General features: G+C 41.8%; 4 protein-coding genes across 5 annotated transcripts; 1 reads left to right on the plus strand and 3 right to left on the minus strand.

Annotated features, from left to right (window-relative positions):
- Nucleotides 1–1545: 1545 nt before the first annotated feature.
- On the plus strand, nt 1546–28887 carry LOC308657085 (T-lymphocyte surface antigen Ly-9-like). Its single transcript, XM_081308541.1, has 10 exons — nt 1546–1671; nt 3704–4030; nt 15657–15923; nt 16418–16753; nt 18340–18609; nt 20055–20156; nt 21110–21163; nt 24173–24357; nt 25362–25433; nt 28585–28887. Exons 1-10 carry the CDS (start codon nt 1551–1553, stop codon nt 28651–28653), a joined length of 1803 nt encoding a protein of 600 aa, XP_081164667.1. The 5' UTR covers nt 1546–1550; the 3' UTR covers nt 28654–28887.
- A 3729-nt stretch (nt 28888–32616) lies between these two features.
- On the minus strand, nt 32617–62305 carry CD244 (CD244 molecule). Of its 2 annotated transcripts, XM_081305491.1 has the most exons (9): nt 61985–62305; nt 48053–48388; nt 47688–47963; nt 46179–46283; nt 45655–45722; nt 42860–42913; nt 36744–36809; nt 35388–35444; nt 32617–34241 (listed from the first exon to the last, which is right to left on the minus strand). In XM_081305491.1, the coding sequence occupies exons 1-9, from the start codon at nt 62043–62045 to the stop codon at nt 34161–34163; spliced, it is 1104 nt and encodes a 367-aa protein (XP_081161617.1). In that variant the 5' UTR covers nt 62046–62305; the 3' UTR covers nt 32617–34160. The 2 variants fall into 2 exon arrangements, with proteins under 2 accessions (XP_081161617.1, XP_081161618.1); XM_081305492.1 differs by lacking the exons at nt 32617–34241; nt 35388–35444; nt 36744–36809 and adding an exon at nt 40651–42071.
- A 25556-nt stretch (nt 62306–87861) lies between these two features.
- LOC308656872 (intelectin-1-like) lies at nt 87862–95375 on the minus strand (the record flags this gene model as incomplete). The annotated part of the gene is made up of 6 exons (XM_081308219.1): nt 87862–88014; nt 90255–90358; nt 91407–91527; nt 91911–92069; nt 92385–92632; nt 95318–95375. 6 exons carry the CDS (start codon nt 95373–95375, stop codon nt 87862–87864), a joined length of 843 nt encoding a protein of 280 aa, XP_081164345.1.
- Nucleotides 95376–112920: 17545 nt separating this feature from the next.
- LOC308656590 (intelectin-2-like) lies at nt 112921–133121 on the minus strand (the record flags this gene model as incomplete). The annotated part of the gene is made up of 7 exons (XM_081307834.1): nt 112921–113073; nt 125516–125619; nt 128338–128458; nt 128847–129005; nt 129744–129991; nt 131629–131739; nt 133064–133121. 7 exons carry the CDS (start codon nt 133119–133121, stop codon nt 112921–112923), a joined length of 954 nt encoding a protein of 317 aa, XP_081163960.1.
- Nucleotides 133122–144179: the final 11058 nt, after the last annotated feature.

Raw genomic sequence — 144179 nt, forward strand, 5'->3', positions numbered from 1 at the left:
CTTAGAGTTTTTTCATTTATACTGCAGAAACACAAGGACAATGTGTATGAATGGATACCCAGACTATGGTAATGGTATAAGGTACATAAAATCAGGCCAAATTTCTTGATTAGGCTCACTATGATGATACTACACTTAATATTGCAACCCAGGGATTTAAAAGGTCTCTATTGGTTGGTTGGTCAGATGAAATATGGACCAAAAGATCAACCACCACAAGCAAATTGGAAAAGCCTAACCTCCTTTAGCTTAATGTAGATAAGAATGTCTCAGACTTGGGATTATTGGATTGTTAGAGTGGATTTGTGATTTAAGACCTACTTGCTCACACTGGGAGAATCCAAAAGACATAACCTCACAGCTTCTCAATGGGTTCCCAGACTTGAGCCAGTTTGTAGACTCAGAATCTTTGAACAAGGACAGGCTGAATCCCCTGCAGGAAAGACCCCAAAACCTTAATGAAAATTTATGCTGTTAATTTTTCTCCCAATCTTCCCCCAAGGGACTTCCAGCCTTTGATAAGGTCAACTACGGATGCGGTGGGGAGGGGGAGATAACCAGATCTTTCAGAGTGGCTTTCAGAGATGCAAAGTCACAATGGCCCTTTAGTAGAAGGGGATTATGGAAGTCAGATTGTCACAAGAAAACAGGGAATTGAAACACCAAACCTCGGATCTTGCTTTCTGACGACAGAAAATTTAAAGTCAGACACCAAAAGTCATGCAAGAGGACTCTATTATAGGTGAAAGTAAAGTAAAAGCAAAGTGAGGCTCAAGCAGAGAGCACTCTCAAGAGAGAGGGCCATCTCTAAGCAGAGAAGGACAAAGGACACACGCCGTCTCCATATTTATTACTTTTGATGTTTACCAGGAGAACTGGGGACCACATTCTGTACTCTTTGCCAATCAGGTGTTTAACTCCTCCTTTTCTAGCAGGCAGTGGAGTTTTTGTCTACAGGGAAGAAAGAAGGTGGGGGATCCATGAAAAATCAAGACACCTCCACTCCCACAGGCACCAGCTCTGGATCCCAGCTCCTCTCCAGAGGAGTCTGCTATCTCCATTCTGTTACTTAAATAGAACTTGTTTTTTATGCTTGCCTCAGCATTTCTCAGGTGTTTAATCTTCAACACCAGGGGAACAAGGACCCAATCCTGTTTTCCAAGATTAGGATCAGTGACATTCCATGTCACTCTTGCCAGAAGCGACATCCATATTCTGTTCACTATAAGCACGTCACTGGATCCACCCCTCACTGTAGAAAAGGTGATTACCCAAGGGCATGAACGCCGGGAGGGGCAGATCGTTAGCAGTCATCTTCAGGGGTCAGGGTTAGAACCCCAGTGCCTTGATGCTACAGCAAGTAATGCTGGGAATAGATCTGAATCTTTACCCCAGCCTGAGGAGTTGAGGAGATCTGTGGTGCTAACACAGACAAGGGTCCGTGGAACACACGCATCCACGCATGCACAAACGTGCACACAGACTCACATACTTCCGGAAGCTGAGGTAAGTGCTTCCTCCTTCAGCCTCAGATCTGAAAACAGACGGTCATGGAGGGCCCAGAGAATCATGCGGACAACTGGGCTGTAGGAGTGTTCTTCGATAAACCACAAGAGAGTCAGCCACAAATATGTTCTGTGCTATGGACCTCTCTCCTCTTCCTGTTTGTGGGTAAGTCCACATTACGGCAACCATCACCTGTTGGTGGAATTCCTTGGAGGCTTGTAACATTTCCTGCCTGAAAGATTCTCATTTGATAAAAATCAAGAAACTCACCTCCTTGTGGTGATTACTCTGCGGATTCCACTTTATTTTGAGTTCTGTGTGTGTGTGTGTGTGTGTGCGCGCGCGCGTGCGTGTGCATTCACACACCATAAAGAGGCGATTTTCCTAGCCCCAGTCTCAAACAACTCTGGGCTCAAACTAGTTCTTCTCACCCTCACATTTCCTGCCAAGAAATGCTAAGTTATGAGAAATGCTAAGTTATGAGTTATGATTTTGTTTCTGGTACAGTGTGGATACATCCACCAAAAGATGCAGGGAAGTTCTGCTGATGAAAAACCACCTGGCAATTCCCTAAAGAGGGGTCACCACTGATAGACCTTCTTTCCACTTCCTGTCTTGTTTCCCACATATCCTGTACTACTAAGACTTCACTGAGAATCTGGAGGTGGTCAGGGACCCTGAGCAAGGTAGCCTCTGTCTGGATAACCTTTTTTCCCCCACATTCTTCCTCTCCATCAAGTCCCAACTTTTGGGCTGGGCATGGTGGTAATGCCTGTAATCCCAGCAACCCAGGAGGATTTATGATGATATATATAAAGTGCTTGGTGGAAGCTATGATTGTTGTTGTGATAATTACTGTTTTGTACATTCTTTGAAAGCAATTAAGGGATGGGTAAGTCATATATAGTTATTACAATCTTTGAACCCTCCTTTTGTATTGGTCAAATGGTACTGTTCAAAAAAAGTGATGTTGTCACTATGCTAGGAGCTACATGGCACTGTTCTGTGAAACCCACATCCTGCTCCCTCTTCTGACAGCCTATGAGGCTTTAATGTGAGAAGATATGAATTTAAAGTGGGTTATATGCACCCAGCCAAGACCCAGCATCTTCTGGGCTTCCAAGATAGAAATGATTAATTTCTTTAAATTTTAGCTCCTTGTCTGTCAATAAAGATATATTCTGAAGCCGCTGGGTTTTCAGAGTTCGTCTCATCCTCCTTCCTCCCCTCCACAATATATTTGTGCCTCCCCTCTTTCTCTGTCTTCTATGTATTTTTCTACCTAGAATTCCTGGAATAGCCTGGGTCTTGAACCTACCTGATTTTGTCTACAATTTCCAGAGTTCTGGCGGAGCCTGAGAAACCCAGAGCTCTGGGAACCCAGGGTAGGCCATACAGCAGATGTCTATAAGGTATCTAGGAGAAAATGAGCTGCACTAGCCAAATGCCAGGCTCTGGTCAGCCTTGGAAACCAGGTTTTATCAGAAATATGCTTCTTCCCTAAAATGATAAAATCAGGAGCCTGCATCAATGATATTAATTATTCCTAACACCCAGACTTAGACAAAGTCCGTCTGAGATCCCCCGGACGATGAGAGGAAAGGTAGGCTGAGACAGAGGTGAGGAAACTCATTTTATTCCCAACACTCGGTTATGAAAATTTTCAAACACTCAGATAAATTGAAAAGATTTTGCAATGAGCACTCACAGGCCTCCCACCTAGATTCTACCCTTATACCACTCGCCTATCCTTCTCACCATCCCACTAGGCATCCATCTACTCAGATTGTTTTTAAAAGAACTTTACCCATTCTTTCCAATTCACAGCAACTGCTTTCATTTAATTTTTACCATATTCCTTGAGGAAGGTGATGCAGACTGGAGCCCTTCAATCCTGTAGATAAATAAACTTGATTCTCAGAAAAATTCTGAAATGCACCCAAAGTCACAAGGCTGATTCCCCTGTTGGGACAGAAACATAAAAGTTCTGTTTTTTCTGGTTGCTGTAGCTACTTTCATGGGGGAAAGTGTTCGGGGAATGAATGAATGACTTTGTTAGGCACTGGACCTAAAAAAGGAATCTCGTTTCATTTTCTCACATCTAGCATTTTTGCCTGAAGCATGTTTGTTGATGAGTGAATGAAGGCTGGCTTGGGGAGTCCAGCTGCTCCTCTAAGACCTTCTTCTGTCTCTGCAGGACTAGGAGCCTCTGAAAAAGACTCAACCTCAATGGTGGTGTCAGGGATCCTCGGGGGGTCCGTGATCTTCCCCCTAAACATCTCAGTAGACACGGAGATTGAAAACATTGTCTGGACTGGTCCTGGTGAAGCTCTTGTCTTAGCACATCCTGGAACACATCCGATCTTTTTGGTCAAAAGCTATGAGAGCCGAATAAACATCAGTGGAAGCTACTCCTTGTACATGAGACACCTAACCCAGAACGATGAAGGATCCTACAAAGCTCAAATAAACCGAAAGAATTCTAGAGTCACCTCTAAGAAGGAATTCATCCTGCACGTCTATGGTGAGTTCTAGAGAGCTTGTGTGGATTTTGACCTTTTGTTTTTAAAAACAGATTTATTTGTCTCTCTAGGATAAATATGACCACTATATTGATCATTTTAACCCAATTCCATAGACAATGATATCAAGAGTGGAAAACATAACCATAAAATCCTTACGTGTTTTAAAATTGCCATAATTTATGTAACCGATCTCTTACTTGTAAACATTTAGATCATTTCCAAATCGTTTCCTCTGATAAACACTACTTTAATGAATATTCCTGTGGACCTATCTTTCTTTTCATGTGTATGTGAGTGGGTTATATTCTGAAAGAAAATCTATAGGATTGCTACAGTTTGGACATGAGGTATCCCCCAAATGCCTCTGTTAATGCAGAAGTATTCAGAGGTGAAATTATTAAATTATGAGAGCTGTATCTAATCAGTCCACTCTAGTTTGAACAGACTGACTAGTTGTTAACTGTAGGCAGGTGACATGTGGCTAAAGGAAGTGGGTCACTGGGGTCTGCCGTGTGAGGATGCATCCCCTGCTTCACCTCCTACTCCTTCTGCTTGCTGACTCCACTGGCCTTTCCCCCATGATGTATTGCCTCCCCTCAGGCCCAGAGCAAGGGAGACTGCCATCTATGGACTGTGATCTCTGAAACCCAAATAAAACTGGTCATCCAACAAAAACAAAAAAATTACTGAAAACAGGGATATATTCGTGGAGGCAAGTTGCTGACTTAAAAAGTGTATGCATTTTTTTTTTATGTTGCTAGATATTTCCTGAGGCCTCCTTGGCTCTTAGATGGCTGCCCTTTCACTTTGTCCTCATATAGGAGTTCTTCTTTGTTGTCCGTTTCCTAATCTCCTCTTCACATAAGGACACTAGTCATTTTGTATTAAGGCTCACCCCAACAACCCCATTTTAACATAACTGCCTTTTTAAAAGCCCCATGTCCAAATGCAGTCACATTCTGAGATACTGGTATGAGAACTTTAACATGAAGTTGGGGAGGACAGATTCAGTCCTAACAACTCTGGCCTCTGGTCCCCCAAAATTCATGTCCTTCTCATATGCAAAATACACGCACCCTGTCTGAACAGCCCCTTAAGTCTTAACCCATTCCAGCATCAACTCTAAATCCAAAATCTCATCTGAATATCATTGAAATGGGGTATGAATGAGACTTGAGGTACTATTCATCCTGAGGCAAAATTCCTCTGTGGTTGTGAACCTGTGAAACAAGTTAACTACTTCCAAAAAAAAAACATGTTGGGATATCATAGGACTGACTACCGTTTGAAAGAGAAAAAATGGAAAGTAGAAAGGGGTTACTGGTCCCAAGCAAGTCTGAAATCCAGCAGGGCAATTTCCATTAAATTTTAAGGCTAAAGAACAATCCTCCTTGGCTTCATGCTCTAGGCCCACGGGGGTGACCGCCCCATCCCCGTGGCCCTGGGCATCAAGAAGAAAACTGCCCAACCCTATCCCAGGCCTGTGTCCTCTAGGCCTCTGGTGACAGTGGCAGCTCTGACAACCTCTGAACTTTGGTGTTATTCTTTTCCTTACTACAGTCGAGTTCTATTGACTTCGTTCAGAAGTCTGACAGCCTTCCTTTGTTTGTCCTGTAACTGTCCCCTCAGTCCAAGCTTGTGGCACGTGCCAAAACACCCAAGAAAAACAACTTAAAGGAGGAAAGGGGGTTTTTTTTGGGGGGGTGGTTTTTTTGTGTTTTGTTTTTGGCTCATGGTTTCAGAGATATCAGTCACTTGGCCCCCGCTGCTGTGAGCTTGTGGTGAGGCAAGGAAGCTGTGGCGGTGCTCTCCTCCTGCTGACCAGGAAGCAGAGAGGGGCTGGGATGAAGAATGCAGGAACAAAATAAACTCTTCAGAGACACACCCCCAGTGGCCCACCTCTTCCAGTCAAGCTTCCACCCTTCCCAACAGCTCAATCAGATCAGGGACAAGCCTTCAGCACGTGAGCTTTTGGGGACATTCCAGATCCAGAATATAACACAACATTTCTATGTAGTTGATTGGATCCATAAGTCACTCTCATAACCTATTAAGCAAGCATTGTCCAGCCACATGCTGTGTTTCCTCCAAACACACTTTCTTAATTTTTGCAATATGAATAGCTGAAAATTTCCCAAATCTTCAAGTATCTGGTTTCATCTTGTGTAATAATTCCTTCTTCAAGGTATCTCTTTCCTCTGACATTTTGTGTAAACAGCAGGTACTGATACATGAAGTACCTTCAATATTTTACTTAGATAAGTAAATATATTATTTCTAAAATAATATTTGTTTTATCCTCAGCTAAATACCCATGTTAGTCATTAAAACTTTCTGTTTTCCACAAAAGACTCAAACACAATTCAGCCAAGTGGCACAGGCCACTTTATGTCCCCTAGTTTCCACAAACATATTCCTCATTTCTGTCTGAGACCTCACCAGAAGCACCTTAAGTATTTATATTTCCACCAAAATTCCATTCAGGATGACTCATAAGTAGCTCTAGGATAATAGAAGATTTTCCTACAGCTCTCTTGTTTTCTTTCCAAGCCCTCGGCAGAATCCCTTAAACATCTATATTTCTACCAAAAGCCTCTTTAATACAATCCGGGCTTTTCCTAACATGATCCTCAAAATTCTTCGAGTCTTTACCATTAATCAGATCCCAAGTCACTTTCTATATTTCTATATTTTTTGGTATTTGTTACACCAGCACCCTCCTTCTTCCGGTATCCAAATCTGTATTTGTTTTGTTTCCAAAACAACCTACTACAAACGGAGTAGTTAACAGAAATGTAGCTGGACACAGGGGCGCATGCCTATAATCCCAGCAGCTCAGGAGGCTGAGGCAGGAGGATGGAGAGTTCAAGGCCAGCCTCAGCAATTTACGCAACTCAGTGAGACCCTATCTCTAAATACAAAATAGAGTTGGGGATGTGGCTCAGGGGTTGAGTGCCCCTAAGTTCAATCCCCAGTACTGCCCCCCCCAAAAAAAATAGAAATGCATTTTCTTACAATTCTGGAGGCCAGTCAAAATGTCAGCAGGCTTGATTTCTTCTGAGGTCTCTCCTTAGCTTGAAGATGGCCATCTTTGCTCTATGTCCCCAAATGACTGTCGTCTGTCCTCTTGTCCTAATTTCTCCTTCTTGTAAGTATACAGTCATTCAATTATGGCCCACCCTAATGGCCCCTTTTAATTCAATCATCGCACTGTCTAAGTACAGACATAGCTCCAAATACAGTAACATTCTGAGGTACTGAAGTTTAGGACTTCAACATATGGACTTTGAAGGTTTATGATTCACGTCATAACACTTTCCATCAGGTAGTTGACCATTTTATTGATTTGTGAGATACTCTTCATATATTCAGGAAATAGAATTCTATATAGTTAACAGAACTAGAATGAACCAATTCATTATGTGCTGACATACAATTTCCAAGAGGTATTATTTTTTTCAGATTGAATCCAGGGCCTCAAGCATGCTAGGCAAGCTCTCTACTACCTAGCTACACCCCTCACCACCAGCCCTTTTATATTTTGTATTCAGTTATTTTTAGACATGATCTTGCAACTTAGTTACCCAGTCTGGCTTCCAATTTGCAATCCTCCTGCCTCAGCCTAGGTAGCTGGGATTACAAGAAAGTACCACTGCATCCAGCTTATTATTAATTTTTTAAAAGGTTTCAGAGAGTGTTATATTACACTATTTTACACTATTATATATAGGTATGTATAATATAAATATATATATATATATATTATAGATATAAATATATATTTATATACATTATATATAAATATATATTATACAAGACTACTATATATATTTATGTGTATATATTATACAATATGCATTATATAGTATATATTTATAATGTAAAATTATACAATATATTACATTTTATATATTGTGTGTATATTTGGAATTTTTTAAATTTTTATCATTGGTTGTTCAAAACATTACAAAGCTCTTGACATATCATATTTCATACATTTGATTCAAGTGGGTTATGAACTCCCATTTTTATCCCAAATACAGATTGCAGAATAACATTGGTTACACATCCACGTTTTTACATACTGCAATACTAGTGACTGTTGTATTATGTTGCCTTTCCTATCCTCTACTATCACCCCTCCCCTCCCCTCCCCTCCCATCTTCTCTCTCTACCCCATCTACTGTAATTCATTTCTCTCCCTTGTTTTTTTCCCTTTCCCCTCACTTCCTCTTATATGTAATTTTGTATAACAATGAGGATCTCCTACCATTTCCATGCAATTTCCTTTCTCTCTCCCTTTCCCTCCCACCTCTCGTCCCTGTTTAATGTTAATCTTCTTCTCATGCTCTTCCTCCCTGCTCTGTTCTTAGTTGCTCTCCTTATATCAAAGAAGACATTTGGCATTTGTTTTTTAGGGATTGGCTAGCTTCACTTAGCATAATCTGCTCTAATGCCATCAATTTCCCTGCAAATTCCACTATTTTGTCATTTTTTAGTGCAGAGTAATACTTCATTGTGTATAAATGCCACATTTTTTATCCATTCATCTATTAAAGGGCATCTAGGTTGGTTTCACAGTATAGTTATTGTGAATTGTGCTGCTATGAACATCAATGTAGCAGTATCCCTATAGTAAGCTCTTTTAAGGTCTTTAGGGAATAGTCCGAGAAGGGGAATAGCTGGGTCAAATGGTGGTTCCATTCCCAGCTTTCCAAGGAATCTCCATACTGCTTTCCAAATTGGCCTCACCAATTTGCATTCCCACCAGCAATGTGCAAGTGTACCCTTTACCCCACATCCTCGCCAGCACTTGTTATTGTTTGACTTTATAATGGCTGCCAATCTTACTGGAGTGAGATGGTATCTTAGGGTGGTTTTGATTTGCATTTCTCTGATTGCTAGAGATGGTGAGCATTTTTTCATGTACTTATTGATTGATTTTATGTCCTCCTCTGAGAAGTGTCTGTTCAGGTCCTTGGCCTATTTGTTGATTGGGTTATTTGTTTTCTTATTGTTTAATTTTTTTAGTTCTTTGTATATTCTGGATATTAGGGCTCTATCTGAAGTGTGAGGGGTAAAAATTTGTTCCCAGGATGTAGGCTCAGTATTTACCTCTCTTATTGTTTCTCTTGCTGAGAAAAAAAAATTTTTAGTTTGAGTAAGTCCCATTTGTTGATTCTTGTTATTAACTCTTGTGCTATGGGTGTCCTATTAAGGAATTTGGAGCCCGACCCCACAATATGTAGATTGGAGCCAACTTTTTCTTCTATCAGACGCAGAGTCTCTGATTTGATATCAAGCTCTTTGATCCATTTTGAGTTAACCTTTGTGCATGGCGAGAGAAAGGGATTCAGTTTCATTTTGTTGCACATGGATTTCCAGTTTTCCCAGCACCATTTGTTGAAGATGCTATCCTTCCTCCATTGCATGCTTTTAGCCCCTTTATCAAATATAAGATAGTTGTTGTAATTTTGTGGATTGGTCTCTGTGTCCTCTATTCTGTACCATTAGCCCACCCACCTGTTTTGGTACCAGTACCATGCTGTTTTTGTTACAATTGCTCTGTAGTATAGTTTGAAATCTGGTATCGCTATACCGCCTGATTCACACTTCCTGCTTAGAGTTGTTTTTGCTATTCTGGGTCTTTTATTTTCCCATATGAATTTCATGATTGCTTTATCTATTTCTACAAGAAATGCTGTTGGGATTTTGATTGGCATTGCATTAAACCTATAGAGAACTTTTGGTAATATTGCCATTTTGATGATGTTAGTTCTGCCTATCCATGAACAGGGTATATTTTTCCATCTTCTAAGGTCTTCTTCTATTAGGGTTCTATAGTTTTCATTGTATAAGTCTTTCACCTCTTTTGTTAGGTTGATTCCCAAGTATTTTTTTTTTTGAGGATATTGTGAATGGGGTGGTTGTCCTCATTTCCATTTCAGAAGTTTTGTCGCTGATATACAGGAATGCCTTTGATTTATGCGTGTTGATTTTATATCCTGCCACTTTGCTGAATTCATTTATTAGCTCTAGTAGTTTCTTTGTAGACCCTTTTGGGTCTGCTAGGTATAGAATCATGTCATTTGCAAATAGTGATAATTTAAGTTCTTCTTTTCCTATTTTTATGCCTTTAGTTTCTTTCGTCTGTCTAATTGCTCTGGACAGTGTTTCAAGAACTATGTTGAACAGAAGTGGTGAGAGAGGGCATTCCTGTATTGTTCCAGATTTTAGAGGGAATGCCTTCAATTTTTCTCCGTTCAGAATGATGCTAGCCTGAGGCTTAGCATAGATAGCTTTTACAATATTGAGGTATGTTCCTGTTATCCCTAGTTTTTCTAGAGTTTTGAACATAAAGGGATGCTGTACTTTGTTGAATGCTTTTTCTGCATCTATCGAGATGATCATATGGTTCTTATCTTTAAGTCTATTGATGTGATGAATAACATTTATTGATTTCCGTATATTGAACCAGCCTTGCATCCCAGGGATGAATCCTACTTGATCATGATGCACGATCTTTTTGATATGTTTCTGTATCCGATTTGCGAGAATTTTATTGAGGATTTTTGCATCTATGTTCATTAGAGATATTGGTCTGAAGTTTTCTTTCTTTGAAGTGTCTTTGTCTGGTTTAGGAATCAGGGTGATGTTGGCCTCGTAGAATGAATTTGGAAGTTCTCCCTCTTTTTCTATTTCCTGAAATAGCTTTAAAAGTATTGGTATTAGTTCTTCTTTAAAGGTTTTGTAAAACTCTGCTGTATACCCATCCAGGTCTGGGCTTTTCTTATTTGGTAGTCTTTTGATGGCTTCTTCTATTTCCTCACTTGATATTGGTCTGTTTAGGTTTTATATATCCTCCTGACTCAATCTGGGCAGATCATAAGACTTAAGAAATTTATCTTTGCCTTCACTATCTTCTATTTTATTGGAGTATAAGGATTCAAAATAATTTCTAATTATCTTCTGTATTTCTGAAGTGTCTGTTGTGATATTGCCTTTTTCATCCCGTATGCTAGTAATATGAGTTCTCTCTCTTCTTCTCTTCATTAGTATGGCTAAGGATCTGTCGATCTTATTTATTTTTTCAAAGAACCAACTTTTAGTTTTGTCAATTTTTTCAATTGTTTCTTTTGTTTCAATTTCATTGATTTCAGCTCTCATTTTAATTATTTCTTGTCTTCTACTACTTTTGCTGTTGTTTTGCTCTTCTTTTTCTAGGGTTTTGAGATGAAGTGTGAGATCATTTATTTGTTGTTGTTTTTTTCTTTTTGTATTTTTTTTATTGATTGTTCAAAACATTACAGAGCTCATGATATATCATCTTTCATACATTAGACTCAATTGGGTTTTGGACTCCAATTTTTACCCCAAATACAGATTGCAGAATCACAACTGTTACATACTCACATTATTACATAATGGCATATTAGTGACTGTTGTATTCTGCTACCTTTCCTATCCCCTACTATCCCCCCTCCCCTCCTCTCCCCTCCCATCTTCCCTCTCTACCTCCTCTGCTGTTGTTCAATTCTCTCCCCTTTTTCCCCCCTCCCCCTTGCCCCTCATAACCTCTTATAATTTTGTGTATCATTGAAGGTCTCCTACCATTTCCATATGCTTTCCCTTCTCTCTCCCTTTCTCTCCCCCATTCGTCTTTGTTTACTGTTAGTCTTTTCCTCATGCTCTTCCTTCCTGATCTGTTCTTAGTTGCTCTCTTTATATCAAAGAAGACATTTGGCATTTGTTTTTTAGGGCTTGGCTAGCTTCACTTAGCATAATCTGCTCTAATGCCATCCATTTCCCTGCAAATTCTATGATTTTGTCATTTCTTAGTGCTGCATAATACTCCATTGTGTATAGATGCCACATTTTTTTATCCATTCATCTATTTAAGGGCATCTAGGTTGGTTCCACAATCTAGCTATTGTGAATTGTGTCGCTATAATCATTGATGTGGCCGTATCCCTATAGTGCGCTCTTTTAAGGTCCTCAGGGAATAGTCCGAGAAGGGCGATAGCTGGGTCAAATGGTGGTTCCATTCCCAGCTTTCCCAGGAATCTCCATACTGCTTTCCAAATTGGCCTCACCATTTTGCAGTCCCACCAGCAGTGTACAAGTGTACCCTTTTCCCCACATCCTCACCAGCACTTGTTGTTTGACTTCATAATGGCTGCCAATCTTACTGGAGTGAGATGGTATCTTAGGGTGGTTTTGATTTGCATTTCTCTGATTGCTAGAGATGGTGAGCATTTTTTCATGTACTTGTTGATTGATTGTATGTCCTCCTCTGAGAAGTGTCTGTTCAGGTCCTTGGCCCATTTGTTGATTGGGTTATTTGCTATCTTATTGTTTAATTTTTTTAGTTCTTTGTACATTCTGGATATTAGGGCTCTATCTGAGGTGTGAGGGGTAAAAATTTGTTCCCAGGATGTAGGCTCTCTATTTACCTCTTTTATTGTTTCCCTTGCTGAGAAAAAACTTTTTAGTTTAAGTAAGTCCCATTTGTTTATTCTTGTTATTAACTCTTGGGCTATGGGCGTCCTATTAAGGAATTTGGAGCCCGACCCCACTATATGTAGATCGGAGCCAACTTTTTCTTCTATCAGACGCAGCATCTCTGATTTGATATCTAGCTCCTTGATCCATTTTGAGTTAACTTTTGTGGATGGCAAGAGAAAGGGATTCAATTTCATTTTGTTGCATATGGATTTCCAATTTTCCCAGCACCATTTGTTGAAGATGCTATCCTTCCTCCATTGCATGTTTCCAAGCAATGAATTTTCCTCTTAGAACTGCTTTCAGTGTACCCCATAGATTCCGATATGTTTTGTCTGTGTTTTCATTTATCTCTAAGAATTTTTTAATTTCCTCCTTGATGTCTTCTGTAACCCATTGATCATTCAGTAACCTATTGTTCATTCTCCAAGTGATGCATGATTTTTCCTTCCTTCTTTTATCGTTGATTTCCAATTTCATTCCATTATGATCAGATAGGATGCATGGTATTATCTCTACTCCTTTATAATTTCTAATAATTGCCCTGTGACATAGTATATGATCTATTTTGAGAAGGATCCATGTGCTGCTGAGAAAAAAGTGTAACTGCTTAATGTTGGGCGGTATATTCTATATATGTCAATTAAGTCTAGGTTATTAATTGTATTATTGAGTTCTATAGTTTCTTTATTCAACTTTTGTTTGGAAGATCTGTCCAATGGTGAGAGAGGTGTGTTGAAGTCTCCCCTAATTATTGTATAGTGGTCTATTTAACTCTTGAACTTGAGAAGAGTTTGTTTGATGAACGTAGCTGCACCATTGTTTGGGGCATATATATTTATGACTGTTATGTTTTGTTGGTGTATGGTTCCCTTGAGCAGTATGTAGTGTCCTTCTTTATCCCTTTTGATTAACTTTGGCTTGAAGTCTATTTTATTTGATATGAGTATGGACACTCCTGCTTTTTTCTGAGGTCCATATGAGTGATATGATTTTTCCCAACCTTTCACCTTCAGTCTATGTATGTCTTTTCTTATCAAATGTGTCTCCTGTAGGCAGCATATTGTTGGATCTTTTTTTTTTTTTTGATCCATTCTACTAGCCTGTGTCTCTTGATTGGTGAGTTTAAGCCATTAACATTTAGGGTTATTATTGATATGGTTTGTATTTCCAGCCATATTTGTTTATTTATGTTACTTAACATGATTTGTTTTTTCTCTTTGATTATTTTCCCCCCTTTACTGTCCTACCTCCCGCTGTTGGTTTTCATTGTTATTTTCCATTTCCTCTTCCTGTAATGTTTTGCCGAGGATGTTTTGAAGAGCTGGTTTTCTAGCTGCAAATTCTTTTAATTTTGTTTATCATGGAAAGTTTTAATTTCATCTTCCATCCTGAAGCTTAATTTCGCTGGACACACAATTCTTGGTTGGAACCCATTTTCTTTCAGTGTTTGAAATATGTTGTTCCAGGATCTTCTAGCTTTCAGAGTCTGTGTTGAAAGATCAGCTGTTATCCTGATTGGTTTACCCCTAAATGTAATCTGCTTCCTTTCTCTTGTTGCTTTTAAAATTCTCTCCTTATTCTGTATGTTGGACATCTTCATTATAATGTGTCTAGGTGTGGATCTCTTATGATTATGCACATTCAGTGTCCTGTAGGCTTCTAGGATTTGGAATTCTGTTTCATTCTTCAAGTCTGGGAAGTTTTCTCATATTATTTCGTTGAACAGATTGCTCATTCCTTTGGTTTGGACCTCTATACCTTCCTGTATCCCAATGACTCTTAAGGTTGGTCTCTTTATGTTATCCCATATTTCTTGGATGTTCTGCTCATGGTTTCTTAATAGTCTCGCTGAGCTATCTATATTCTTTTCAAGTTGAAATACTTTGTCTTCATTGTCTGATGTTCTATGTTCTAAGTTTTCTACTCTGCTGGTAGTACTCTCATTTGAGTTTTTAATTTGGTTTATTGCTTCCTGCATTTCTAGGATTTCTGTTTGTTTGTTTTTTATAACCTCTATCTCCCTGTATAGTTGATCTTTTGCTTCTTGGATTTGTTTATGTAATTCATTTTCAAAGTCATCTTTCATTGTCTGATTCTGCTGTCTAATGTCTTCCTTGAGACTCCAGATCATCTGAAGCATGTATATCCTGAATACTTTATCTGACATTCCATCTGCTGCAGATATTACCTCTTCTAAAGTTGAGTTGACCTGCATTGCTTGTGGTCCTTTCTTTCCTTGTCTTTTCATACTGCTCACATTTCTTTCTGCTTTGTGAAAGTGTTGTGTTATTGCTTTTCCCCCTATATATTTATATTGCTCTTGTATAGTTGCAAAGTCTCCCTTTTGTGGAGAAAGACAATGTTGTGTGTATATTTATATTCTCTGTAGAGATCAACAAGAAACTAACAGTAACTGCTTCCAGGGACAAAAATTCTTGAGAAGAAATAGGTGAATGAAGGCAAAAAAGAACTTACTTTTCTTTCATTATTTACCATTTTATATCTTTTCAATTTTATGCATGTATTACCTGTTCAAAGAAAAAGAAATAGAATATACACACATGCATATGTATGCACACACACATATACACATATATATACACATGGGTTGAACAGAGGAGAAGGAATAAATGGGAAGGAGATGATCAGAAAGAAGGTCTGGAAACACAGCAGGTCCTAAATTAAGACCAAAAGGCATGGACAACTCAGATTCTAGAGATTAAGCTCCCCTTTCCCTAAGGATTGGGGCTGGGTCATTCATCCATTTATTCAACAAACATTCATGAGCATTTTCCAAGGACCATGCTGGGTGTTGGATGTTCAGATGCAAGCATGGTCCCTGTCCTAAAGGAGCCTGCATACGGTTAGGGGAGAGAGAAAAAATAATCTATATAAATAGGCTACAATTCATGAATAGGCTACTATTCATCTTGAGCCGTGATGATAACACCTGTAGAGGATATTATGGAGGCACAGAAGAGAAACACCCAACCTAAGCTGCAGAAAACACTTCCCTGGAACAAGTAACGTCAGCCTCCCTGCTGCCCCCAGCTTCTTCTGTCAGTCCTTTCCTGCTGAGGAAGGGATCCGAGTGTCCTCTCAATGTGATTGTCCTTGCAGAGCATGTGCAGGAGCCTCAAGTCGCCCTGAAGTCCATAACTGTGTCTGAGAATGCTTCCTGTAACATCACCCTGATGTGCTTTGTGAATGGTACAGAAAATGGTGTCCAATTCAGCTGGACCTCAAGTACTTCTGAATCCTATAGCAGCTCTATCCTCACTGTCTCTCCAAAGCCCTGTGATCCAGGCCTGTCATACACCTGCACAGCCCGGAATCCAGTCAGCCAGAGCAGCTCCCGCCCTCTGCATGCCTTGCAGTTCTGTGCAGGTAACAGCTCCACTTAAGCCTTTCAGGGAGTGCCAGAAACAGTCTAGCCACTGTGGGATCTAAACCTCGGGGTTCCTGGAGAACTCAGATGGGACGGAGAAGGAAGAAGACAGGCCCCCAAACTCTGTTTCCACTCTCAAGAGCCTCAAATAGGCTACCAGGACTTGGGAACACTCAGGACACTGTGAAACTCTTAAGAGTAGAGCAAGGGAGAAGACAGTGTACACGGAGGGGTCCAGATGGGTCTTGGCTTGAGTGGAGGTGTCCCCTGTGGTCTCCTCAGAAGGGCCAAGAGGACTAGACAAGTATGCAATGGGAAGAGCCAGGCCAGACACGTGGTTATGGGGAAGCAGCCGGGATGCCACATCACAGGAGGAGCTGGGGGAGAGAGGTAGAGGAGGAGGACTCCCAGGCCCCTTCAGGATGGCTGGGGGTCAAGGATGGTGGGGAAAGTAGCTAAAGCTGCAATATCTCTTCTCTGACTGCAATTCTAGGAACCTCCAAAGGAAACACAATGGGGGAGACGGTGGTAGGGACGCTGGGAGAGCCAGTCACCCTGCCCCTGGCCCTCCCAGCCAGTCAAGACACAGAGAACATTGTCTGGATGTTTAACACATCTCGTATCAGCAAAGAGTGGAAAGGATCAGCAATGGCAGAGCCACTCGTTACACCCAAGGGTTCTGATGAGAGCAGGGTGTGGGTCTCCAGCCAAGACTACTCCCTGAAGATCGGCCAGCTCATGATGGAGGATGCTGGCCCCTACCATGCCTATGTGTGCTCAAAGGCCTCCAGAGTCACCAGCATGAAACACGTCATCCTGCTCGTCTACCGTGAGTCTCTGGGTAGAGCGCCCATCACGTGAAACTTCTCTCCCTGAGAAGTTTCTCCTCTGATGCCCCCCCCACCCCTTCTCTTAGGCCTCTCTTTGTACCAAAATGCCTCCAACTAGTAGGACAGCTATTCAGTTCACACCAGTGAATTCACAAAAGGAGAAATTACAACCAGCAGCAGAACAAAACCTACCTATCAAGGTGCCCCTTGCTCTTCACATTAGCCCTCAACCACCCAGCTTTCATTAACGGCCTTGTCCTCTTGCGTTGGTTCTCAGATGGCACCAGGAACCTGCACTTTTGTGAACCATTATCATTTTGAATAATGGTAGAACTGACTGGGACAGAATTAGAGGAGTCTGTGGAGAAACCCTTGATGTCCAAGACACTATGTGCTCCAGAAGATGGGCCACCAGCCCTGCTGAGTGGGAAAGACAGATGCACATTCTTCCCCCTTGGCCCTGGACCTCATACGAGCTCAGTGTGACATTTTGCATGGGTTAACTCTTCTGTACCATTCAGATATGGTTGACATAGCCCCCCACTGAGTTTACTGGTGTCTAGGTACCCATGAAAATAATCATCATCTATCCATTGTCCTGTTAAAATATGCAACAAGTTGGTCAAGTCCATGTTCATTGCATATACTCGAATGATAAAAGAACCAGCAAGATTAAATAACAGACTAAGAACTGCGTCAACCTATTTCTTTTAAAAATAACTTTATTTTAAAATATATTTAATTTAATATTTAGTTAATAAAATTTCTTTTTAAAATAACATTTTCACTTTTTTTAAAGAAAGAGAGAGAGAGAATATTTTAATATTTATTTTTTAGTTTTTTTCAGCGGACACAACATCTTTGTTTTGTATGTGGTGCTGAGGATCGAACCCGGGTTGCACGCATGTCAGGCGAGCGGGCTACCACTTGAGCCACATCCCCAGCCCCTTCATTTTTTTCTTTTGGGCATGTTTTACCACAGGGCTACATCCCCAGTCTGACAGGGTCTCCCTAAGTTGTTGAGGGTCTTACTAAATTGCTGAGGCTGGTCTCAAACTTGTGATCCTCCTGCCTCAGCCTCCCAAGTCACTGAGATTACAGGCATATGTCACCACACCCAGCTTTAAATAACATTTAAAAGAAACATTTTAAATGTGCTAATGTTTATTGAGCACTTGTTCTGAATTAGGTGCTGTGCTCACCTCTCTATATCCCTTCTCTCATGTAAGCAGACAAATTACATGATAGAACCTCAAATGAACCTTTAATGGGCCTTCAAAGTGAGTGGAAGCATTGATTTATTTGTGTTGATTGGTTTGCTCACTTTCCACAGGTATAGTGTATGGAATAAGATGGTTTCTTTCTTTTTCCCCCTTTTATTAATTGCCTTATTTTACACCTGACCATCAAGGGCCACAGAAGGGAAATGATGTGCTTATGATTGGGTGATTAGGAATGATCCTAAATACTTGTGACTTCTGGGGGCACTGTCTCCACAGGGTCAACACACAACTTCATGAATAGGTTTTGAATGAACGAAGCTGTAGACCTCCCTCCTCATGGCTCTGCCTTTCTCCCCCCACAGGGAGGCTGAAGAAGCCTAACATCACCTGGAGCCTCATGCACACTGAAGATGACATCTGCAGGCTCAGCCTGACCTGCTCAGTGGAGGATGGTGGTAACAATGTGACTTACACATGGAGCCCCATGCAGAAGGGAGCTATTCTATCCCAAGGGAGCTCGCACCTCAATGTCTCCTGGAGAAATGGTGAAAAATACCCCAACCTCACATGCACCGCCAGAAACCCCGTCAGCAACAGCTCCTGCCAGTTTCTGTCTGGGAACATCTGTTCAGGTTGCTCTTCCTGTTTACTCAGGTCACAGGGCCTGGGGCCTCAGTTCCAAGAGAGTTTATGTTCCAAGTAGTTCTTTATGAAAATCAGTGAGGGAATGAGGGTGAGAGTCCTCGAGAGCAGCACATTTTGATAGAAATGTGTGTAATTTTTAATATTCTAATAACCACATTAGAAGAAGTAAAAAATTTTAATAATGTTTTTTACTTAACCCCAAACCCAAATATCAAATATAATCATTTCATGTTTATTCAAGACAGGAATTATTTACAAGACAGTTTACTGTATTTTTACTTTGTCTTATTTTTTTAAGCCAGTATGCATATATATACTGGTGCTAAGTTTTCAGCAGAAGTATTTGATCTGTTTTCAGATTTCAAAAGATTTACAGTTGAAGAAATAACCTTTCATATGCCAATTTTCCCAAATATACTGATCGGTTTTTCAAGAAGGAATTGAGGGCTGGGATTGTAGCTCAGTGGAAGAACACTTGCCTCACATGTGTGAGGCACTGGGTTCGATCCTCAGCACCACATTAAAAAAAAATAAGTAAAGATATTGGGTCCATCTACAACTAAAAAAAAATTTAAAAAAGAAGGAATTGAGTATCCATTTTAATATTTAAATTTAAATTAATTAACATTAAATAAGCAAAAGTTTCTCAGTCACACTAGCCACATTTCAAAGGCTTATATTTGGCTTATGTCTACCCTATTGGACAGCAAAAAGTTCAAGATTGATGGGAAACTGACTGGTGTAGGAAGAATAAAGGAACACAGGCTGTGTGAGTGGAACTAGAAAGGAAACCCTGGTAAGTCTTATCAAATACCAGGCACTATCCTAGATCTCTGAGATTTTGCAAAATCTTTTCAAGAATCAAAGAAAACAGGTATTCTTATTATTCCCCAGTATATAGACAAAGAAACTGAGACTCAGAAAGGATAAGGTACTTGAGCAAGGTCACACAGTAAAGGCAGGTTGGAACTCTGAGCTCTCTATCCTCTCCTGTTTCCTAAAGGAAAGCAGAAAAAAGGTAAGATCTACACAGGATCCCACGAGACTGGGTCAGGCTATATCTGGCAGACAAACCTAGAGTTCCGCTCTGTAGGAACCTGGACTCTTTCGGCCTTGAACTTGGAGGAAGCTCTTAGACAGACAGCCTGCCTTCAAATCCCAGGCCAGATACTTCAAACTGTGACACTGGGCAAGCCATAAATCTTTCTACAAAGGTAGCATATCTGCCTTATGTACTGCTGTCATCTCTGACCTAGAACAATGCTTACTTTTAAAAAATGGTTATAGAACAAGTGAATGAAAAGAATCATTTTAGGCAATGTCATGGGAGTTAAAGAGTTAGGTAAGATGGCCACTGACCTGTTCTGTCTCTGTTTTGCTCTGATCTCTTTTGTAATTATGTTTACTAATATCACTCATTTCCTCTTCAAAGGGTCTAAGAGAAAAAGACATTTTTGGATTTGGCTCTCCCCAGTTATCATCCTTCTGATCTTGGGCATCTCCAGCTGGTACATTTGGAAGAAAAAAGGATCGTGTAGGTTTCTGAGATTAATGGCATCCACCAACATGAGTCCATTTCCCTAGGACCCTTGGAGGTCCCTCTGTCCTCATATAATCCTTTCTCATCCCTTCCATCCCAAGACCTCGCTTCTCCAAGTGATATGGGGATGAGTTTTAGTAGAGACGCTCAGTTAAGGATAATCGAAACCCAACTAACGTTGCTTAGACTTTAAAAGGGATGTGGGGAGGGGCAGGGAACATGATTTATTGTTCCAGGGCTCACATAATCAATCTGTGGAGAAGAGGAGGATGGAGTTGGCCTTAATGTACAAATATTACCAGAGGCTCAAAAATCACCTGAGCTCTCCATTTCTCATCCCTGTTTTTCTTTTTGATCTCCTACTACAGACAGCTGAAGAGCAAAGGTGGAGGTGAGGGGCAGAGATTTACCACACACAACAACTGGTGTTTCCAGCCTCGCACATACTAACAACGGACACCACAGAAAAGTTCCAATTTGAAAAATGTCAGAAATATTTCTGATTGGCCAGGCTAAGGTCATGTGATTGCTCCGTGGGCCAATCACCATAGTCGAGGGGATGTACTATTAGAGTTGCCAGTTCCCTCTAGAATCTTAGTATTAAAGTAGAAATGAAGGAGTTTCCAGAAAAGAACAGGGAGGCCTCTGAAAGAATTACTTTGAGCAGGCAAACTACTATTAGTGGCTACGACAGAGGAGTTAGATCTCTCCTTTTTCAGAAGGAGGGCAGGAAACTCCATAGCTTTCCTCTCAGCTGAAGATGAGCCTAAACTCTGGTCAACTCTTGCCATGGTTTTGTGCTCATGTCAGGGTTCACCCTCTTCCTTAAAGTTTCTTCCATGTCTGTGTCCCCAGAAGTCTCTCCCCTCTCCATTGACTCTCACAGAATCAAAGATATCTCTCTCCACACAGCCATCTTGATAACCTTCTTTAACTTGGTTTCCCAGATTCCGTGCCAGCCTCCAGTTCCAGCCAAGCTGAGGCCCCATCTGACCCACCAGGTAATATCAATGACATAGGCTATGGGGCCCCGGATTGAGATAGAAGCTCCAAAGCCTGGCTGCTGAGAGTGTGGCCTACCAACTGGCAACGTGAGCATCACCCAGGAGTTTGTTAGCTTGTCCAAGTCTTGGGCACTACCCCAGAATACAGAAAACAAGTCTGCATCTTAGCAGGATCCACAGGTGATTCATATGCCCACTGAAGTTTAAGAAGGGACAAACTAAAGGTGGGTGGTTTGGAATCAAAAACCTCAACCAAGATGGACCCCTTTGAAATGGTCACTGTAGCTAGGAGGATTACTCTGGGATCTCTCGGGTTCTTTGAGCATTGACTGGCATCACTTGAATGTGGGCTACCTGGAGGATGGAGTTATTTTCTCCACTCTTGGGGTAGAGAAACAAAGGACAGATGGAATAACAATGTCCTAAATTTCCACTTTGAACTCCAGAGCTCTAGAGTACTAAGGAACCCCCCAAATCTGCCCACTCGATCACCCCCTGCTTTTGTCTTCATGGTGGGTATCCCCAAGGAGATGCAATCGGAAGAGGGACAGGAGGCTGGGGGCTCAAGTCATCAGACAATGGCAGACTTTCCTGATAGGAAAGTGTAACCAACTCAATGGGGTCAAGAAATGCCAATGAGGTTAGACCATAGATCTTCCCACTGGCTCCCTCCTCACATCTGGCAGGACAGAACCCTCATCCCTCCACCCAGAGTGGGCCCCCCTCCTTGAATTCTGCAACAAGAGTAGAAGTAAAGATGGATTGAGAATAGCACCATCATTCCTGACCTCCCCCGTCCCCCAGCACCTCTCTTCAACCCCCAAGAACCCTTGCTTCTCCAATCTCTCCCCTCTCTCCAAGGTCTAATTCTGTACAGTTACTGCCACTGCCTTAGTTTACACTGTCCCCAATTTTTTATTTGGTTGAAAAGAGGGTTTTTTTTAATTTAAAAGTCATGTATTCACATGGTATACTGGTAAAAGTAAATACCTTTCCAAATCTCAACCCCCAGTTTCCAGGTCTGTCTCCCACAGAGATCACTGCTAAGCATGATGTATATCAAAATCCTTTAAGATGCTCTTAATGTATTTACAGGAGATATATATATATAATTGAGCCCAGGGTGCTTAACCACTGAGCCACATCCCTAGTCCTTTTTTTTAAAATTAATTTTTTATTTGTTTTAATTAGTTATACATGACAGTAGAATGCATTTATGCACTTTGATATATTATACACAGATGGGATATAATTTCTCATTTTTCTGAGTGTACATGTTGTAGTCACATATATACATACAGTAATAATGTCTGGTTCATTCTACTATCTTTCCTATCCCCACACCCCCTCCCTCCCCACCCATCACTTTCCTCTACCTAATCTAAGGTAAAGTTATTCTTCCCTAGCGCCCCCCACCTTATTGTGAATTAGCATCCACATATTAGAGAAAACATTCGGCCTTTGGTTTTATGGGATTTGCTTATTTTACTTAGCATGATATTCTCCAACTCCATCCATTTACTGGCAAATGCTATAATTTCGCTCTCTAGTCCTTTTTAAATTTTTCATTTCAAGATAGGGTCTTGCTGAATTGCTCAGGGCCTCACTAAATTGCTGAAGTTGGCTTTGAGCTTGCAATCCTTCTGCCTCAGCCTCGTGAGCCTCTGGGATTACAGGAGTGTGCCACTGCACCCAGCCCCTCCTCTCTATACTTTTTACTCACCACTTTGCAAAGCTCAACTTTGACCTACTCTAAAACCACCCATGACTCCTCATGGCCTTTGTCAGTTGTTTAAAAGGCAACATAACCTAGTGGTCAGGTTTATGGGTTCTGAGGTTAGAGAATCCAGTATTTATACCCTACCTCTCTTACTTATCAGCGATGTGATCTTGGGAAGTTCAGTTTCTTTACGTTGTGAAATGGAGGCATTTACCTCCCAGAGTTGCCTTGTGAATCAAGTGGAGTGATGCCCACGTTGGTCACTCTATAGATAGTAATCACTATTATTGCTAAGTATTGGGACAAGCCATTCTTTATCTACTTTTTTCCTACACAAAACCCCTAGGGGGCAGTATTGAGTAGTGGTTAAGAACATCAGAGACCAGGCTACTTGCATTCAAATCCTGGCTCTACCACTTACTTGGGCCCACACTTAACCTTTATGTGCTCCATTTTTCTCATCTGCAAATAACAAATAAGCGTAGCTCTTGTCTGTGCCTCATGGAGTTTTAGATAAGCTTACTCATGAAAAGCATTTAGAACAGTACCTGATACAAAATCGACATTTAGTAAATGTGAGCCATGTTTATCCCATATTCAGGTCAAATGGGCTATTCAATGTGTCCAGAGGCAAAGCTGATATTCACTGGGTGTGACATGCTGATTGTTCACAGCAGGTGCCCATTCTGATTGTACTCTGCCCAGGCCATTGAAGTCATTAAGTATTTTGAATATCATCCCTTTCCAAAAGTGAGGGTTCTCTAAGATTTATACCTCCTGTAATCATATTATTACCTCCATCAAGAATTCCCTCTCACTCAGCAAAATCCTGCCCCTACTTCAAGGTAAACTCTATTCTACCACTTCAAGAGAGTGCCTCATGGTTCTCCTAACCACAAGTCATCACCTCTCCCTTCTGCACTTTGCTCCTTTCCATGTGACACGTGTCAGAGCTGGCCTTACACTAATTGACTTATGTGTGGATCTGACCACCACAACTAGATAGTGGACTCCTCCAAAACCAGTTGTAGTTTATCTTAGTGTCTCCCACTGCTTGATGTGGTTTATCCAACTAAGAAAGCTCTGATAAAAATTGCTGAATACGTCATATGTCATACTGGGTATCAGATAAATCAATAAATGAGTGCTTGAAAGGAATGAGAAGGGGAGAAAAACCTAAATGAAGATAGAAAAAAGTCTTCAGTTCATTCAGCCTCATTGGGGCAAAGCAGGTTGAGTCCTTGAAGCAAAAGAACAGTAGGGGTTGGTGCGCTTCTGTGCTCCAGAATCCACGGCTGGCCACACCATATACACCGTGATCTCCCAAGGATATGAGAAGCTGGACCCTCTCCCGAAAACTGCCAGGGCTTGGTCTAGGCCCCCCTCAGACACCAGCTCCAATAGCAGCGTCACGACTGAAGAGGATGAGGAGAGGACCCAGATGCACAATTCTGTCAATGAAAAAGATGAGGTGAATGACTCGGTCACTCAGAAAGACATTGGACAAGACTTGGCCACTGAGGGGCAAGCAGAGCTTGTCATTCTAGATGACAGAGCAGTTGGATCTGTAGTCAGAAAGAATTTGGAGTATATACAAGTGGTCCTTAATCTGCAGGTGAGCCCTTCTGATCAATGCACCCTTCTCTAATGGGGGTGAGAGCCAGCATGTCATTGGGGGGTTCTTCTTCTTGCCAAGGAGGGTATAAGCCATCTGAAAACTTAAAGTCTCAAATATTTAGTGAAAAACAACATAGAAATATATTTACCAAAAGCAGAACCCCTGGTAGATCTAGTCCACATGTGCTCTGGAACGAGACAAAGGAAAGATGGCTCTGGTGGTTTGTTTAAGGGGGTACATCAACGGCAGGGATAAGGTTCCAAGGGCAGAGTCTTGCTTTGTGATATCTTGTAGTCAGCAAGTTGATTGGAATCTTGGCAGGTCACACCCAACTCAGGTGCTGTGTGGGATCTTTGGCAGAGCTTGAGGGGAACATCCACCTGCATCAGGTGGTCTATTTTTGTGGGGGTGCCACAGGAAGTTCCGAATGTCAGACTTATCCCCTCACTAGGCTATGACATGCAACACAGTCCATATACAGCCCGCGGATGGCTGGTGACACTTCTCCACCCACTTCTAGGACCATCTAATTAATATCCAGAATCATGAGTTCCTCCAAACTGGGGGACCAAGGCTGGATGTGGGACAAGGGATATACCAACAGGAACTCATGGCTCTATCTATGTTTACCAAACCTTGGGGTCCCTTGGAATACAGAAATTGACTCCTCAGTTTCCATTCTTGGACGTTAATAAGGGAGGAGTTGGAGAACGAGGAGCCCTATCCACTGAACCGCAGCAGCTCCCACCTTTTATCTGAACCAAGAACCTGGTGGGATGTCCTCTCTCCTCAGTGGTTGAGAGTGAAACTCTCTCTCCTTTGGAAATTAAAACTAGTCTGACATTGTTCTGTTGTAGGAAAAGAACCCAATTCCTCAGAAGAAAGAGAACTCAGCCACAATCTATTGCTCTGTACAGAAACCTCAAAAGGTGAGAACAATTTTCTGTCTTCCAAAGCCCATAAAGCCAGTGGTGGTAGCATATGCCTATAAGCAACTCAGGAGACTGAGGAAGGAGAATTGTAAATTCAAAGCCAGCCTCAGCAACTTAGTGAGACCATGACTCAAAATAAAAATAAAAAGGGCTGGGGATGAGGCTGAATGGCGAAGTGTCCTGAGTTTAATCCCAATCCTCAGTACAAAAAAAAAAAAAATAAAAGAAAGAACGAAACTATTTCTCAGACCTTTTGAACTAAAAGTTGTAGATTTCCATGACTGAGGAGCTTAGCTTCTACCCAATTATATATCACTCTGATATATTCCAGGGGCAACAAAGGTGCTTAAACAAATATTCCTGATTTGCATCTATGTGAATAAAGGTTGAACATTTCCAATCAATTTAATAATATCTTGATATGTTGATTATTCTTCACCTTGACCAGAATGAGAGACTACAAACACAAACACTGTTTTATATATGTGTCTACACACATGTAAATGTAAATACTGTCCTATATGATGTGATTTTATTATATTATAATATTTTATTCTATTATATTATTATATATAATAATATATATTATAATATAATAAATATTATAATATATATTATATTAATATATTATATTATATCTGCCTAATCCACCAAAACAGTGACTTTCCAAAACAACTAGAAATTAGCCAACAATTCTATGTCAAGAATATGTACTACAAACACATAGGTTTTATTAGAGTGTTAAAAAGATCCCTCGAGGTAGAATTTACCTTCAAGTAATAATGATGATAATTACTTTTATATTAATCTGTACAGTTTACAAAACATGAACAAACACTGTCACCTCTGATCTTTGTAACACCTCTAGAAATATGTTGTCATCCACATTTGAGAGCTAAAGGAACTGAGATTCAGAGAAGCTCATTTGGCCTACAGTCACACAGATAGTCGTTGGAAGTTCCAGTACTGAGAACCACAAGGAGTTTAAAGAAAATCTTGAATAATCCTTAACAGTTAACTTTGATCCATATCTGGCTAGCCACTCCATTTTCACCTTCCTGAAAACATGGAGTCCATTCATGCTTTTGCTTCCAAATTTCCCCCACCTCCAAATTCCCTCCTTGTAACACATTCAAAAAAAGAGTTTTAAAAACAAAATTCTAAAAGTTTTTTTTAATTATGCTACTTCTCTGTAATTGATGAATCAATCAGTAGGTATTTATTGAGTCTCTTTTTTGTTAATTCTTTTTTATTATTAGTTGTTCAAAACATTACAAAGCTCTTGACATATTTCATACATTTGATTCAAGTGGGTTATGAACTCCCATTTTTACCCCGTATACAGATTGCAGAATCACATTGGTTACACATCCACGTCTACAACTAAAAATATGTGGGGGAAAGGGCACACTCTTACATTACTGGTGGGACTGCAAATTGGTGCCACCAATCTGGAAAGCAGTATGGAAATTCCTTGGAAAACTGGGAATGGAACTACCGTTTGACCCAGCTATTCCACTCCTCAATTTACACCCAAAGGACTTAAAAAATAGCATACTACAGGGACACAGCCACATCAGTGTTTATAGCAGCACAATTACAATAGCTAAATTGTGGATCCAACCTAAAGAAAATGTGGTATATATACACAATGGAATATTACTCAACATTAAAAGAGAATAAATTCGTAGCATTTGCAGGCAAATGGATGGAGTTGGAGAATATAATGCTAAGTAAGCCAATCCCAAAAAAACAAATGCTGAATGTCTTCTCTGATATAAGGATGCTCATTCACAATGGAGATGGGGGAAGCATGGAGGAATAGACAAACTTTAGATAGGGCAAAGGGAAGGGAGGGGAAGGGGGGTTATGAGGGAAGGAAAGTTAGTAGAATGAGACAGACATCATTATCCCCAAGTACATGTATGAAAACATACAAGAAAAAGAAGACAGATAGAGTTGATTCCATCAGCTGAAAAGGGAGAAGTGTGGCATTCCAAATAGAAGTGGGGGAAGTAATGGATATTACTGCAGAAAGTTTTCATGAAAAAGAAATTTAAACCGGACTTTTAAAGATGGATCCAATGTGCTCAGTAAACACTTGCTCAAATGTACATTTCAGTTCACCCATCACCTGCCTCATCCTGACTTCCAAGATTGGGATCGAATGCTTAGCCAGCAAAGGACTTCACCTTTGGCCTTCAGGCCAAATCTGTTCTATTCTCTGCATTCCCAGAGCTGCTTTCCACTCTGGTCTGGTCCTTTGTGTTTAGGTCCAAACGGGTTAAACTTAAGGTCATGGACTTTAAGGTCATTAGTTCCTGCTGAGTTTCCCAATGACCATGAGTTGCCACACTTGTTCATTCCTCTATGGCACTCACACCATTCAGAGACTTGGATCCCCTAAACCCACTGTCACTTGCAGTGTAAGAGGAAATCAATGCATTTTCTCAGCCAAGATTTTGAAAGAATTTATCCCTGTCTTTCCGAATTTTCACGACCAGGAATTCTAGTTCTGGGTCTTCTAAGGCCGTTATTGCCTACTTGATCAAGAAAATTCTTAAACCTGCTTTAGTTTTCTGACACATTCTTCTGCACAATATCTCAAGGAAGGTCTATGCTATTCCCAAGCTGCTGCTGGTACCTAACTTCCCCCTCCTCAGATTTCATCTGTTCTTCAGAGCCTTCCCTGGGCTCTCTCAGACAAGGGATTCAGAACCCTGGGAACCTGGAGATGGAATGACCTTGACCATTACTTTGGAACTTAGCCTCTACTATCTGAATTATCTCCATATAAATGTTTCCCTTGTTTCTCCAGCTAGTGCATAGATTGAGATCACTCAACAGTAGCTTCTTAAAGGCAAGGCATTTTATTGTCATTTTTTTAATCCCCTGTATTTTCTCTACTAAAATGTCTAGTATTGCCCTTGTAGAGAGTCCAGCCCACAGCATTTACCATTAAAGGAATCTCCATAAGTGCTTGCTTGATGGCTCAATACCTAGGCCCTTCCACATGACCCTACTCCTACAGCATAGACCAACCATAGTCTGGCCTTCCCTTCCTCTGTCTCATCAGCACAGGGCAAAGAGAACCAAAATCTTGAAAGGATTTATTAATCAAATTCTTGTGTGTTCTTTTGGCTCCCAGGTGGTGCCACCCCCACAACAGGATGGTCTTGAGTCTCCTGAAATCCCTACCTATGAAAATTTAACCTGAAAAGAAAAAGAATCGCCACCTCTTTCCTGGATCCCCGTCATTTTGGAAAAGCAGCTGGACCTCATAAAAGTGCAGTGTTCCTGCAGATAGAAGCACATCCGACTTTCTGCAGTGACTCAGACATGCTCGGTTTGACCCCTCCCCCTACTTCTCACCCCTGTGGCCTCCTAAACCCATTACTATTTCAGACACAGGCTCCTTCTTGGATCTACATAAAATGATGTTCACATAGTATTTAAAATAAAGAGTGCAAAATAATCTAAATGTCCATTTTGTGAGAGTCTTGTTAAATATATGATAATATACCCAAGCAGGGATAAACCCTACCACTTGGAAAGAAAGCAAAGACTAACATACTAGTATGGAATGAGCTCTAAAATACACTGTTGACTGCAAAGAACAAAGTCCAGGACAGTGCATATTGTATACTGCTGAGGGCCATTGCGAAGTAGAAATGACCATCGAAATTTCCTTGCTAGCGTACCCCATGTTAAATGGATTTCCGCTGTTGACATTGCATGTAAGGTGACCTTGCTCAAGGAAGGCGGATCCGGGTTTAGAGCTGATCAGGTTTGAGGAAGTATCCCGGTCCTTGGGTTTAGGGCGTTCCCGGTTTAAGACAATAGGGGTTTTAGGGAAGTTGGAGGTTGAAGATTATTGCTGCGGGGATTAGGGTGTTCCTGCTGCTTGTTCCCCTTGAGTTCTCCTGAGATTCAAAGGAGATTGGAAAAAAGCCTCGGGGGTAGGTGAATGGGGTGGCAGCAGAACTGGGATTGCCCCAGAGCGTGTGTGGAGGCCGGTGAGTTCCGGAATAAAGAATTGCTGTTTGAATAAACAAATGGGACTTACTTAAACTAAAAAGTTTTTTCTCAGCAAGAGAAACAATAAAAGAGGTAAATAGAGAGCCTACATCCTGGGAACAAATCTTTACCCCCCACACCTCCGATAGAGCCCTAATATCCAGAATGTACAAAGAACTCAAAAAATTAAACAATAAAATAACAAATAACCCAATTAACAAATGGGCCAAGGACCTCAACAGACACTTCTCAGAGGAGGACATACAATCAATCAACAAGTTCATGAAAAAATGCTCACCATCTCTAGCAATCAGAGAAATGCAAATCAAAACCACCCTAAGATACCATCTCACTCCAGTAAGATTGGCAGCCATTATGAAGTCAAACAACAACAAGTGTTGGCGGGGATGTGGGGAAAAAGGTACACTTGTACACTGCTGGTGGGGCTGCAAAATGGTGAGGCCAATTTGGAAAGCAGTATGGAGATTCCTGGGAAAGCTGGGAATGGAACCACCATTTGACCCAGCTATTGCACTTCTCGGACTATTCCCTGAGGACCTTAAAAGAGCGCACTATAGGGATACGGCTGCATCAATGATTATAGCGGCACAATTCACAATAGCTAGACTGTGGAACCAACCTAGATGCCCTTCAATAGATGAATGGATAAAAAAATGTGGCATCTATACACAATGGAATATTATGCAGCACTAAGAAATGACAAAATCATAGAATTTGCGGGGAAATGGATGGCATTAGAGCAGATTATGCTAAGCGAAGCTAGCCAAGCCCTAAAAAACAAATGCCAAATGTCTGCTTTGATATAAAGAGAAAAACTAAGAACAGAACAGGAAGAAAGAGCATGAGGAAAAGACTACAGTAAACAAAGACGAATGGGGGGAGAGAAACGGAGAGAGAAGGGAAAGCATATGGAAATGGTAGGAGACCTTCAAGGATACATAAAATTATAAGAGGTTATGAGGGGCAAGGGGGAGGGAAAAAAAAAAGGGAGAGAATTGAACAACAGCAGGGGAGGTAGAGAGGGAAGATGGGAGGGGAGGGGAGGGGAGGGGGGATAGTAGGGGATAGGAAAGGTAGCAGAATACAACAGTCACTAATATGGCATTATGTAAAAATGCGAATATGTAACAGATGTGATTCTGCAATCTATATTTGGGGTGAAAATGGGAGTTCAAAGCACAATTTGAGTCTAATGTATGAAAGATGATATATCATGAACTATGTAATGCGATAAATAATCAATAAAAAAAAAAAAAAAAAAAAGAAATGACAAAATCATAGAATTTGCAGGGAAATGGATGGCATTAGAGCAGATTATGCTAAGTGAAGCTAGCCAAGCCCTAAAAAACAAATGCCAAATGTCTGCTTTGATATAAAGAGAACAACTAAGAACAGAACAGGAAGGAAGAGCATGTGGAAAAGACTACAGTAAACAAAGATGAATGGGGGGAGAGAAACGGAGAGAGAAGGGAAAGCATATGGAAATGGTAGGAGACCTTCAAGGATACATAAAATTATAAGAGGCTATGAGGGGCAAGGGGGAGGGAAAAAAAAGGGAGAGAATTGAACAACAGCAGGGGAGATAGAGAGGGAAGATGGGAGGGGAGGGGAGGGGAGGGGGGATAGTAGGGGTTAGGAAAGGTAGCAGAATACAACAGACACTAATATGGCATTATGTAAAAATGTGAATATGTAACAGATGTGATTCTGCAATCTATATTTGGGGTGAAAATGGGAGTTCAAAACACAATTTGAGTCTAATGTATGAAAGATGATATATCATGAGCTATGTAATGCTTTAAATAATCAATAAAAAATTAAAAAAAAAAAAAAAGAATTGCTGTTTGAATCTACAAAGCTGTGTGGTGGCTCGTGATTCTGTGCCCAGCCAAGACATTGGCAGTATACTACTAGTTGTATTAGAAAACATGTCTATATGTTCAGGTAGGCATAAAGAAGTTCTGGAAGAAAAGGAAAAAAAATCTTACCTCCTGGGGAGGAACTAGAAATCCCATTTTTTTTCTGCATACTTTTTTTTTTGCATTGCTGGATTTTTTATAACCCTATGTGTATTATTCTATTGATAGTTCTCAAACAATGTTTATATGGCTCTTTCACATAAGATACCCATATTTATTCAAAGAGCTTCCCTCCTTATTGTCAATCTGGATATAGAACAGCCACCGTATCTCTCCTCTTCCCAAATTATGACTGCAGTCCTCTCCCCCTGCCTGTAAAATGCACTATATTGACATGTTCGTGATTCTATAGTGTACATTTGTGATTACATGCACTTTGCAGCCCACTTATGTCCTTTAATGTTGTGTTTCTGCTGCCATACCCTTCTGGCCATGGGCCTTGGAGTCGGTATGGCTTCTAGGACCTGCGATGGATCCTCCCAGGGGTTCAGAAAGTGCTTCATATTCAGCAGGAATTTAATAATTGCTTATTCATCGGCTCATTGCATGGATAATTATAGGTGTTATCATGGAAGTTCAACAGTCTGGCACACAATACGATGCTATACATATCACACTCCAGAATATAGCATACCAAAAGTTCAGGGCCCATAGGGTTTCTTCTGCCCCTTAAAAACATTTGACCAGTTCAAGATCTACACAGTTCAAGCCACTTGAAAAGCCAGCAGCAGTCAACGATCAGTGACTCTGGTGTTCATCTGGACTGTTTTTATCCCATCATTTCTTGCTGCCTCTTAATCCAACTCCTAGATTCTACAACTCAGCTACCAATACCTAACTCAGGACCCCAGACTCCTTTTGAATATATTTCTCTGCCTTTTAACCCTTGACACTTACTTCAATATGTGGTCTATCCAGACTTCCCTCTAGGAAGGAGCCAGGCTAGCCAGAGCCCCCAGGAAGAGAGATCAGGCCGACTTGAGCAAGTGCATGTTTTAGCTATCCTTTGTGATACTGAATGGTCCCAGGCACCTGGTTCTCTGCTGTCCCAGTGTGAATAAAGCTAGGGGTCACTGACAGCTCACCAGAAAGTCAGATCCCTCTCTTGCCTACGACCTGTGCAGACAAGAGGAATTGGTTTTGGCTGCAACATAAGCTAAGAAAGTGGCAAAAAATCACACAACACAGACATAAGTTTTTCAAATGGAGGGCGGGACGGCTCTGTGACCTTAAGGGTCAGCTTCCATGCTGGAAAGAAAGCACTGGAAAGAGAGCATGAGCCCGTGTTTCCTTTATTTTATAGCGGGGACATCAGAGGCAGGGATAAGACTTCAAGGGCGGAGTCTTGCTTCTTGAGGTCTTGTGGTCAGCAGATTGATTGACATCTTGGCAAGTCACACCCATCTGAGGTGCTGTGTGGGATCTTAGGCAGAGCTAGAGGGGCAGGCACACCTGCATCATGCAATCACTCCCTGATCGCATGGAGCCCGAAATGCCAGGCCTATCCCCTCATTTGGCTACAATGCACAATAGCTCACACACACAACCCGTGGATGGCTTGTAACAACCTTCTCCAACAGAATTAAACAGACATGTGTTTGTAGATGGCCCATAAGTCCCCTTTGACTGCTTCAGAGTGTAGAAATGCAGAGTGTAGAGAAGATACATAGATTTAATCCAGGCAAAGGATTTAGGCTGCCTCTGTGTAACACCAAATTTTTATATTAAACACATATTTTAAATGAAGGATAGGACATTGAAGAGCCAGGCTATGAGCAGTTATCACCTGCTGTAGTCTCTGAGTCCCCTCTCCTGGGCTCATCCAGAGTCCCAGCCTTGTTGAGGGCCAACCTAAAGACTCGGGGCACCCAGCACAGATCTGGTTCCCAGCTGCCTCATCTTTTAGCACCCAAGTACCCAAGCCCTCCCTCCAAGGTATACAGTGGGAAGGCAACACTAATCAGGACTCAGAACTTAAATAGAATGGGTTTTCCAAGAAGAGAGGCAGACCTCTACCACAAAGGAGCCAAAATAGATTTCTTTGTAAATCAAACATTACACTTTGGACAAAACTGGTCTAACTGCCCGGTTCTCAAGAAAGACTTTGGGTGGTTTTTCTTTCCAATGAAGAGTTTGCTTCTTATCACCCTCTGTTCTTGTATCTGCCCACTTCCTTTGTGACCAACCGGCCACTGTAAATGTGTTGAGGTGTAGGGGAAAATTTTTCCCCTGCATTCAAGTTGCAACCTAGGTGCTGGTCCACCTGTGAGAACCTGCTTGCCAGCAAACAGAAAGTACAGCTTTAGAGGAGCCTGCTTCCTCTTCCCCTGAGTCACTGTCACCTGTTTTTGCTTGGTAGGTAGGCCTGGGTGAGGTGAGGGTCTAGAAATGCAGTCTAGACTAGCATCCCAGATCAGAGAGGATGAGAGACAAGTAACAGGTTAGAAAAACCAGGACAAGGGAATCTCAAGCCTCCATTTACATAACTTTATAGATTACAAGTACTCAGAATGTGGTCAACCCAACCTCTCCACCCGTTCTCGTCTAGTATCTAAGCTGGGAGATATTATTTCACAACCTTGCTTGTATCATGGCTGTTAGAAATCATTTTCAAAACAAAATAAAGACCAAGAATAGACTTTCATATCCTCTCCCGACAAGGAACTCTTCCAAAAAAAAAAAAAAACTCCTGTGTGTGGCAACATCTATTCCGCTGATTCCCAGCACCAAAGTGGATATGGAAGAAAGGCCAAAAGAGCTACAGCATTTAGGAATAAATATCAAAGTTGTCCAGCTCTTTGCGGCTCAGTCGGGCAGGGTTACGGGCTCTGGACTCTCTTTCTCCGACCTGCAGAAGAAAAAGGGAAATTTCATACCCTCCCAACAGAAGATCCTTATAATCATTCTATGGTGTATGAATTGTTATCACTGTTTTATAGATTATGAAAATGAAATTCAGAATGGTAAAATAAATTACGCAGGGTCAAGGATTAGCATGAAGTAAAGAGGGGGACCTGAATCCAGTTTTTCTTCCTAAAATTCCAGGGATCTTTTAACTACACTGTGCTTCTTTGTAACGCCCCCACATTACTTTGGGCCCACACAGTATCCTCTATACCCCTGGACTGTCTGTCCAGTTGGCTTTAATATAAAACTATAGCTGAAGGGCCAGGAATCTCAGAAAGTACCCTCCTGCCATCTCCAATGCAATCAAAGACAACATGTCATGGATGGAGGCTTGGGTGTGGCATGATGCTAACAGGAAGAGGTGACATCCATGCCTGAATTTCTTTGGGTATAAATGTGAAGGTAAGGGCTCGGGACATAGCTCCATGGTAGAGCACTTGCCTAGTAATATGCAACCAACCACTAATACTACCAAAAATATATCTAACTTATAGCATTCTGTGAGCATTAAATCAGATAGTTCATGTGAAGACAATGGCACATTGTCTTATGTATAATAATCCCCCAAGAACTGTGGAGTTCCTCCTCTCTCCTCCCTAAATGGCCTGATGGGAATCAGTTCAGCTACCAGGCTCAGTGGTCACCTTCAAACAGTGTCTTCCTTAGCAGTAGCTGAAGATCATCCTCATCCAGAATGGTTCCCAATGCCATACTAATTTAGAAAATCACTTAGAGTTTCTTATTTTCCCCTCTCTGGATTTTTCCCACCCCACCCTCACATGCAGCCTTTAAATGGAGATGTCTAATTTGTACTCAATAGCCTGGGAACTAGCTTGGGGACAGTCCTAATTTAGAACACAAGCTGAAAGTCAGATCTGAACACCTGATGTGACATTGGGGAAGACCCTCACTCTCTTTGGACCTTCGTGTCTTTATCTCTAAAATGAGGATTTGGATTTAAAAACCCCTACAATCCTACAACTATCAGACTGTATGGATGACCTTTTCATAAGTACACCCTTCATGGCTTGTCTTCAGGGCTGTGGTATAGACACTAAACCCACTCGGAAGAGTTCCAGAATCTTACCTCTTCATAGATGGAGCTATTGACAGAAGGGTCATGGTTCCTCTCCTTGCATCTGGACTAGAAATTCAGAGAGCAAAGAATTACGCATTCGACATCAGAGATGTCCTATTCTTGACTAACACAACAAATTCCAAAAGAGACTCAAACCCCAGAAATCTCCTAAGCTTTCCTCAACAAGAAAGTGAAAAGAATCTACCTCAAGAATAAACAGTGGTATTAATGGTCTCCCAGAAAGCACAGTACATACTGGCCTATGATATAACATTTCTGAACCAAAGCCAGAGTTTAGTATCCCATACCCAAATACCCCTAAGTCTCACACACAAACACACATTTCCAGGACACATGCACACACATGCACACACATGCACACATACACACACACACACACACACATATCCCTCAGACAGTCCTAATGCAATTATCATCCCAAACCATGTATCTCTTCAGCACACTTTCCCATAATGTAAACAAAAACATTTTCAAAATATAATACTAAAGCATGTAAACAGAGTACCTATGAGCATCTGGATGTCCTTGGTTGTAGCATATAATTAAAAATCTCTCATGGAGATTCCAAGTTGGTTGAATGACTTATTGAAAAGAGGTTGAATAAGAAGTCTGAATATCCATTCTAAATCCCTTCAAATACACAGTCCCTAACCTAAATGGACTCCCACAGTTCTATGTATTTCCATTTTCCTATTGTACCCCGTAGCAGCTCATGGCTTCATACTGCAATTCAAGCCATGGAAACACTACTCTTCCCATCCTCTCCCATACCAAGTAAAAAGGATGAGCAGAGCATCAGGAAACTCAGCTCCAAGGTACTAGGTACATCCAAGAGCTATGAGCTCAGCTTGGAGCAGGATGTGAGTGGAACATGACTGCTGCGGTCCAGGGTCTTCCACCAGCAGGTGACTGACCAGAAAGTTAGCATTGTTTCCCCCTAACCTAGCCCTCCAGCTGCAGGTCCTAAGTCCTTCCTTCGCAAACCCCTCCAATATCTTTCACCACAGCCTCAGCTGGTCTACTAAGGACCCTGTGGTCCTTCTGCACAAAGCACCTCCTTCCTGTCCTTGTCCCTCGCATCCCACAAAAGCCCTAGAAAATCCTATAATCCACTATTCTCTGAGTCCAGAGATGTCCTTATCCTCAAGGCAGAACCCTAAAGGCATTTTTCCTCATTGGCCCATTAACATTGAAACACAGTCATTGAATGGAAGCTACCCAGATACACACCGTGGAGGACCACTCACTGTAGCATGCACACACACTCTTGCAAACACATGCCTGTGTATGCACATGCAAAATACACATCTGAATCAATCACACCACACGGAGGAAGAGACTTACCTTCCGGGAAGGCTGTATAACTGAATACAACGTATTTGTAGTTTCTTTTGATGTGGAAGAAGAAGGCTAATGAGAAAAGAAATAAGAGCATTTCAGAAGCATAGATCCAACACAACCCTAGAGGGATCATTGCTTCCATCACTCTGCCTATACCCTGCCTAGACAGAAGCTTTAAGTGTTAGTAAAAATAACCCTGAATTATCCAGGAGGCCATGAGTCAATGCGAATGCTAGTACCACTCTGTTACTAAGGGTAACTACTATTTGTTGAGCAGTTATTTTATACATGCATTCTCCCCTAATTCCTATACCACTCTTATAACTCAGGAACAATCATAAATTTTCCCCTGCCACAGATAAGGCTACAAAAGGATGAAAAGCCCAAATCAGAGTAAAACAATGGGGTCAGGATTCAAACCCAAGAACCCCCAGGGCTTTTTTTTCTCAAGGAGTCAAGCCTCCTGTTGGCAACATAACTTCTGTCTCTGGACCTGAAACTAGAGTCCTCCAGGACAGGTAACCATCCTCCTTTTAAGGTACTCCAGAGGAGCGATCTCATCCTCACCCAACACCCTAAGCTGAGAGGAGCTCTTCCTTGAATTTTATCCAATCCCTCTCCTTGAATTTCCATGTGGATAAAGCCAGAGAACTGCAGACATCAATCATTCTTGCAATGGATTTTCTGTCCCCCACAGCTCAGCCACCAAGCCTAAGATATGGCTGCACCTAGCCTGTATAATTTTATCAAAATGGCTTTTACTGTCATGTATAACTAATAAGAACCTATAAAATAAAATTTAAAAAGTAAAAATGCTTTTCTAAGAAAAGAGTCATTTTATCAGAAACTTTTCATCATTGGCCACAAGGAAGCAGCATTTTCCTTGGGAGATCTCTCCCAGCCTGGGTTATCAATAATTTGCTGATCAATATTGGATGTGTCTCCTGTCCATGAGTAAATTTCTATAACCCCAGGCTCTTAAAGGTGAGGTAGAAGGAGATGGAGTGGAGATTCAAAAACCCATTTGGTTTGGTTCTGCCACTGCCGAGCTATGTGGCCTTGAGCATATTATCCTGTTTGCTTATCTGTGATGTGGGGTTCAGACTATACCTAAAGCATTAAGACTATTTCATGAGGCTGTTGTGGGAGATTTATTAAGAAAATGGATGTACTGTTAAGTCTAAATAAGACTAAAGAGACCAAAACAGATCTAGTATTTCCTGAAAACAGGTATTAGGGGTAATGAGGATAAATTGTATGAGAGCCCCAATGATTGGTGCTGAGAGCCATAGCTAAGTAGAAATGACGCATGGCATTTTGGGTTGAAAGGTGACCCTGCTCAGGGATTAGGGTGGCTCCAGGTTTAGGGTGGATCCTGCTGGGAATAGGGCGGCTCCAGGATTAGGACGTATCCTGCTGCCTCAGGCACCCGCTCTTTTGGAGTTCCCGTGGAGTTCTCGCAGGGTTCTGAGAGTATTGGTATGCAGAGCCTAGTGGAGGGAGTGTATTTTCCCAGAACGTGCCTGTAGAGTGCCGGTGAGAGTTCGGGAATAAAGAGTTGCTGTTTGAATCTGCAAGGCTTTTGTGGTGGCTCATTTATTTTGTGCCCAGCCAGACTGCGGCATTTGGTGGCCCATATGGGGAACGCCTGAAGCTTGGAGGTAAGTGAAATTGCTCGCCCCTGAGGAAGAGCGAAAGAATGGGTGACCATTTCAAAAAACAATGTGTTCTTGTTTTGATTTATTTTGTTTTTATTTCAAATTGCCTGTCCCTAGAACTTTCTCAGGCAAACTGGGGAAAATGGTTGACTCAAAGTTTAAAGTTGTTCACCCCTAAGGAACAGAGATTGTTAGAGGAAGGAGGCACCCCAGTAAGACTAAGAACAATTAGGGCATATGTTGATACAATCCAAAAATGTAGCCCATGGCTTTTTAAAGAGAAGTTGTTGAATATATCACAATGGGACCATCATGGTATCCTGTAGAAGAATTTTTCTTCAACAAGAAAGAGATGGCTAGTTCTGTTTACTACACTTGTCTAAGATCTTGGTTTTTACAGACATCTGATTAATTTACAAAGAAAAAGTGTTGAAACATCAACCACTAATAGAAAATGAAGTACTCTTTACTTATTAAGTTCCATAAGGTAATATATTTAAACATTATGTGTGTTTTCATAAATTGGTGAATGGAAAAATGTTTAATATTGCTTTGTGTCTGTGTCTTTGCTGAAACAAGGTTACTAAGAGTTAAGATTCTATCAGGTGTAATTTATATACAAAGAGTATAAGAAGTTTCAGTAAAAGCTATTCAAGATGTGGAAATATATTTTAATATGGAAGGTGAAATAAAGAAATGTTTCTATATGAGATAATCTTTGTGTGGTAAAGTAAAAAGTTGTAAAATTTCTAAGTAAGTTGCAAAAGGCTTTAAAAGGTTAAATTGAAGGTGGTTAAGATGCCTTCATGACAGAGGAAAGATTGCGTCATTCGAAGCCTAGTTAATCTTAAAAGCATTACTTAAAAAAAACATGAAAATGGAAAGATAATAGGATAAAAGCAATTTGGATAAAGAAAATTAAAAATTTAAAGTGGAAAACTTTAAAGATAAAAGTACAGAAAGGTTAAAAAAGATAGAGAAGATGTAGGGAGATAAAAAAAATGTAGGAAGACAAGAATTTTAAACCCACAAAATAGGAAGAAAAAAAACTAGCAGGAAAAAAAGCAACTAAGGGTAAATATACAAACCTTAGAAGAAAACTAGAAGATAGAAACAAGAGGATTTTTCTTCAACAAAAAAGAGATGGCTAGTTCTGTTTACTACACTTGTCTAAGATCTTGGTTTTTACAGACATCTGATCAATTTACAAAGCTAAAGTGCTGAAACATCACCACTAAATATAAAATCAAGTACTCTTTACTTATTAAGTTCCATAAGGTAATATATTTAAACATTATGTGTGTTTTCATAAATTGGTGAATGGAAAAATGTTTAAAATCAGTTAATGTTTTACTTAACAGGAATCCCATACAATCCACAGGGATAAGGCATAGTTAAAAGAGCTCATCAAACTATTAAAATGTACTTATTAAAACAAAAAGAGGGAATTGGGATGGGGTATATATCCCGCAAAGATAAACTTAAAATAACCCTTTTTACTCTAAACTTTTTAAATTTGGATTCATCAGGACTTAGTGCTGTGGAAAGGCATATGTATCCAAAAAATATACATAAGCCTAAGGTACTTTGGAAGGATATTCTAACAGGACAATGGAAAGGTCCTGACCCAGTGATTGTCTGGAGTCGGGGTTCTGTTTGTGTGTTTCCACAGGGAGAACAGCAGCTGATTTGGATTCCAGAGAGATTAATTAAAGTGATTTCTACAGACCAAAAAGAAGATGATTTGACTCAAATCCATAACAGCTGATATCCAGAGCTCCAGCTTGGCTATTCTTACATCTGTGACAGTGATTAACCAGGATGCTTTTTTCAATATCTATTTTATTATTGCCTTCTCCCACATCATAAAGTTTTATTTTATTTTTTGAGCTCATACAGACCTAGGTTAATGTTTTCTGATCAGTTTTATTTTTTGACTGTGGAGTTTTTAAACATTGCAATGGAGATTTCACCTGTGTAAAGCTACAAGGCCTTTATAAGGCCTTTACTTTTGTCTTATGTGTTGTACGTTTGTGTGCACACTTGTGTTTTACTATTGTCTTATGTGTTGTACGTTTGTGTGCACACTTGTGTTTTGTGTTGAATGTCTGTGTGTGCGTATGTCCATATATCATATATGAGGAGCGCTCATGAAAAAATGGATCCGAATTTTTTTTTATTCACGTGATTTTAATGGTTTAATTTAAATTGGGTAAACAGCTGTTGAGGATTGTTTTAATATGTGTACAAATAAGGAGGTTAACAGATCTGTTTGTTTACTTTCACGTTTCCTTTTCATTATATTTAATAATTCTGTTCAGGATAATGTAAATTGTTCAGAAAATTGTTTTCTTAGTACCTGTTGGAATGTTACATAATTTCTTTTTAGCATCATTGCCAGAATTCCTATCTTCATCCCAGTGCCGGTGAAGGCAAAGATAAAACCAAACTACAGCTTCTATGATAGCTATCACAGTAAACTGTATAAACTGATGCATCAATGAATAATAACTCAACAAGTAATGCTCAATCAAGGACTTGATTTACTTTGGGAGGAAATGGACATATTGATAGATTCCTCCGCTTTGAACTGCATGCAGAACGTGCCTGGACTATGTATCACTTGTATGCATTGTGAACTATCTGTTGGTGCAGCGAATTGTGGTAGTGCTGGCGTATCTTTGCTGATGGTGTCACCGGTGATACAATTTTTCCAAAGAAGCCGTCAATTGGCTTGGTGTTGTGGCATTTCTGTATCCTCCTCCCTTCTGCTAGTGATGGTCTAAAATTTGGGGGCCAACAGAGGTGAGGCAAAGAACCTCACCCCCCCCACTGGCACCAAGGCCAAATTTGGGGGCCAACAGAGGTGTGGCAAAGAACCTCACCCACCCCCCACTGGTGCATAGGTGTATCCACAAGTATGGCTGTATGCTGGACCGGTAGTCAGTGACGGGTATGATCCAATTGCAGTGGTACCAACCTAAGACAGGAGGCTGACGCCTAGAGGTCAGCTCATCCAATGACGGGTAAGAACCATATGTTGAATTGGACAACCTAACAGGCACAGTCCCTAAGCCACATTGCTTGTTGTTTAATTAAACAGAAGGGGGGAGATGCTGAGAGCCATAGCCAAGTAGGAATGACGCATGGCATTTTGGGTTGAAAGGTGACCCTGCTCAGGGATTAGGGTGGCTCCAGGTTTAGGGTGGATCCTGCTGGGAATAGGGCGGCTCCAGGTTTAGGGCGTATCCTGCTGCCTCAGGCGCCCGCTCCTTTGGAGTTCCTGTGGAGTTCTCGCAGGGTTCTGAGAGTATTGGTATGCAGAGCCTAGTGGAGGGAGTGTATTTTCCCAGAACGTGCCTGTAGAGTGCCGGTGAGAGTTTGGGAATAAAGAGTTGCTGTTTGAATCTACAAGGCTTTTGTGGTGGCTCAGTTATTTTGTGCCCAGCCAGACTGTGGCAGATTGGAATCAATAGAAAGAGGGAAAAATTGAGTTCCCTAACAAGGTTCCTTCTCCTACAGACAATCTGGGCTAGACCTTCTGCCAAGTGTGGGAAAAGGGAGAATGTCTGCATTGGGCTTTCCAGCTCTGTTAAGATACTCCAGACGTTCCTCAAAAGATTAGGAATGAAAATACCATATGATCCAGCTATATCACTCCTCGGTATTTATCCTAAAGAAAATATTAAAGTCAGTATACTATAGCAATAATGCAAACTCATGTTTATAGGAGCACAATCCACAATACCAAATACCCTAAATTAAGAATTTAGGTGAATTAGACCGAGAGCTTTCAAAGACCTAAGTAAGTGTCAACAGTTAATTCCTGCACTAAGGGCTGCAAGACTCTATCTTACATCAACTGAATGCAATGGAACCAACCTTGGTGTCCATCAATGTATGAATGGATAAAGAAAATGTAACATGTACACACAATGGAGTTTTAATCAGAGAAGAATGAAATTATGTTATTTGCAGGAAAATGGATGGAACTTGAGAGCATTATGTTAAGCAAAATAAGCCAGACTCAGAAAATTAAGGGTTGTATTTTTCTCAAACATATGGAAGTTTGAGAGGAAAAGAAAGATGTGGCATAGGTGGAAGTCTTATGAAAAGAGATGGGAGATCAATAGAGAAGAGGAAGGGACCAGGGAGAAAGGAGGAGAGGAAAGGGGGAAATAATGGGGAAAGTACTGGCCAGATTTTATTGTTATATCATGTGCATATACAAATATATCAACAGATTCCACTATTGTGAATAATTATCATGGACTCATAAAAATATGGAAAATGACACCAGAATATACTGATCTTTTCAACTTGTTAATGCACCTGAAGCCAAGCTAGGCTCTGGACCCCAGGAACACCCAGATCCTGCCATTGAGGGGTATAAATTGGGGATGGGGCATTAGGAAGCTGCATAGATGGGAATGGAGAGTATTAGAGAAACCAGAGTTGTACCTGGGACTGGATCACAGAGTAAATGGTGATTCCTTCTTCAAGGACTTCCTGCTGCTGTAGAAGAAACAATAAAGGAACATGAGGTGACATGGGTAGACAGCGGGGTCTGTCCAGGTTTCGATTAAACAGGGAAAGATAGAAAAAAGAAGCCTGGGAAGAAGGTAGCAGGACTGGGAAAAGCCTCATCATTGAACACCCCAGGAGGGGGAGAGGCAAGAGGAGTTACAGGAGGTCACAATGGAGCAATTAGTGTCAAGAGCAATGAATTGCTCTTGACACTAATTGTGTGACTGGATTCAAGCAATCCTGTCCATTGGGCACCCCTGTCCCTTCCTTTGCTTTGATAACTTAGAAACCCCTCCCTCCTTGCCTTGGCTGACTTGAGGACTAAATTTTCCACATAACCACTGACAATGGGCAGAACTCCAGGCAGAGCTACGATCCGAGCCGTACCTCAGGGCACCGAAATTCAGAAGGTTTAAGCATTTTAAAGACTCAGCATTTTAAGCCCCCCCCCAATCTATGTTTCATAACCAGCTTGCCCTTGGCCTCAAGCCAGTCCTCTTGGCAGCTGTGATGCTGGGTGGAGCCCTAGACCCAAGGCTAAAGGCAGGGGGAACACAGCCCTTCCGGTTTCCCTCCCTCAGGCCTGTCCCACAACAGATTAGGAGTGGAGATATTTCACGCTGCACATCCCTGAGCACATATTTCCAGATGGAGCGCTGCTGGGGAGCCAAAGAAGGTCAGCAGCGTTCATCAAACAAGATGGAAGCTGAACTCCCCAGAAACAAAAAGCTAAGAGGAAGAGAAATGTCAAGCCATCTTTGGAGGCCAGAGAGTCATGGGCATGTGTCAAGAAACGGGAGTTGTTTGGGTTTTTTCCTCTCCTGTGGATGGTCTCCATAGTGAGACCACATGAAACTTGGGATTTAGGCCTTCAAGCTGGGGTCTGGAGACAGGGACAGGCCCCATAGAAGGCTGAGGCTGGGCAGAGAGGAACCTGAGTCAGAAGCAGTGTAACAAGCCTGAGTCTCCAACAGATTTCTTTTACTCTAAATGGTTATTTCCTCCTGTTTTTCCTGTTTCTCGAAAGTCATCTTCATTTGGGGAGAGCAGGGAGGCAGGATATAAATGGCTAAAGCTAGATGCATGTGCCCTTGGAAATCCGTACCTGAATCTGGTAGTAGTCAAATTATCTCCTCTTTAATTTTCACACCCCAATATTCCATTTTGAGGGCAAAGAAACAGCGAGGGGAGCTGCCCTCATTCCCACGGAGGAAACAGACCTGAGGGAGGCTGCCTCACGAGGCCTCGTCTCTGTGACGAGAGGAGGAATTCCTCATTGTTGCCTCCTCTAGCCAAGCACCAAAATTGGCAGGGGGGATGGGGCCTTCCTCCCCACTCCCACCTGCTACCCACCAGTTCAGGAGGCACTGCCTGATCCATCAGAGCCTTTCCCCAGGCTTGTCACCACATCCTGCCTGTGGTACTGGGGGCATCTTCAACCCCCCTGCAGCTTCCTCTTTTACATCCCTGGATGACAGGAAGAGGTGGCCACCACCCTGCTGAGAGCTGGTGAGAGAGGTTCCTGGGGGAGACACCCAGGGCTCATCAGTTTAAAATCAAGCTGATGACTCTCTCCAGCACCTCAGCCAGACTCGGGCCTCTTCGTTTCCAAAAGGCTGAGAACATAGATCAATGAGCCAGTTACAGAACTGTTATGCTTTGGCTGGTCACACTCCCCAGACCAGGGTGACCGTGAAAAGACCCACCCAAGTAAGCTCTTAACTGCTAGAGAAACAGAATTTGTGGTCATGAAGTGGCACCCCGTTTCTCCACAGAAAAGCCCTCTTCACCATGGCTGATTTTAGGACTGTCAGAAAAAGAGTCCATTGTAGATAAACTTCCTATTTTCATGTCGCCCTGTTCACTTGGCCACTGGCCGAGAAGATACCAGTACTCCAGGTGCTGGACACCTCCTTACTACTTTTTCACAAACGAATCTAGTAGAGTACTTTGAAGAAATGTGCAAACAAGGCCTCTGGCCTTGAGCTGGGCTTCACAGAGATGTCTACCTTTTTAAGATAAGTTACAATTGGGCTCCATGGTAACAGCTGGCAAGGGGAGGAAAGAAAGGGGAGAAGAAGCTCCCCCCTTCTCAGGTGTTGTCCTTGAAGTGTTAACTTGCCTAAAATAGTGAAAGAAAAAAGCTGCTTTTATGTGAACTTCTGCAGACTGTGAACTTCTGAGCCCCTCCCCTTACGTGCTGGATATAAAATTCTGAAACTCCCTGAACTCGGGGTTCAGGGGATTGATTGATTACAGCAAAGGCTGTGCCCTCTGAACCTGGCTGCAGCCAAATAAAACTGTTTCCTGCTGTCTTCGGTGCCTTGCCTCATTTGTCCCTACAACAGTCAGAAACAATAAATACAGGAAGGTCTCCCTCCTCTTGGCACTCAGCCCATCTGGAGAGGCTGAGCAGCAATGAGAACACCGTGGTGCTGTCTGGGGAGGAAGGAGCAGCCTCTGCCCTCTGGATTTTCTTGTGCTTCATCCCTTCGCACCGCGCATGTCATGTCTGCCTCCCTTTCATTTTCTCGGCTTCCTTTGTTTTCCCTCATTTTCTGTCTGGCCAGAACTAAGAAACTGATGGAGAAAAGAAATGGGGGAGGGCTGAGGATAACTTTGAAAGGATCAATGTCCATTTCTCTTTGTCCCCCTGCGCTGAATGGCCATTCTCCTAAAAGCAACTTCCAGACCAACGGAGAGAGACCCCAACCCATAGAATGCCATACTTCATTCCTCTTCATCTGTGGGTTTTTGACATCTTCATAAATTGTCAGAAGTGTCTCTGGGCTGGTCTCTGTGGAAAGAGGTAAGCAAGGAACAGAGCTTCAGAAACGTCCAGAGGGCTTCCTGTCCAGCTCCCACTTTTGATGGTCCTCCCTCTCCCCAAGATGGCCCAGACCTTAAGAACGGCTCTAGAAAAGAGGCAGATTAGTGCTCTTCCCACAATACCTAAAGAGCATGTGACGTGCCCATCCCTGACATACCTTCTCTATCAAGATGGGCAGACCCCGATCAAACCAGGCAACCTGCAGATAAGTCTGCACATTGAGGATCAGATGCAAACATCTGGCAGCCAACACAGAAAGAAGCCTTGCTGCCACTGGTTGCCCTCTCTCAACCACGTACATGCATCCCGACACTCCCGGAGGGAAGGGATACTATGCATCCAGGCACATCCCACTGAACACAGGACCCAGCCACTGAATCTGATGTATCGGGCCACAGCACCCCTCAAGGACCATCCACTTACGTGACTGCTTTCTCTTTCTCTTCCTCACACAGAAGCAAGTGAAAGTGACAATAAACAGTATGGCCAGGATAATGACAATCACCATAAAGGGCAGAATTCTGGATCCTGAGAAATTTTAAAAAAAATTTTTTTTAAAAGGTGCAAGGACTGAACTCACTCCACCTCTTGCTTCCCACCTGCCAACTGCAGCAGCTGTTTCAAAACCCACTCTCCTCCCCAGTGTGGCTGGTCTCCTCCTGCCCTATGAATCCCGCACCAAGGTTGTCTCTCTGCTCAATTGGGTAACTTCCCATAAGTGATGCCAAGAGTTTGGACATTAATTTCTGACAGGTCTCGTCCAAATTGTAATTCTGTAGGCTCAGTGTTACTGATTTAACTCTCTGAGCTTCAGTTTTCTCACGCATTAAAAGGAGCTAAAGCTATCCATCTACAGGGGATCATCACACAATCTGATATATGGAAAGCATCTGGCACAGCAAATATTTTATCTATTCATTGTTTATAATTTAACAAATATTTATTGCACACCTACTATGCACGAGGCAAGTCTTCCATTTCACCTTCCTGCTATTCCTGCCTCCACTGCTCTTCCTCACCTGAACTTCAACATTCAACATTTTTGTTGCATGTGTTGTCTGATATATAATCCAGCCAACATGAGAAGGGAGAGGAATTAAGTGTTTCAGGGCCAACTGACTAGCTTTCCACAAACATTATCTCACTAAATCATAACAGCAATCCTGTGAGGCACCCGTTATTGTTACCCACATTTTACCCTAGAGAACAATTGAAACTCACAGAGGCTAATGAATCTGCCTGAGATCACAGAGCTCGTTCATGTAAAGTGCAAAAACCAGTGTCCTTCTCACTACATAGTGCCTCCATCTTGTTTGTTTCTATTTTGTCCATAAGTACTTGGTTTTGTTGCCCCAATTTTGTTGAAGGTTCTTAAGAAAAGAGACTGTATGGTTTGGGTTTGGGTTTAGGTTTTTTCCAACACACCAATGCTGACTGGCATCTGGCACATTGTTTACCTAATAAAAACCGATGTAAACTCAGGTGATTCTCAGCATAAGCAATAAACCCAGATCTCCCCCAGGCATCGTGTGATTCTCCTGACCCAAGGCACTATTGGACAGTGTCATTACCTCCTGGAGAGATGCATGGTAAGCCACCACTCAAGAGGACAGAGCAGGTCTCCATGTATCTTTCAGAGGAAGAAGATAATGGTCAGGAGCCATTGCAAGACTCACCAAACAACCACGCATTCCCTGTGTGTAGGGAAAACTTGCATCTCCAGAAGGATATGGAGTTAAAATCTTCCCAGACTAAGATAGGCCTGGGTTATAGAGACCATGTGCCAAGAGGCCAGGCCCTTCCTGAGGGAGGGCTAACTGACACTGGGGGAGGAAGCCCAGGAATGGCATATCCAAGTCTCCCTTGCATGTGAGCCTGGTCATGGGGTCCAATACCTTGAGCCTCTGTCATAGCCTAAAGTGCTCCACTTACTCAGGGGGACACGTAGACATCCCTGGGTGAGGTTGAAGGTTTGGCTTGCCCAACTGACAGGGTTGCTAACATTGCAGGTGTATATATTCTGGTCATTGGGATCAACCGACACCTCCAGATATGTAAAGTTCTCAGGCTCCAAGATCAATTCATTGTCTCTATACCAAGTATAGGTCACATTGCTGTCCCTGGAGACCAAGCAGGACAGCACCAGTTGGCATTTCCTTTCATCCAGGGCCTTCCACTGCTCCTGCAGGTGAGGCTGCTCAACATGATCTGGAAACAGAGATTCTGATCAGAAAGGTGCTGGAAATACAAGTCCTACAGGAATCGAGGGGACCGGGTGAGGAATCCTGGAGACTCACCAAATACGAAAACCTTGAACTGGACCACGTCCACCTTTCCAGACTCATTGGTCACCTCCAGTGTATAATGACCACTGTCCTGTGGCTTAGCAGCCTTGATGGTAAGGGTTAAGTTATCAAAGTTAAAATCAAGTGTATTGTTGAAATGTTTAAGAGCTAAATCTTCATATGTCGGAGTGGAATGATTCTTACAAGTCAGTATCACATAAGTTCCTGGACGTGAGTGTAGCTCCATCTTCCATTGAACAGAAGATATCTCCATCTGTGTGTTAGAAGGCCGTAGAGGGAGGGGCCTTCCCGAGAGACCAACCACATTGTAAGTAGAATCTGGGGATCCTAGGAGAGAAAAACCAGGCTGACAGTGACAGAAAGAGTGTGAGGCCTGAGCAATGTGGGCAGTTTAAGGCAATCTCCCTTAAGCTAAGAGGATGGAATCATGTGTGAGGAGTCTAGAGTCAAAGAGAATATGAAAATATACTTCCTTTATCTGTCTGTCCTTCTTCCCAAGCTCTGTCCTTTAGTCTGAAGGAACCCACAAACCAATAACCATAGTTAGGATCTCTCAAGTACTTACCATGTGACAGGCAGATTTCAAACATTTACATGTTTTAACTACTTAATTTCACAGGAACCCCGTGAAGGTCTTATCCTTATTTTATGGGTGAGGAAACTATGTTAGAAAGCACTCAAGTAACACAGTGAGAACGATGAGCTTGAAATCCAGCTGCTTTGTCTTAGGGGATGAGTTTTTAACCAAGATGCTATAAACACCATGTCTGATGGGACTGCCTTCCAGCAGCTTTGAAGCAACCACTAGTGATAACAATGGCCAGACCTAGTGAGACAAACCCTCCAAGCTGCTCCTCTTCTGTCCTCTCATAGAGCTGAATTCATAATCCTCTCTTACAGCACCTGGCACATTGGTTTGTGGGCTTTACTCATTACCATTTACCAATCTTTGACCAGAAACTATCCACAAAGATAACTCCCTAAAATTAGAACAATTAGGAAAACAAAAATAAAATTATACTTCCCAAGTATATCACAGAAGCTGAGTACTGTCGGTGAAGAAAAGCACAAATTCCTATGGCCATTTTTTGGCAGGGAAGCTACGTGGCACAGCTCACTACATGAAGGAAATTACGAGAGTCAGCCGGCCTGGATTGGAGAGAGTCAGGGAGAATTTAAAGTAGAAAACAGGATCTGGGGATAGTTACACAAATGGTTCTGTTAAAATGAGGCCAAGGGAGGCAAAGCAAGATGGTACTTAAATAAGATCCTTGAGTGATCATCTCCCCACGGGGCATAGCAAGTTGAACAGCTCTTCTTCCACCAAACTACCTTCACAAGAGCTAAGGAAATGAGGTGAGAGAACATAGTCCTGCTTATGATGAAATAAAAGAAGTATTGAAAAAGGCAGAAAAGAATGAGAAGCCCATGTCACCCCTTCCCCAATTCCAAGCAGTCCAGTGTGGAGAGAGACTCCACCTGCTTGAGATAGTGAGCAAGTTTAGGTCATGCCTTACACTTGAAAACTACTGCTGGACAGAATCCCAAGACCCCTACCACCAGGCCAATACCCACCAATTGAGTAGGCACCCACATGCCTACTTCAACCTTAGGAGGCAGAGTGGGAAGCAAGACTCCACCTGCTGCAAACAGGGCACAAATCTAGCATGGGACTTGGTCTCGGAGTTCAGTACCAGATCTGCAGCAGTAAGAGCAGCATCCAGTAGAAAAATCTTGGGCAGCCTGGTATGGAGTAAGACTTCATTCACTGAGGCCCAACAGGGTGGTAAGCAGAGAACTTTGCCCTGGAACTTAGTGGGGGGCTGGTGAAGCCCATTGGGCAGATCCTCAAAGACCCCACCCACACATTTACCTGTGGATGAAGCCTCTAGAACAGCTCTAGTGCTGGGGAAGACATGTGGCCCCAGTCTATTCGCTTCTATCTATTCCAGCTAGCATCAGCTGGGCCTAATGGCAGCCATGAGTCTAACTCAGCAATAGGTAGCCCCCAGCAATGTAAGCTACCACAGTGTTCTGATCTTGGTGGGCTATGAGCACTAGGTGTGACACAACTTGATGGCATCAGTGGTTACAGGCATGCCATAGGAAACTAGTGCTGGTCCATCCATGGTAACTCTGTCCAGAGCCAGGAAAAATTCTTCAGGACCTGACCACAGGTGGGCAACTGTGGATGTGTCCTTGAGCCTGCCCTAGCCCCAGGAGAGGATTGTAGGATAACCACTCTCTCTAAATAACTACCCTGGTCTATTCTGAACAGCACACCAGCAGTGCATTTGGAATACACTAGACCTGGACACCCATTATTACTGAAACTGTGACAATTTACCAACAGCAGACTCCCAGCAAACCTGGACCTGCATGTCATCCAGTATTGGAATAGTAGAAGTGACTACAGACTCTAAGAAAATAAACAGCCTACTTAGAATTTCTGAAAAGACAGGCACAAACAACCAGATTGGAAAGACCAGAATAAATACCTAATGCTCAGATAATGCCCAGACAATGCCCAGATAATGTCATATGCCGATAAGCATAAAGGCTTTCAGAAAATGACAACCTCCCCTAATACTCAAAATAAGATGTCAGAAACTGACCAGGTGGCAATCAGTATGGGAGAATGCTCAGACGGACTACTTATAACAGCTGTTTTAAGGAAACTTGAAGAAAACAGAAAAAAAAAACATGTCAATATTCTAACAGAGAAATTGAAAAAAGAGTAGAAGCAACTGTTCTTAGTCAAGTTGGTGAAACAAAGTTAATTTTAAGATAAAGAAACTAGCAAACCTTTTTCTAGACTAAGAAAAAGAGAGAAAAAACTCAAGTAAATGAAAGCAGAGATGAAGAAGAGATTATAATTGACACCACAGAAATACAAAGAATTCTTAGAGATTTTTATGAACAAGTTGTCAACAAATTGGATAATCTAGAAAAAAAATGGAAAAATTCTTAAGAAACATAGGCCCCATCAATATTAAGTCATGAAGAAACAAGAAACATGAACAGAACAATAAGAAGTAATGATATTGAATCCATAATTAAAAGTCTCCCATAAAAAAAATGGAAAAGCGCAGTGGAGCTGGGTATGGAGAGTACGTGTCTAGCATGCATTAGGCCCTGAGTTGGATTCAAAGCAAGCAAAAAAGAAAAAAGGAAAGCCCAGGATCAGAGCTTCATTGATAAATTCTATCAACAATTTAGAGAAGAATTAATATCATTTCTTAAGTTATTCCAAAAAATAGAAGAGGAAGGAATTCTTCCAAAAGCATTTGATGAGTTCAGCCTTATCCTGATACCAATACTAGATAAGGGCACAATAAAGAAAAAAACTACAGGCCAATATCCTCTGTGAACATCAATGTAAAAATTCTCAACAAAATACCAACAAATCAGCTAGGGATGTAGCTCAGTAGTAAAGTGCTTTCTTACCATGCACAAGGTTCTGGATTTGATCACCAAACACCCCTAGAAATCTGAATCCAAAAGCACATTTAAAAGATTATTCATCATGGGGCTGGGGCTGTAGCTCAGTGGCAGAGCGCTTGCCTAGCATGTGTGAGGCACTGGGTTTGATCCTTAGCACCACATTAAAAAAAAAAAAAAAAAAAAAAAACTAAACAAATAAAGGCATGCTGTCCATCTACAATTATAAAACAGACATTTTTTTAAAAAAAAAAAGATTATTCATCACATTCAAGTGGGATTCATCCCAGGGATGCAAGAATGATTCAATGTATGCAAATCAATAAATATGATACACCACATCAACACAATAAAAGACAAAAACCACATGAGCATCTCAATGGATTCAAAAAAGACATTTGATAAAATCTAATGTCCTTTCATAAAAAGGCTGAATAAATTAGGTAGAGAGAACATACCTCAACGTAATAAAAGCCATTTATGAAAGCCATCAGCTAAAATTATACTGAGTGAGGGGCAATCTGAAAGTTTTCTAAGATCTGGAACATAACAAGGATGCCCATTTTCACTACTTTGACTCAACATAGTCCTAGCCGGAGCAATCAAGCAAGAGAAAAAAATAAAGAACATTTAAATTGGAAAAGAGGAAGATGAATTGTCACTATTTGCTGATGATATGATCTTCCATATAGCAAACCCCTAAAACTCGGGAAAACAAAAACTACTAAAGCTGATAAATGAATTCAGCAAAGTTACAGGATATCAAAAATCAATATACAAAAATCACTAGTATTGCTCTATATAGCAAATTATCTGAAATAGAAACCAAGAAAGTAATTTCAGTTATAATACCTACAAAAAAATACCTGGAATAAAATTAATCAAAGATGTGAAGGATGTCTATGATGAAAATTATAAAACATTGATGAAAAAAACTAAAGAGGACATTTTAAAAAGTGGAAGGACATCCTCTGTCCATGGATAATAAGAATCAATATTGTTAAAATGTCCATATTCCTTCCCCTAAGTGATCTACAGAGGCAATACGATTCCTATCAAAATACCAGACTTTCCACAGAACTCGAAAAAATAATCCTAAAAGTTATATAGAAAAACACATATACACACACTTGAATAGCCAAAGCCATCTTGTATAAAAATAATAAAGCAGTAGGAATTCATTATCTAACTTCAAAACACTAAAAAGCTGTAAGAATCAAAAAAGCATGGTATTCATGGTACAGAAAACCTAGAAGTAAGCCCATGTACCTACGGCCAACTGATTTTTGACAAAGGTACTAAGATCATGCTTTGAAGAAGAATATGCTCTACAGCACGATAGGCTAACTGTGGTCAACGATGATTATTTGAATATTTCAAAACAGTTTCTGAAAAATCACATGCAAGTATCTTTTATGAACAAATATGCAAACTGAATATTCTTAAACTGAATCCAGCAGTACATCAAAAATAACATATTCTGAATAACAGAGGTGTACCCCAAGTGTTCAAATTTATTAACATTTTAAATTCATGAATATAATTCACCACATGAATTCACCACACATTCACCATAGTAACAAAATAAATGAGAAAAATAAAATTATTTTCTCAATAGGTGCAGAAGAGGAACTTATTAACATTCAGCAGAAGTTCATGATTTTTAAATTCAATTTAAAATTTTTAACTGAAACATAAGATGCCAAAATTTTACATATTAATGGAGTACCATGTGATGTTCCAATACATGTTTAAATCAAGTTAAATATCTGTCTCTTTTGACATTCATCATTTCTTTATGGTAAAAACCCTTATTCATAATTATTTTTAAATTTTTCAACCAATAGTAGGAAACTTTTTTAATCTGATAAAGTTTAGAAGCCAATAAAATGCTTTCCCGCTAAGTTCAGGAACAAGACAAGGATTCTATAATCACCTCTTTGAATCAACATCCTACTGGCAGTCATGGCTATTTCAATAAAACAAGAAAAATAAATGAAAGAAATAAAAATTGGAAATGAATATATAAAACTGTGAGTATTCATGATGATATAATTGTGTATGTAGGAAACACAGAGGAATATATGAAAAAACAGTTAAATTTATAAACCAGTTTAGAAAGGTGGCTATATATAAGGTCAATATATAAAAAAATCATTTGTATTTCTATATATAACTGCAAACACCTAAGAAATCAAATTTGAAAACAATATGATTAAAACACTACAAAAAATTAAAATACCTAGAAAAATTCAACAAGAAATATTTATTACCTATATACCCAAGGTAACAAAAGATATCTGAGAAAGACGTAAAGAGCGAAATAAAGGGAGGGAAATAACGTGGATTTTTAACTGGAAGACTTATATTGTTTTTGTTTGTTTGTTTGTTTTCTTTTGTTTTGTTTAGTTGTAGTTGGACACAATATCTTTATTTTATTTATTTATTTTTATGTGGTGCTGAGGATCAAACCCAGGGCCTCACACATGCTAGGCAAGTGCTCTACCACAGAGCCACAGCCCCAGCCCAAGACTTATATTGTTGAGATGTCAGTTCTCCCTAAACTAAACTACAGATTCGATGGCATTCCAAGAAAAAATCTAGAAAGTTACTTTTGCAGAAATTGGTAAATTAAATCTAAAATCTATGTAAAAGTGCAAAAGATCGAGTGTCCCTGAGTTCAATCCCCGGTACCTCCCCCCAACAACAACAACAAAAAAGAATGTTTGTGGGGCTGGGGATGTGGCTCAAAGCGGTAAACGCGCTGGCCTGGCATGCACGGGGCGCTGGGTTCCATCCTCAGCACCACATAAAAATAAAAAAATAAAGATATTGTGTCCACTGAAAAATAAATGTTTAAAAAAAAGTTCTCTCTCTCTCTCTCTCTCTCTCTCTCTCTCTCTCTCTCTCTCTCTTTAAAAAAAAAGAATGTTCATAATGACTTTATTCATAATAATTCAAAATGAGAAACAATACAAATATCTGTCATTGGAAGATTAATAAAGAGATCATTCCATATTCTGATAAGGCAATATTGCATAGCAATGAAAAAAAATAAACTATTTTGAGGCAACATTGTGAATGGATTTCATCTGAATGAAGATTAATAAGAAAGCCAGGCACAAAAGAATTCCTAGTGAATTATTCCATTTATAGTGACATTTAAAATTAGAAAAAGCTAATCTATAGTGAGCAAGATTAGAATGTTGGTTACTTTGGGGTTATTGCCAACTTAGAGGGAAAGAATCCTGCTGGGTGCTAGAAATATTTTACATCTCAATGTGGGTGGTGGTCATATGTGCATACGTATACAAAAGTTCTTTAAGCAATTCACTTAAATTCTGTGCACAACACTGTATATTTTGATACAAAAAAATTAAAAGGAGTATCGGCTACCTCTCATAAAGTTGTTTTGACCATTAAATTAAGACATACTTTGATAAAAGCAAAGTGTGATGTTGTCACTGTGGAAACACTGCCACAGCAAGAGCAGAGACAGACGAGAGCTCCCGGTGCATCTATTAGCTAAACCCATCTCTTAGATAATATCAGAAAAGTCTTCCTGAAGCTGTTACTAAAATGGCAGACAGAAATCAGTAGATCGGAAGACAGACTTCTTACAACAGACAAGAAAGTACACCAGGCAAATTTACAGATTAATAAGGAAAATGCTCTGTGTTCAATGAATATTGGACTCACTATGTGTCAGGCAATGCTCTAGGACAGAATTTCTTAACCTTGGCTCTTGACATTTAGGGCCCAATAATAATTCTTCACTGTGCTCTGTGTTGTAAGGATGTTTAACAGCATTCCTGTCCTCTACCCACTAGGCTCTAGTGGAACCCTTTCCCTGTTGCCAAATATCCCCTGGGGGTTGGAGAACTGTCCCAGTTGAGAATCCCTGTCCTAAGCATTAGGGCATAGGGGTGAGCAGGAGAAACAAAGTGCCTGCTGTCATGGAGTTTGCATGCCCATGTGAGTACACACCATAAATACGTGAAAAATAAGAAGGATTCTTTCAGAGAGGCATAAGTGCCTTGCATAGAGTTTTTAAAGGTCACAAAACAGAGTAAGAAGTGTGGGAATTTCTTTAGACTCAAGGATGAAAAGACCTTCCTAAGCAGCTGGACACGCGGACTGAGAAGAGAAAGACATGAAGGTTCCAGTCAGGGGAGCAGCTAAAGGAAAAGCATTTCATGTAGGTGGATCAGCCCTTTAAGATCCTCCGTGGCCAGAGGATAAAGCATAAGATCCAAACCTTACGCAGAGTGTTAAGAATAGAAGAAGTAAGAATAAGAGGTTTAGTGATTTTCAGCGTTTGCAAAGAAATAAAGTATCATAAAACTTCCTCTCCCAGAAACAGGACATCACCTCTACAAGCTATGGAAAAGGTAAAATAAAGCAACCAAATTACTTTTCAAACATATTATTTAATTAGTATTTTTATTTATTTGGGGGATTTTATTAATTTCTTTTTTTTAACCAAATTGCCTTTAAGAAACTAACCCAGGCACCCAGGTACCATTAACAGAATGGCACCCAGAAAGATGTTCCTTATAGATAACCAGCAAGTGGTAAAGGAGAAGGAGACGGACACCCAACACTGGTTAATTGGCAAGAACAATGTCAGCAACACGCAGGGTCAAGAGTAAGGCCTGACAGAAAGGGAGCCATCCTGATGGATATACATTGCATGAGCAGGCTCCAGGATAAATGATTGGATGTCCTTATCTCCATTCCATCTAATGCATTCATGGTCTGAGACTACAGATGGATCCTGAGTATTTCACAGGAAGAGACACCAAGAGCAAGACAAGCCAAGTCTACAGGCTCAAGTACAGAAGCCAGAAATGCTTGTTACAAAATCAAAATCCATAGGGCAGGGCAGGATTTTAAGTAAGAAATAGAAGCCAAATCACAACAGGAGAGGAGAAGAACCGACCAGAAGCCATGTAAGGCTAACAGCCAAGAACTGTGACCAGCCAGCATCGTTGGAGCACACATGAGCACATCGTGTTGGCTCAAAGGTGGAGCCAAAATTCAACCAATGCACATCAGCAAGCCTATCTGTGTCGCTCAGAGCCGGCATCTGTTGTTGCTCATGCCACACCTATAGTCAGATGTCTTTGGCACACTCCTATTTTAAAGACTAGGGTTATTAAGGGCACAAAGTCAAGACATAAAGGAAATGTTTTAATCCTTGATTTAATGTCCTTATAATCCAAAACAGCCAACTGAGATGTGCTGTGAGATGCGCCTTGAAGGTGTGCCCAAGGTGTGATAATGGCATGAAGGGTTAGCGTGTCTTCCTCTGTTCTGGGGCATTAGGAGTGGCTGCTCCGAGGAGGTGTCTAGGAGTCACCAGTGAAAGAGATTCAAGGCCTGCCTGGTGGATGGAGAAAGGAATCGGGAAGAGGATCTTACAGGCAGAGCAGCAGTGGGGAGGAAAGACAGTCATGCTGTGTCTTATTGGTCTGGTTAAGAAGGGGCAAATCTCTCTCCAGCAGGTTTGGAAAGTGGAGTGATGAAAATATGAGTTTAATTTTTAGGTTTTGGGTGGTTTTATTTTATTTTTACCTTTATAAATTTGCAAGAGAGAGAACAAATATTAAAAGGTGCTTAATATATAAATCTATAAAAATAATCATAGGGCTGGGGATGTGGCTCAAGCGGTAGCGCGCTCGCCTGGCATGCGTGCGGTCCGGGTTCGATCCTCAGCACCACATACCAACAAAGATGTTGTGTCCGCCGAGAACTAAAAAATAAATTTAAAAAAATCATAAAGTATACTTCTATATTACCAACAGCACTAGAACATAGAGTATTTCATAGAAAAATGTAGTTCTCGGGCTGGGGCTGTAGCTCAGCGGCAGAGCGCTCACCTAGCATGTACGAGGCCCTGGGTTTGATCCTCAGCACCACATAAAAATAAATAAAATAAAGGTATTGTGTACAACTACAACTAAAAAATGAATATTAAAAAATGTAGTTCTCCACTATCACAAAACTAAATATGGATTATACATGGAAATGGTTAAGTTATTAATTAGACTGTTAAATACTTAAAGAATTGAGTTTGTAAACCAGAGTCCTAATGATATACTGCCTTGGAGCTCATTTTTTTTATTATACTACCATTTTTTATATACTATTGAATTAGTTTACACACACCAGATGGGTTTTTTCTGCAAATAAAAAAGGACCTAGGACCATCATGTTGGTGTCATGTTGGTTTGGTCTTTCTTTCTTTTTCTCTTTTTTCTTTCTTTTGTAATACTGGGGCTTAAACCCAGAGGCACTTTCCCACTGAGCTATACACCGAGTCCTTTTTAAATTTTTTATTGTGAGATAGAATCTCACTGAGGTACAGAGGCTGGCTTTGAACTTGCAATTGGTTTGGTTTGACCAGGGACAGGACAAGAGACCCCTTCCCCTGAGCAGAGGCAAATGTGGCAGTTTACAGGAGTAGATGAGGTAGGCTAATATCGGGGAATCGTTGGTGGTGCTGGAGGTACAAATCCCTAATTTATGATCCTGTTTTCTGAGAGAAGAAGGTGGTCAGCAGATAGAGGCTATGATGGTGAATGTGGGCCCTGAAAAGATGGTAAAGGCTTGGAATCACCTTTTGGGGAATGGAAGAAGCCATGGATTAGAAACAAGAATTCCGGGACTTTGAGAGCCCAGCTCAGGCTGGAGACTGTGACTCCGTATCTGCTCTTTGATATTGAACTTCTTCCTGAAGCTCTCCACAATCCAGCATAGGAATAAGAGAGATGGCTGGACTGAGCTTCTGTGAATGGACTGGAAGAGGAAGGGGGCCCAGAATGGCACATGTTATGAAAAGGAAAGGGTCAGGACTCATGTAAAAAAAAAAACACCTCAGTCCCTGTCCCAGAGAGGTGTACGTGCCAAGTGAGGACACAGGAAATACCAGTAGGAAAAGATAACTCTAAGACAAGTTCTCATGTGTCTGAAGGGAAGGATAACGGGAGCCAGCACTGAGTGTCGGTTGTTCAGACGAGAAAGGCCCATGGTCGAGAAGGTCTCAGGGCCACAGCCACTGCCGTTGCTACTACTCAGCAGCCTTGGGGGGCCTTTTCCGGTGGTTAGGAAAGGAAGAGTTAAAATAGAAACTCTGCAGAGAAAGGGCAGGGGACCCAGGTGATGAACTTTAGTACAGCCTCCAGAAGAAGTGGCCTCAAATAGAGAGGACTGTCAAGGAGACCATCTGACTCGCAGGGAGTCCCATTCGGCCCTGCAGCCTGATTCAAGCTGGAGCCAGCATCAGCGCAGATTCCTACCACCTGGACCTGCTGAGCAGAGGCGGCCTGAGGCCCCCAGAGAAAAAGCAAAGGAAGGTCTCAGAGAGAATGTAGCTTCCACCAGCCAACACGAGGATGTTGAGGTTTTCTCAGCTTGAGCCTGTGCTACTAGGCTGGGGGGAGAGGAAACAGAGGTGGTCCCTGCTGTGGTCTAAGTGAATAGAGCCCAGTGAGATCCCCAAAGTGCAGGGCTGGGACAGCCCTAGTCAAGCCAAACTCAAAATCACAAAGTATCCTCCACAGCCTGCAGCCCGCTTCTCTCTTCCTCTCAACTTAGCTTCAGACTGACCATATCCAGTCAAAGGAACTCCCTCCCCTCTATCAAAATGGGCCTAGCCCAGGGCCCCGTTAACTGAATTGTCTCCTCTATGATAGAGAACTCTCTCTCTCCAAGGTAACTATTGTGTTTGCCTTTCATGCTTCCCATTCAAACCCTGTGTTTTCTTTGCTTTTGTTTAGTATTCCTCTGCTTAGATTGTTCTACTTTGTTCTTAACACCTGGACACTCGTCCCCCAAGGCCAATCCCTGGGGTCCCTATCTGAAGGACTCACCATCTTCTCAGCTGCCATTTCACTCAGAAGGGATCCTGCCTGTCAGAGACACTTAGCATTTTCTATCTTCCTGTATAGCTGTTATTGTGCCCACCTATTTTCCTCTGTCTGAAAGAAATTCTTATGGGTAGAATTAACATGTTTCTTCTGTTTCCTCACAAAAGCTTGCACAATTCTTGGAGCATTGTTAGAGCTTCATGAATCTGTTTAATTCATTCAAGAGTGACTCTCACCAGGCACAGTGATACACACCTGAAATCCCAATGGATTGGAAGGCTGAGGCAGGAGAATCGAAAGTTCAAAGCCAGCCTCCACAACTTAGCAAGACCCTGTCCCTAAATAAAATATAAAAATGCTGGGGATGTGGCTCAGTGATTGCCCCATGTTCAATCCCCAGTACCAAAAAAAAAAGAGTGACTCTTCATTTAACTCCCAAAAGTGACTGTAATATAGGAATTTCACACAGAATATCAGGGAGGCCTTATAGGCACCACATCCCTGCAATTTCACTCCCCATTCATAGGCCCTCAGAATAAAGAAACAGTAGCCCTCCAAGTAACATGAAATCCCCACACACAGCTTGATTTAACCACTTTAGAAAATAGTGTGACAGCATTTGCTGTGTGGTAAGTATATTCTCATACCCCACAATACTACCCTGGAAATATACCCAACAGCCATGCCTGTATAAAAAGCTTGTAGCAGCATCATTACATAGAAAAAAAAATGGAAACAACCCAAAACTCATCAATGATAGAATGAATGAACTAGGATACAGTCATATAATGAAACACTATGCCACCATGAAAATGATCAGTTACAAGTTACAACATAGATGAATTTCACAAGATATTGAGCAAAAGAAGCTAGGCGTGAGAATGCATACCAAGTGACTCCACTTATAGCTGGGTAAAACTAACCTATGATGTTAAAAGTCAGAACAGTGGTTTTATTTGTAGAAGAGAAAGTAGGTAATAAAAGGGAAAGAACACATGATAGTTCCAAGAGTATGTCCATTTAACAATAACTCCCTGAGATGTACATTTATAATTTTTGTGCTTTTCTGTACATATCTTGCACCCTAATAGGAAATGTTTCTGTAGAGATTGGTGGCACGTCCTATAATTCCAACCAATTGAGAGGCTAAGGCAGGAGGATCACAAGTTCGAGGCCAGCCTGGGCAACTTAGTGAGATCCTGTCTCAAAATAAAAATAAAAAGGGCTAGGAGTACATCTCAGTGGTAGAGATCCCCTGGGCTCAATCCCTACTACTGCAAAAATAAATAAATAATAGGGTTTGTTTATAAAGACAATAGCCAAGTTACCCCTATAGTGATTTCTACGGCTGAATTCCCTTCAGGATAGAGCTGCAGCCAGGTTTCTATGTCTTCTAATCTCTCTTCTAGCTATTTACATCATTCTTACTTTGAGAGGAGGTGCGTCGAGGAAGAGATAACTAAAAATGACTCCAGCCTTCTACAGGATCCCAAACAGAACAGCCCCAATTAGAGAGCACTCCTTTAGAAGGGAAAGTTTTCACATGATCTACATAAATAGCTGGCAACCCTCAGAGATAATTGGAAAGACACTATCCCTACTCTTTTTTCTCCAGCATATCTTCTCACCCTATGCCCAAAGTACCTCAGGATTCACAGTCTCCATCCCATCCCTTGGGATTTCCTTAGAATGAACAACTAAAACTTAAATTTAGGGACCAAATGAATGTTAGGGCCCAGGCTCACTCCTGTGGGCAGTGATTTGAAGGTTCCTGCTCCCCTACATATCTGACCCCAAAATCATTCCAGTCTGCCTCTAAGATGCCTGTAAATAATTCACGTATTCACTCTATAAACATGCTTTGAGCACCTACTAAATTGGGCCCCATGCTCTGCCCTGATCACAGCTGTGATTTCCTATTCATTCTGGTGACAGAATGTAGATTCCATGAACAAAGGAGCTATGGACTTATTGAGCACTGGATTCTCAATGCCTAGCCCAGAGGCTGGTACAGAGCCACTCAAAACGTTCTCAGGGAAGGAAGGGGAATAGAGAGGGTGCTGTTGTTATGGACATAAATATTTATTGAAGGTCTTGCTTGTGTCTAGATGGTGAGGGTACGCCATGAACCATGCACAAAATCCCCCGATCTCAAGTTTTGCATCCTACCAGGCTGAATAAACAAGTAAACAGTATGGTCTCTAAGATGGAGATGGGTATTATGGAGAAAAATTAAGTGGAGCAAGAGATAAGGGGTTGCAATATAGTATCATGGATGAGGAAGGCCTCATCAAGAAGACAGTATTTGAGCAAAAGCATGAGAAAAAGGAACAAGTTCAGGGCCAAAGAGGAAGCAGCATACCAGAAAGAGAAAGTTGTGGATACAGAGCCTCTGCAAAAGTTTTCCTAAGATCTCCCATTCTCACAAAGCAAAAGCCATGCATTTTCCAATGACCTAGATGACCTAGGTGATCGGGGCCACCTCCCCTTCCTCTCTCTCTTGCTCACCTTATTCCAGGTGATCACATCAGGTCTGGATTCTAATCTCCCAAAAGGACACAGCCCCGAGTCTATGGCAGCCCTCACCCCACGTCCAGCTGAGGATCCTTACCTTGGCCGTGGTGCCCCTTGAGGAGCAAGAGATGCAGGAGGATGACAGCTAGCCCCAACATCCCCGAGGGGGCCCCTCGCTCCCTCCGACACTCAGCTGTGCCCGGGCTTCACTGTCGCCCGTCAGCAGGAGAAGGAAGGGGAGAAGTGCCTGGCTGCCTGTCCAGCCACAGTTTCCTCAACTCAAGGCTGTTCGCTTCTGCTGTGAGTTGATGAAGCCACTGAAAAAGTCCCAGCCCCCAGATCTGCTCTGAAGGTTCCCACAAGCTAAGCTCGAGAAGTTTGCCTCAAATGGGCAGGTGCTCAGAGTCTGCTGTGACTCACAAAACCGGTTTCAAAATCTTATCCCTTGCTCTGCTCCAGCCCAGCCGCTTCATTCAAAAGGCAGAGGCCCCGGAAATGTCCCTTCTTCCTAGTGGCGATAGGCAGAGACCAACAGGGGGCCCGAACAGCCATTATCCCAGCCTGTTCCAGTTCAACGATATTGTGGAGATGAAGGGGAAAGGTTTTGGGGAGGATGTGGGCTGAGCAGCAGAGCCCTGAATAACTTGAAGGAGAGAAGGAGTCGCTGGGGTGACACAGGAAAGGACCTAAGCTTTGGGGACAAAAGAAAAATCTAACAGGCTCAGAGATCCTATGTAGTTTGATACCCAAGTTTAAGAACATGCAAATTATATTTGTTTCAGAAAAATCTGCTTTTGCTCCAAGTGTCCCATCAATACCTCTGTATTCCTTCCCTTTCTCTTTCTCTACTTTCCTATAGTAGTTCTTTCTTCCTGCTCTTGCTTTCCCTAGAAGCACCTGGACTCATTTTTATTCCCCTCCCCATCCCCATTGTGATTTGAGCCTCCAAAAGACCAGGCATCTTTGGATTTTGGGGGGGGGCTTTTATGGAGAGATGGGGACAGTGACATCCTATCTCCCCCTTAGGGTTTGCTTCAAGGCCATACTCTAAGATTAATGCCCCTTTTCTTTTTCATTCCCCTTAGAAACAAACCCGTTCAGTCCTCCCCCTCCCCAAGTCCTCCTTTCTATTTTTTTTTTCATCCTTTGATTCTTTTCCAGTCGCCCTGTTGGAAGCTGGGCAGAGGGGAGGCAGACTGAGACCCTCCGTTGCCAATGGAAGCAGCCATGGTGCTCTGGACAGAGCACTGGATTTGGAATAAAAAATTTGGACTTGAGGCTCAGTTCTGCATTTACACCTGTGTGATATTAGCCGACTTACTTTCTGGGTCTTCAGAATCACCATATTTGGTTCTCCTTCACAAAATGGTTTTCAGCATCAAATTAACAACTATACCTGAGACTTTTTATGTAAAACTGGTGCAATAATCTGAAAGTTTGTATACCTTAAAAATTCCTATCCAGAGATCAAATCACCATTGGGATGGTATTCGGAGGTGGAGTCTTGGAGGAGGTGATTAGGTCTTAAGAGACAGCCCCTCTTCAATACGATTAATGTCCTTATGAATGAGGCTCCAGGGATCTCACTTGTTCTTTCTTCCACATGAGGACACAGCAAAAAGCCAGCAATGTACATCCCAGAAAGGTTCCCTCACCAGAACCCAACCACACTGGCCCTCTGATCTTGGACTTATACCAGTCTCCAGAACTATGAAAATACATCATGTTGTTGTTGTTGTTGTTGTTTATTTAATTTTTGAGGTGCTGGGATAGAACTCAAGACCCGCACATGCTTGGCAAGTGCTCTACCACTGAGCTACAATCCCAGCCCTAAATTCATGTTATTTATAAGCTGCCCAGTTTGTGGTATTTTCTTTTAGCAGCCCAAACAGCCTTGCTTAACACAGGCCTGCATAGCTTTTTCTATTTAATCATCTACTGGTTATTATCTCTTCCCAAGGGACAACTCTCAACCCATGGGAGTTTCCTCAGAGTTGATTGGAAAATTCTCTTGATATGGAGAAATGATACTCTTTAGTATCATGATGAAAGTCAATTTCATGATGAAGGTCAATTTCCTTGCATGACAGTGGAAGGTAAGTTCCGACTATTGGAAGCCACTAATAAACAACATGAATTAGGAATCTGCTTCACCAATCCTGACCCCAACTCTACCTCCATCCTCCCCTCCAAGCAGTTGGAAGACCCACCCTCCCCTGGAAACTGAACTGGTACCACTGTACCACTTTCCCATACTTACTTCCCAGGTCTCTGGAAGTGTGGGACGGGAGACTCAAATGGAGCATTTAAAGGTCAGCAGCCATCTAGGAACCACAGGTAAACCAGCCCCTGCCCTCTCATCCTTCTTTTTCCCAAACTGTGCTCTCACCATATTACGGTGAATAAAGGTCATTTCAGTAAATCCCATTTCTGATGGCAACTACAAAGTTTCCAAGTCCCAAAGACCACCCATCTCTGAAATGATTTGCACCTTTGAGGTCCCCAAGACCACCTTTGGGGTTATTTTTTTTTTCCTTTGGGGTTATTAATTTGGCAGAAAGACCCACAGAACTCACTAAAAGCTGTTTACAGCTGGCTCCAGTTTAATACAGTGAAAAATACAGATGAAAAGTAACCGAGGGAAGAGAAACCTAAGGCAGGGCTCAGGAGAGTTTCAAACAAAGGAGCAGTGCAGAGAACTTGCAATTGTCCTATCCTAGAGAAGTTGCATAGACTGTGCTTACTTGTCTCAGAAATTATGTGTGAAAATACATATGGGTTATTGCTAACCAGGAAAGCTCTAAAGTTATGGTATCTAAAGTTTTTATACCTGGTCATATACACATGATCTCTCCACCTGCATGGCTGACCTTAGTCTCTGGCCCTAACAAGAGGCTAAGCTGAGGCTATTTGGACCAAAACCGACACCATAAACCATGTTGTTAACATAGACTATGTGGCATGGTCCAAGATCCCCAGTAAATTAAGATACTCTTATCAAGCAGGACATTCCAAGGTTTAGAGATCCCGTCTCAGGAGCCAAGGGCAAAGGCCAGGCCTCTGGGCAAGAGGAAACCTTTACTACACACCTTTATAGACAAAATTATGACAGTCAAACATGAACCTTTCAAAATGGGCCCAACTGGTTTTAGAAGTATGTTCAACACGTCATTCAAGAATTTAGCAAGTAATTTCTGTGATACTGGACACTAAACAAGAACTCACTCCCTTTGTTTCTAGCCATCTGAATATATCTGTTTCTGTTTGAAAGAAACTGTGTGTATTAGTCCATTTTCTAGCACCATAATTAAATATCTGAAGCAGGCTAACTTTATAAATAAAAGAGGTTTACTTAGCTCATGGTTCTGGCGATTTCAAAGCAAGGCACCAACATTGGCTTGGCTCTGGTGAGGATTTCATGGCAGATGGTGAATGGTGAAAGAACTTTACAATACCAGGAGCACCTGTAGGGGCAACTGACCACATTTAAAACAAACAGGAAGCCAGCAAGAGATTCAGGAGCCAGGCTCTCTTATAACAACCCATTCTCATAAGAGTCGAGAGGTCCCATGGAGCTACCTTAATTCCTTCTGAACATAGTTTTCCCAACGACCTAGGGACTTCCCACTAGGCTCTACTACTTAAAAGTCCCACTACTTCTCACCCCACTAGGGATCAAGCTCCTGACACAAGAACCCTTGGGGAACTTATTCAAACTATATCCAAACCACCACACCATGACTAAGCTTTTAACAAGCAAGCCCAATTCTTTTCGGGTTTGTTTCTCAAAAGGGCTAGAAAACTGTTTCCCCTTCTATGTATATTTATCTCCCTTGGGCTTTCACTTGTCAGAAGGGAATTAGCCAATTGTTACTTATTTACTGGCTGTAATGAGATTTAGATTCAGATTAAAGATGAGGGATGCAATATTCTCATAAAGAAGAGGAGAGAGAAAGTCTGTTAAAAAAAAACATAAGATATCAAATAATCTGGTGGAACTGCATCTAAATCAACAACTCAGGAGGAGGAGCCAAGGAGTACAATCCACATCAGAGCTCCTCTCAGAATTTCCGTATAGTGAGGAACTTGTTCCCTGTATGAAGAAATAGCTCTGAAGATTCAGAGAATTGAATCTCTCTCCCTGATGCTATATATGGTATAAGAAATGGGACCAATCTCTACTTGGTGGAACAAGGTGTTTCCATAGAAAAGTTGAATGAAAGAGTTTTCCCAAATTGCAGTTCATTGTATCAGTGAATTGCCCTATACAATTTAAAGGTAATTAAATACAATTTATCTTATATATTTGTATCTTTGATTCCATTGTATGAACAAGAATCTGATCTAGTAACAAATTATATTGTAGATTTTGATGTTTGACATATTAATGTATCAGAGTGTTTTGTTTAAAAAAGAAAGAAAGAAAGAAAGAAAGAAAGAAAGAAAGAAAGAAAGCAAGCAAGCCTAATGTGGGGCTGGGGTTGTGGCTCAGCGGTTGAGCGCTCACCTACCACGGTGGAGGCCCTGGGTTTGATCCTCAGCACCACATAAAAATAAACAAATTAATTAAAGATATTGTATCAAATTATAACTAAAAAATAAATATTTTTTTTAAAAACAAAATAATGTGTAATGACTTCTAGGTGGCCTGCCCAACAAATTTGTGAATTATAAATACATAAGAGCTCGGTGCTGTGGTACATACATTTAATCCCAGTACCTGGGAGGCTGAAGCAGGAGGATGGCAAGCTCAAGGCCAGCCTCACCAACTTAGTGAGGCTCTCAAAATAAAAGGGTTGGGTGGTATCTCAATGACAGAGTACTTGCCTAGCATATACACGGCTCTGAATTCATCACCCAATACTGCTAAATAAATAAATTCAGAAGAATGAAATTGAGGGCTTTTTGGGGAATGGGGTTTGTTTTGTTTGTTTTGTTTGTTTGTTTGTTTGTTTGTACCAAGCATTGAACCCAGGAGTACTTAACCGCTGAGCCACATCCCCAGCCCTTTTTACTTTTTATTTTGAGACAGGGTCTCACTAAGTTGCTTAGGGCCTCACTAAATTGCTAAGGCTGGCTTGAACATGTGAGCCTCCTGCCTCAACCTCCCAAGCCACTGGCATTACAGGCAGGTATCAGTGCCCTGCCCAAAATTGAGGTTTAATGGTAATATTTATAACCAAATGTTCTCTTTAAATTTTCCATTGTGCTACACCAGCACCCCTAAAAATAAGTACATTGATCAAAGTTTACTATCATGATCACACAGAACAATCAGGTTAAGTCATCATTTTAATGATATGTATTTGCAATGGACCATAACTGATAATGTTTTCACAGGACGAAACTTCACTCTGGAGGATTTCATTCTGTTCCATGTTGCTGTTTATCTGTCACACAGAATCTACAACAGTGCTGACATTTTCCCTGCTTCTGTGCAGCTCAATCTACCACATGGGTTGCATGTGACTATTTACCAGGCCCAAGACCACAAAAGATAAAAGAGATTAGATCCGACTTCCTTTTCTCTAAGAGTTCTCCTTCCTCTTTCCCCCATTCCTTCCCCTATCCCTCCTTCCTACATGACTCTGAAACTCTTTCTTGTTTTCTGGCATATCCTCTCTAGTTGCCTCTGAGAGTGTCCTTTGGCACATCTATGTGCTTCTTTCTTATGAGAACAGGGTCCTTGGGGATGGCCTTAACCACTCTTGACCTCCCTTCCTGCCTTCCATTCCAGCCAGAGCCATCCAGCATATGCACAGACAATTAAATGCACTGAGACAGAAAGTTAGAGACACACAGCAGAGACTTTTGATGCCTTGTGTTTTATTTCTGGAACTCCTTCCCAGACTGTATATCAAAAAGCCAACTTCGGCATCTTGGGTTCTAGAAATTTTATTCCTATTCCTTTCCACCAGTCCCAACAACACCATCTGTGTCTCTCATATCTAGCCTTTTCCTCCGTTCTAAATGCATCGATTCCTCCTGCACTCTCTTTTGCTCTTTGATTGTCAGATGTTTAAAAATTGGCTGTTTTCATGACTGCAGTCCAGTTGCCAATTCTACATACATATTCTTCTCTTTTAGTCCAGTAGAGACTGTCATGTTTCTTGCCTCCTTTTTGTACATAAATAGTGACACAACATACATTTATCTTTCAAAAGCAATTTTCTTTTTTTTGTTTGTTTGTTTGTTTGTTTATTGATGGACCTTTATTTTATTTATTTATATGTGGTGCTGAGAATCAAACCCAGTGCCTCACACATGCTAGGCAAGCGCTCTACAACTGAGCCACAACCCCAGCCCTCAAAAGCAATTTTCTAAGCACTTGGTTTAATACTTAAAGCCTTCTACCCTAAATGGGAAGGACAAGTTGGAATTCCATCAGCTGGAACTTAAATACTGGTTTCATTGATTTTGCTTTATTTTTGTTTTTGTTTTTCAGTACTGGAGATTGAACCCAGGGCTTCGTGGTTGCTAGGCAAGCACTCCATATCCCAGCCCTTTTACATTTTATTTTGAGACAGGGTCTTACTAAGTTTCTCAGGCTGGCCTCAAACTTGTGATCCTCCTGCCTCAGCCTCCAAAGTAACTGGACTCAGACATGTGCAACCAAGCCCAGTTTAAATACTGTTGATAAAATAGCATAAAAAATACACAGTGCTGAGAGGAGAGGGAGAAGATGGCCGCTGCGTAAGGGGGTTGCTGAAGTGCTGAGCCTGGTGCTCAGAACAGCGGCTTTAATCGAGACTTCGCACAGCTTGTTAGAGCTCCTTTCACCATTAATCTGTAGTGGACCACCCGGCGAAGCAGCAGAAAACACAAAGAGATTGAAAAAGAGATTGAAAAAGAGATGCTTGGCTCCCGGATGCTTTCCTGCTCAGAGCCCCGGGCACTTTGCGCCCATCTGCTTCCTCTTTCACTTCGCTCCCGGCAGAGAAGCTAAATGGGTAATCAGCAGTGGATTGTAAGTACCTGAGGCAAAGAAAGCTCAGTACACCCCGCCCCTTTTTTTTTTTTTTTTGAATATTGTCTATACAGGGAGAGTTAGTGGATTGGAATTGTTGGCAGGGCTGTAGTTTCGGGGCCGAAAATCCACTCCGCGGGAGCTGCCATTTGCTTTCTGCATGCTGTCTTGATGGCCCTGTCTACACGGTCCAGCTGCCGCATCTAGAGACTGCAACTGGGCTGCGTGCCGAGCCCTGTCCTCCGAAGGCAGGTCCACGGCCTCAAGTGCCTCGGTCGCCTGTTCCCTGCTGCACCTTGGGGCAGAGCCTGCTCTGGGGTCATTCGGCATCCCCATGCGAGGGGACCCGTGCTCCGGAGGACGGGGTTGGAGAGGTGCGGCGGCAGCCGCTTGCGCCCTCCGCGGCGTCGCTGCTAAGGTCGCAGACAAGCGCGGCGCCCAAGAGCGTGGCCCAGAGGTGGAGGCGACGGCAGCAGGGTTTCAGTTCTAGAAAACTGGACTGGAAACAGAAGCAGCAGTTTGTATAACCCCAAGATCTTGCTTATGCCAGGAAACTGTAAGGGTAACATGAATATCATTGAGGAGGTCTAACATGGCGGCAGGCACGGAGAGATCAAGTCTCTGACCTCTTCAACTGCGCGGGCATAGGGAGCTGTAAATTATCTAAAGCCTATTTGCTCAGGATCACTAGGCAATGCTGAGCTGACGTGGAGCTAGGGCGTACACTTTGGGCCCCTCAGAAAACACACACTGAGCACGAATCTGCTGCATTTAAGCCCCGGATCGCCTGCTTCTCATGACTCAGCACTAACGATCCTGCTGAAATAACTAGTCGGCCCACCTGATCTCACAGAGGTAAAAGCCAACTGAGCACCATAGCCAGACCCAGGGAATCAGGAGTGACGTGGGACTAGCGGCACAGAAGCCCCGGCTATGGCTCCCACCAGGGCTGACAACAGAGGTCCCTTGCACCAGCTACCAGGAGAGTTGCTACCTGAGGGCAAACAAATTCGCTGGGGGTCCTCAGCCCCAAGCCCTACAAACTTAGGATCCGAGGGAGGCAAACAGAAAGGGTGTGCCCAGGCATCCATGAAAACAGGGCTCCCAGGAGCAGCAGACCCGGCGTGTAGCCAGTAATGTGATAAGCGTCACAGGTGAGTGGGGCCTGGATTGAGGAACCACAAGAGAAGGACATAGGCACTCAGGACTGGAGACTCGCACAGTGTGGGAAGAAGAGCTGAAGCACAGTGATTGGTTCCCACCTATCACGAGGAGAAGCCTGGCCCAGTGGGCATAGCTCCACCCACTGGAAGAGAAGTTAATCGAGCTCTATGACTGCATTTATTATTTTTTTTAATGATTATTATTAGTATTTTTTTTATTCTCACTTTTTGTAGTTGATGTTGTTGTTGTTCTTTAACTTTCTTATTAATGGTTTCAATTTTTTTAATTCTTTTTATTCTATTATTATTATTATTATTATTTAAACTTCAATTTCCATTTTTTATTATCATTATAATTTTTTTGTTTGTTTTAAATTTTTATTTTTTCGTTTTTTCTTTCTTTCTTTTCACTTTTTTTTCTTTTGTCTTTTCATTTCTTTTCAATTTTCTTATTCCCCCTCTCTTGAATTCCACCTGCCTACACTCACTCTCTTTAGTCACTTCTTCCCTTCCCTTCTAATACCTCTCCTCCCAAGCGTCAAATAAATTTATAAGAGTAAACAGTAACTCAGCAGTCAAACAGAACAAGAAGTATCATGAGCATAAAAAAGCAAGGAAGAAAAGGAGTACAAACAATGAAAGACAGCCTAAATATTCAGGAGGACCTGGAGTCATCAGAAAAATGGCCATATAAAGAACTCAAGGAACACCTTAGACAGATGGAAAGGAACCTTAAAGAGCACATTGAAAATGAATTACATAAACAGATAAAAGAAGAAGTTAAGCATCTTTATCAGGAGATAGAGATTATAAAAAAAATCAAACAATAATTCTAGAAATGAAGGAAACGATAAACCAAATTAAAAACTCAATCGAGAGTATCACTAACAGAGTGGAGCAAGTAGAAGCCAGAACGTCAGATAATGAAGACAAAATATATCATCTTGAAAAGAGTCTAGCCAACTCAGATAAACTAGTAAAAAATCATGAGAAAAACATCCAAGAGATTTGGGATAATTTAAAAAAAACAAACTTACGAGTCATCGGGATAGAGGAAGGCACAGAGATTCATGCCAAGGGAATGAGTAACTTGCTGAATGAAATAATTACAAAAAACTTTCCAGAAATAAAAAAGGAAACAGATATACAAATTGTAGATGCATACAGGACACCGAGCACACAAAATCACAGTAGACCAACGCCAAGACACATTGTTATGAAGCTATCCAATATACAGAACAAAGAGAAAATATTAAAAGCTACAAGAGAAAAGAGGCAGATTACATTTAGGGGTAAACCAATAAGGTTGACAACGGATTTTTCATCACAGATGCTGAAAGCGAGAAGATCCTGGAACAACGTATTTCAAACACTGAAAGACAATGGATGCCAACCAAGAATTCTGTATCCAGCAAAATTAAGCTTCAGATACGACAACGAAATAAAAATCTTTCATGATAAACAAAAGCTAAAAGAATTTGTAGCCAGAAAACCAGCATTGCAAAGCGTCTTGAGCAAAACTCTACACGAGGAAGAAATGGAAAACGATAACCAAAACCATCAGCGGGAAGTGCCTCGGTAAAGACAGAGGACGGGGGGAAAGCTAATCATGGAGAAATAAACTAAATTAGGGAAAAAAAAGAGATAAATAATCAAACATGGCAGGAAGTACAAACCATATATCAATAGTAACTCTAAACGTTAATGGCTTAAACTCTCCAATAAAGCGACATAGGCTGGTAACATGGATTAAAAAAACAAATCCAACAATATGCTGCCTCCAGGAGACACATCTGATTGGAAAAGACATACACAGGCTCAAGGTAAAAGGTTGGGAAAAAATATACCACGCACACGCTCCTCGTAAGCAAGCAGGGGTGGCCATTCTATATCGAATAAAATTGACTTCAAGACTAAGTTAATCAAAAGGGATAAGGAAGGACATTATATACTGTTAAAAGGAACCATTCACCAACAAGACATAACAATTATCAATATTTATGCACCAAATAATGGCACTGCGACGTTCATAAAACAAACTCTCCTCAAGTTCAAGAATCAAATAGACCACAACACAATAATCATGGGTGACTTCAACACACCTCTCTCACCATTGGACAGATCCTCCAAACAAAAGTTGAATAAAGAAACTATTGACCTCAATATCACAATCAATAACCTAGACTTAACTGACATATATAGAATATATCAACCATCATCAAGTGGATATACTTTTTTCTCTGCAGCACATGGAACCTCCTCAAAAATAGATCATATATTATGCCATAGGGCAACCCTCAGTAAATATACAGGGGTTGAGATAATACCATGCACTTTATCAGATCATAATGGAATGAAACTGGAAATCAATGATAAAAGAAGGAAGGAAAAATCCTACATCACATGGACAATGAACAATATGTTACTGAATGATCAATGGGTTACAGAAGACATAAAGGAGGAAATCAAAAAATTCTTAGAGATAAATGAAAATACAGACACAACATATCGGAATCTATGGGACACAATGAAAGCAGTTTTAAGAGGAAAATTCATCGCCTGGAGGTCATTCCTCAAAAAAGGAAAAACCAACAAATAAATGAGCTCACACTTCATCTCAAAGCCCTAGAAAAGGAAGAGCAAAACAATAGCAAATGTAGCAGTAGGCAAGAATTAATTGAAATCAGAGCGGAAATCAATGAAATTGAAACAAAAGAAACTATTGAAAAAATTAACAAAACAAAAAGTTGGTTCTTTGAAAAAATAAATAAGATCGACAGACCCCTAGCCATACTAACGAAGAGAAGAGCGAGAACTCAAATTACTAACATACGGGATGAAAAAGGCAATATTACAACAGATGCTTCAGAAATACAGAAAACAATTAGAAATTATTTTGAAAACCTATATTCCAATAAAATAGAAGATAGTGAAGACATCGATAAATTCCTTAAGTCATATGATTTGCCCAGACTGAGTCAGGAGGAAACTCACAACTTAAACAGACCAATATCAATAGATGAAATAGAAGAAGGAATCAAAAGACTTCCAACCAAGAAAAGCCCAGGACCGGATGGGTATACAGCGGAGTTCTACAAAATCTTTAAAGAAGAATTAATACCAATACTTTTCAAGTTATTTCAGGAAATAGAAAAAGAGGGAGCTCTTCCAAATTCATTCTATGAGGCCAACATCACCCTGATTCTGAAACCAAAGACACCTCAAAGAAATAAAACTACAGACCAATATCTCTAATGAACCTAGATGCAAAAATCCTCAATAAAATTCTGGCGAATCGGATACAAAGGCACATCAAAAAAATTGTGCACCATGATCAAGTAGGATTCATCCCTGGGATGCAAGGATGGTTCAATATACGGAAATCAATAAATGTTATTCACCACATCAATAGACTTAAAGATAAGAACCATATGATCATCTCGATAGACGCAGAAAAAGCATTTGACAAAGTACAGCATCCCTTTATGTTCAAAACATTAGAAAAACTAGGGATAACAGGAACTTACCTCGACATTGTAAAAGCTATCTATGCTAAGTCTCAGGCTAGCATCATTCTGAATGGAGAAAAGTTGAAGGCATTCCCTCTAAAATCTGGAACAATACAGGGATGCCCCCTATCACCACTTCTATTCAATATAGTTCTCGAAACACTGGCCAGAGTAATTAGACAGACGAAAGAAATTAAAGGCATAAAAATAGGAAAAGAAGAACTTAAATTATCACTATTTGCAGATGACATGATTCTATATCTAGAAGACCCAAAAGGGTCTACAAAAAAACTACTAGAACTAATAAATGAATTCAGCAAAGTGGCAGGATATAAAATCAACACGCATAGATCAAAGGCATTTCTGTATATCAGCGACAAAACTTCTGAAATGGAAATGAGGAAAAACACTCCATTCACAATATCCTCAAAAAAAAATAAAATACCTGGGAATCAACTTAACAAAAGAGGTGAAAGACCTATACAATGAAAACTACAGAACCCTAAAGAAAGAAATAGAAGAGGATCTTAGAAGCTGGAAAAATATACCTTGTTCATGGATAGGCAGAACTAACATCATCAAAATGGCGATATTACCAAAAGTTCTCTATAGGTTCAATGCAATGCCAATCAAAATCCCAATGGCATTTCTTGTAGAAATAGATAAAGCAATCATGAAATTCATATGGAAAAATAAAAGACCCAGAATAGCAAAAACAATTCTAAGCAGGAAGTGTGAATCAGGTGGTATAGCGATACCAGATTTCAAACTATATTACAGAGCAATAGTAATAAAAACAGCATGGTACTGGTACCAGAACAGGCAGGTGGACCAATGGTACAGAATAGAGGACACAGAGACTAATCCACAAAGCTACAACTATCTTATATTTGATAAAGGAGCTAAAAACGTGCAATGGAGAAAGGATAGCATCTTCAACAAATGGTGTTGGGAAAACTGGAAATCCATATGCAACAAAATGAAACTGAATCCCCTACTCTCGCCATGCACAAAAGTCAACTCAAAGTGGATAAAGGAGCTAGATATCAAATCAGAGACTCTCCGTCTGATAGAAGAAAAAGTTGGCTCCGATCTACAGATTGTGGGGATGGGCTCAAAATTCCTTAACAGGACACCCATAGCACAAGAGTTAATAACGAGAATCAACAAATGGGACTTTCTTAAACTGAAAAGTTTTTTCTCAGCAAGAGAAACAATAAGAGAGGTAAATAGGGAGCCCACATCATGGGAACAAATTTTTACTCCTCACACTTCAGATAGAGCCCTAATATCCAGAGTATACAAAGAACTCAAAAAATTAGACAATAAGAAAACAAACAACCCAATCAACAAATGGGCCACGGACATGAACAAACACTTCACAGAGGAGGACATACAATCAATCAACAAGTACATGAAAAAATGCTCACCATCTCTAGCAGTCAAGGAAATGCAAATCAAAACCACCCTAAGATACCACCTCACCCCAGTAAGATTGGCAGCCATGACGAAGTCAAACAACAACGAGTGCTGGCGAGGATGTGGGGAAAAGGGTACTCTTGTACACTGCTGGTGGGACTGCAAACGGGTGCGGCCAATTTGGAAAGCAGTATGGAGATTCCTGGGAAAGCTGGGAATGGAACCACCATTTGACCCAGCTATTGCCCTTCTCGGACTATTTCCTGAAAACCTTAAAAGAGCACACTACAGGGATACTGCCACATCGATGTTCATAGCAGCACAATTCACAATTGCTAGACTGTGGAATCAACACAGATGCCCTTCAATAGATGAATGGATAAAAAAAATGTGGCATTTATACACCATGGAGTATTATGCAGCACTAAAAAATGACAAAATCACGGAATTTGCAGGGAAATGGATGGCACTAGAGCAGATTATGCTTAGTAAAGCTAGCCAATCCCTAAAAAACAAATACCAAATGTCTTCTTTGATGTAATGAGAGCAACTAAGAACAGAACAAGGAGGAAGAGCAGGAAGAAAAGATTAACATTAAACAGAGACATGAGGCGGGAGGGAAAGGGAGAAAAAAAGGGAAATCACATGGAAATGGAGGGAAACCCTCATTGTTATACAAAATTATATATAAGAGGTTATGAGGGGAATGGGATAACAAACATAGAGGGAAATGAATTACAGTAGATGGGGTAGAGAGAGAAGATGGGAGGGGAGGGGAGGGGGGATAGTAGAGGATAGGAAAGGTAGCAGAATACAACAGTCACTAATATGGCAGTATGTAAAAATGTGATGTGTAACCGATGTGATTCTGCAATCTGTATTTGGGGTAAAAATGGGAGTTCATAACCCACTTGATTCTAATGTATGAAATATGATTTGTCAAGAGCTTTGTAATGTTGTGAACAACCAATTAAAAAAAAGGAAAAAAAATACACAGTGCTTAATGAAATATAAGGTGACTTACAGTTCTTCTAGCATCTCAACAATTATGGATTTTTCCAAGATTGAGTTTTGTATTTGCCTCATAAACAGTGAATGCTCTGGGATTCTACCCAGAGGAAACTGTGTGGAGAAACACTGCAAGAGAATGGTGGAATCATGGTCTTTGCAGTTATTTCCCCATTCTCTAGGGAATTTTCTACAGGATTCTTTATTAACTCACTGTGGTAGTCAGTTTGTAATTGCTGTAACAAATGCCTGTGTTTAACAACTTAAAGGAGGAAAGGTTTATTTGGGCTCAGCATCAGAGGTCTCCATCTCTGATCACCTGACCTCATCACTTTGGGCCTGTTGTGAGGCAGAATGTCAGAGCAGAAGTGTGTGGTGGAGGGAAACCGCTCTCATCATAACAGCCAGGAAGCAAAGGGAGAAAGAGGAATGGGCCAGGGCCCCCATGCCCCTCCAAGGGCATACCCCCAATAGCCTAACTTCCTTCCACCATGTTCGCCTCCTGAAACTCCACCACCTCCCAGTAGCACATCATAGGAGGACCAAGCCTTAAACACGCGAGCCTTTGGGGCACATTTGATATCCAAACTATACTACTCACTGCCTTAGAATTTCAAGATAACCTAAGAAAGAAGGTTTGTCAGTCTTTCACCCTCCTTTTCAACTTTCACATGATCCCATGAGCATTTCAAGTTTTCATTGAATGTATCTGGCATATTCATTTCTAAGAGGTTTTTTTTTTCATTTCTAAAAGTTTTATCCAAACTTGCTTCTCTGAATCATCAAAATCATGAGGAACTTAGAATTAAATTCTCTGATTACCAAAAATTTTCACAGTAAACCTCAGCTCAGCTGGTTTTTTTAGGCAAATTAAAAATTTAAATTTTATTTCATCCACTGATAAATGTGACATTGTATAGCTATTTCAAAGGTAGGTTCTACTCCATGAGGTACTTGGAATTAGAAGTATAAACCACAGATTAAAACAATTTGTTCCCTCTGACCTTTTTAAACCTACAATGTCCTTTGAAATATTGAAATTTCTATGTGCCCCTGAATACTGTTATTAGGATAGTATAGTGCTAATTCTGTTAGGCCTTTTAATGTCAGAAAAAATCACTATGTGTTGATAAAGTGATGATAGAACTTCATGATTCTATAAGGAAAATGTGCTTAGCACTTACTGTCCTTCTTGAAGAAAACCCTGTAAACCTCAACTATTTTCTAGTAAAATATCCTGTGCACAAAAATTATTACCAACTAACCCGGACCAGAACATCTTTCTTATTTCCTAATACTGTGCTAATCATAAAAGGAAAGACGGAAAATTTTGTAACATTGAGAATTTCTGTTCCTCAAAAGATGCCATCAATGGCATTCACCTGTGATCCCAGCTACGTAGGAGTCTGAAGCAGAAGGATCACAAGTTCAAGGCCAACCTCTGCAACTTAGAAAGACTCTGTCTCAAAATAAAATAGATAGAGCTCAGAAGTGGAACACTCCAAGCTCTGATCCCCAGTACTGAAAAAAATAAATAAATAAAGTAAAAAAATGCACAGTGAAAAAAAAATTTTCCACACACATAACCAACAAATGATTAATATCGATTAATACTAATTAATTAATAAAGATTTTCTATTAATCAGTCAATAAGGTGAGAAACATGGCAGAGGTTGTGTCTCAATGGTAGAGCACTTGCTTAACATGTGTGAGGCACCGGGTTCAATTCTCAGCACCACATATAAAGAAATAAAAATAAAGATCCATCAACAACTAAAACAATTTTGAAAAACAAAATAAAATGAAAAACAGATAAATAATCTAATAGAAAATTTTTCGGAAGTATGAATGGGAGTTATACAGAAAAAGAAACATATAAACCCAATAAATGTGAAGAAATAGTCAATATCACTAGTAATGGGGAAATGCAAATCAAGAACATTATTTAGAAAAAATAAAAAATACTGGTAATAATAAGTACTTAGAGAATATGGATCAATTAGATCAGTTATATATTGCAGATGGAAGTGTAAATTGGTGCAATTTGTTGGAAACAAATTGATATTATGCCGCAGTCTTGGCTGGGCACAGAATCACGAGCCACCACAGCTTTGTAGATTCAAACAGCAATTCTTTATTCCCGAACTCACACCGGCCTCCACACACGCTCTGGGGCAATCCCAGTTCTGCTGCCGCCCAATTCACCTACTCCACGAGGCTTTTTTCCAAAAATACTCTCTGAATCTCACGAGAACTCAAAGGGAGCTCAGGCAGCAGGAACGCCCTATTTCCAGCAGCAATAATCCTCAACATCGAACTTCCCTAAAACCCAAGGTCTTAAACTGGGAACGCCCTTAACCCAAGGAGCGGGATACTTCCTCAAACTGCAGGACACACCCTAATCCTGGATCCTCCCTGGTCATTGAGCAGGGTCACCTTTCTCAAACACACATGCAAGGTCACAACAAATTTCCAAGGCAAGTCCATTTAACATGGGGTACGCTGGCAAGGAAATATTGATGCGTCATTCCTACTTGGCAATGGCCCTCAGCAATATTATCTTGTAAAGTCAAATATTCATAAAGCTAATGATCTAAAAATTTAACTTCTAACTATATACCTTTATACCCAAAAGAAATTTTAGCATACATTATTATCGTCTGGATATGAGGTGTTCTCTGAAAACTTATGGTAAGATTATGAGATCTATAATCTAATCAGTGGATTGATCCGTTTGATAGGTTAATAACTATCATACTCAGTGGCAACTGTATGCAAGTAGAATTTGGCTGAGGAAGTAGGTCACTAGGGGCATGCCTTTGGGGTATATATCTTGTCCCCAGGCTCCTTGTGCATTCTCTCTCTCTCTCTCTCTCTCTCTCTCTCTCTCTCTCTCTCTCTCTCTCTCCCTCCCCCTCTCCCTCTCCCAATTGCTGGCTGCTGTGAACTTGACATCTTTCCTCTTCCAGATCCTCTGTCATGATGCTCTGCATCACTCAGGCTCAGAAGAACGGAGCCAACCAACTATGGACTGAACCTCTGAAACTGTGACTCCAAATCAATTTCTCTTCCTCTAAGATGTTCTTGTCAGATCTCAGTCATAGCAACAAAAAGCTACACCTAGAAACACACACATTGATGCTTATAGAAGTAGGGTGCTTAATTTAAAAAAGCAAAACCACTAGATTCAAAATGAGTCCCAATAATTGGATAATAGAAAAACAAATCATGATAAATTCATACAATGGAATAGCAATAGCAATGAAAGTGAATGGGTGACTTTGCCACAGCATTAGAGGTCTAACAGTTGTTCAATGTCATAGGGAAAAAGTATGCCCCAGAAAACAACATGCAACATAATAGCAGTTTTATATAATTCAAAAACAAAGAAATTTAAAAATACATTTATTCAATATGTTACATACATGTGTTGATAAAAGTAACTCAAGCAACAAAACAATAAACCCAAATTGGCATTATGGCAACACCTGAGGGGGAAGTGAGGTGGAGTGATGCAAAGGAGCACTGGGGTAGGGGTAGGGGACTGATAACATTAAAATTATGTCACGGGTTATAAGTATCTATTGCATTATAAGAAAAAGGAAGAGGAGGCAGAGGCAGGAGGATCACAAGTTCAAAGCCAACCTCAGCAATTTGACAAGGCCCTAAGCAATTTAGCAAGACCCAGTCTCAAAATTAAATAAATAAATAGGGCTGGGGATGTAGCTGAGTGGTTAAGGACCCCTGGGTTCAATCCCCAGTTTCAAGGAGGAAATATTTGTATTTTGGCTCACGGTTTCAGAGGTTTCAGTTCATGGTCAGTTGGCTTGATCACTTTGGGCCTGTAGCGAGGCAGAACGTTAAGGGAATGTGTGGTAGGGCAAAGCTGCTCACATCATTATGGCTGGGAAACAGGCAGAAAGAGATGGAGGGAGGGGAGACACTGTGACTGGTGTCCCAATATCTCCCTTGCAGGCACGCTGTCGATATTGACTCCCTCCCTATCTCCTAGAAAAGTTCCGTCTCTTCCAGTAGTGCCACAGGCTGGCAACCGAGCATTTCACACATGAGCCTTTAGGGAACACTTCTGATTAAAACTACAGCAGTTGGCTTGATGGTAGGTTTAGAGGCAATGTAGAAACTAATAGTAGAAAAATAGCACTCCATATGATACAGCAGTGAAACAAGTTCAAACCAGTAACTGTGGGAACTTGGAACTACATCCATACCTAGTTCACTTGAATCCTAAGGAAAGACATCAGAGAAGCAGAATATTCACCGGGTGTTACCCGTCGGCCTTTGGTAATATATTACAGAAGAGATGCCCACAGGGGGAAAAGATGATCTGTTTTGCAAGTAGGAATGAAAGAAGTAACTGAATCAGTGTCTTTGACAATAAATATATGGAAATTTTTCATTAGTAGATGACCTTCAGTAACGACACACAATACACTACACACACACACACACACACACACACACACTCACACACACACTATCTAGCTGCTGGGGGAACTGGGAAATATTGTTCCTACTCTATATATTAAACTTCTACAATCTGACTTCTGAAATTTTTTCAAACAAAATAGTTTTCAAAATTATCTTTCAGATGGAATAATATTTCAGAAATTTGTTTTTTGAAGATGCCATGAGGCTTCATTCTCTGCAGAATATTGATTCTAACATTTGATCATTGAGGAATAGATAACCAAAGGGTGTATCCAGTAACTGCCTCCAAAAAGACATGTAATTCCTGGGTTAGACTTCTAGAAGTCCTGAAACCAGGGACTGGTGAGAGACATGATTGCAATATAGGTTTGCCATGGGTTGATATTCTGGAATACAGTATCATTAAGTTCCAAAATACCTGTATTTGAGGGACAATAACATATTTTTAGTGCTTTTAAAAAAATATGAAATCTGAATCTTACTATCTTACTATCTATCCAGAGAGGTATATTCTGCATTAAAATTTCATATCAAACAAAAATATACTCTTTTTTAAAAATGTTCATCATATCCATCCATTGTTTTAAATCCTCTGATAATATGTTGGTAACTTAGCATTGAAAAAACAAAACGTGTACTGGAGTTCTGAAAGTTTGTTTTATGGTCACAACATCCTAGAAGCAAACCCAGATTTTAGCTTGCTGTGGTCTATTCCAGCAATTCTCTTTAAAAAAAAAAATCTTACATATTGGAATATTATTTTCTCATGTATATTCATCTGAGCATAATGTGCAATTCATTTCCTTGATACTTTAAAAATAAAAAAATATATTACCTGAACAAACAGGAAACCAACTTTTCCTAAGAATTGTAAAAGACAAATAAATCTTTCAGGGCTGAGGTACAAAAACTCTCCCCAGAAAGTTTGCAAAGCACAAGATCCTTATTTAGCAGAGAGCTTTCAGTTCCAGGAAGTAACCATGAGCTGCCTGTAACTGATAGCTGTCTGGTAAATGGGGACTCTGTGGAAGGAGCCACCAGGGCCTGATCTGGGTTGGTAAGAACTCAACCCATTCATCTACTGACAGACACCCAGACTGGTTCCATAATTTGGCTATTGTGAATTGTGCTGCTATAAACACGGACATGCATGTATTTCTACAGTATGCTGACTTTAATTCTTCAGGATAAACACTGAGGAGTGGTCCAGCTGGGTCATATAACACGGTTCCATGCCTAGTCTGTTGAGGAACCTCCATATTGACTTAGAGATTTGCATAGTGGTTATACTAATTTACAATCCCACCAAAACTGTAAAAGTGTTCCTTTTTCTCTATATCCTCTCCAGCATTTATTATTTTTTAAACTATGAGTCACTTCCTTATAGAGAGTAGTTCAGTAGAGCACAGCTAACACAGTTATGGAGATATTCCTAGAACTACCGTTCTGAGAAAATTTCATGTTCCTTAGCTGTTAGAAGGACTCTGGAAAATGAGAATCTGAAGTTGTTGGAATTGGGCATAGCTTTACTCACGTTTTTTCACATTTTTATGGCAGTAAAATGCACAAAACAAAATTTACCATCATGACCATTTTTTTAATTTTTTATGTTTTAATTAATTGTACATGACAATAGAATGCATTTATGCACTTTGATATATCATACATAGATGGGATATAATTTCTCATTTTTCTGAGTATAAGTGTTGCAGAATCATATTGGTCATGTAGCCACATATATACATACAGTAATAATGTCTGTTTCATTCTACTGTCTTTCCTATCCCCACATCCCCTCCCCTCCCCTCCCATCACTTCCCTCTGCCTAATCTAAGGTAACACTATTCTTCCCTAGTGCCCCCCCCATACCTTATTGTGAATTAACACCCACATGTTAGAGAAGACATTCAGCCTTTGGTTTTGTGGGATTGGCTTATTTCTCTTAGCATAATATTCTCCAACTCCAACCAATTACTGGCAAATGCCATAATTTTACTCTTCTTTAAAGCTGAGTAATATTCCATTGAGTATATATACCACATTTTCCTTATCCATTCATCTATTGAGGGATACCTAGGTTGGTTCCATAGTCTAGCTATAGTGGATTGAGATGCTATAATCATTGATGTGGTTGTATCAGTATAGTACGCTGATTTTAAGTCCTTTGGATATAAACCAAGGAGTGGATAGCTGGGTCAAATGATGGTTCCATTCCCAATTTTCTGAGGAATCTCCATACTGCTTTCCATAGTGGTTGCACCAATTTGCAGTCCCATGAGCAATGTATGAGTGTACATTTTTCACCACATCCTCTCTAACATTTTATGGTTGCCTGTATTCTTGATGATTGCCATTCTGACAGGAGTGAGATGAAATCTTAGAGTTGTTTTGATTTGCATTTCTCTAATTGCTAGAAATGTTGAACACTTTTTCATATATTTGTTGATCAATTGTATCTCTTCTGTGAAGGGTCTGTTCAGTTCCTTAGCCCATTTATTTGGTTTTTTGGTATTAAGTTTTTTGAGTTCTTTACATATCATAGAGATTAATGCTTTATCGGAGGGGCATGTGGTAAAGATTTTCTCCCAGACTGTAGGCTCTCTCCTCACTTTATTGTTTCCTTTGCAGAAAAGAAGCTTTTTAATTTGAATCCATCCCATTTATTAATTCTTGATTTTACTTCTTGCACTTTAGGAGTCTGGTTAAGGAAGTCAGATCCTAGGCCAAAGTGGTGAAGATTTGGGCCTATTTTTTCTTCTATAAGGTGCAGGTTCTAGTGCCTCCTAAGTCTTTGATCCACTTTGAGTTGATTTTTGTGCAGGGTGAGAGGTAGAGGTTTAATTTTGCTACATATGGATTTCCAGTTTTGCCAACGCCATTTGTTGAATAGGCTATCTTCTCTCCAGTGAATGTTTTTGGCACCTTTGTCTAGTATGAGACAACCATAGTTATGTGGGTTTGTCTCTGTGTCCTCCATTCTGTACCATTGGTCTGCGTGTCTATTTTGGTGCCCATACTTTGCCATTTTTATTCCCATAGCTCTGTAGTATCGTGTAAGGTCTGGTATTGTGATGCCTCCTGCTTCACTTTTCTTCTTTTTAAGCATGTAGTTCAATGGCATGACATTCATACTGCTGCACCACCGTCACTGCCATCCATTCCCTGAGCCCTTTTCACCTTGCCATGCTGAAACTCTGTACACATCTGTCATGGTTTAAATATTAGGTTCCCCCCCCAAAAAAGGCTCATGTGTGAGACAATGCAAGAAAGTTTAGAGGTAAATGATTGGGTTGGGAGAGCCTTAACCTAGTCAGTGTGTTAATCTCCTGGTAGGGATTAACTGAGTGGTGACTGGAGGTTGGAGGAGGTGGATCAAGGTCGGCCCTTGAGGAACGAATTTTGTTCCTTGCTGAGCAGAGCTCTCTCTCTCTGCTTCTTAGTGGCCATGTTCTGAGTCACTTTCTTCAACCACCTTTTCTGCCATGATGTTCTACCTCACCTCAGGCCTTGAGGAATAGTCAGCCATCTGTGGACTAAGAACTCTGAAGACAGGAGCCCCAGATAAACTTTTCTTACTCTAAAATTGTTATTGTCAGGTATTTTTGGTCACAGCAACGAAAAGGCTGACTAAAACTCCCCATTCCCCTCTCTCCCAACCCCAGGCAACTATTCTATTTTTGTCTCCATAGATTTAAACTATAGGTACCTCAGAAAGTGAAATCATACAGGATTCGTCTTTTTGTAACTGGCTTATTTCACTCAGCTTAATGTTCTTAATTTTCATCTATGTTGTATTATGTCTCAGAATTTTTTTTAATTTTTTTAAGTTGTAGATGGACACAATACCTTTTATTTTATTTGTTTATTTTTATGTGGTGCCAGGGATCGAACCCAGTGCCTCACACATGCTGGACAAGCACTCCACCACTGAGACACAACCCCAGCCCCTGTATCAGAACCTTATTTCTTTTTAAAGATGAATAATTTTCATTGTATTTATAGACTACATTTTGCTTAAGTGTCTGCCAGTGAACATATATGTCGCTTTCATGTTTTAACTATTCTGAATAATGCTGCTCTGAACATGGATGAACAAATGTCTCTTCAAGAATCTGCTTTTAATTCTGTTGAATATATACATAAGTGGAATTGTGAATTACGTGATATTCTATATTTAATTTTTTGTTGTGGTTGTTGTTCCAAGGATTGAACCCAGGAGTGCTTAACCAATGAGCCACATCTCCAGACCTTTTTTAATTACTATTTATTTAGAGACAGGGTCTCACTAAGTTCCTAAATTACTGAAGCTGGCTTTGAACTTGTGAGCCTCCTACCTCAGCCTCTTGAGCTGCTGGGATTACAGGTATGTGCCACTGCACCCAGATCTTTAATTTTGTGTGTGTGTGTGTGTGTGTGTGTGTGTGTAGTTCTAGGAATTAAACCCAGACTTTACTACTGAGCTACATCCCCAGCCCTTTTATTTTTTATTTTAAGACAGAGTCTTTTGAGTTGCCCAAACTGGCCTTGAACTTGAGATCCTCCTGTCTCTGCCTCCCACTTGCTGAGAATACAGGCTTGCTCCACCATGCTTTGTCTATGTGTAATTTGGGGGGAACCTCCAAACTCTTTTCCACAACACTTTCCCACAATACACAAGGATTCCAATGTCTCCACATCCTGGCCACTATTTGTTATTTTCTGCTTTTTTGTTTTGTTTTGTTTTGTTTTGTTTGTTTTAATAATAGCCATCCTAATGAGTATGAAATGGTGTCTCATTAGAGTTTGTGTGTGTCTTTCCCTAATGATTAGTGATGCTTAGCACCTTTTCAGGTGCTTATTGGCCACTTGTATTTCTTCTTTGGAGAAATGTCTATTTGAGTCTTTCGCCCATTTTTGAATTGAGTTGTTTGAAGTTGTATTGTTGAATTTTAGGAGTTCTCTTTAAATTCTGGATATTGGTTACTTACCAGTCATATGATTTGCAAATATTTTTCCCATTTTATGACTCTGTTGATAGTGCTTTTTGGACTGTATATATTTGGGGTGGGAAGGATACTAGGGATTGAACCCAGGGACACTTTGCCACTGAGCCATACCCTCAGTCATTTTTATTTTTTATTTTGAGACAGGGTCTCAGTAAGTTGCTGAGACTGGCCTCAAACCTGTGACCCCAGCCTCAGCCTCCCCAGTTGCTGGGATCACAGGTACGTGGCACCACACGCTGCTGGATGGACAGAATTTTTAATTCTCACGAAGGCTAATCTGTCCACTCTTTCATTTGTTGCCTCTGCTATTGGTGTCTGAGAAATCATTGCCAAACTCACTACTATGAAGACTTTGACCTGTTTTGATCTAAGAGTTTTAGGTCTTACATTTAGGTTGTGGATCCATTTTTGAGCTAGTTTTTGTGTGCAGTGTTAGGTAGGGTCCAGTTTCATTCTTTTGCATGTGGATATCTAGTTTTTCTCATTGAGTGGATCTGACAACCTTGTTCCAAATCATTTGACCATAATGTGAGGGCTAATTTCTGAGCTCTCTAGTTGATTCCATTAGTCTCTGTGCCTGCCTTTATGCCAGTAGCATACTGTTTGGATCACTGTAGCTTTGTAGAACATTTTGAAATCAGGATGTGTAGACTTTGTAATTAATTGCCAATAAACTATTTTCCTGGATTTTATGAGCCACTCTAGCAAACTATTAATCCAAGAAGGATGTTTCCTGGCCAGAGAGGAATAATGGACACTTACAGTAGGGAAGAATAGGAAGGACTGGTTATATTCATAGCTGCATTCTAGAGGAAAACACAATAAAATGCCAAACATTTAACCAAGGTCCAGTACTGATGTCATCCCATCCCACCTGTACCAATAACACAGTGGGGATGATTGGGTCACTTGGCCCCTTTTGAACAAGGCCCTGAAGATGGGATCCAGGAGGGTTAGCCACTACCCTAGAAGAGTCATCCTCAGAGGCCTGCCAGCCCCATCCTTCCCCAAGGAGAATAACACCACCAAGGCTGTCAGACACCAGATATGGATATTGGGTGTCTTTTCCTTCTTTATTGCACCCTCAACCTCTCTCCCCCCAAAAAGACTATTTTCTTCTTTAGAAGTTTCAGGTTGAGGATGCAAATTGAGCAGTCCATATGAGTAAGTTAAGAGGGAGAAGGATAAAATGCCTCTTCCTTGACCTTTATTCCACTGGCTGTTTTAAAGGGTTACCAGAAGGGAGTTGGGGGATGGCATATTCCCCTAGTAGTATTTCTAAGCCCTAACATTCCAAGCACAAAAGTGATTGAAGGAGAATTGTTCAGAGCAATAGAAGGTGTCACGAGCTGTCCACAGGTTGCATGTGGGTCACCGCACGTGGAAGCCTAGTGGATAGAAATATCTGGTGTCTGGGAATGACCAGTGGACATTCTCTCTGGTCAATTGCTCAGGGACAGTGTGAATTTCTACTGTGCTCTGCTGTGGCCTACACAGCACCTGAGATGGGTATGTCCCGCCAAGATGTCAATCAACCTTCTGACTGCAAGACATTTCACGGAGCAAGACTTCACCCTTAAAACCTGCCTTTGATGTACCCTCTTAAGTAAACCACCAGAGCTTTTCTCTGTCTAGTTCCAGAGCACATGTTGACTAGATCTATCAGGGGCTTCACTATATTTCTGGCTATTTGTGTTTGTTATTCACTCATTATTTGGGACATTAAGTTTTAGGGTGGCTTACATTCTCCTGGGCAGGAAGAAGAACCCTCCAATGAGATGCTGGCCATTGACCCCATTGAGACAGTCTTTTGAAATCTCCTAGAATTCATAAAAACACTTATGGTTTGGATATGAGGTATTCCCTGTGTTAATTCAGGAATATTCAGAAGTGAAATAACTGGATTGTAAGCACTGTAACTAATCAGTGCATCCTAATTTGAATGAACTGACTGGGCAGTAACTGTAGGCAGGTGGGGCATGGCTGGAGGAGGTGGGCACTGGGGGTGTGCCCTAGAAGAGTTCTTCTTCCCTGAGACCCCACCCTACTCTTCTTTCTCTCCCTCCTTCTTGCTTCCTCTCTCTCTCTCTCTCTCTCTCTCTCTCTCTCTCTCTCTCTCTCTCTCTCCTCTCTCTCTTCCCCCTTCCTGGCAGCCATGAGTGGAGTAACTCCCCTCCACCACACCCTTCCTCCCTGATGTTCTGCCTCATCCTGGGCCCAGAGCAATGGACTTGATCCAGCATGGACTGAGTCTCTGAAACCATGAGCCAAAATAAACTGTTCCTCCTCTAAGTTGTTCTTACCAGATATTTCGGTCACAGTGACACAAAGCCAAGTGACACAAACACCAATCCCTGAATTACTATGATTTATTCTTCTTTCTTCTGCTACATTCTAGCTACTGGCCAAGTGGTTCTCCATCCTTGGGACCGCATGATTAAGAGAAGAGCTCTGGGTCCCGTCGTCTGAAGTTCTCAACGATAGAAGAGAAGCACAGCTGCCTCTGTTATCTCCCGGCTGCTGCTGTAACCAACATGAGTTCCATGTCCATTCCAGTTGAAAGCAGAGAAGTCTCCACACTGATAGGGATCACTCTCTGGGAAGTACCCTCCTCCACCGATGCAGTGCTAGGAAACAAGGAGTGGGGGGGGGGGTGACAATGAGAGGTCTGCTGATGAGCCCAAATACCTTAATGACCAAATCCAGAGGAATCTTTGCTACTCATCAATTCTCGATGTGCAGTGTTGATCTATGTCTCTATGTCATAAAAACTTCTCTACCCCTAGCTTTAGTGACACACCATCTCCTCTTGACTTTCCTTCAACTTTTCTGAACATTCCTTCTTGGATTCCCTGGCTGGACTCTTCCTTCATGAATTCCTTCAGTGCTGCTCCCTAGGAGGGGACACATCTCCCTTTCCTTTATAGATTGTCTGATCCTCTTTGGCTACAGTTACTGACAATTCACTGATGGCCCCAAAGCTCTATCTCCAGTCCTTTCTTTTCTTGGGCTGAAGACCTCAAACTCTATCACTGGAGGAGGCATTAACGTTCCCCCCAACCAAAACACAGTTAAGTACATCCAGACATCATTTAACAATGGGGACACTTTCTGAGAAATGCATCTTTGGGCAATTTTGACACTGTGTGGACATGATAGTGTATTCACAAACTAAGATGACCATGATGTCACAAGGTAATATGATCTCCTGGGACTTTTGTCATATTTGCAGTCTGTCATTGATCAAAATATTGTTATGCAGCAGCGTACGACTGCATATCCTTCATTGACCCCAAACCTGTCCATCTTCCAGACACCCTGACTTAATAAATGATATTCTCTTACCCAAATGAAAACCATGAGTTTATTCTAGACTTTTTCTCTTTCCATCCTCTGTGTTCAACTGATCATAAATTTAAAACCTTTGGAATTCATCAGTACCTCCTGCTCATTTATTTCAGGCCTTCGTCTGAACTATGCAACCACCTCAATACCAGTCTCCTGGTCCTTAATCTCACCCCACTAGAATCTGTCACCACTGTGCCACCAGCATGATTGTCACAAAGACAATCAAGTCAATCTTCCTGTTCAAGTACTTTATTGGCTCTCATCACCTATAAAGTTCAAAATCTTTGTTGTGATGTTAAAATTTCTTCCTAATTCAGTTCCTGTCACTACCCCACATACATCTCATGCACAAAAACTTCAAAGCAGCTTGCTGCCCCTTAATGCCACATGCCCTCTGAAACACTGATGATTCTGAACACATTATTCATTTCCTAAATTGCACTGAGAACTCATAAAGTTCTATCTCTCCAGCTCTCAAGATTCAGCACAGAAGTTCCCTTTCCTGCAATCACTTCCTTGACACCTCATCAGAGTTAGGTGTTCTTATAGCCCCTGGCTATTTGTTGTTGTTGTTGTTGTTGTTGTTGTCATGTTGTTTTGTTTTGTTTTGTCTTATTTTTGTTGCTGAGGGTTGAACCAAGGACCTCACATATGCTGGGTAAGCATTCAACACTGAGCTACATTTCCACCTCCCTGGTTTATATTTCTATTATGACCTTGGGTTCATCAGATAGTAATTTCACCTTTGTGTGAAAGTCTTCCCTGTTGGACGAGAGCAAGGAATATATCACCGTTGTGTCTCCTGTTCTAGTACAGTGTATGTGCCCAGGGCAGGTAAGAGCAGGTGTGTGCTGGCACATGTGCACACTACATTACACATGCCTGAAGCCATGGCTTCAAGGTACCAGGGGAGCCAGTTAGTCACAACGGACCTGCTCCTTTAGTGTTTCCATACTGAAAATTCCCCATCATAACCCCAGGGTCCTCCTTGGTGGTGAAGCTGCCTTGTCCTGCTCTGGCAATCAGTCCCCCTGGTGACCTCTGGCCAGAGAAAGTACCTGTGGTAGGGAGCTGGGATGGCCTAAGTGAGGTTCTAGCAGAATATGTCCAGGACTTTCCTGGTAATGTGTCAACACATGGTCCATCCATGCAATCCCTGGACAGGGGTGGGAAGGCCAAGGTTGACTCTGGCAGCTAAAACTCAGGTGGAGAATAACAACACCTCATGTTTCTCAAGCACTCTCAGCTTCAAGAAGTTTCCATGGGTTGTTTCTGAACATAATCCTCACCCTAAATCCAGGTAACAGAATGTTTTATCCCAAAGGCTGAGCATGCAACATTGATCCTGAACACTACAGGATGTCTGTGCCTGGACAGGAGGTCCTGCAGCCCTGGCCCCTCAGAGACTCAGCAAGGAGGAAGGGAAGCATAAACACATGCTCACACCACACTCAAAACACATACACACCCACATACTCAGCCTCATTCATGAGCGCCTTTGGTCCCCACAAAGACTCACAAATTCGGTGTTACATCCGGTGACCCTCATTCCGGCACACAAGGCATTGGCTGCTCCCTCATTATTAAATACTCTGAACTGGATAAATCCTGCAGTGAATTCCTCTGAAAATGAGATGCAGAAAACAGCACTCAAGGAGGATGCCAGAAATAGCTTCCTTTAGGCTGCCCAGAGAGAGTGGACGCCAGGCTGAGGCTCATTGCTGTGGTCAATGACTGGTGCATCCCAGCCCCAAACTTCACCAGCCTTTTCCCAACCCCAGACTCAAGAAGTGGATCTCAGAGGCAGCCCCTATTCTACTAGAATTTGTTTAGAGAAATTCAACAATATTGGGGAATCACAAACAAAGGCTTGTTGCAGCAATTAGTTTTTCTTGCCCCCCCCCCCCGCTTTCTTTTTTGAGACAGGGTCTCACTAAATTGTCCAGAGAGCCTCAGACTTACAATTCTCCTACACACACCAGGATTTTAAATTCTCAAGACCTAAATGTAGTTACCACAGCTTTTTATGGAATTTTATGGAATAGGCTCAACCTCTACAAAGGTGATGTTACCAAACTTAGATTCACATTAAACAAATATTTATCCCTCACAATAGAAATAAAACTGTCTCACCATTTCGTCTGTTGTTTGTTGTTGTTTTATACACGAACCTGGCCTGGTCTCAATAAGTTGCTGAAGGGTTGATAATGGGGTAGCTAGGAATAGAATCTGGAGCCAACTGGTCATAAATTTAAAATCTTTGGAATTCATCAGTACCTCCTGCTCATTTATTTTAGGCCGGGCTGGGAATGTAGCTCAGTTGGTAGAGTGCTTGCCTCACATGCACAAGGTCCTGGGATCAATTCCCAGTACCACCAAAAAAAAAAAAAAAAAGATGTTCAGTTATTTTAGGCCTTCCCAGCCCACATGCTGCCTCTCCTGCCTGTGCACTGTGATCTCAGGTAGGTTCCTGAACCTCTCAGTGCTTCAGGTTTCTGGTCAATAAAGTGGAGTTCATAATAGTCCACAAGGGTAGTTGTGCAAATTAAATATGTCAAAACATGTAACATTTATTGAAGAGAACCAGGCTGTCATGATAAATAACTTCTCCCTCTCATAACTGAATTTATCATCTTTGCTATGAAGGGTTCAAGGAGCATTAAGAACTCACGCTGGCCATAGGGTGAGTAATACGCTGCAGTTTTCTGAGCATCGCCAAAATCATAGACCACAGGTATCGCCGGACCATTGTCAGTCCAACACTTTCCTATTCCATATTTCACTGGGTATTTCTATAAGGAACAAAAAAAATCATTGAATAAGGACAATAGTTTTGGTTTGGGTAGATTACTGTCATTCATAAAGAGGAAGCAACGTTTTCTCAGTAGCTGAGATTATTTCAAAACCAGTCAAAATATGAATCTTTTTTTTTTGCTATATTTCTCCAACAGCCCCAGCCAAGTGGTGCACTTTCTCTCTCTCTTCCTGCCCCAAATATCCTCTCCCCTGGGTCTTTATCTTCTCTGGCTCAGAATTTCTGAGGATAATGGGACAGAAGCCATCAGCAAATTAGGATGAGGGGACATGAAAGGGCTATGGAAAGGTGCTTCCTGCCCAACCTCACACACCTGTCTCTATGTCATGAAAGCCAGTCCCAGCCAGCAGCCCTGTGTACCTGGTAGAGGCCAAACAGATTATGTTCCAGATGCTGGAAGAAGCCAGTTCTGGTGCGGTACCTCAGCAGAGAGCTGTTCCGCCAGTTCTCCATGGGGCTCTTGTTGGGCACATGCCAGATGCCCAGGTCCGCAGCCTGGATGTCGTAGTAGCCAGGATTCTGGAAAGCAACCAACACTGAGACTAACTAGTCCAGGTTCCACAGGGGCAAAAGACACACATGGGCTCCCTCATCTGAGCTGACAGCCCTGGGCTCCAGGTGGACAGATGGCCAGCCGTGCTCACACACACACACCTCCAGCAGATCATGTCCCCACCACCACCCCGCTGCCTAATGGCCTTGTGGGAGGAAGCTGGGATGCGAGGCATGTGACTGTTTCTCTCTTCTGCTCCAGCCCCATGTCCGCAACCCCCCTCCCAACCCCCCTCCTGCCCAGCCACACTCAGGTCCTCACCCTTTCCCAGTGGCACCCACCTTGTAGTCATCACTGGTGGCTGCCTCTGCAGACCCGAAGGTGTTGTAATTGGCCCAGTTGCCATCCCCCTCTGGGTAGTCTGCTCTGTTGCCCTGCTGGCTGGACCACCGATCGCCCACCGAGCACTTCCCAGCCATGTTGTTCTCGTGCACACTGGCCACCAGGGTCCAGCCACCACCCGCAGAGGTCATGTCACAGAAGGTCTGGTAGACGACACCATTCTTGGCCCGGAGGAAATACAAGCCATCTGTGGAGAGAACCAGCCCCGAGCCTCCCTGTCTGGCAGCTCATGCCATCTCAGTGCCATGACCAGGACAGCTCTGGGAACTAGAAACATGGCCTAAGGGCTCCTCTCCTGAGTCCTGTCACTATGCATCCCCAAGTTCAGAAGACCACATCTCTCTGATTGAGGCAGAACATAAAATTATCCAATCTCTCAGCAATGTTCTTCACAGAGTTAAGCACAGAATATTTACATGACCCAGCAATTCCACTTCTAGGATATACTAAAAGAATTAAAAACAGAAACTCAAACAGAAAGTTGTACACATAACATTTACTGTAGCACTAGTCACAAGACTCAAAAGATAGAAAGAACCCAAATATTCAACAGATGAATGGACAAATAAAACATTGAGTGTATATGTAGATCTACACACACCCACATCATACACAATATATAGCATGCATACATTGACATATACATCTATACACAATGAATAAAAAGGAATGAATTATTTATGCTTAGCAAAAACATTATGCTTTGTGAAATAAGCCAGATGCAAAAGTACAGCTACCTTATGATTCTACTTATATGAGGTAACTAGAATAGGCAAACTTATAGGACAGAAAGTAGAACAGAAGTTACTAGGGCCTTAGGGAAGGTAGAATGCAGATTTATTTCTTAATAATTATGGAGTTTTTGTTTGGGGTAATGAAATTTTTCTTGCGATGGATAGCGTTGATGGGTATAGTGACACAAGGCTATGATACCAGCAACTGGGGAGTCTGAGGAAGAAGGATCACAAATTGGCCAGCCTCAGCAACTTAGAGAGACCTTGTCTCAAAAAAAGGGAGGGCAGGCCTTGGGATGTAGCTTGTCAGGTCCAATCCCCAGTACAAAAAAAAAAATTTAAATAAACTCAAAAAAAAAAAACTTCACAAAGGACAAAATTCTTTTTTTATTATTTTTATTTTTTTTATTGGTTGTTCACAACATTACAAAGCTCTTGACATATCATATTTCATACGTTAGATTGAAGTGGGTTATGAACTCCCAATTTTACCCCAAATACAGATTGCAGAATCACGTCGGTTACACATCCACAAAGGACAAAATTCTGACAGGGCTTGTTACTTACCATTTGCACCAAAGTACTTCTCTTTGATTTCTTTGCAGCTTCCAGGCAGAGATGCATACAGTGAAGACCAGGTCCATTTCATGGGAACAGTACTGACCACAGCTAGAGAATATGCAGAGTTTCATTCTCTTTGTTGCTTTGACACAAAACCTTGGGTTGAAAGACCCTGAGCTATCCAGCATCATCCATCAGCCCATCTGAGCCAGCATCCAGCACAGGTTTACCTCCCTCCCTCCACACGACCTCGTGCTGGGCCAAGCCCTGCCCTGGGCACCCAGCATTCAAAGAAATTAAACTTCCCCAGGAACTTACCTCTAGAGGGAGTTGCCAAAACCAACAGAAAATTTTATTAAAAGGAATGAAGGATAAGCTCAGGAGAACAAGAGAAAGACTCTGAGATGAGAAGAGAGGAGTCTGAAGGGAGCTGGGGGTTGTCGGGGGTAGGATGACTTAGTGACAGAGGCTTTCTAGTTCTGGTGACACTACAGTGTACTCTGAGAGAATAGACATGATTCATCAGTTGGAAGAAAGAAAAGAGAATTCAAGGCAGGAGAAAAACATGTCCAAAGACCTCAAGAAAAGAATGAAGCAAAGCCCGGCTTGAGGAGGAAATACAGGTAGCTTAATGGTTGAGGCAGAGTGTGAGGTTGGCAAAGCTGAGACTCTAGCCAGGAGACCAGCAGGGGCACAGAATGAAGAACCTTGTACAGGAGTGTCAACTCTGCAAACCAGTCTAAAAGTCTGGAGGGGTGGAAGGATCACAGGCTTTCAAGTCAGAGGGATTCAGGCCTAAGTAGCTCAGGCTTCCAGGGGAGAGTCCTTGGGTTCTACCTGCCACACCTGAGCCCCAGTTTCCTTTTGTTTAATATGAAGCTAATAACTAGTATTTTTGTAAAGATCAAGTGAGATAATATGCTTTTCTCAGCCAGGAACGGTGGTAAACACCTGTGATCCCAATGACTCAGGATGCTGAGGCAGGAGGATCACAAATTCACTATCAGCCTGGGTAACTTAGTAAGACTCTATCTCAAAATAAAAAATAATAAAACATGCTGGTGATGTGGGTCAGTGGTAGAGTGCCCCTGGGTTCAATCCACAGTACTGAGAAAAGAAACAGGCTTTTCTCATGAAAAGGGAGGTTGATAGATAGATAGATAGACAGACAGACAGAAAAACAGATTGTAAAATGCCATTCCTATTCTTGTTGTAGAGAAGAGTATGAAGAGAACATTCTCTGGGCACAGAGCATACCCCACAATTGCCATGGAAATCCCAAGGCCAAGGCACACCATTTGAGTTGGAAATAGCAAGGAGAGAACACAGTTCTTACAGGAGGACACAGAGACAAAGAACCAAATCCAGGATAGGTCTTAGCAATACTCTCACTGCTAGAAATCAGACTACATCCAAGGTGTCCTCTGTGCATCTCAAAGACATCATCTCTGGTTCAGGAGAGTCCCCCATCCTAGAATCAACCCTACCTAGTTGTGTTTTCTTTGAAAGCTGTGTGCAGGTGAGGGAGGGTGCGGGGAGGGACAGGGGTGGACTGGGCCCCTGATAGGGAGACTCACCAGCACTGCATCCTCTGCTGGCCACAATGAGAAACAGCAGAAAGCTGAATTGGGTCATTGTTAGTCTTAAAAAACAAAGATGAAAGTCACTATCTTGATTATCTTTTTTTCTTTAACCCTGTCCCAACTCCTTTCTAATCTTAGAAAAATTCAAAGCTCTCTTTGTCTCTTTCTTTTAACTCCACACATCTCTGGAAACTAAACCAGACCTGAGCTCCCCAAGGGCTCCCCAAACTCACACAAAGCAAACACCTTCCTTCAACACAAGGCCAGGAGCTGAAGTTCCCAGCAAGTGGAGACTGGATCTTTCTCTGCAGAGGCTCCTAATGAGAAGTGAGAGCATAGCTCTTTATGAAGAAAACACAGGGGGCACAGCCCAGGTCTCCAGACTCACCCTCCCCTGGCATGATGCCCAAGGAGGTGAGGCCTCTGGTTAATACAGGAAAGATATACAGTGATAATTCATGGAATTAGCAGGACAAATATTAGAGGTCAACTACTAGCATTGTTCATAGATTTGCAGACTTCGTGGACTTGTGTATTTTCAAAAAAGACAATAGAGAAGACTAACAAGAGTTGATGTTGATTTTGGCTTTTTGTTTGTGCCTTTCTTTCCTACTAAGTAAAAACTTTTTTTCAAATACCTATCATCATCATTTCATAGAAAAAGGAAACTTTAATAACAAAATAGGAAAGGTATCTTTTCAGAATGAATATAAGCCTTTAGCTTGAATAAATGTAGTTCCATACAAAGTTTTGCTATTTTGTCCTTAACTTTCTCATTTTGCCACAAACTAGTAAAACTTTACTGCACACTGCATTTGGGATTAAATCAGTAAAAAAGCCCCTTTAGTTCTTCAAACCTCTTATATAATTCCTGTCCCAATGTTATCCAAGTCCCATCAGCTTATAATAAAAGTAATCAGCTCCTCCTCAGTGACACCACATCCCTAATATATAACTTCATGGTCATACTGATAACATTGCAACCCATAGGAAAAGATTGTGAACCTCTCTTTGGTTAAGCCAGTATTTTTATTTTTGTAGATCCAAAATAATCAGAGATATTGAGAGAATAGAATAAAACAGTGTCCATGAAGGAATGCCCACTTCTGCCCCTCTCCTCTCCTTGCACTGCCTGCAATGCTAACAGCAATCTCCTGCTCAGCATTATCGCCAGCCTCAGACCTCTCAAGAAGTCCGAGTTCATCAAAAAGAGGAACACAAGGCTCATTCAGCTCTAGTCAGGCTCTAATCATCATTTCATAGAAAAAGGAAACTTTAACAACAAAACAGGAAAGGTATCATTTCAGAATGAATATAAGCCTTTAGCTTGAATAAATGTGGTTCCATACAAAGTTTTGCTATTTTGCCCTTAATGTCAAAAGTAAGCATAACCAATAGAAACCCAGGGATATCAACAACTGGATTCAGAGAAGATTCAAGGGTCACAGATTGATTCTCAATGTTGTTTATGGGAGCAACAAGAAAGGAAAGCCCATGCCACTCAGTGGCTTCTGGAAGTTCCTGGTCCCCAACGTCAAGGAGCTGGAAATGCTGCTGATGAGCAACGAGTCTTATTGGGCTGAGATTGCTCACAGCATTTCCTTCACGAACCTCAAAGCCATTGTGAAAAAAGAAACCCTACTGGCCCTCAGAGTCACCAGCTCCAATGCCAGGCTGCACAGTGAAGAAAATGAATAGGAGACTCCTGTGTGTATTTCACTTGTACTTAAATAAACCCAGAAAAACTGTGCGCGCACGCGCGCACACACACACACACACACACACACAGTCACACAAAGAAAATATATATTCTTTTAGTAATTTTCTTATTAATTCTCAGATTTTTTTCATATTTTGGCATCTTTAGTATCATTATACATCCCATCTTTAGTAGTACACACATCATGGAACAGTCTACAATTGATTGATTGAACCTAAGAGTCTAGGAAAATGGTAGACCTGTTTGAGGGATATTATCCCTTCTAACCATCAGCATTCAGTCAGCAACTGTGTCCCACTGATTGTACCTCCTACTTCCTCTGCAATCTGTTCCCCGTGCCACCTCCTCCAATCCCACTGCCTTTGACACTTGTTTAGTTAAGGTCTAGATTATATAGGACACATTCAGTGGTGATTAATAGAAACTCCATCTCAAAGTGGCTTAAACAAAAAGTAAATATATCACTTCATGAAGTAAAAAATCTAGAATGAGGCTAGGGTTCAGGCTTAACTGACTCATTAGCTTCTCTCCACCAGGCTCCATCCTACGACTGAGTTCAAGATGGCGACTGGTATTCCAGGCATTACCTACAAGCCGAGGGAGGAGGGCTCATCTTTTCCTGTGGCTCATTTTCAGGAGAGAGCAAGCTTTCTCCAGAGTCCCCCAGCTTCCTGCTCCTAATGTCTCATTGGCCTGAGATGGTCACATGTGGCACTAGCTCCATGGGGCTTCCTTTACCCACGCTCAGACTGGTGCTCTAAACAATGCCAGCCTATTTTCTCACAGGACTGGAGACTAGAAGTCGAAGGTACACGTGCCCAGTTCTAGTTCCTTCTGAGGTCTGATTCCTTCTGAGGCCTCTCTCCTTAGCTGTAGTAGCCACCTCTCTGTGTCTTTACATGGTCTAAGCTCTGAGTACAGTGCATTCCCGGTGTCTCTCTTTCTGTCCAAATTTCCTCTTCTTATAAGTACACCAGCCATATTGGATTAGAATCCATTCTAATTACTTCATTTTAACTTGATTGCCTCTTTAAAGTCCCTATCTTCAAATGCAATCACATTCATACTCAACATTTAAATGTGAGAACATGATTCACTCACACACCCATTCCTGAGGCAATCCCTGTCCAGGGGAATAGAACTGTCCAGATTGCCCAAAACCATTCATCTGGGCTTGTGATTAATAATGGTGAGTCATATAATAAGGCTTTCTCTGGTCTCTATTTCAAACCTCCCTAACCCTCTTCAATCTCTAGTATTGGCCCCTTTCAATCCCTTCTCCATATTTGTGCCAATAAGAATCCTTGTAAAATACAAACATTCCCTACAATCCCATTAAAAATATTCCTGTTCTCCTACATCAGCTGGACAACCAGGTTCAAAATCCACGGCATTGGAGTTGTGTCAGTTATCTATTACTACATAATAACCCACTCAAGGGCTGTGGTTGTTGCTCATTGGTAGAGTGCTTGCCTGGCATGTGTGTGAGGCACTGGATTCAATTCTTAGCACCATATAAAAATAAATAAAATAAAGGTGTTGTATGCATCTACAACTAAAAAAAATAATTTAAAAAAATCCATTCCATAACATAGTGGCTCAAAACAATAACCATCTTTTCTTTTACTTATGAGTGCAATTTGAATGTGGCTTGTTTCTGTTGTACATCAGCTAAAATATTTTAGTGCCTTCTCTTATGTTCATTCATTTATAAATAAACTATCATGATGGGATTTTAGGGTTGATCTATTCAGACATCTGGAAGCAATAGTGTGCCCATAGCTGGTAGCCAGGGGGGTTGTGTGGATGCTGGACACTTGCTCTCTCCAGTCTTTCTCTTCCCCACTTTGGTCTTATTTGTATGTTAGCTCAACTTCCTCCCTCACTGAATTTCCATATGCTGCAGAACACAGGAATCAGAGGAGTTAAGAGGATAGCTGTAGGACCAGTGAGGACTATTTCAACATTGGCAATTACACAGTGAGGGCAGAAGAGAAAAATAGCAGAGACAGCAATGGTAGCCAAATGAACTTTCCACTTACACTACAATCTATGTTGGGGTACAGGAGGGGGCTGGTTTGAGGCCAGGTTGTATGTAGTGATGAGCTGAGAGTTACTGGAAGGTAAGGGAGTGCTGATATGTGTAGAAAATAATTAGAGCACTTGCCTAAGCATGCAAAAGACTCTGGGTTAAATCCTCAGCACTGCAAAAACAAATAAAAGAAGGAATAGATGATGGTTTCGATAGAACAAAGCTTTTGATGGACTTAAATTCATCATCAATGGCCAGTGCAAGTCAAAATAGTTCAAAATGTACCTGAGACAGAAAATTGACAGTATGTATATATGTGCACCAAGAGAGAAGCATGTGGAAGAAATTCCCTCCACCCCCACCTTACTCTAGTCCAGCATCTATCTCTAGTGACTTGGTTATACTTTCTTATTTAAAAAAAAAAAGAAAGCTTTATTGTAAACACAGAGAGAGAGAGAGAGAGAGAGAGAGAGAGAGAGAGAGAGAGAGAGAGAGTTTAATGAATTACAAAAAGGCAAATACCTGGGTCATTATTATCTTGTTCAATAAATAGAACTATCAGCACCCCAAAAGCTTCCCATATGCTCCTTCCAGATGATAAACCTGTATCCTCTCCCTAAAATTCATCATTGACCCAACTCTTACGGTAATCAGATTCTGTGCCCATGCCACACTGTCAAAAATATTATAGATTTGTAGCCAGGCATGGTGGCACACACCTTACATAATCACAGCTACTGGAGGAGTGGGAGGGAAAAGGCAAGAGAAGATCAAGTTGGAGGCCCACCTAGGCAGCTTAGTGAGACCCTGTCTCAAAAATTTAAAAAAAAATTAAAGGAGCCACGTCCTGTGGTTTATGCTTATAATTCTAGTAACTCAGGAGCTGAGGCAAGAGGATCACAAATTCAAAGCCAGGCTTAGCAACTTAGTGAGGCCTTGAGCAACTTACTGAGACCCTGTCAAAATAAAATATAAAAAAAAGGATTGGGGATGAGGCTCAATAGTTGAGTGCCCCTGGATTCAATAGCCTATACCCGCCCCCCCAAAAAAAATTAAGGGCTAGGGGTGTGGCTAAGAAGTAAAATTCCTCTGGGTTCAATCCCTTGTTCAGAAAAACAAAGTAGATAGATAGATAGATAGATAGATAGATAGATAGATAGATAGATAGATAGATAATAAAGTGTCTTAATACCCATTCTTCAAAACTGTGTTGGTGACTGCCTAAAACTTTTTTTGTTTTTCAATACTAGGATAGAACCCAGGGTCTCACACATGCTAAGACAGTGCTCTGCCACTGACTACAACCCCAGTTCTTACAAAAAAACCTTTTAAATCTACTTAAATCACACACTCCCATACAACACACACAAACCTTTGGGATTTTTATATGAATTACACTGACTCTATAGATAATTTTAGAAAGAACTGATGCCTTTAAGGTATCAAATGTGATATATCTCACATTTATTTTGGTTTTTATTGCTTTCTCATAATATCTTTAAAGTGCTCTGTAAGGAATTTTGCATATCTTCTTTTATATTTATTCCTATGTACCTGACTTTTTGTTTTGTTTTGGTTCAGAGTATTAAACCCAGGGGCACTTAACCACTGAACCACATCCCAGCCCTTTGTTGTATTTTGTTTAGAAACAAGGTCCCACTGAGTTGCTGAGGCTGGCTTTGAACTCGAGATCCTCCTGCCTCAGCTTCCCCAGGTTGCTGGGATTACAGGCATGTGCCACCATACCAGGCTTGTTCCTGATATTTTTAGTGCTATTGTTAAGTGCTTATCATTTTAAATTTCATTTTCTGTTTGATGGTTATGTAGAAAAATACAATTGATTTGCATATCAATTTCATATACAGCAAACACTGTCTTCTCTCTTACCCATTCTGATCACGGATCTGGAGATTATTTTGGAAAATCTGCATAACATCTGAAAATAAGGAGTATCATTTCATCCTTGCTCATCGCCACACCTTTTGTTTCTCTTTCCTGGCCTACTGCACTGTGGTTACTTTCTGTATCATGTTGAGTAGCAGAGAACTAAGTAGAGATCCTCCTCTTCTACCACACAAGAAAGATTTCAATGTTGCTGGGGGTTTTGTTGTTGTTGTTGTTGTTTGGTTGATCGGTTGGTTTTTGTTTTGGTACCAGAAATTAAACTCATGGGCATTTGACCACAGAGCCACATCCCCAGCCCTATTTTGTATTTGATTTAGAGACAGGATCTCACTGCGTTGCTTAGTGCCTCACTTTTGCTGAGGCTCAGTGAACCTCCTGCCTCAGCCTCTGGAACTGCTGGATTACAGGCATGCACCACTGCACCCACATTTATTAGATTATAAGATCCCCTTTTTAAACTAATTTTAATTAAGAGTGAATATTTAAAATATCTATAAATAGATGTTTTATCATGAATGAATCTTGGATTGTATGTATCACCTTTTCCATCTATCAAAATTATCATATTATTTTACCCCCATTTTGCTACAAGCCAATAAAACCTCCTTCTAGAGTGACACTGGTCCCCAAGTTGCATTTTAGAATTATTGCTCCATACACACCTGCTCCCTCCCCCTGTCCCAGGCTCATTCCTCATCTCCCTGAGCTTAAGTGTCACTTACAACTCTCCTTCCTCATTACTGGAATAAAACAGATCAATTCTTCCTGAGTGTTCCCTCATCCCTCCTGCAGAGTTGTATTAATGTAATACCATCATCACTTGATTATTTATTTTCTCTCACAGCAGTTCTTAGGAAAAAATTTATGTGACACTCTATTTGTTAAGCCAACACTTTCCCTGAAGATTTACACACCTCCTGATGTATCAATAAGAGGAAATAGAATTGTATCCGGGACTGAGACAATTGTTCACATAAAATTTATACTTCCTATTATACTAGATTTAACACTTTACTATCTCTGCTATCAAATGCATCTTCATTCAATGGCATATCATAGTTTATATTTCACCTTGAATGGTACATAAATAATGATGCAGTCTATCACCTTAGACTTGATGAGAAATGCTTGCTCTGACATTAGCAGAGAGTTGGTATGCTGGAATGAAGAACTTCCTACAAGCCCGAAGACTTGAGTCCAAATTCTGGATTGGATACTAATTAGATATGTGACATTGGGCAAACCACTTCATCCCTCTCAACTTCAGTTTTCATATCCACAAAATGTGTGTAATAAGCTTTACCTCAGGGATGAATAGAAGTTCACTGGAGTAGACAAAGAAGATGAAGGAGGTGAGAATATGAAAGATAGTGGAATCAACTGGACCTAAGTTTCCTGTGTTAATATATGAGTACACCAGCAGTGAAATTCCACATCATGTACAACCACAAGAATAGGATCTCAATCAGAATAAGACATATACTCCATATGTGTATAATCTGTCAAAATATACTCTACTGTCATGTGTATCTAAAAAGAGCAAATTTTAATAATGAAAAACAAAATAATCTCTAATTACAGGATTGCTTCGAGGAGGGAAATGACGAGCAGAATGAGAATGAGAAAAAACGACCTCAGAAAACCATGACTTTTCTTTTCTCCCACTGACAACAGAAGTTCACTGCAGCAGAGAAACTCAAAACTCCATTAACAAGGGGATATGGAGCCTGCATTTCACATGAACCTTCTGCTCCACACCAAGCACACTGCATAGCATTTAAGGGGATTCAGGGGATATTTGTACAAGAGACAAGGAAGGAAGGAAGGAAAGAAAGGAAACACGAAAGGAAGGAAAGAGAGGAAAGATAGAAGGAAGGAAGGAAAGAGAGAGAGAGAAGTATGGAGGAAGGAAGGGAGGAAAAGAGGGTTGGAGGGGAAGTGTCTGCAAGTTTAAGAAAAGGCGTCAAGTATATCTAAAGCCATGATCTGCCAAGTGTTATGGTACACACCTGTAATCCCAGCTCCTCAGAGGAAGGAGGCAGAAGGATCACAAATAAAAGTCCATCCTCAGCAACTTAGTTAGACCCTGTTTCAAAATAAAAAATAAAATGGACTGAGGACATAGCTCAGTGATAAAGCGTCCCAATCCCCAATATGTGTATGTATACTTGTGTGTATAGACACACACACACAATACACATATATACAAACTGGATGGAAGAAGGGCTCAAGGATTACAGAGGGAAATTGACTTAGGGCCAGCAGGGTTCTTTCTTTGTTTAAAAAAAATTATATATATTTATATATATATATATATATATATATATATATATATATATATATATATATATATACATACATACATACATATATGTATATATATACAGGTTGTTGATAGACTTTTATTTTATTTATTTATATATGTGCTGAGAATTGAACCCAGAGCCTCACACATGCCAGGCAAGTGTGCTACCGCTGAGTCCCAGCCCATACCCCCCAGCTGGGTTCTTGATAAGTAAGTAATAGAAAAGAATTCCAGCCCACACCTGCAGAGGAATAGACAGATTAATTTAGGGAAGTAGATAAATATTTAAACAAGAGAGAACGAGGACAATTTCGAGAGATGTCTTTGGGGATCAAGCAAGAAATACACATTCAAGAGAGAATATGGCCCATCTTCAGAGTGAAGGGCATGTTTGGGGGATTCCAAGCTCTTCTCTCAAAGGAAACTTGAGGAGGGGTGAGTATGAGATGGTGTGTAGGGATGATATCAATCTGGTGATCTCTCTGGTGGTCTGTTCAGCCTCAGGATCCTCCAGCTGCTGTGGTCTTCATTATCTGATGATAGATAATGCTGGAAAGTCCCCTAAATTATAGGTTCCCCAAGGCATCCTATCTCTCTTTGCTTACTCTGTATATTGGGGGAGTTAATGAACAGTGCACAGGTAGATTTACAGATTCCCCAAGAATCTGGGTGTGGCAGGTCTGCAAGGAAGACAGGCTGGGGTAGGGGGTGACGGGTGGGGGTGTGACAGACCTGGAAAAGTGTGGGGAACTTCTGAATTTAAATCTTTCCCCCCTGTCCTCCCTTTATGTCTCCTCCTATTTCTCATTCCTCCTTTCCTACCTCCATTTACCTTTCCAACATCATCACCTCCTACTCTGCTCCAGGCTTATTCAGCTTCTGCTGCACGGGTTCCTTCTGCTCCCTGAACACAGCAGACTCACCTCCACCTGAAGTGTACTGCCTGTGCTGCTCCCTCCGCCTGAGACATGCTACTCCATGCCCCTTCATGGCTCAGCCCCTCACAGGGATCTACTCAAAACTGCAAACCACCACTCAACATGTCCAAGTCCCTACTCTACTCTCTTTTTTCTAAAATACCTGTCAAAGCTTGACATTCCATTTACTTTATTTATATTGTGTGCTTTCCAGGACTAGAGCACAATCCCCAGGGAAGCAGAAAGTTGTGCCTGTTTTGCTGCTCTATCCCCAGTGTCTAGAACATGATCTGGCATGTAATTGGCTCTTGGTTAATTCTTGTAAAAAGAATGAAATTTATCTGGACGTGGTGGCACACACTTTTAATTAAAGTGACTAGCGAGGCTGAGGCAGAATTGCAAGTCTGAGGCCAGGGTTTAGTGAGACCCTGTCTCAAAATAAAAAATAAAAAGGGCTGGGAATATCATGGTAGAGCATCTCTGGGTTCAATTCCCAGCACCAGAGGAAAAAAATGAAGTTTATGAATGAATGATTAGAAGACATTCATAAAATATGCTGTTAATTCTATAGTAACCACTAAAAGAATAGAAACAAAGTGCATAATTTTAAAGCTCATATAGAGAAGAAAACAAATAACAAAACAAAATTGTAGCTAGGCATGGTGGCACATGCCTGTAATCCCAGCTACTTGGGAGGCTGAGGCAAGAGGATATCAAGTTCCAAACCAGCATGAGCAACTTAAAAAGACCCTGTCTCAAAATCAAACAAAAGGGCTGAGGATGGGGCTGGGGTTGTGGCTCAGTGGTAGAGTGCTGACCTAGTACATGCAAGGCCCTGGATTCAATCCTCAGCACCACATAAAAATAAATAAACAAAATAAAGGTATTATGTACAACTAAAAAATAAAATAATTTTTTAAAAAAGAGCTGAGGATATGGCTCAGTAGTAGAGCACTGTGGGTCTAATCACCAGAACTGCAAATAAATATTTAATATTAAACAAGAGAGAACAAGGAACAAAAACACAATTGTATTAATTCTCCATGGTTGTTCAATCAAATTACCACAACTTGGGTGGTTAAAACAACAGAAAGTTATTCTCTCACAATTCTGGAGATTTGAAGTTCAAAATGTAGGCATCCTCAGAGCCATGTTCTTTCTGAAGAGTCTCAAAAAGGGTTTTTTCTTGACTCTTTTTGCTTTCTTTTTGTTGTTGTTGTCCCGGGGATTGACACAATGGGTGCATAACTACTGAGCCACATCTCCAGCCCTTTTTTAGTATTTTATTTTGAGATAGGGTCTTGCTGAGTTGCTTAGGGCTTCGTTAAGTTTCTGAGGCTGGCTTTGAACTCACGATCCTCCTGCCTCAGCCTCCCTGAGCCACTGGAATTAGGAGCAAGCCCCACAGCACCCAGCTCCTGGCTTCTTTTAGATGGGATCATCATTTCTTGTTGAAGCTGTGACATTACAGTGTGCACATCTACCTTTGATTTGAATGTGAGGGATAGCGAAGCATTCTAGAAATAATTTCTGCCGCAGTCTGGTTGGGCACAAATCACGAGCCACTGAAGCAGGAACAAACTTTATTTCTGAACTTCAGCAGCACACTCCACACACACGCTCCCCGGGAACTCTCCCGAACGCCACGCGGCTCCTCCAGGAACCACCAACCGGAAATCCCTCCTCCTGCACTTCCCCAACCAATGGGAACTCTCCGGGAATCCCCACGAGAACTCCAAAGTAGCACGAGAACTCCAAAGTAGCAGGTGGAGGCGGACAGTAAAGTTCTAATATACAACAGAATCAATCCAGCATCATCTTAATGGCTTGCCTCTCAACCAGTACTATTGGCAAAATGCCAGGGGCCATTCCGACTCGGCTGTGGCTCTCAGCAATTTCTTTCTGTTTTATCTGATTCCACCTGGTTGAGCAGAATGAAAGAGTCTGACATCATTAGCACCTAGGGACCAAAGTGAAGGGGAAATGGAAGCAAGAATTTCGTGTGTGTCTTAGTCATTGAAAGAGCTGGTAATGAATGGGGCATTTCAGAGGGGATGGTGTCCTCTGCCTTCCAGAGGGGACTGGCATTGGCTCTGGTAACTGTCACCATCTGGCATTCCTTGACCTGAGGCAACAAAACTCCATTCCCTGCTTCCATCTTCACAGGGCCGTCTGCCCTCTGTAGGTTTCTGTCTCTGTCTCTTCTCTCTTTCTTATAAGGACACCAATCATATTAGAGCTAGGGCCAGGCCTAACTGGGTATAACTCCTCTTTCTTTAGTAATTACATCTGCAAAGCCCTATTTCCAAATAAGGTCATATTCATAGGTACCTGACATTAGCTCTTTGACATATCTTCTTAGGGAACACAGTCGAACCCCCAACAGCAGTCATCATCCTAGGTCTCCAACTGTGTCTGCAATTTTAGATACACACTGTCCAGCCTGCTGTGGCCTGATGTTTGTGTCTTCTCAGAATTTATGTGTTGACACCTAATCCCCAATGTGAGAGTATGTGGAGGTAGAGACGTTGTGAGATGAGGTCATGAGCGCAGAGCTCTCATGAGTGGGATTCATGCACTTATTAAAGAGGTCCTGAAGGTCCCTCACACCTTTCCGAGAGGAGTTTACAAAGAAGACAGTGAGCTATGCAGAAGCAGCCCTCACCAGACTCCAAGTCTTCCAGTGCCTTCACCTTACACTTCCCAGCCTGCAGAACTGAGAAATGTACATCTCTGTTGAGTTTAAGCCACTCATTCTAAGGTATTCTGTTGTAGCAGCCTGGACGGACTAAGGCAAGCACCCAATCACAAATCACCTTCCAAGGTGCAGAAAAAAACAATGACAGAAACCAAGAGAAATAACAGATGGTGTAACAAACTCAGGAATCCAGGTAACAGAGTTATCAGACACAGACTAAGTGTTTGGTATGTTCAAAATAATAAAAAAAGAAAGCACCTTTTTTTTAACCAGAATTGCCTAGCCATTTTTATTTTTTATTTTGAGACAGGATTTGCTAAGTTACCTAGGGCCTTGCTATCTTACTGAGGCTGGTTTGAACTTTCGATCCTTCTGTCTCAACCTCCCAAGTCACTAGGATTATAGTCATGTACCACCACACCCAGCAGAAGACAAATTTTTAAACAAATAACTGAAAATATGATAAAAACTGAAAAATTTAGTTTTAGTGCAAAAATGTCTTGTTCTTAAGACTAATGCAATTTAAGAAAGAGTCAGAGACTTTATTGTTGTTATTTTGGTGCTGAGGATTAAATCCAGGGCTTCAGCCTGCTCTGCAGACACTGCACCACTGAACTACATTCCCAGCTTCCTCTGAGTCATCTTAACGTTAAAATAGAATTAGGGTGATCCCTAAGTACTAGCACCTCTGAGCACCTGCCAGGAGCAAATTTAAGTCCTCTCTGGAAGGCAAAAGTCATCATCCTCTCTGAAATGCCTCATTCATTACCAGTTGTCTCAATGACTATGACACACAAGATATTCTTGCTTCCATCCCTGTTCACTTTGATCCCTATGTGCTAATGATTTCAGACTCATCCACTCCACTCAGCCAGTTGGAATCAGACTTACATGCTCTTGTACAAGCCTTGTAATTATCTCTTAATGTTGCCATTATAAAATCTGATGCTTACCCAAAAAATATATTATGAAATTATTATGGGGAAAAATACATTGGTCATCCTTCCTCCTCCTGATTAAGGATCCCTGACCAAGGGGTGATAGGTGAAGGATTGCCTGGCATTGCACAATGGATACCTTGACCTCGAGATTTTTTGTAGTTTTGGGGATTGAAGTCAGATGCATTCTACCATCCTACCCCAAGCTACATCTCCAGTCTCTTTTTTGAGACAGTCTCACTATGTTGGCTGGCCTTTGTTTCTCTTTATTTTATTTTATTTTATTTTTTTTTTTTGGCCTTTGTTTCTCAACCACAGCACTAAGGACATTGCAGGTCAGATCGTTCTTTATTGAGAGAAGAGAATATCTTTTGCAATATAAGATGGTTTGGGGGTGTGTTTGTTGAGGGGGCTTGTTGGGGGTTGCCCTGCACATGAGCTAGGCACACCCCCTCAGCTTTGAGTAACGAGGACATTGAACTGACATCGCACACTGTGCGAAGCAATGGGCCTTCCCTTCACTGGGCAAGGAAGTGCCTCTGCTCTGGGCTTGGGCGTCACCCAATGGGATTGGGCAGCCCCCCTTCTGAAACATCATCCCCTGCCTTATTTGGGTGGAATATTCTATCAAATGTCTTTGTCCTAATAAATAGAGGGGTTCAGGGTGCGCTCTCTCTTGTGCTCTTGCCCAGGTCCAGTGCTGTCCAGTGTGGAGCTGACCCTTGAGGTTGCAGAGCCGCCCCGCCTCCCACAATTGAGAAAAAGGGACCTTTGTGTTCGTGTGGCCTTTTCATCACCCTCCCAAACCACGCAGAGTGACGCAGAGTGACCCTGATTCCATTGCCAGCGTGGATCATGGGCGATAGTTGTTGTGTTTGTTGTTTTTTTTTTTGTCTGTCTGTCCCTGGAGGTTGAAGCCAGGAGTGCTTTACCCCTGAGCCACATCCCCAGTCCTTTTTATTTTATTTATTGTTGTGAGATGGGGTCTCACCACAAATGCTGAGGGTGTCTGGAAATTGCTGAGGCTGGCCTTGAATTTGAGATTCTCATGCCTCAGCCACTTGGGAAGGGAAGAGTGAGTGTCCTTGTTCTTGATGACTATCTCTCCCTACCTTGGAGTTACAAGACCTCCCCCCAAACAGTCTTCAGTCACCACAGCTATGGTGCACTCTTCTACCAAACTGGGAAGAAAACCCCCTAAAACATAAAGATTCGTATTCTAGATGTTAATATTAAAATTGTCCCAATACTGATGTTATCTTGGAAATAGCTTTGTGACCACAACACAAGGAAGTACTTCCTAAAGATAACACAAACCGAGTGGACACGGTGGCACATGCATATGATTCCAGTGACTCAGGAGGCTGAGACATGAGGATGGCAAGTTCAAGGCCAGCCTCAGCAAGATCCTGTCTCAAAATAAAAATAAAAAGGGGATGAAGCTCAGTGATAGAGCACCCCTGGATTCACTCACCTCTATAAAAAGAAAAGAAAGAAAGCAAAAGTATACTAACTATGAACTAAAACATTGATAAAATGGACCCCGTTCAAATTCTGTTCATCAAAACAGTAACCATATATGTGGAAGCTAAAGAGAATACAGGGGAAAGTGGGGCGTCTCATGAAAATAGAAGGGAGACCAGTGCAGCAGAGGAAGGACCGGGAAAGGAGGAGCGGAGGGAAAGAGGTGCTGTAAAATGAAAGTGACCGAATATGTCATGTGAGTGTAGGAATATGTAGCACCAAGGCAACTAGTGTGTATAATACATCAAGAAAAATGGAAAAGGGAATAAAGAGACCAAGTGGGGAAGAGAGCAATTTAGATACACATAGCACATCCGGCACAGGCCAGCCTGCCCCCACTCCGCCCCACACATGCCTGCAGGCCGCTGTCACCCAGAAACTTACGTGCTCCGTGTTGCAGCCAGTGGCTATCACCCCAGAACAGAGAGCGTTGGCTGCTCTCTCGTTATTAAACACCCGGAACTGGACAAACCCTGCAACAAATTCCACTGAAAAAGAAGATCCCCACAAGAGCCAAATACTAAAAAGAGTGACTCTCGCAGGACACAGCTGGTTCACATCTCTAATCCCAGTAGCTCAGGAAGTTGAGGCAGGAGGGTCAACAGTTTGAGGGCAGCCTCAGCAACTTAGTGAGGTCCTACCCAATTTAGTGAGACTCTGCCTTAAAATAAAATTTAAGAAAGGACTGGGGATGTAGCTCAGTGGTAAAGTACCTCTGGGTTCAATCCCTAGTAACAACAACAACAAAAAAAAAAGACTATAGCCAGGCCCAGTGGCACACACCTGCAATCCCAGTGACTCAGGAGGCTGAGGCGGAAGGATCACAAGTTCAAGACCAGCTTCAGCAATTTAGTGAGACCCTCAGTAACTTAGTGAAACCCTGCCTCAAAATTAGAAATTAAAAAGACTGGAGCTAGAGCTCAGTGGTAAAGTGCTCTTGGATTCAATTCCCAGTACCTAATAATAATAATAACAAGAACAACAACGATAACTAGAACATCTTCTTTTTTAACCAGACCAGGATGCCCTAAGCCAAAAGTTTAGGCCAAACATCCAAGCTGTAGGGATGGAGCCCACACCCCTGTGGCCAGTGGTTGGTACATTCCAGCTATGAACTTGGCCTTCAAAATCTTTTCCACAGTGTCTAAGCCATTTCATTTCCAACAGTGCACAAGGATCCCAATGTCTCCGCATCCTGGCCAACACTTGTTATTTTCTGGATTCATTTTTGTTTGTTTTAAAGTAGCCATTCTCATGGGTTATGAAGTGGTATCTCACTAGAGCTTTGGTTTGCATTTCCATAATGCTTAGTGGTGCTTAGCACTTTTCATGTGCTTTTTGGCCATGTGTATTCCTTCTTTGGAGAATTGTCTGTTTGAGTCTTTTACCAAGTTTTGAGTTGAGTTGTTTGGGGTTGCATTGTTGAATTTTAGGAGTCCATATATGATATGCAAATATTTCCCCCCACTCTGTGGTTGTTCTGCTCTGTTGATAGTGCTTCTAAATTACAAACACACACACATATATTTGGGCACTAGGGATTGAACCCAGGGGCACTTTACCACTGAGTTATTAGTCCTTTTTATTTTTTGTTTTGAGACAGGGTCCCACTAAGTTTCTGAGGCTGGCCTCAAGCTTGTGATCCTCCTGCCTCTGCCTCCCCAGTTGCTGGGATTACAGGTTTGTGGCACCACGCCCTGCCAGATGCACAAAATGTTTAATTCTCATTAAGGCTGATTAGTCCTTTCCTTCTTCAGTTGCCTGTGTCATTGGTGACAAGTCTGAGAAGTCATTGCCAAACTCACTATTATGAAGACTTTGACCTGTTTTGATCTAAAAGTTTTATAGTTGTAGGTCTTACATGTAGATTACGGATCCATTTTGAGCTAATTTCTGTGTGTGCTGTTAGGCAAGGGTCTAGCTTCATTCTTTTGCATGTGGATATCCTCTTTTCCCAGCACCACTGGTCAAAAAAGGGGTCCTATTTCCATTGAATGGTCCTGGCAACCTGGTTCCAAGTCATTTGACCATAATGTAAGGGCTCATTTCTGAGTTCTCTGGTCGATTCCATTAGTCTCTGTGCCTGTCTTTATGCCAGTAGCATATGGTTTTGATCACTGTAGCTTTGTAGCACATTTTGAAATCAGGAGGCATGGACTTTGAAATTAATTGCAAAGAGTAACTAAACTATTTTCCTGGATTCTATGAGCCACTCTAGCAAATTATTGAACTAGCCAGAGAGGAATGATTGACACTTAAAGTAGTGTAGATAAGGAAGGGCTGATTATAAACATGGTTGTATTCTAGAGGAAAACAAAATAAAATGCCAAACATTTAACCAAGGGCCAGTACTTATGTCATCCCATCCCACCTGTACTGATAACACAGTGGGGATGATTGGGTCACTTGGCGCCTTTTGAACAAGGCCCTGAAGATGGGATCCAGGAGGGTTAGCCACCACCCTAGAAGAGGCATCCTCAGAGGCCTGCCAGCCCCATCCTTCCCTAAGGAGAACACCCACCACCAAGGCTATCAGACACCCATCCCCCACACAAAAAGACTATTTTCTTCCTTAGGAGTTTCAGGTAGAGGATGCAAATTGAGCAGTCCATATGGGTAAGGTAAGAAGGAGTAGGACAAAAAGCCTCCTCCCTGCCCTTTACTCCTCCAGCTATTTTATTTTATTTTTTTTTTAATTTCAATATTTATTTATTTAGTTCTCGGCGGACACAACATCTTTCTTTGTATGTGGTGCTAGGGATCGAACCCAGGCCGCACGCAAGCCAGGCGAGCGCGCTACCGCCTGAGCCACATCCCCACCCTCCTCTGGCTATTTTAAAGGGTTACCTGAAGGGTGTTGGGGGATGGCATATTCCTCTGTCAGGATTCCTAAGCCCTAACAGTCCAAGCACGAAGGTGGTGGAAGTTGAATAGTTCAGAGCAATAGACAGTCTTTTGGACTCTCCTGCAGTGCTTTCCTCCCTATGTAAAAAGATCCTGGGTTAATTCAGGAATACTCAGAGGTGAAGTAACTGGATTGTGAGCACTGTAACTAATCAGTGCATCCTACTCTGTATGAACTGACTGGGCAGTAACTGTAGGCAGGTGGGGCAAGGCTGGAGGAGGTGGGTCACTGGGGTCTAGTGACCCTAGAAGGATCTTCTTCCCAGAGGCCCCTTCCTACTCTATTCGCTCTCACACGTGTGCCTCTCCCCCCCTCCCCCCACCTTCTGCCATAAGTGGAGTAACTTCCCTCCACCACACCCTTCCATCATGATGTTCTACCTCACCTTGGGCCCAAAGCAATGGACTTGATCCACCCTGGACTGAGTCTGTGAAACCGTGAGCCAAAATAAACTTTTTCTCCTCTAAGTTGTTCTTGACAGATATTTTGGTCGCAGGGATGCAAAGTCGAATAACACAAACACCAATCCCTGAATTAGCATGATTTATTCTTCATTCCTCTACTACTAACATTCTAGTTCCTGGGCAAGTGGTTCTCCGTCCTTGGGACCGCATCCCTGGGAGAAGAGCTGTGGGTCCCATAGTAGGAAGTTCTCAACGATAGAAGAGAAGCACAGCTGCCTCTGTTATCTCCCTGCTGTTGCTGAAATGCACCTGAGTTCCATGTCCATCTGCGTCAAAAGCAGAGAAGTCTCCACACTGCTTAGGATTACTCTCTGGGAAGAATCCTCCTCCACCAATGCAGTGCTAGGAAATAAGAAGAGAAAGAGGTGGTGATGAGAGGTCTGCCGGGGAGTCCAAAGACCTCCAAATCCAGGGGAAAATGCGGTCCTCCTCAATTCTCCATTGGCCTTGTTGATGTATTTCTCCCATGAAAACTTCTTAATCTTTAGCCTTAGTGACACACCATCCCCTCCTGACTTTCCTTCAACTTTTCTGCACATTCCTTCTTAGATCCCCTGGATGGACTCTTCCTTCATGAAATCCCTAAGTGCTGCTCCCTTGAAGGGGGACACATTTCCCTCTCCTTGATAGGATTCTGATCCTCTTTGGCTACAGTTTTAATTGCCGGGAGCTGTCACATAGGAGATGAACACATACCCTTAGCCTTGGGCGATGGAGGTGTGGAACTGGCTTCTGATGTGTACAAAGCAAGTGGACCTCACCTCCACTCAGCAGGGAATGAAGCTCTGGAGATGGGTGTCCCCCAATGAGACTAAGCTCTACACCCCTGAGACCCAATCACTTTCCTCATTTGGTGGAACTTTCTCAAGGCTCCTCCTCAATAATTAAGGCTTCAGAATATGCTCCCCTCTCTCTTTTTTGTCTGCCTCTACTGCTTCCCTTGTGGGAGTTGGGGCTGAGAAGCCATCGCTGAACCCCAAGAAAAGGCTACTTTCTGTGTCTGTGTGGTTATGTAATAGCCAGCCCAATTCACCTGGAGTGACCCTGACTGATTTAGTTGCGTGTTGCAACAACTAACAATTTACTGGTGGCCCCAAAGCTCTATCTCCAGTCCATTTGTTTCTTGGGCTCAAACTCTATCACTGGGACCTCTCTGAAGGCACTTCAAGCTCCCCCCAACCAAAACACAGTTAATTACATCCAGATGTCATTTAACAATGGGGACACTACCTGAGAAATGCAACTTTGGGCAATTTTGACACTGTGTGGACATGATAGTGTATTTACACAAACTAAGATGACCATGGTGTCACAGGTAATATAATCTCCTGGGACCTCTGTCATATTTGCAATCTGTCATTGATCAAAATATTATTATGCAGCAGCATATGACTGTGTATCCTTCATTGACCCCAAACCTGTTCATCATCCAGAAACCCTAACTTAATAAATGATATTCTCTTACTCAAATGAAAATGATGAGTTCATTCTAGATTTGTTGTCTTTCTATCATCTGTGTTCAACTGGACATAAGTTTAAAATCTTTGGAATTCATCAGTACCTCCTGTTCATCCCTCTCAGCACTCCCCTATTTCAGGCTTGAACTATTGCGACCACCTCAATATTGGTCTCCTGGTCCTTAATCTCATCCCACTAGAATCTGTCACCACTTTGCTACCAGCATGATTGTTACAAAAAATGATCAAGTTGGTCTTCCCTTAGTGCTTTGTTGGCTCTTGTAATCTATAGAATAAAGTTCAAAATCATTGGTGTGATGTGAGGTCCCTTCCTAATCCAGTCCTTGTCACTACCCCACATACATCTCATGCACCAAAACTGCAAAACAGCTTGCTGCCCCCTCAGTGCCACATGCCCTCTGAAACACTGGTGACTCTGAACACATTATTCATTCAACCTAAATTGCACTCATATTCATGAAGTTCTATCTATGCATCTCTCAAGACAGCACAGAAGTTACCTTTCATGCAATCATTTCCAAGACACCCCCAACAGAGTTAGGTGTTCTTGTAGGCCCTCATTGTTTGTTGTTGTTGTTGTGTTGTTTTATTTTGTCTTATTTTTTGTGCTGAGGGTTGAATCTCAGAAGATGGAAAGATCTCCCATGCTCCTGGATAGGCAGAATTAATATTGTCCAAATGGCCACACTACCAAAAGCATTGTAGATATTTAATGCAATTCCTATTGAAATCCCAATGACATTCTTCATAGAAATAGAAAAGGCAATCATGAAATTTATTTGGAAAAATAAGAGACCCTAAATAGCTAAAGCAATCCTTAGCAAGAAAAGTGAATGGACCTTAAACTATACTACAGAACTATAGGAACAAAAATGGCATGATATTAGCACAAAAATAGATTTGTAGACCAATGGTACAGAATAGAAGACACAGAGACAAACCCACACAAATACGGTTATCTCATACTAGACATGGGTGCCAAAAATATTCACTGGAGAAAAGGTAGCCTATTCAACAAATGGCGCTGGCAAAACTGGAAATCTATATGTAACAAAATTAAACCTCTATCTCTCATCCTGCACAAAAATCAACTCAAAGTGGAACAAAGACTTAGGCACTAGAATGGAGACCCTACGCCTAATAGAAGAAAAAATAGGCCCAAATCTTCACCACGTTAGCCTAGGATCTGACTTCCTTAACAAGTCTCTTAGAGTGCAAGAAATAAAATTAATAATCAACAAATAGGATGTATCAAATTAAAAAGCTTCTTCTCAGCAAAGGGAATAATTAATAACATGATGAGAGAGCATACAGATTGGGAGAAAATCTTTACCACATGCACCTCGATAAAGCATTAATCTCTAGGATATATAAAGAGCTCAAAAAACTTAACACCAAAAAAAAACAAATAACCCAATCAATAAATGGGTTAAGGAACTGAACAGACACTTCACAGAAGAGATACAATTGATCAACAGATATATGAAAAAGTGTTCAACATCTCTAGCAATTAGAAAAAATACAAATCAAAAGTACTCTAAGATTTCATCTCACTCCTTTAAGAATGGCAATCATCAAGAACACTGGCAACAATAAATATTGATGAGGATGCAGTGGAAAGGTGCACTCATACACTGCTGTTGGGACTGCAAATTGGTGCAACCACTATGGAAAGCACTATGGAGATTCCTCAGAACCACCATTTGACCCAGCTATCCTACTCCTCAGTTTACACCCAAAGGACTTAAAAATAGTATACTATAGTGACACAGCCACATCAATGTTTATAGCAGCTCAATTCACAATAGCTAAAATATGGAGCCAATCTAGGTGTCCTTCAATAGATCAATGAATAAAGAAAATGTGGTGCATAAACTCAATGGAATATAACTCAGCTTTAAATAAGAGTAAAATTATAGGATTTGGCAGTAATTGGTTGGAGTTGGAGAATATCTTGCTAAGCTAAATAAGCCAATCCCACAAAACCAAAGGCTGAATGTTTTCTCTAATATGTGGATGCTAATTCACAATAAGGCAGGGGTACTAACATTTCCTTAGATTAGGCAGAGGGAAGTGATGGGAGAGTAGGGGAGGAAATGTGCAGATAGGAAAGATAGTAGAATGAAACAGACATTATTATTGTATGTATATATGTGACTACATGAGAAATTATATCCCTTCTATGTATGATATATCAAAGTGCATAAATGCATTCTACTGTCATGTAAAACTAATTAAAAACAAATAATTTTTTAAAAATAAATAATTATGAAAATTATTACCAATTTCTATATATCAATTACATTTACTTCCTAAGAATGTGAATCTTTAAAGTGCAAGATTTAAGAGAACATTTATTCAAAACCAGAGTTCTCCAAATTAAAGTTGTATGATAATTCAAAATATAAAAATTACAAATTAAAAATTCATTTATATAGTTCAGGGTTCTCTGACTGGACCTATTACCAGTAACATATATTGTAACACTTGTATGTTACTCTCTACACTGGAAAGTAAACTTGGTTGTATATTCAAAGGACAATTGAGAGATACTGACTTGTTTAGAGGGTACTATTGTAAGATATAAAGATATTTTGAGACCTTCTCTCAAGAAGGGATTGAAGTTCTCTTAATTTGTCCATTTTGCATTCTAGATATAACATTAAAATGGATCAACTAGCCTACATACTATAAAATTACAAATGATCAGGGAAAGTGCTTCATTTTCATTTGTTATAGGTCTAATCTCAATTACTCCCATGAAACAAGGCCTTAAGAAATCACCTGTTAAGGAAGAGAAATTAAGGAGACCCCCCCCCCGTCCCCAACTTAATACAGATAAGAAAGAAATCAGGGAGATTTTCGGAAGATCCAAATACATATATTGTAATATTTTAGAACTTATGCCAGATGTTTGACCTCACCTGGAAAGATATTATGCTATTACTTAACCAAACTCTAGCCTCCAATGAGGAGGCCACCCTAAAAGCAGTTTGGGGGAGACCTACATCTTGCCCATGCCCCAACAGCACAAAGTCTCAGCTTGAAAGGCTTTCGTGGGTTGTTCCTGAATATAATCCTTACCGTAACTCCAGCTAACAGAAGGTTTTATCTCAAAGGCTCAGCATACAGCAATGGTGCATTTGAAACCTCAACCCTTGTTATTGGTCCTAAACAGCACAGGATGCCTGTGCCTGGACAGGAGGTCCTGGAGCCCTGGTGCCTGAGACTCAGCAAGGAGGAAGGGAAGTCACAGTCTTATATACATATACATATACACACACTCACATAAAGATGAGTACTCTAGATGTTAATATTAAAATTTTTCCAGTATTAATGTTATATTTGCAATAGCCTCATGACCTCAATACAAGGAAATATTTCTTTAAGACAGCAGAAGTTGAGTGGACACGGTGGCACATACATATAATTCTAGTGACTAAGGAGGTTGCAACATGAGGATGGCAGGTTCAAGGCCAGCCTCAGCAACTTAGCAAGACCATGCCTTAAAATAAAAAGGGAATGTAGCTCACTGATAGAGCACCCCTGGATACACTCTCCTGTGTAAAATAAAAAGAAAAGGAAAGAAAGAAGGAAGGAAGTGTGGTGAGCCATTTCTTCAGACCGGTCGCCATTACAAGATGGCGCCGGCCTCGTTGTGGTCTGTGACAAACAACTCCTTCTTTGGGAGAGTTGGCACTTGGTTCTTTGACACCCTATGAGAAAGCTCCACGTGGCAGCTTCACATTGGGTGTTCGGATACTTTATTAAGGCTGGGAGGGGCTTCCGGGGGAGGAAGAACTCTGCAGAGCCTGAATAAACAGCTGTAAGAAGATTCCCGGTGTTGCGTCTTCCTTGCGGGCAAGGGGGTCGCGACAAGTGGTGCCGAAACCCGGGAAAATCAAAACTTGCAAGTCGTCAGAGGTGGTGCACTGAACAGTCCCGTGGGTGGGACCCGACAGTCCCGGTGAGTGGGACCCGATAGTCCCGGTGGGCGGGACCTGATAGTCCCGGTTAGTGGGACCCGCGACCAAAGCGGAATCAGCTCCTCTACTAAGAAAGAGAGAGCCTCATATTTTATTGCAGCTGCACTGTGTACTTTCACTTTTGTTTTCTGTGTTTCTTTTGTTGCTGTGTCCTGTTTTATTTGGCTACTGTCTGAAAAGATCAGCACTCCAGGCGCTAGACACTCCCTTACTAGTTTTTCACACAAATATGTAACAAGGCCTCTGGCCTTGAGCTGGGCTTCACAGTGCTGAGTACATTTCTAAGATAAGGGAGTTACTAACTGGGCTCCATGGTAACAGCTGGCAGGAGGAGGAACTGGAAAGGGAGATAGAGGAACTGGAGGGTCGAATGAAGAAGTCAAGATTTAAAGCATCTACGGCCCCGATCCCTGTTGCGCTCCCTCCTTATAACCCCGATTGGAACGAGGACAACCCCAGAAGGCAGGGGGGGTGTTCAGTGGCAGCCTAAGATATCCCAAACTTTTCCAGTAATTGAAAACCTGGATGCCGATGGACAGCCGGCCAGAGTGTATGTTTCTTTAGCCTTTAAGGACATTAAACAACTAAAGGAGGCAATTACTAATTACAGACCCCATGCCCCCTTTACATTGACTCTCTTCGAGTTTTTCTCTGCCAATCAGCTGACACCTAGTGACTGGCAACAACTTTGCAGGGCTGTATTGTCCGGAGGGATTTTTTTTGTTGTTGTTGTTGTTGTTGTTGTGGACAAGTGAAAATCAAGAGAGGTGTCGTGAGCTAGCCTGAGTCAATCAGGACGCCGGCTTCCCACAGTGTAACCTTGAAATTTTAACAGGCTCAGGACAATATGCTATCATAAATCAGCAAATTAATTATGGTCCTGGGGTCTATGCTCAGATAGCTACAGCAGCGAGCGTAATTCCAAGTTTGATGCTCAGGGACGCCCACTGCAGCCGGGAAACGGGAACAGGGGCCCACCCCGGGCCCCGGAAGCCAGAGTGTACGGGGCGGTCCAGAGACAGAACAAGCTGCTACCGCAGTAAGATCTTGGCCAGGCGGGGAAAAATGCAGACAAAATCAAACAAAATGCAATCGGCTAGGAAACCTTGGGGAACTTTTGCCTCCAAAATGAGCAGCGGACTCCATGTTGCTTGCATCACCATGGTAACCATGGGGTGCCTAGCCAGAAGAGCGGCTTCCTGGTCCCACCTCCCACACTTTTGGGGGCTACCGATTGGTTCTTCCACAGTCACTCAGACAGGACTTCTAGTCCCGCCTTCCAGCCACTGACCTGTTTTGCTGTGTTTCAGATTTCTACCGGAGCTACTCAGAGCCTATATTTTTGAAACATGCCTGCCTATCAATGCTAACAAAAGATATCTTTTTCAGACAAAATTTATTTCCACAGCTTTCTATGTTACAGTCCTAAATTTAAGCTAGTTCCAAGTTAAATAACCTGACTTTTCTCTGTAGTTGTGTTACTAAATAATGTTCTATTGATGAGAGATATCAAATATGCTTCTTTATATTTTACTTTTAATTTTGGAAGTTATGAGGATGCATTTGCTTGCCACAGGAACAAGCCGGCAAAGTTCCTGTGATGACCAAAAAATCCTTATTCTAATTGCTAACTATAAAAATAAAAATGTATACTCAAGGATCTTATTTCAGTACATCAAGTGACGTCACATAGAAGAGTGCACTCCTAGTTAAAAATAAATTAACATGGATCCAAATATTTTAAGACCACGTGGTTACATAAAGTTAATACAATTATAAGTTAAGTTCTTATTCTTAATATATATTTTTTTAGATATTTACATCACCTATATTTGTTAATCTATAAATTAATTAGCACATGCCTAATTGATTAGTTAATATATATTTGCCTAATTGTTTTTCTTCAACAGGAAACCCATAATTTATGTTTTATATTTACATTTATCAGATACTCTGCCTTTTCAGTTACAGATATTTGAGATAAATGTGTTTACTGTAAATTTGCTTTTAAGTGAAAATGCAATCACGTAGTTTCTCCTTCTCAAAGTTACTGTTTAAACTCATAAGATGATAAATTATTATAATTATTTCTACAAAATATCTAAGGGTTTTAACTATATTTTCATTGATATTTCTTATCAAAGTATAATAATTTGTTTATAGATCCTAAGGTTTTCAGAAATTGTTCCAAAGTGTATTTTTTTTTAAAGAACAAGATGTTCCAACAAAGACAAAGCACACATGGATCCTAAGAAGAAGAAAGAAATCATCTTTGGGTAAAACAAGGTCTTTATATTCATTTCCCTAAGTAAAAAAGATTTTTATATTGTTATCTCACCAGATGATATAAAAGGTTAGAACGAAAAAAAAAAAAAAAAAAAAACAAACAACAAAAAACCAAGGGGAGATTTTCATATACTAAACTGACTATAATTAATTTAAGGGTATTTCAGTTTATTTTCCTAATTTAACTATACTAATGTGAGCAAAAATTTTGTCCATATTTTGACATGACAAACACCTATTAAAATGTGAGTTTATTTCTTTAAAGAAAGATCCTTATTGCCTAATAATTCTTACTGTTTCAGATAAAGATTAATTTTAGTAAATAAATTCGCATTGTTGATTAAACATTAAGTATATTGAACTACTAACTTAAACCCCTGTATGACCTTTTGAGAGGAGACCCCTCACCCACCTCCCTGTGAAAACCTACTCCAAAAGCCTTGAAGGCACTCAGGTTAATGGAAACAGCCTTACAAGAGATGCAGGTTACCCAGATAGATTATTCTATACCCCTATCATTTATAATCCTGCCTTCAAAATTAACTCCTACTGGAGTGTTTTGGCAAACAGGTCCCATCTATTGGGTCCATTTACCCGCTTCTAACTCTCGGGTGATAACTCCCTTTTATAAACTAGTGATAAATCTGATCTGGAAAGCCAAATATTTGGGTGATGCATTGTTTGGAAAAACTTTTGACATTCTCATTCAACCTTATACCCAGGATATGATTTTAAAATTACAACAAGAACATGATTTTTGGTGTCTTTTTCTTTGTAATTTCAAAGGTCAAATTGATACTTACTTTCCCCGACATAAACTTCTAGGAGGCCTTAAACAATGTCCTATTATTTTTCCTAAAATTATTAAAGGGGAACCTATCCCGGGAGCTCAGACTGTTTATACAGACGGAGCAAAAGGGGGGTTTGCTGTTGCTTTTGATGGGTCTCACGTAATTCGACACCCTGTTCCTAAACTGTCTGCCCAAAGATCAGAAGTTCAGGCTCTAATTATGGCCCTTAAACCATACAATTCCATCCCACTTAATGTGTATACTGATAATCTCTATGTTGCCAATTTAGCCTTAGTTATTGAAACAGCCCCTTATATTGGCAGGCAATCTACTATTATGGAACAATTACAAACAGTTCAGCTCCTTGTTTGGGCTAGACGAGATCCTTTATTCATTGGACATATCCAAGGACACTCAGAGCTCCCTGGGCCTCTGGCGGAGGATAATGCTAAAGCAGATGCTGCCACTCATAATATGGGCCTAGTATACACTATAACCAAGTATGATGAGGCCTCACAACTCCATGCTAAATTCCATCTAAATTCACAATCTTTACGCTTCCGCACAGGATGCTCGCGTGATCAAGCTTTACAAATTGTCTCCCTGTGCCCAGTATGTGCTCCATTTCTTCATTTTCCCCAGTTTGGGTGTTAATCCTAGAGGCTTACAACCAAATGATATCTGACAAACTGATGTTACCCACTTCCCTAGTTTTGGTAAGCTGTCTTTTGTACATGTTTCTATTGATACATACTTTGGCTATATCTTTGTTACATTACACACTGGGGAAAAGGCCAAAGATGTTATTGGACATCTCTTAAAAGCTTTCTCTTGCATGGGCAGTCCACGTTGTCTCAAAACAGACAATGGACCTGCATATATAAGCCAAACAGTTCAACGGTTCTGCACCCAATGGGAAATTGAACACAAAACAGGCATTCCTTATAACCCCCAGGGACAAGCAATTGTGGAACGAGCCCATCAACATTTAAAACTTTATCTACAAAAAATTACGGAGGGGGAAATATATAGATGCTGCCAGGGACCACAAACGTTATTATCCATAACCTTGTTCACTTTGAATTTAGAAGGATTCCTATCCCCCTTGTCGGTTCTGATCATGGTATTTATGCCCGGGACGACAACGTACTTGGAAGTGTGGAGGACCTGAGGCCTATTATTGTGCCTCGTGGGGATGTGAAACCCCTAGTAATGGGTATTGGCTTAAGAATTCACCCAGGAATAACTATGCCCACTTCTGGCAAACAATAGAGGGAGAATCAAATATTACTATTCAGTTTATACTTCCAATGGAAAACAACAAACAGATTGGACTCGAGGATATCTCTGGGGGCTGCGTATTTACACCCCCGGACAGTACAATCCTGGCCTGCTTTTTCGACTCAAATTGACCACAGAACAGCCTACTGGGAGTCTAATAGGACCCAATCAGGTGCTCGGAGACCAAAAGGCCTCATCTAGACCCAAACAGCCCATAGCCCCAACATTAAAACCTTCCCCCAGTGGTCAAACAATAACTATGGGCTATCAAACCTTTGATTATACCCCTGAGCCCATACACCCTGGAACTGGAGATCGTCTTCTTAATTTGGTCCGAGGAGCTTTTTTCGCTCTCAAGGCCACTAATCCTAACAGGACCCAAGATTGCTGGCTATACTTGACCTCCAGGCCGCCCTATTATGAGGGGGTAGCAATACTGTCTAATTTATCCTCTAATACCACTACAGATCCTAAATGTTATTCTCTGCCCAGCTGTAAGTTAACTATCACGGAGGTCATGGGACAAGGGGTTTGCTTGGGAAAGGTACCGCTTTCACACCAACATCTCTACAACATCACCCGACCAATAAATCAATCTCAATCTGATTATTTGTGGGGTCCCAAAGGGTCCTATTTTGCTTGCAATACTGGGTTAACTCCCTGTGTTTCCATGGCAGTCTTAAATACAACTACTGATTTCTGTGTGTTGGTACAACTATGGCCGAGGATATCTTATCATGGGTCAGACTACGTCCTGGGACGCCTTGAGGGACATACTCGGCTCCCCAGAGAACCCATAACTATGACTATTGCCCTCCTATTGGGCATAGGTGGAATAACAACTGGAATAGGAACCGGGACAGCCGCCTATGTGCAGGGAGGTCAATTATTAAATCTACAAATGGCTATGAATGAGGATTTAACAGCCATGGCCAAGTCTATTACTGCTTTGGAAAAGTCCCTCACTTCCCTCTCAGTAGTTGTGTTACAAAATAGGAGGGGACTAGATTTATTATTCCCAAGGGAAGGAGGACTATGTGTAGCCTTAAAGGACCAGTGTTGTTTTTATGCAGATCACACTGGGGTAATCCGTGAAACTATGGAAAAGGTCACGGAAAGATTGGCTAAAAGACAAAAGGAGTTTGAAGCACAACAAGGATGGTTTGAACAATGGTTTAAAAATACCCCATGGCTGACTCCTTTGATGTCCACTGTAATGGGACCGCTTTTCGGTCTCCTTCTTGTAGCTGCTGTAGGCCCCTGCCTTGTCAAGAGAATGACACAATTTATTAAAGACCAAATTAACATTCTGACTTCTAAGCCAATACAGGTCCATTATCAACGCCTACAAACCAAAGATGATCTTACTGAAGTTTGTCTCCGACCAATTCGAAGATGATTTTTCTACAATGATTCCTGCTTCATGCCTTTCTCCTTTTGCCCCCTTTTCTTCCTTATTTTTATTATTCCTCTCCTCTGACTCTATGCCCTGTTGAACCGGAACCAATTAAAGACCTAATAATGACTGGCTGAATAGATACCACTAAACGCCTTGGCAACAACGAGCTGATCTTGTAGTACCCAGAGACGGGCAACTTTCACGCTTGCACTGCAACCTAAGACAGGGGAATGGGGCCTCCCCAGAGACGGGTAAGCACTGTAAGGGCAGTGAACGACCTAAGACAGGGGCTACTTGATTCCCTTTGACGTGCCACAAACAAAAGAGGGGGAACTGCTGGCACGGACTCCCCCCGGCCCCCAGGGCTTGGATCCAGCCCTGGTTTCTTGTTGTGCACGTCAAAGAGGCCAGCTCACAAGGCCTTGAGGCAGCTCACCAGGCCTTGAAGGACTTGTGGTGTCTGTTTTCATATTATTCAGCCTATAACGGTCATGTGGGAACGTCTTGACCTGCTTGGGTCTGATAAGGTTCCTGGTTGAAGGCTTGGTATGAGTTAACAAGAACTTTCTGTCTCCCCCCGCCCTTGCTCCCGCCTACTGGTAACTTTCCATTCTATCTGCAAGAAATATATAAGTATGTGCTGAGCCATACTATGCAGCCACTTCTGCACAGTGGGATAGGACCTCTACTCTCGCCTGTGTTGTTTTTAGAAAACAAAAGGGGGAACTGTGGTGAGCCGTTTCTTCAGACCGGTCGCCATTACAAGATGGCGCCGGCCTCGTTGTGGTCTGTGACAAACAACTCCTTCTTTGGGAGAGTTGGCACTTGGTTCTTTGACACCCTATGAGAAAGCTCCACGTGGCAGCTTCACATTGGGTGTTCGGATACTTTATTAAGGCTGGGAGGGGCTTCCGGGGGAGGAAGAACTCTGCAGAGCCTGAATAAACAGCTGTAAGAAGATTCCCGGTGTTGCGTCTTCCTTGCGGGCAAGGGGGTCGCGACAAGGAAGGAAGGAAGGAAGGAAGGAAGGAAGGAAGGAAGGAAGGAAGGAAGGAAGGAAGGAGAAAGAAAGAAAGAAAGAAAGAAAGAAAGAAAGAAAGAAAGAAAGAAAGAAAGAAAGAAAGAAAAAAGGAGAAAGAAAGCAAGCCAAAGCATACTAACTATAAACTAAAAATATTGATAAAATGGACCCCATTCAAATTCTGTTCATATGGCACCATTAAAAGAGTAACCAATATGTGGAAACTAAAGAGAAAAAGGGGAAAGTGGGGCATCTCATGAAAATAGAAGGGAGACCAGTAGAAAAGAGGAAGGACCAGGAAAAGAGGAGGAGAGAAAAAGACTAAGTGAAAAGTGGTCAAATTATGTCCTGTGCGTGTAGGAATATGTAGCACCAAGGCCAACTGGTAGGTATAAATACACCAAGAAAAATGGAAAAAGAGAGTAAAGAGACCAAATGGAGAAGAGAGCAATTTAGATACACATGGCACATCCCACACAGGCCAGCATGCCCCTCCCGCCATCCCACGCCTGCGTGCAGGCTGCTGTCTCCCAGAAACTCACGTGCTCCGTGTTGCAGCCAGTGACTCTCATCCCAGCACACAGAGCGTTGGCTGCTTTTTCATTATTAAACACCCTGAACTGGACAAATCCTGCAACAAATTCTCCTGAAAAAGAAAATGCAAACAAGTATTAAAAAGAGTGACTAGAGCAGGACACAGTGGCGCACATCTGCAATCCCAGCAGCTCAGGAAGTTGAGGCAGGAGAATCCCAAGTTCAACACCAGCACACCAATGTAGTGAGACCATCAGTAACTTAGGGAGATATTATAAGATAAGATAAAATTCAAAATTAAAAAAAGACTGGGCCTGTAGTGCAGTGACAAAGTGCTCCTGGGGTCGATTCCCAGTATCAAACAATAACAACAGCTAGAAGCATTTTCTTTTTTAACCAGATGAAGATGCCCTGAGCCAAAAGTTTAGGCTACAGCCAAACACCAAAGCCCCACACCCTTTTGGCCAGTGGTGGATGCATCCCAGCCCTGACCTTGACCTGAGGGAACCTCTGTCATCTGGAGTAAGAGGCTGGAACTCACAGAAGACTTGTTTTCCTAAAGATTGTGGAGAAAATAGACAGTACAGAAAGCTCACCAGGCCCACCATGGTGGTGCAGCCTGTAATGCCAGTGACTCAGGAGGCTGAGGCCCGAGGATCATAAATTCTAAGCCAGCCTCAGCCACTTAGTGAGACCCTGTCTCAAAAAAATAAATAAATAAAATGATCTGGGGAGGTAGCTCAGTAGTAGAATACCCTTGGGCTCAATCCCCAATACCACTAAATAAAAAGAAAATAGAAAGAAAGATCGCTATGTAAAGTTGAGCAGGTTAAGCAATTGTCAGATGCAGCCACCTGTTGCTGTTGACACCCATCTCAGTCAGTGACCATGAGCTTGTATTCCCAGCATCACCTGCCTTCCCACTGTCATTAAAGTCAAAAGCAAACAGTAGGGTACAGCAATCAGTGTGGCCAAACTGGAAGGTTCCAGTGAGGGATGAAGGGAGATACATATGATTTTGAAGATAAAGCTGGGGTCGGGTGGAGCGCTGCTCTCTGATGGAGAAGCAGGTCTGAAGCGTTACTCCAGCAATCTCCATTTATATATGTCTCATTATCAGGTTAAAGACTCTGCATGAATTATTCTTTGTATTCAGGAAAGTTACAGGACTAGAAATACCTATGCAGCTTTTTCACAGCTGCAATGTGCCGTGTTAGGAGCTTTGTGGAGTGCTCGAGAAAGTCCATTTTTAAAGGTACTATTAAGAGGACAGGCTCAGGAGTCACAGAGCTGGTGAAAACACTGTGGTTGTCAGCAAGAGAGTTCCTCATTTCCCGGGAGTTGTGTGCCTGAGATCAAGGTGGAAGCTGATAAGACTCTTACACAGAGCCTCCTCATGCAGGGCATTCCCACAGCAGCTAAGCATCCTGTGCCCTGGCGCAGAAACATTCCAAGGCACCAGGCATGCCACAGTCATGAGGTCATCAGAGACTCCCAATCTCAGTCACTGCTCTCCCATACTCTGTCAGTGCTCTCCACAGTAGGAGCGTGGTAGCTCAGTGGTAGAGCTCTTGCCTAGCATGTGTGAAGCACTGGGCTCAAATCTCAGCACCACATATATAAATAAATAACATGAAGGCCCATTAACAAACATATAAAAATTTTTTTTTTTTTAAAGAGAGAGTGAGAGGGGAGAGAGAGAGAGAGAGAGCGCGAGAGAGAGAGTTTTTAATATTTATTTATTTATTTTTTTAGTTCTCGGCGGACACAACATCTTTGTTGGTATGTGGTGCTGAGGATCGAACCCGGGCCGCACGCATGCCAGGCGAGCGCGCTACCGCTTGAGCCACATCCCCAGCCCCATATAAAAATTTTTTAAAAGGCAATAGCTTTTGATTTTCTGATTCAAGACTCAATTTCTATGGTTTTATGATACTGAAAAAATGTCTTTTTTTTTTGGAGTAGGGGATATCAGGGATTGAACTCAGGAGCACTTATTATGTATTTTATTTAGGGACAGGGTCTCAGTGAGTTGCTTAGTGCCTTGCTTTTAAGAAAATTAATATCTATCCTTCAAAATAAAAATAAATCTTCACTGGATTCATTGTCACATATCTGTAATCCCAGTGGTTCTAAAGGCTGAGGAAGGAGGATCACGAATTCAAAGTCGGCCTCAGAAAGTTGGCAAGGCCCTAACTCAGTGAGACCCTGTCTCTAAATAAAATATTTAAAGGGGCTGGGGGTGTGGCTCAGTGGTTAAGTGCCCTGGGTTCAATCCCCAGGGCCAAAGTAATAAATAAAAACAAATCTTCCTCACCACTTTGCTAGTTCTTTCCTGTAAACATTAGCCTTCACCTTTTCTTAATTATTATAAGAGGCTGCAAAGAGAGGTGGTTAGGAAGGCTGGGTTTATGCCCTGTGAAATGGCAAAAATTGCAATCCTAACTGCATCATTTTCTCATGATTTAATGACAAAAATCATGTTAAATTCCTAGAAATCAGTCTGACATATTTTAACAGCTCAATCAGTCTATACTAGCTCTTGCTTTTTTTGGTGGTGGTACTGGGGATTGAATGCAGGGGTGCTCTGGCACTGAGCCACATTCCCAACCCATTTATTATTTATGTTGAGACAGGGTCTCATTAGGTTATTGAGGCTGGCCTCAAACTTGCAATCCTCCTGCCTCAAGCCTCCAGAGTAGCTGGGATGACAAGTATGCACCTCTGACCCTGTCTAGCAGTTCTTTATCATTGTTATTTACCCTCTTTCCCTCTTTCACCAAGAGTTCAAGAAAGGACTTCTGATTGGACTTTGGGAGCAAACACTCACTTTGACCATTAGGTGAGTAGTAAGATGCGGTTTTCTGAGCATCACCAAAGTCGTAGACCACAGGTATTGCTGGGCCATTGTCATTCCAACATTTCCCTAATCCATACTTCACTGGATATTTCTGCAGGAACCAAAAAGAAAAGTTTTGTAAGGACAGTAGATAAGCCCCCATTTTGGACAGGAAAGGGATCCCTTCCAGTCAACTGTCATTACTCAGAAACCAGTCTTAATAGTAACGACTCCTTCTTCCCATAGCAGGATCTCCCCAAGAGTCCCAAGTCCTCTGTCTCTTCCTCTTTCTTCCCACTCTGCTCTCCCTTAGGCCTCTTCCCTTGCCTGGCTCAGAGTTTCTGGGGTACGTATGATATTGTAGTGAACTCTTTAAAATATCACTCAAATAGAAGTGGCTTTGATTTTCCCAGCCACTCACTCAGGACATGGCTCCAGAGAGCTGATTTGTCCCCCAACTCCAAACACTTAAGTGCTCCCCAGCCAGCAGCCCTGTGTACCTGGTAGAGGCCAAACAGATTGTGTCCCAATTGCTTGAAGAAGCCAGACGTGGTGCGGTACCTCAGCAGAGAGCTGTTCCACCAGTTCTTCATGGGGCTATTGTTGGGCACATGCCAGATGCCCAGGTCCGCAGCCTGGATGTCATAGTAGCCAGGGTTCTGGAAAGCAACCAACACTGAGACTGACCAGCCCAGAATGTCCCACAGGAGCAAAAGACACACATGGGCTTTGTCAGCTAAGCTGACAGCTCTGGGCTCCAGATGGACAGATGGCCAGCTATGCTCACACACACCCACCTCCAGCAGATCATGCCCCCCCCACCACCCTGCTGCCTCATGGCCTTGTGGGAGGAAGCTGGTGACCCATGCTGGGTTCACAAAATCTGACTATTCCAATAACTTAAGAAAATGACAAAGAAAACATGAAAACACAGAGATGTACCTTTTCAAAATCAGGGGGTGGCTCTGTGACCTTAGGGGTCCGTGGAAAGAGAGAGAGCCACTGGAATTCTTTATTCTTATATAGGGGACACGCAAGGGGAGGTTCAATGGAACATTCTATCCCAAAAAGGGCAAAGGGGTAGGATTAGAAAGGAAGAGGAGAGTGTAACTCAACCTCATGGGGTGACACCAACTCCTGGAGCCACACGTTCCTTATCCCAATGGAGGTAAAGCCCCGTGTATTGTGGGGTACAATAACTGTTTAGCAACCCTTTACTCAGGACTTCAGGGTGTGCACACAGCTTCTGTTCAGAGAGGCTCCGGACACTGGGATGCAAGACATTAATTATTTCTCTTCTGCTCCAGCCCCATGTCTGCAGCCCCCCTCCCAACTCCCCTCCTGCATGCTGTGGCCCAGCCACACTCAGGTCCTCACCCTTTCCCAGTGGCACCCACCTTGTAGTCGTCACTGGTGGCCGCCTCTGCAGACCCGAAGGTGTTGTAATTGGCCCAGTTGCCGTCCCCCTCTGGGTAGTCTGCTCTGTTGCCCTGCTGGCTGGACCACCGATCGCCCACCGAGCACTTCCCAGCCATGTTGTTCTCGTGCACACTGGCCACCAGGGTCCAGCCACCACCCGCAGAGGTCATGTCACAGAAGGTCTGGTAGACGGCACCATTCTTGGCCCGGAGGAAATACAAGCCATCTGTGGAGAGAACCAGCCCAGAGCCTCCCTGTCTGCGAGCTCCTGGTCCATCTCAGCCCTAAGACCAGAATGCTCTGGGAGCTAAAAGTGTATTCTGAAGGTTCTCACACACTTATCTCCATGGGCAGAATAAGAATCCTCCATGGGTATCTCGTGTTTCTTCCCTTCTAAAGCAGAGGTGTTGACCACCATTGTTCTGTATTATCTTCTCAAAGAATTTATAAATCACATAGAGAAAGATGGTTACTTCATTTAGAGACAGCCTCCCTCTGGACAGGAGAGGCCGGAAATCCTCATGAAGCCTCATCTCAGCAGAGATCAGAATGAGGCCCCTGCACTTCTCAGAGCACATGCCTCCTGTGCTTTAATGTGGGACTCAGATTCCCCAAGTTCAGAGTGGGCCTCTTCTCCACAACCTGCAGGAGGCTGGTCCCTGTGAGCACCTGGCACATTTCTCCCTTGGCCCCACAGGCAGCTCACCTAGATCTTACCAGAAACCCTGTGATTCCCCCAAAACCATGGCAACTTGGGAAGCTTGTGAGGGGCTCCTACGTGGTCATTCCTCCCCGCTCCCCTGACTTCCATGGAAGCTGTCGCTGCTCAGCCGTCAGGACAGTTCTCATTGCCTCCCAGATTCTGAGGAGGTCTGAGGCTTTCTGCTTCATCTTACCTGTGCCCCTTAGGGTTCCGTCACAGCCTATGAGACTGCTGAGCTGCAACACAGATTGGCTCCTCAGCATCAGAGCACCCTGCGACCCACGTCACATCGTCAACTGGCCCTTTCTCCTCGGCCCACAGGACAAGGCATCAGAAAAGCTGACACCTTTGCTAATCTTGACTTTGCTGTTTCTGTAAGAGACTACCTGACTCTACAAAGAGCTCATTCGTTTGTTTTTTCTGCCTTTTTTTGGCCTTAAACTTGTGATTCTCCCACCTCAGCCTCCCATGTCACTGGGGTTATAGGCATGTGCCACTGCCACCAGCTTGTTTCTTTACTGGCCACATTTGTCAGCCTGCTTGACAAACTAACTACACGTAGAGATGTCACCTGGCCAGGCACAAGAAGATATTGATACTCTGGCTTCTGCTTTGCTGGACTAAGGAAGTTCTATGTCTCTACCTCAGGAATCTCGTGCTTTGTGCCGTCATGCCTGAACCTGCAGCAGACTAACTCGATGGTTCACAAGTAGAGGAGGATCTTAGGTCATCACAGCTCTTGCCACCACCCAAGATCATTGGCAAACTGCATGTTCCCTGTGTTCAGAAGATCATGTGCTGCATGGAACACAAACACCTCAAATTCCCACCAGAGTCTGCTCACAGTGGTGCACGCCTATAATCCCAGCTATTCCAGAGGCTGAGGCAGGAGGATCACAAGTTCAGGGCTAGCTTGGGCAACTTAGTGAGACCCTGTCTCAAAATAGAAGAAACTAAAAAAGCTGGATTTTTAGCTCAGTAGTAAGAGTGCCTCTGGGCTCAATCCCCAGTGCAGAAAGGAAGAAAGGCCCACTGGAAACCTCTCTGGGGTGAAAATTGGAGCCAGAACAGATTTTGTTCCTCTTGATTTCCATGACTAGGCTGTGTGGCACTAAAAAAGGTTCTTCAAAGAGAGAATGCTGGGTTGGTTCACTACTTACCTCTTGCTTTCTGGCAAGTTTTTTTTATTTCCTTGCAGCTTCTAGGCAGGGAAGAAAAGGAAGAGGCACATTCTTCATCCTCCCAGAACATCTCGGGAGAACGGGTCACTGCTAGAGAACGTGAGAACAGTCCTCATTAACAGGTCTGGTACCACTGAGACTGTCCTTACCAGACATTAGTTTCCACCCCAGCACACTGCATCAGCTCGTCACTGTTCTGAAATTCCAAGAAGTCAGGGACTCCCTCTGCTAAGACTGTCTGATCCAGAAGCTAGCACAGGCTGAAGAGTCGGAGTCTTCTACTCCACCAACTTTACTTAAATCCCTACTGTGTGCACCCCCCCAGACACTGGGCACTCAAAGACAATTTGGCACACTTCTTCAAGAGATTGCATCCTAGAGGGAGGGAGGACCCCGAGAGGGACCCAACTGAAACTGGGTAAGGAGAGGCCCACCTGTGGGGACAGGAAAAGACAACTTGCTGAGAAAGGACCAGAAGTCACTCAGAGCAGGTTGATTCTTACAGAATGAATAGGAACTGGCTATGAGACAGGAGGGAAAGGGGAGAGAACACTCCAGAAGACATGCAAAATAGCATGAGGGGGTGACCAAGCAGAGAACAATCTGCTGAAACCACAGATCAGTGGCCTCCTTGGCTGGACCATAGGATGTGATGGGGTTGAAAACTAAAGCTGAGGAATTAGCAGAGACCAGTGGAGAAAGAGCCTTGTTTATTGCTCTAAAAGCACATAAATGAAGTCAAGCATGGTGGCTCACACCCATAATCCCAGCCACTCAGGAGGCTGAGGCAGGAAAATCATAAGTTTGAGGCCAGCCTCGGACACTTAATAAGACCCTCTCTCAAGTTGAAAAGTTACAAAAATGGCTTGAGATGTGCTCAGTGGTAAAGCATCCCTGAGTTCCATTCCCAGTTCCACCAAAGAATAAAAAATTCCATCAATAAATTTGGTCTCTTCTTACTCGTGGACGGCAAATGAAATAGTGTATGAAAATGTGCCTTTTCACTTGACGATGGAATGAACTGAAATAAACAATAGACCAAATAACACTGGAACACATCACCATCATGTCTGTCATGAGAAATGGAACGGGAAGGATGGAAGTTAGAGGAAGATTCCTGACACCTCGGGCTACCAGCTCCCTCTACAGATCCAAGGCCAAGGCCACAGGAGCCAGAGCAGCTGGGAGAGGACAGTCTCTGTCTCTGCCCTGACCTCCTTGCAGCCACACCCAGGAGGAGCCAGAAACCTGCCCCAAGTCCACATCTCAAGCTGGCAGCCACGGGTGTGCTCCATGTGCCTCCACGACTCCTCTTCTGGCCCAGGGCTTTAAAACCCAGCCCAGCTCTACTCCCTGTGCTGCGAGGCGCCCCAGAGGGGAGCAGAGGAAACTGATACTCCTTGGAGTGATTTACCTGCGCTGCACCATTCGGTGGCCACAGAGAGAAACAAAAGGAAGCAGAGTCTGGTCATTGTCCTGTAACGAGAAACAAGACGCCAGGATCACTGACTGGGCCACCTTTGTCTTCCTCCCATTCTTCCTCCCTGACTTTGCTGAGTCAGGAAATCTCCAGAGGAAAGTGATCAACCATCTGGAACTCCTGAAATAGCCTCCATCCCTGTTGACTCCTGTAAACACCCAAGGGGCCATGGCTCCTCCCTCCCTGAGACTGACACCAGACCTGAGCTGGTGTCCTCACCCTCCCCCACCACCATGCATGGATCTTGTCTCACACTCAGAAACATCTTCCTAGCCAGGCTCTGCAGCATGCATCTGTAATGCCAGTGAATGGAGGCTGAGGCAGGAGGATCCCAAGTTTGAGGTCAGCCACAGCAACTTACCAAGAGCTTGTCTCAAAATCAAAATTAAAACGGACTGCAGATGTAGCTCTGTGGTAAAGCACCCCTGGATTCAACACCCAGAAAGAACCCAAGAAAGAAAAGGACCCTTTCCCATCCACCCAAGTAGCTCCCACCTTCCTGTCTCACAGACCACAGAAGCTGAAAGTCCTTCCAGGTGGAGAATCGCAGCTCCCTCTGCAGAGGGTCCCGATGTGGGTGAGGTGCTGAGCCCTTTATGGGAAGAACCAAACCACACAAGCCCCGCCCAGCCCAGCTGCTTGCCCCTCCCCCTGACACTCTTCCCTTTGAAGGTACCAAAGCTTTATTCTCTGGAAATGAGATGGGATGGGTGAGGGCTGGAGGAGCAGGGAGCTGTGCTCTTAGTCACCCAGGTGACACTGACCATCTGGCAGGGGAGTCCTGCTTGGTCAGGCACGCCAGAAGGTGTGTCACCAGACTCTTGGGTACATCAGACCTCACAGTCCTTCCCTGCCTCACGCCCTCCCACCTCAATCTGATGCCCCAGCTCCCCACACACATATCATCCTTCAAGGCTCTCCTTGAGCTGCTCTGAGACCTCTCCCGGAGCTCCCACCAGACAAAGCTGATGGCTTCCTCCTTGTCCTCCCACTCTGCATTGTCCAAACACTGATTTATCACACAGATCTCACAACAATTCCGTTGTTTAACTAATTTTTTTATTTAGAAATTATTTAAAATTTAAAAATGTTGCAAAAATTGAAATAATACAAAACACATATATATCCTTTACCTACGTTCACCTATTCTGAATATTTTACCCATTTGCTTATCATTTATTTATTCTCTCTTTCCATACACATACACATGCATGCGCACACACTCACTTTTTTTTTTGTCTGAACCATCTCACAGTAAATTACGTACAACATGGACCTATAGCTCTAAATAAATGTCTTTTAACATGAACATTTAGCCCTAAATAAATGTCTTCTAACAATACAATAATTCTCACATACAACCACAATACAACTAACACTTTCATAGCATTGGGTTTTTGTTGTTGTTGTTTGTTTGTTTGTTTGTTTTGTTTTGTTTTGTTTTGTACCAAGGATTGATCCCAGGGGTGCTTAACCACTAAGCCACATCCCCAGTCCCCTTTCATTTTTTATTGACACAGGGTCTTGGTAAGTTGCTGATGCTGGTCTTGAACTTGCAATCCTCCTGAGTTGCTGGGATGACAGATGTGCACCACCACGCCCCGTGTATCACTAATTCTTCAGCATAACTGACATTTCGCTGGGGTACAACAGCCCAGAGCTTATGCGGGCTTTGTAATGGCACTGAAAGTTCTCCGGCTTTCATCCCCTCCCATTCTAAGGAGACTCCTGGTCCTCTTTGAAACCCATAATTCCCAGGGGATGTGGGCTAACAAACAAGAAATCTCCGTTCTACACATACCCCAGCCCCCCTGAGTCCTCTCAGCGCTGCCCAGTCTGAGGCCCCAGCTGACCACTGACGGTGTGACATGGTGTCCTGCTGCCTCTACTGCTGAGCCTGGAGTGGGGAACGTTGCTGCTCTTCAGACACTGCTTCCTCTTCAGCACCAGCACGTCTCATTGTCATCCCAGGCACAGGAGCCACCCACCTTGGTCAGTGCTGGGGGAGCAAACCGGCCGCTCTGTCCATGGCACCAAAGCAGGACTTGCTGTGCATCTGGGTGACCTCAGGGAAACTGTGTTTTTCAGTGTTTCTTGCCTATTGCTCTCTCTCTTGGACCCAGATAGGAGTCAAAGGAGGTGAGGATATGTGGGGACAAGTGCATGGAGTACTGCATATGTAGCACATGTTAGGGGCGCCTGAGTGGCAGGCCACTCCCCTTGTGCTAGGCATGTGAGCAGCAGGCCGCTTGCCCCCTTAGGCACAGGCCCCATGTTTCGGTCCCTGGCTTGCTCCATGGCTCGCTCCTCCATTGGTTGCTCCAAGGACAGTTGGCCAGAAATTCTATTGGTGGCTGCCTGTAACCTGCTTAGCTACTGCCCCAGTGTATACACAACGTAACTGCAAAATAAAATCAGACCTGCTTCCTGCTTGGTCTCTGGAGGTCTTGATTCATGACTCCGCAGCTGCACTCTGCACTGCCCTGTTCCGTGGACCTCCTCTCTGGATGAAAAAGAGTCCACACAAGGATAGAGGACATGGCTCTGGTTTGATCCCCAGCATTGAAAAAAAAATCATTAATGTAATGAAAGAAACTGACTGCAACTGGTACTAAAATACACAAATGTTACATATGGTTCATCAAAAAAACTTTCTTTTCTGTTTTTTGTGTGTGTGTGTGTGTTTGTGTGTGTGTGTGTGTGTGTGTGTTTTCAGTACTGAACCCAGGAGTGCTCTATCTCTGAACTACATCCCCAACCTTTATTTATTTATTTATTTTGAGGCAGGATCTCACTAAGTGGTCCAGACTGGCCTCAAACTTGCAATCTTCCTGCCTCAGCCTCTCGAGTCACTGGGATTACAAGTATGCATCACCACACTAGCTCAATAAATTTCTAAAAAGAAATGAAAAATGTAAAACTCCTGGTAGGGGTGTGACTCGGAGGCAGCGTATGTGATTAGCACATGTGAGGCTGTGGGTTTAATCCCCAGTAACAAAAAAATTAAAGCAAAGATTTAAGCCAGGAGCAATGGCGCCCTGCCTGTAATCCCAGTGATTTAGGAGGCTGAGTCAGGAGGATTACAACTTCAAGGCCAGCAATTTAGTGAGAACTTATCTCAAATTTTTTTTAAAAGCTGGGTGAGGGGATGGCTGGGGATGTGACTAAGTGGTAAGCCACTTGCCTAGCATGCATGAAACCCTGGTTTCAATCATTAGTACTGCAAAAAAAAAAAAAAAAAAAAAAAAGAAGAAATTAAAAATTCTCCGCTTTGCTCCATTACCCCAGGCCATGCTTCCACCATCAGATACTCAGGTAATGTTCTAATACTCACAACAACCAGGTGTTTCCCACTGCTTTCAGGAGACAACAGAAGGGGCAAAACAATCCAGAGAAAAACTCCAGGAGCCACAGTCAGATGGTAAGGAGCAGAGGAGGCCAGGACGGTGGCACACACTGTGACCCCATCACCTGGGGAGCTGAGGAAGGAGAATGGCAAGTTCATGGCCAGCCCTGGCAACTCAGCAAGGTCCTACCCTCAAGACAAAAAATAGAAGGGGCCTGGAATGTAGCTCGGTGGAACACAGCTGGGTTCCATCCCCAGGACCCACCCCCAAAATGAAGTAGGTGAGAACCCAGGTCCTGATTGAAAGGCAGATTCCCAGGAGAGACCCAGGCCTCCTCGGGACTCCTCGGTCACCCTGGGGACGGTGCTGGTGCATTTCCAGCACCAGAACCAGCCATGCCCAGGAAAGGTGAGTCCAGGAGCCTGGAAGAGAGAAGAGCTCACCCTAGACCATGGGCTTACAGATGTTCCTTATCCACGTACTGCATTTCTTTGTAAAACCTGGAATTTTTCAATTTCGTTTTTAAATTCTCTGCAGTTAATTTTCTTGTATGATATTAGGTGAAGATCTAAACTGATGTTTTTCTATTTTCAAATTTCTTTTCCCAGTGTTATTTTTTTTCCTATCATAGTTAATGCTTTCATAGGTATTAAATACAGTCTTAGGGTCATTTTAATTGTTTTTACACTGGTACTATGGTAGGAGTGTGACTCAGAGGCAGATTATTATCCCTTAATAGTATATTTTGATTCTGAGAAAGGCTAATATCCACATTCACATGTATATAGTATTTATTATGTAAAATCTTATTAAATGTTTACTTGCTATTCTTCTGTGTGTGTGTGTGTGTGTGTGTGTGTGTGTGTGTGTGTGTATATATATATATATATATATATCTGCAAATAATGTTAGAAATCAATCAAAAATTCCTCTTTACCATATTATTCAAAGACAGCTCCCATTGACTCCTGATCACATATGTATAAAGAGGGCTCTGGGTATAGCTCAGAGGTAGAAAACTTGCCTAACTTGCACAACGTCCTAGGTTCAATTCCCAGCTCCACAAATACATGAACAAACAGAAAGAAGAGTACATATATCCTGAGTTGGTTATTTATTTACTTTCACAAAACTGCCAACCATTTAATATTTATCAAATATTCTTTGAAAACAAGATTTTTAATCACCAAATATTCAGTTGCATTAACTTTTTTTAGTGATTTAATTGTCTCATTGTTGAACTGTTAAGCTATTTCCAACTTTTTACTATAATAAACAACACTGCACTAAACATTCTTATACATATATCTTTTATTTACACATACAATTATTTCCCTGACATAAATTTCTAGAAGTGAAATTTCTGGGCAAAATAGTATGAAAACTTTTTGAAGTCATCTTTATTGGTCTGATAACTTGTGCCAATTTTTATTCCACTAGAAATGAACAAAGGCCAGTGTTAGTGTATCAAGGATATATTTTGATGAAAAGACTGGAAAACCTTTTCACAGTAGATTAACTAGGTAAGGGGATTACTTGTCACAAAACAAAAATTCCAAGTGTAGGTCAGTCAGGACTGGTGTGGGAATTAACAATGTTAAAAAGATATTTGTCTACTTTGATCTTACTGTTTCTCCATCCTTCCTACATGATTTTTAGCTTTCTGATCACAGGATAACTGTGGTCTCTCCAGGCATTATATTTGTATTCCAGGAAGAAAGAAAAAGAAAGCATCCCTAGCTAGTACAGAGGCTAGGAATCTCAATATTCGCTACCAACATTAGAAGAAAGGAAGGGAAAACAGAGGTTTGAATGATGAACTGAGTTTATAGCCAGAAATTATAATTTACTGATTTTTGTTCACTTTGAATTTTTTTAAAAGCAAAGTTCTAATTTGCACTTCTTTGTTTATTAATGAAGTTGAATATTGATAACTATTTTTGGCCAGAGGGGGGTAATGAGGATTGAACCCAATGGTGCTTTTCCACTGAGCTACATCCCCAGCCCTTTTTATTTTTTATTTTAAGACAGGGTCTCACCAAGTGACTTGGGCCTCACTACAGTGTTGGGATTGGCCTTGAACTCACCTTCCTCTTGCCCCAGCCTCCCAAGCTGCTGGGATTCCAGGCACATGCCACTGTACCCAGCTTCAAATGTTGATCCTAATATGAACCTTGGTTTTTCTATTTATTTACAAATCTCTGTTTATAGATCTTTTTCTTTATATGGTTTAGACCTATTATTTGTGTGTGTGTGTGTTTCTAATTTCCTCATTGGATAGATCATCTTGAGCAGATATCACAATTTTTCTTTGCAAAGAATAAGATAACAAATACTTTTTGACCACATAATTCTTTCTTGCACACTCTTTACTTTTTTGATTTGTCTATTTGCTCGCTTGCTTGCTTATTTGTAACAACCTCAGAACATGTAAAAATCATTCTTAGCTCGCTGACCATACAAAACCAGGCCATGAGCCACATTTGCCAAACGCTGATCTTGAACAGATTGTGACCTTCATGTTATTCCCCTCTGTTTTCCCACCCTCTTACTTCCTCCTGAAATTTAGCATATGACCTAGCCTGCAGTGGATTCTCAGTAAAAATTTTTTTTAAAGCATGAATCTGATCTCTGCTTGCTAAATTAGTATTCTCCCTACTGAGGCTTAATGATCGTGGTACTTCTTTGATTGTGAAAAAAAAAATCCTCCATTGATAGCATTCCAATTGTCTGGTGTGAGAAATGCAAAATTCTTGGGAGACACACCTTTTCAGTGGCAATTCCTACTGAGATAGATAGCTGGGGACACTGGAAGTCAAGTAGACACTGGGTGCTTAAAATATACCCACCTTGTCTCCAGAGGCTATTAGACCAGGAAACAAAGAGAGAAGTAAGAAAAACAAAAGTTCCCCTCACAGGGCTGGTGACATAACTAGGTGGGAGAGCCCTTGCTGAGAATGCACAAGGCCCTGGTTCAATCTCCAGCACCAAAGGAAGAAAAAAGAATTCCTCTCACCTAGAATCCTCCCTATCATCTTCTTAGAGTAATTGCCCTCCATCTGCCCAAAAACCCTTAAGGGAAGAGCCTGTCCCTTTGAATTACCTTGGTTTTCTCACGGGTAAGTTAGAAATAAGAATTCAGGTTCACAGTTCTTTATCCAAAACTCAGCACCAGCTGAATATTAGAAAATTTGAGGATTTTCAGAAGAGTTTGGTTGAGACAAGCATGGTGGTACACACCTGTAATCTCAGTGACTCTAGAAGCTGGGGCAGAAGGATCACAAATTGGAGGCTGGCCTAGGCAATTTAGTGAGACCCTGTTCCAAAATAAAAAATAAAAAGGGATAGGGGTGTAGCTCAATGGTAAAGTGTCCCTAAGATCAATCCTCAGTATCAAAAGCAAAACAAAAGAAAAAGGAAAAAATAAAAGAAATTGGTCAAGCATACCAAATATAGCCCAACATCTCTAACAGAATCTACAGTAGCCCTCATGATTGAATATGGTACTCATTTTTTGGAATTATGGATTAGGAATTATAGATTTGTACTGACCTGATAAGACTGATAAAGGGTTCAAAATAAGATAAGAAATGGTCATGCCCTTTGCACAGTACAAAACACTGACAAAACATTAGATCATATCAAATTCTTAGTAAGTGTGGGCTGGCTCACCATCTGCTGCCTAATACCTGCTCCCCAGATAGTGTGGCATCAAAGGAAAGTCAAAGCAAGCCCTCCTGATGTGCCTTTTGTGTCAAGTGGCTGGTGGAGTTGAGAGGATGAGGTGCTGGGTGACAGTAAGTCAGGGGCAACCACCACTGTCCCCTTCATGTCACAAAATGCCCTGTTTCTGGCAGTCACCAGTTAGTTGGTCCTTTAAGTTTGTAAGATCGATGCCTTCCCATGACTATAAATTATCAGGATGATGCCAGTCCAAATGTCTAGATATTTCTCTAGTAATAAAACACAATTTTTAACAGGACTCAAAGTTCCTTAGTTATTCTGCAATATAAAGCTTCTAGCCAGGCACAGCTGTGAACGCCTGTAATCCCAGAAACTCCAGAGGCTGAGGTTGGAAGATCACAAAAATTACAAGTTCCAGGCCAGCCTCAGTGACTTAGCAAGACCTTGCCTCAAAACAAAAAATGAAAATTACTGGAGATGAAGCTCAGTGGTAGAGCACCCCTAGTTCAATCTCTTGTACCACAAACATTTTTTTAAATTAAATTAAAAGAGAAAAAAAAATCTTCAAAAACTAAAGTGATAACAACTGCATGAAAAATAAGTAAAAAAAAATATTAAAGCATGTAAAAAAAGTTTCAAGTGTGCATATTTATTATCAAATGTTTCAATATGACTCAGTATTACTGATTGATTTATCTGTGATAAAAAACTGGAAAAATCATAATTCCTTTTTTTAATATTTATTTTTTAGTTAGACACAATACCTTTATTTTGTTCAGTTATTTATTTTTATGTGGTGTTGAGGATCGAACCCAGGGCCTTGTGCATGCTAAGCGAGCGCTCTACCACTGAGCCACAACCCCAGCCCAATCATAATTCTTGTACAAATTATAAATTGTGCCCTAAAAATTCAAGAAATAGGACCCATTCCATGCTGGTAGAACAAGACTAACCATGAAAATTATTCCATCTCTGATTTTTGTGCATTTATTTCCACTGGTTGGGCTGGAAAGAGGAGCATTCGGGGAAAGACACACACCTCTACCTAATGGTGAACCCAGACCTGTCACCTGACTTCTGATGGTGTCACCATTCTCATCTGGGAAGTAGAAAGAAGGGGTTTGAGGTTTGATAGAACCAAAGTGAGATGAGGAAAATGCAAGAGGGACCTTCAAGGACACACTAGGGAGCCCCGGGGCTGGGCAGCCTGTGGCCTCACTGTTAGCCCAGGAATGCTTGTTGCTCTTACCCAACAAACAGCACTGTGTATTTGGGAGACACAATCTTCAATTTTTTTTCCATACTAGGGATTGAATGAACCCAGGGGTGCTCTACCAACAAGACACACCCCAGCCTTTTTTATTTTTTTACTTTGAACGAGGATCTCACTGAGTTGCCAAGACTGGCCCTGAACTTGTGGTCCTCCTGACTCAACCTAAAGAGTAGTTGGAATTACAGGCTTGCACCACAACTCCTAGCTACATTTCCTATTCTTTTATTTATTTATTGCACCAGAGATTGTACCCAGGGGCACTTAACCACTAGAGCCAGATCCCTATTCCTTTTTATTTATTTTTTTTTATTTTAAGACAGGATCTAGCTATGTTGCTTAGGTCTTCAATAGGTTGCCAAGGCTGGCTTTGAACTCCCAGTTCTCCTGCTTCAGCCTCCCGAGTTGCTTGGATTACAGGTGTGCACCCTCATGCCTGGCCACGTTTTCGATTTTTACTCCAAGTTGGAAGAGACTTGTCTCAGCCAAAGATTCTATCCACAGAGTACAGCAGAGCCTACGCCGCCTGGCCAAGAGGCTTGCTGCAGCATCAGGGGTAGAACACAGAGCAGAAGCATCCATTTGGGGCAGAAAGCAAAGGAAGACCCAGATCCAAGGGGTTCCCCTGAGCACGCGCACATGCAAGGATAAAGCAAGACAGCACCCCGCATGGCAAGGAAAGCAAACCCTGACCATCCCCTTGGGAGAGCACTGTGTCCTTGGTTGTAAAGTGAGGACGCTAACACCTCTCACAGGGCTATCATGAGGATCAAATGGGGTGGTTTATCTAGAACACTTTGGGAACCATAAAACACTGTACAAACACTAGACATCGTCTTTGACATTGTCTAGAACACACCATCTCTTCCCTGGAGCCTGCTCCCCAGACAATGTGTCATCAAAGGGGATCTTCAGTCAGCCCACCTTTGACATGAATGAGCCTTGTTGTGTCCAGTGGTCCCCAGGGTTGGGCAGGAGGAAGAAGTGGGACTGAGAGGGCATCCTCTAGAAGCTGGACCTGAGGAGGTTCCACGGAGGCCTAGGACATCCTTTGAAGTTTAAAACAGTCCCTATTTCTAGGAATCACTTATTGATCCTTGTGGCTACTAGTTAATGCTAGATCTTTACCAAGATTGGGATTGGATGTTGGGCACAGTGGTGCACTCCTGTAACCCCAGCAAGTCAAGAGACAGTGGCAGGAGGATCACAAACTTGAGGCCAGCTTGGGCAATTTGGTGAGGCCTTGTCTCAAAATTTAAAAACTTAAAAGGGCTGGAGATGTAGCTCAGTGGTAAATACCCTTGCTTTTAACCCCGATATGCAAAATTAAATGAAGAAATAAATAAGATTGGGATTGGAGTAAAATATTGCAGTGTCTTCCTGGTAATGACAATTTTAAAATTGGACTTCAAAAATTATTTGCAAAAGTTCTTTCAATTTAAATTTTTTTCTCAAAATTGAAATGCTTTTAAAACTGTAAAACAAACAGACAAACAAAAAACTTCAATTGAGCAGCTGGGCACAGGTGTATGCCTGTAATCCCAGCAGTTCTGGAGGCTGAGGTAGGAGGATCACAAGTTCAAAGCCAGCCTCTTCAAAATTGGTAAGGCCCTAAGTAACTCAGCAAGACCCTGTCTCTAAATAAAATATATTTTTAAAAAGGGATGGTGATGTGGCTCTATGATAAAGCACCCCTGGGTTCAATCCCTGATGCCAGAAATTATTATAATAATAAATTTTAAAAACTTCAATTAAAGCATGAATTTGACTCTTTTTTTTAAGTTAGCTGTGACATGTGGTTGACATTTTTCCCCATTTTTTTTTTTTGGTTGTAGATGGACATAATACCTTTACTTATTTTTATGTGGTGCTGAGGTTTGAACCTACTGCCTCATACATGCTAGGCAAGTGCTCTATCACTGAGCCACACAGCCCCAGCCCATGAATTTAACTTTGAGAAACTTATATTTATGATTCAACAACAACCATAAAAACTCAACTTTCGATCCTCCTGCCTCAGTTCAAGTTGAATTCGATTAAAAAATGGGCAGGAGCCAGGGGGGAGCTCAGTGGTAAGGGCTTCCTAGCATTGTCTCTGTGCAAGTGTTGGGTGGAGTGTCTGAAAGCATAGTGCTTATACTGAACTTCAAAGGATAGTCCTATGAATGGTTTGTACATGCTCAAAAAGCATGCAGGGCACATTTCAGTCTGAGGCTTGCTTTCATTGGAATATAGATGACAGGCTATTGGTTCTGCTTATGCAGATTCAACCAACCTTAGATCCAAAATATTCCCCAAAATGTTGCATTGGTACTGACTACGTACAGATGTTTTTTCTTTTCACTCTTCCTTAACAGGAATAATAGGGCTGGGGACATAGCTCAGTGGTAGAGCAGGTCTAGTGTGTGTGAGGCATTTGGGTTCTATCTCCAGCTCCTGCCAAAAGAACACAGTGTAACAAATATTTACCTAGTGTTTACACTGTATCAGGGCCTGTAAGCCAGTACATTTAAAGTATATAAGAGGGCTGAGAGGTCAAAGTTCAAAGTCAGCCTGAGCAACTTCATAAGCTATTAAACAATTTAGTAAGAACCTATCTCAAAATAAAATTTTTAAAAAAGAAAAAGGACTGTGACGTATGTAGTTTAATAGTAAAGCACCCCTGGGTTCAATCCAAAAAACCAGTATGCAGGAGGATGTGCACAGGTTATATGCATGTACTACTCCATTTTATACAAGGCACTTGAGT

Source organism: Spermophilus citellus (assembly GCF_964194105.1).
Source record: "Spermophilus citellus genome assembly, chromosome: 9".
NCBI lineage: Eukaryota > Metazoa > Chordata > Mammalia > Rodentia > Sciuridae > Spermophilus > Spermophilus citellus.

What these genes read in the sequence shown, in the direction of transcription:
- LOC308657085 (XM_081308541.1), top strand. Translation starts at nt 1,551, where the DNA reads ATGGAGGGCCCAGAGAATCATGCGGACAACTGGGCTGTAGGAGTGTTC. An exon ending in GTCTGGGAACATCTGTTCAG is followed by an intron (nt 18,610 to 20,054) that starts GTTGCTCTTCCT and finishes TCCTCTTCAAAG; the next exon opens with GGTCTAAGAGAAAAAGACAT. An exon ending in GGCCCCATCTGACCCACCAG is followed by an intron (nt 21,164 to 24,172) that starts GTAATATCAATG and finishes TCTGTGCTCCAG; the next exon opens with AATCCACGGCTGGCCACACC.
- CD244 (XM_081305491.1), bottom strand. Translation starts at nt 62,045, where the DNA reads ATGTTGGGGCTAGCTGTCATCCTCCTGCATCTCTTGCTCCTCAAGGGG. An exon ending in ATGTCTACGTGTCCCCCTGA is followed by an intron (nt 46,284 to 47,687) that starts GTAAGTGGAGCA and finishes AAAATTTCTCAG; the next exon opens with GATCCAGAATTCTGCCCTTT. An exon ending in ATAGCTCCATCTATGAAGAG is followed by an intron (nt 34,242 to 35,387) that starts GTAAGATTCTGG and finishes TTTCTTCTGCAG; the next exon opens with GTCGGAGAAAGAGAGTCCAG.